The following is a 144,179-nucleotide window of genomic DNA, read 5'->3' as shown; positions in this document are numbered from 1 at the left end:
ATTCAATCTGTCATCAAATACCCCAGTTCTCAAAAACTCATTCACCATATGAACCATATCACCCTTAATTACTGACCAGGATTGTTGATAGAACAATGCTGTCATTCCATCTGGTCCCGAAGCCTTCTCCGGGTGCATCATAAACAGTGCTGCCTTTACTTCTTCTTCGGTAGCCCTAGCTAGCAATCTATTATTTTGGGCTTCTGTAACTGAAGTCGGTACCTCCTCCAGAAAACTCTCAATCCCTGATGGAGAAGAGGTGCGAAATAATTCATTAAAGTAGTTAACAGCCACTCTCTCTACATCCTCCTCCGAATTAACCCACATTCCATCCCCTTTGTGTAACCCAGTTATCCGATTTTGAATTCTCCGTTGTTTTGTCAATGCATGGTAGAATTCTGTGTTTCTATCTTTTGCTCCCAGTATTCCTCTTCGTCTCTATAGGCTTCTTTTAGCTTTCTAGAGACCTCCAATACCTCTTCATTTGTCTTAGTAAACTCGTTTTGGATATCCTCAAGTGCTTTTTGTAAAGTATTTATCTTTTCCTTCTCATATGGAGGGTTATTTTTCCGCCATACTGATATCTCATGTCTACACCAGTGTACCCTATCCACAATTCCAACCTTATCGTTTACACATTTTGATTGCCAGCCCCTAGAAATTGATTCCATCAGTCCCTCTTCACCTATCCACCTCTTGTCAAACCGGAAGGAACCTCTGAATTTAATCACTCTATCCTCAACCGACGCCACAATCGGTCTATGATCCGATCCAAACATGCCCAAATATTCTACGTGTGAATATGGAAACATATTGTGCCAGTCGTTGTTGCCAAGAGCTCGATCTAACCGACACTTCACATTATGTCCTTTTCTCCTTCCACTCCATGATAAGGTATTCCCAAGGCTAGGAAATTCCATTAAACCACAGTTATCGATCATATTATTAAAACCTAGAAAAGTATCTGCATACCGTAGCGTGCCACCTTCCTTCTCATGATTACCTCTAATCTCATTTAGATCTCCAATAATAAACCATGGATCGTTTCTCGCTATACCAATCCTCGTTAATCTTTCCCACATTGGTTCCCGTAAATTTTGATTTGGTTCCCCATAAACAAACGATAAGAAAATCCGTTTTCCTTTATGTTCCGTTTCCACGTCAATGATCCGGTTAGTAGATGATATAATGGTCACTTTATAACTAGAGTCATAGTATAATGCCAAACCACCACTTCTCCCTATAGGGTCAACTGTGTGAAGATGACTAAATCCAAAATGAAACTGAAATGATTGAACAAAATCAAAATTTTTAATGGACTGGTCATCTCTTCCCCGAGAAAGCCTAACCGGCCACCACTCCCAAATTATAATCACCATAGTTCCTAGAAAACTATAAATATTTTTACACCAAAATAGCCGACTTAGAATAAAGAGGATAACATAATCATATGTGAACAGCTCAGTGTTCATCTTAGTAAAAGAGCACCTCCCGAATGCGAGAGAGACGTCACTTCTCCTATGATTTGGAGAAACCATTTTCCAAATAATTAAAGAGAAAATATATTTGTCCCATGTTACATGTATCAGTACACACCACCATATCATCCCACCAGTTGAGTACCTGAAACAATTTATGCTAATTTTTATGACACCCTTGCCTTCTCTGTTGTTACTATTCCTCTGGAAACACACAAGCTCCAGTCTTCCCCTCCTCTTCCTCTCTGACAATAGCCACCACCAAGACCGCATCTCGTGTCCAATTCTTTTCAGTTCTCCCATGATATTTCCTTCAGTAACAAGTGCCAAAGCATTAACCCCTTCAAACCAATGTCTCCTATCAAATCCCATAATCCTTAAATGAGAAATCCCAATAAACTCTTGCGACAGATATATAAGGTCATACCAAGACCTCATCTCGTGTCCTATTCTTTCCCGTTCTCCCATGAAATTTCCATCAGTAACAAGTGCCAGAGCATGAACATCTTCAAACCAATACCTCCTTCCAAATTCCATAATCCATAAATATAAATTCCTAGATCTAAATACAGCTGACCACAGACAAATATACTGCATTAAGATCCCACAATGAAACCAAGAAACCATAGTATTATTAAATCGAGAGCTGTTAACTAACAGCAGAGAACCATACAAGAAACCATTGGACATCCCAACTTTGCATATAACAATGAAGGGACCAGAAACAGAAAAAAAAAAGACCAATGGAAACCAAAAGCAAAGCAGCCGGATTTCATAATTGAATCCCACATTATTAAAACAGAAAAAACAGGTTCACCGAAGCATCTTACTCAGATGTCTTTGGCTTCATGGTGGCCTTCTTTGATGCCTCCGCTCCCTTGTCGCCGATCTTCCCCCCTGTCTTTACCGCGTTCTTCTTGCGAGGGGATACCAGACTCTGGACAAGACGCATCTTTGTCGAGCCTCCAATCGCAAGTGGTCCTGGCCTTCCTCCTTTCTTCTTTGGTGCCTTGTCTCGGTTCTCATCGTTGGTGTCATGCTCCTCCTCCCCCATCTCGTCGACACCAGATTCATGTTCCTGAGCATCCACTATATCCCCTACTGCTTCCTTGTCTTAGACCATCGTTTCTTCCTCCTCCATAAAGTCAGTTATCTCACCTTGTTCCCACTCCTTATACTCATCCTCCACAACATCAACAAGCAGGTCAGAGTCCGAAAGACTAGCTCCCTCCACCATCAAGTTCGCATCATCCAGGGGGTTTGATTCATACGTCTCTTTCTCCTCTTTGTCTTGCACCAACATCCCTGCTGGCACCCGTTGAGCTTGAACATTTGCCATCTCCTTCTGCTCCTTGCTTAAAGCCTCTACCGCTACCGCCTCCTTCTCCACTCCAGTCTCAGTCTCCTCATTGAAGAGAAGTGCTTTGCAAGCTTTAGGAGTTTCACCATTCTTCTTCACACCACTAGTTTGAGCAGCTACCTGAGAAGAAGAGTGACTCCCACCTTTAAAGGCATCCATCATCAATTTCTGGTGACCATCCTCTCCATTGCGTGGGTACTGAGGCACGTATCTCCCAGCCTGGTTACCATAGTATCTCCCTCGGAACGAAGAACCATCTCCATTACCTCTTGGCAGCCTTTCTTTATAGGCCTGATAGTTTTCTGCTTGCTTGTAGGGCCCCGGTCTCTCCCTAGCAATGCCCTTGCCCTTATTACCACTCCTCGATGGAGCTTTGTGTTGTGTGTCTCTGCTTGAACCCTCATACCCATTGCCATTTGTGACAGCCCCTTTATAGCTTGATGCTTGTTGCCCACTCTCCGATTTGCCTTGTATCTCTTTGTCCCCACTCTTCACCTCTTCCTGCAGCTTAGGACACCTTGACTGATCATGTGTCATGCAGAAACATTCCTTACAAAACCCAAATAACTTTTCATATCGTAGCGATACCATGATCTCTACCCCTTCCTCAAACTCGATTGCCATAGAAAATACCAAAGGCTTGAAGCCATCCAATTCCACTCGAACTCGTCCTTCTCGCATATCCACCTCCCCTTGGACCATACCGATAGCCTCTCCAACACTCCTGAAAGTTTGTGCAGCCCTAAACTGAAGAGGGATATCCATAACTTGAACCCGGAAGTTGATTCTTGACGGATAATTGACTTCCAGCACCGGTTTCCACCTCACCAGCGACACCATCCAATAGTCAAAATGGAAGGGCTCCATCTTAAGAACCTCAGTGATATCTTCCTCCTCCTGGAAGACAAATTGGAATCGCCCTAAGCCCAGATCCGTACCAACCACACGCTCCTCAACTTGCCAAATCCGAGGCAGCATGAAGAGAAGAACTTTCATGTCTTGTTTCTGAGGGTTCATGCACCGCCCAATGAGAGTCTTGTCATAAGACGCAATCAGTTCCGAGTTATCAAACCGGGGCACCGTAATCTTCAAACATGGCTTGTTAGCCTCAACCATTTTCCAACCAGATTTAGTAATCCATTGACCTTGAGTCATTGTTAACCTCAAACACCGAAAGCAAAGAAAGATAAACTTTGTTAGAGTATTGAGATAACAAAGCAAAGAAATGATTGTTGATGAATAACTTTGACAAACGTTTCCACTTATATATACTAACTTGCAGAACCCATGAAATTTATTAGGCATATCAATATGAAGATCTTGAGTAATCTCGTATCTTCTAATGAAATGAAAGAAAAGCAACCAAATCCCCAATAACTTCCTAATCGATATATAAAATATTTGAAGAAACATCCTTTCAAGGAACCCATAAGTTATTACACTACCCCACTTTCCAAACTTACTCCTGCCAAGCAAATACCGAATGGAAACCGCAATCAAATTGATTTGATACTCATCACAAATGTTGAGAAGAAACCTCAGATAATATACTCTAATCAAATCCCAATCATGAGGTAGATAATTCCTTAGGCACCTTATTTTCTCACTATTCCAAAGAGTAAAGAAATCAAACCGCAATCGGAGATAAACAGATTCGAGTTGCCATAAGGGGGTTACCGAAGATCTCCCTAACTTGAAACTCTCCTGTGATCTTTTGATTGCCCATGTATCCATCACCGAATCTGCATGAAGATACCGAATCCACCCTCCTCGAATCGGACATTTTCCCAGGATCACCCGATTTCGTCTTGCCCTAGGGATCGCATCGATCCAAATCCAATCGCTTCCCAAATAAACCATAACTTCTCGAATCGTTGAATAACCCCAAACCACCTCCCTTCCGAAACCATCGCCCCTTTCACCACCCAGATCTCCTCGATTCATTGCCTCCTTGTCGCAGTCGCCATTCTCGTTCACTGCTTTGGTAAATGATAATTGATGTTTGAATAGGGAGAGCTAATCAGACTATCAAATGAGTACCTATAGAAAAATTATAACAACACACTCTTAAATGCCATTAGATAAAACTCTCTATTCAGCAGTTTTTCTATTATTTGAAGCTAAAGACATCTAACTTAAATGTTAGAAAGTTTATGAAGAAAAGAAAATTCTCCTATTCCTTCAATGAGCTTATGATCATGACCCACCAACGTTTTAGGAAATAAACGAATGTAAGCAATACAAAACAAACTAGGATAAGACCTAAATTATATAATAAAAATTAAATATATATATATATATAGTATTGATAAATTAAATATGTATATGTGTTTGAATTTGAATTTTTTTTTAAATTTATACAGTTTAGTTATGTTTTTCTTTATATAATTATCTATATATTGGGCTGAGCATTTGTAATTGTAATTGTAATCGTGGATCAAATTTTTTTTTGAATTTTATGATGAGTATGATTGATCTCGGCTTAGAATTGTTATCACTATGTTTATACCTATAAAAATGTAAGATGGTATTCAAGTGAATTTTTATTACAAAAATAAGTTTTGAATTTTTATTACAAAAATAAGTTTCAACCATTTTGTTTAATACTTTACTTTAACATCACTGAAACCATGTTAATGGTTAAGAACCAGAAGCTTAGAATTGTTTCTAAAATCAAATTACTTTGGCTTTAGTTTTTCCACATAGTTTCGAAGAATTTCAACTGGACAACTAAATTGATGCATCATATTTTCTTGTTTTAATTCGTTAGCTGAATTATATATATATATATAAATATTTATTAAATAAAAATTCATATTAATACAATTTTATGATCATTTGTATCTTGTTATAACAAAACAAATTATGCCAATTGATCACAAAATTTTCAAGGGAAAATTCCATAAAAATACCCGAACTAAATTTTGTTAAGCTTTTAATACCCAACTTTTTCACTACCCAGTTTAATACCCCAACTAATTATTTTACTCAATTTAATATCCAAACTTTTAAAACTGTGCCCACTTTAATACCCGAACTTTATTTATTTTAATAAAAATACTAATAAGTTTCAAATAAAAGTTTAAAAAATCTCTACAATTTACAAATTAACTCAGAAAATTCTAAATATTTTTGGTGTTTGAGAAATAAAAATAACTAAATAGTGTAAAATATTAAATTTTGTAATAAAATTTCTAAGTTTTAAATATTTTATTTAATTTGTTTTCTGAATAAAAAAACGAAATTTATTTTATCATTCAAATTCATTTTTTTTAGAAAAAAATAATTTTCCATGGTTTATCTACCTTCTTTCTAAATCTTAAAATAAAATTAGAATTTTTAATATTTTTTTCTTAGATTTTTTGAGATTTTATTAAGTTTTGTTTGAAACTTATTAGTATTTTTATTTAAATAAATTTAGTTTGGGGTATTAAAGTGGGTACAATGTTAAAAATTTGGGTATTAAAATGAGCAAAATAATTAGTTGGGGTATTAAATTGGGTAGTGAAAAAGTTTGGGTATTAAAAAAGCTTAACAAATTTAGTTCGGGTATTTTTATGGAATTTTCCCAATTTTCAAAGTGGGATTTTAAATTTTCTAAAATTTATAGTCCTTTTAAAATTCAAAATATAACATATAAGAAAAAGTCTAACTTTTTGTTATATGGTTAATTTGATTGTTTAATATCTTTTAATAATATAAAATTAAACAAATATAGCTAATATACAAAAATTGTTATCAGATATTTATTATTCATAATCATTAGTTGTCATATATATGTTAATAATATTAGATAATTCTGTAGTTTTTATTTAAAGAAAGTGCGGGAATATTCTTTGTACACTATATCAATTTGATAATCATTTTAATAAAAGTATAATATAAGTTAGGTTGGTCATTTTCCTAGGAATTCTGAATTTCATTTTCATGGTGATCTGTGACTACAAAAAAAATGTTGTAATGTTTCTCAATTAATGTATAAAGATTAATCCGCATCTTGTGCAGGATAAACATTATATATACACATTATTTTGTGTACTATTACTTATTTTACGTTCTTTTCATTATGTAATAACAAATAATAAATATATATTAAATAATTGAGAAAATTAATTATTAAGTAGATAATTAAATAGGTGCAAAACTCATAAATCAAACAAACCACTCTTCTTTATTTACTATCATTTTATGGTAACAAAATCTAAATAGTCACGTGTATTTATTTTGTATATAATTAAATTTAGATGATACTAACATAGATATATATAGTATATATTATATTTATTATAAATGAGACTTCATAATCTTACGGTTCTATGATCATTCATATCGTTTTATAACAAACTTTCTAAATCATTGATAACAAAATTTTCAATGTGAAAAATTCGATAAAGTTTATAATTTATAAATGTTCTTAAAAGTTCATCCAAATTTTTGAAATTATAATATTTATCTAATCTTATATGGTACTCCCTCCGTTTCATATTATTTGTCGTTCTAAGTTTTTGCACACAGATTAAGAAAACATTTAATTTTACATATTTCCAAAATAAAAATACTATTACCAATACACATCGACCAATAGAAAATAGAATAGAGAATATTTTCAATAAAATTTTATATTGAAAACCGAAAACGACACTTATTTTGAAACAAAAATTTTGCTCTAGAACGACATATAATTTGAAACGGAGGGAGTATATAGGGTTAAATATATATTTTAAATTTCTATTAAATGAGAATTTTTACTCATATGGTTTTAAGATCATGTGTATCTTGTTATAATAAAAACTAGGATAAGACATGCGCTTTGCGCATGGTGAGTTTATATAATAAAAATTTAAAATATATAGTATTGATAAATTAAATATGTATATATGTTTGAATGTTTTTTAATATGCATACAATTATGTTTTTTATATAATCATTTATATGTTTGACCGCATTTGTAATTGTAATTGTAGACCGAAATTTATTTTGAATTTATAATGAGCTTGATTGATTCGGTTTAAATCTTTTATCACCTTGTTAATACCTATAAAAATCGTAATGTAGTTATCAAGTAAATTTTTATTACAAAACAGGTTTTACAATTTTTTTTAATACTTTACTTTAGCATCACTAAAAAGCATTTTAATGGTTTTAGAGCCATCAACTTAGTGTTGTTTCCAAAATCAAATTACTTTAAACTTAGTCTTCCACAAAATATTTTGAAAGGTTTCAACGGAACGGCTAAATTGATGCAGCTCATTTTCTTGCTTAAATTGTTAGCTGATATATATATATAATTTGAATATTTATTAAATAAAAATCCATATTAATACAATTTTATGAACATTTGTATCTTGTTACGACAAAACAAATTAAGCCATTGGTCACAAATTTTTCAAAGTGAGATTTTAAAATTTCTAAATATAGTCGTTTTAAAAATTCAAAATATAACGTTTTATTATTATATGTTTAATGTGATTGTTTAATTTTTTTAATAATATAAAATTAGACAAAAATGAATATGAATACAAAAATTGTTATCAAATATTTATTATTCATAATCATTAATTGTCATATATACGTTAATCATATTAGGTGATTTCGTAGTTTTTATTTAAGGAAAGTGTAAGAATATTCTTTTGTACACTATATATCAATTTGATAGTTAGTTTAATAAAAAGTATACCATAAATTAACATGGACGGACCTATTTTTCTAAGAATTCTGAATTTCATTCTCATGGTGACACGTGGCTATAAAATAATGTTGTAAAGTTTTTTAATTAATATATAAGGGATATTTGCACTTATTAAAACTTACTTTAATTCACATCTAAATATTATACTAGATCATTCATATCGTTTTATAACAAATTTTCTAAATCATTGATAACAAAATTTTCAATGTGAAAAATTCGATAAGTTTATAATTATAAATGTTCTTAAAAGTTCATCCAAAATTTTGAAATTATAATATTTATGTAATCTTATATGGTATATAGTTTAATATATATATTTTAATTTTCTATTAAATGAGAATTTTTACTCATATGGTTTTAAGATCATGTGTATCTTGTTATAATAAAAACTAGGAAAAGACATGCGCTTTGCGCATGGTGAGTTTATATAATAAAAATTTAAAATATATAGTATTGATAAATTAAATATGTATATATGTTTGATTTTTTTTTAATATGCATACAATTATGTTTTTTTATATAATCATTTATATGTTTGACCGCATTTGTAATTGTAATTGCGGAACGAAATCTATTTTGAATTTATAATGAGCTTGATCGATTCGGGTTTAAATCTTTTATCACCTTGTTAATACCTATAAAAATCGTAATGTAGTTATCAAGTGAATTTTTATTACAAAACAGGTTCTACAATTTTTTTAATACTTTACCTTAGCATCACTAAAAATCATTTTAATGGTTTTAGAGCCATCAACTTAGTGTTGTTTCCAAAATCAAATTACTTTGGCCTTAGTCTTCCACAAATTGTTTTGAAGGGTTTCAACAAAACGACTAAATTGATGCAGCTCATTTTCTTTCTTAAATTGTTAGTTGAATATTTATTAAATAAAAATCCATATTAATACAATTTTATGATCATTTATATCTTGTTACGACAAAACAAATTAAGCCATTGGTCACAAATTTTTCAAAGTGAGATTTTAAAATTTCAAAATATAGTCGTTTTAAAAATTCAAAATATAACGTTTTATTATTATATGGTTAATGTGATTGTTTATTTTTTTAATAATATAAAATTAGACAAAAATGAATAAGAATACAAAAATTGTTATCAAATATTTATTATTCATAATCATTAATTGTCATATATACGTTAATCATATTAGGTGATTCCGTAGCTTTTATTTAAGGAAAGTGTAAGAATATACTTTTGTACACTATTTATCAATTTGATAGTTAGTTTAACAAAAAGTATACCATAAATTAACATGAACGTACCTATTTTCTAAGAATTCTGAATTTCATTCTCATGGTGACACGTGGCTACAAAATAATGTTGTAAGGTTTTTTAATTAATATATAAGAGATATTTGCACTTATTAAAACTTACCTTAATTCACATCTAAATACTATAATGTTTTACCTTGGTGACCACGTTTTTCTATTTTACATATGGACTTACCGTGATACAATTATTTCGAATTCTATATCAAATAAGAATATATTTTCTACTAATAAAAGGAGTACATAACATAAATATCCATGAATGTAAATCTTCTTATGCTTATTTGGGTAACTCTCATTTATGAATTAAATCACTATCATCGACATTAACTACTCCTTAAACCAAACATATTCAGCGGTCAATTCATTCGGTTCAATTGAAACCCATGACTTATCATCAAACCAAACGGAACACAATAAATAAACCGGACACTTTCATCTACATTCTTATGTACATTGATATGTAACTTGGTTTACATGTTCTTTGATGGTTTTGAATGGTTATGTTCCAAGTAATGTTGATACTGAATTGTTAACATACCAACTAAAGATACAAATGGCGACAATGGTCTTTTTAGAAAAGCAAAACTCAAAACATATATTTTCAATCATAAAACTGCAACATCCCCTATTAACGATCATCTCTTAATGCTTTGTTTTTCTATCATGATTCATAGTTTGTGTTTTTATCTCTTACACATAAAAGATAATTATACGCTCCTATCCCCTATAATATAATACATTGGATTATGTAATATTATATAGTTTAATATTGAATGTATCTAGCGACAAATAAATTCTAATGTGGACCAACTAATTTTCCAATTGAATGTAATGATGCCATATAGGATTAATTAAAGTCCTAGTTGATTGACACGTAGGATAGGATACTTTCTAATTCTTACAAAACTAAGGTTCATATTTTCTAAATGCTTCCCAAATAATATATAGGGGATGTTAAATCATTGATCATTAATTTTTAACATAATAATTTTAACAGTTTTAGTAATGTATTGTCCCTTTTTAAAATTCAAAATATAACATATACGAAAAAATCTAAATTTTAATTTTATAGCTAATTTGATTGTTTAATTTATTTAATCATATAAATTAAACAAAAATGATGGATGATATATAAATTGTTATCAAATCTTTATTATTAGAATCATTAATTGTTTCATATTTGGCAGCTCATCTAATTCAGTGGAGAAGTTGGGTCATGCTATGGGATCTTGAATCATTAAGATTAAGTCCTTACAAATAGTGCCAAAAGCTTGACACGATGATATTTGGAGCATGCATTCCATTGCCCATAGAAAGGCCTTAAGCTCCAAATGAAAAGGTGAGATCCTTTGTCGCTGGTTTCTTGCTCCCAGTAGCTGTGTTGTTCCTCCTGAGGTTTTCCATGTCCATCCATACCCACTGTAAAATGCGTCATGTGTCTATAAACCATCTATCAAATATCTCTCAGATTTTGTTATCAGCTCAGAGGTTACACTATCCGTATGTACTTCTTGTTTCTTGTTTGCTTCGAACCAAGTATGGTATTCTGATTCAGCATATCGGACAATTTTCAAAGTGTCTATGTCTGTTCCTTTGAATAGTTTATCACTCTTCGTTTTTCATTTTTCAATTATACCATATAATACAGAGATATGGGTTTGAATCAAGCTCAGGGTTTTCTATGTCGTTTTTCTTCCAAAAAAGATAGTCAATATTTGTGAAATGACTTGTGCTGGAGAAGATTGATGGTGGAGTTGAAGTTGTTGCATGTGTCCATGTTTGCAGTGCTGGGAGACACCCAATGATGGCATGATTTATAGTTCTTGATATTATATGACTATTGTATTACTTAAATAAAAGGTACTTCGAGAGGTCAAATAGAAATATGTGAAAGTTTTTTTCACATCAATATGTTTGGATTATACATATCAAATAAGAAAAAAATTACATGAAATCTCCAGCATAGTGCAAAAAATACTAAAATGTGTAGATAGTTTTGAATGGAACAATACTTAAGTTCATCCCTGAGGTGAACTTATGAATTCACCTCTTTCCTTATTTCAATCAAATTACCATAAATATTAATGTCACATAAATAAATAAATTATAAATTACAAAAAGTCAACTTTAAATAATAAACTTTAAATTCAAACCCTAAATCCAAATCTTAGATCTTAAATTTTAATCTAAACCCTAAACCCTAAACCCAAACCTATACCCTAAACCCAAACTATATACCCTAAATCCTAAACCCTAAACCCAAACTCTAAACCCTAAATCCAAACTATAAACCCTAAATCCTAAATCTTAAACCCAAACTGTAAACCATAAACCCGAACTCTATACCCTAAAATGTATTTGAAAATATATTTGATGATCATTAATCCAAAAGTATTTGAAAATTATGGGTTTATGATTTACCGTTTGGGTTTAAGGTTTAGGATTTAGGGTTTAGAGTTTGGATTTAGGATTTAGAGTTTAGGTTTAGGATTTATGGTTTGAGTTTAGGGTTTAGGATTTATGGTATATAGTTTAGGTTTAGTGTATAAGTTTGGGTTTAGGTTATAGGTTTAGAATTTTGTTTAAAATTTAAGATCTAAAATTTGGGTTTAGGGTTCGAATTTAGAATTTATGATTTAAAGTTTGCTTCTTTTGTAATTTATGATTTATTTATTTATGTGATATTAATATTTATGGTAATATGATTACAATAAGGAAAGAGGTGAATTCATAAGTTCACTCTAGGGTGAACCTAAGTATTGTTCTTTTGAATGATACATAAACGTCAATCATATATTGTCGATCTTTTTTTCATAATTTGTAATACCATAGCTGTTGGTTATAAAAAAATTGTAATAGCATAATTAATTTCTTTTTGGGATCAAAAATAGCATAGCGGTAAGAAAAACGGAGAAGAGGGAAAAAATCAAGGAACGTTTGGTTCTTGGAGTCTTTTGCCTTGCGAGAGGGAAAACTCATTATCTTCGTCCTTCTACAGAAACAAAAAAAAAACGAGAGATTGCAAAAGAATGGAAAAACCAAACTCTAGACGCCCTTCAAACAACGTTCTTCCTTACCAAACACCTCGATTGAGAGATCACTACCTCCTGGGCAAAAAGCTAGGCCAAGGCCAATTCGGCACCACCTATCTCTGCACCGAGAAATCAACCTCCGCTAATTACGCGTGCAAATCAATCCCAAAGCGCAAGCTCGTATGCCGCGAGGATTGCGAGGATGTCTGGCGCGAGATTCAGATCATGCATCATCTCTCCGAGCACCAAAACGTTGTTCGTATCAAAGGTACGTACGAGGACTCGGTGTTCGTTCACATCGTTATGGAGGTTTGCGAAGGAGGTGAGCTTTTCGATAGGATTGTTTCAAAGGGTCATTTCAGCGAGCGTGAGGCCGTGAAGCTTATCAAGACGATTCTTGGTGTTGTCGAGGCTTGTCATTCGCTTGGTGTTATGCATAGAGATCTCAAACCTGAGAATTTCTTGTTCGATAGTCCTAAGGAAGATGCCAAGCTTAAGGCTACCGATTTTGGTTTGTCTGTCTTCTTCAAACCAGGTTTGCTTCTTTTTTTTTTGTATTATCACACATCTCTTTGATCAAAAAAAAAAATGGCAAACCATTCCTCCGAGAGAGAGTGAAGAGAGAATATGAAAATTTCGGTGGCCACGCGTTGTGGAAATCTAGTGTGGTGCGGATTCGAACTCGGGTTCCTTGGGATCTACGGAACGCCTTGACCACCCGACCACAGACACCGTGGTTACATCTCTTTGATCAAGTTCTTAATAACCTATTTCTTTATGTTTCCTGGATTGAAAATCAAATTAAAGGCTTCTTGGGTATTTTTAAGTTTGGTGATTGAAACATGTTCGCTGGTTTTGGCTCTTGAACTGAAAATCAAATCATGGGCTTTGGAAACGTGTAGGCTTGATGATCTATTTCGCTGCTTGAATTATATTCTGCATGTGCATGGCTTTGGTTGTGTATCAAATAATTGTTTTTTTTTTCTTTCTGGTTTGCTTGTTCAGGACAATATCTGTATGATGTAGTTGGAAGTCCGTACTATGTTGCACCAGAGGTTCTAAAGAAATGTTACGGACCTGAAATGGATGTGTGGAGCGCTGGTGTTATCCTCTACATCTTACTAAGCGGTGTTCCTCCTTTCTGGGCAGGTTTTGTCTACAAAAACTAACAGCCTTTTTCTTACTTAATTAGTTTTTGTTTTAATGATGGCTGCATCTCTATCCCTCTCTCTCTTTTGACGTTTACAGAAACCGAATCTGGAATCTTTAGACAGATACTGCAAGGGAAGTTAGATTTTAAATCTGACCCATGGCCTAGTATCTCAGAAGCTGCTAAAGATTTGATCTACAAAATGCTCGAGAAGAGCCCCAAGAAACGCATTTCTGCCCATGAAGCCTTGTGTAAGTTTAGCTCTCTCAGTTTATAAACTGTCTGTTTTTACATTATTTGAGTATTGAGTTTACTTGCAGGTCACCCATGGATTGCCGATGAACTTGCCGCACCAGACAAGCCTCTTGATCCAGCAGTCTTATCGCGACTAAAGCAGTTCTCTCAAATGAACAAGATTAAGAAAATGGCTTTAAGGGTATACCTTGGAGTTAAATCTACATTAGCTTCTTCTTTTTTTTATTTCTATGCTTCCTGATTTCTTTGACTACAACAGGTGATTGCTGAGAGACTTTCAGAGGAAGAAATTGGAGGTCTAAAGGAATTATTCAAAATGATTGACACAGACAACAGTGGGACGATTACTTTTGAAGAGCTCAAAACAGGTTTGAAGAGAGTTGGATCCGAGCTGATGGAATCAGAGATCAAATCTCTTATGGATGCGGTAACACTAACGAATACCAAAAAAAAAAGAAATAAACTCTTTTTCTCTTTTCAGAATGGACTTTTTTAAGAAAACCATTTTTGTTTTGAGCGCAGGCGGATATAGATAGCAACGGTACAATAGACTATGGAGAATTTCTAGCAGCGACATTACACATGAACAAGATGGAGCGAGAGGAGAATCTGGTGGCTGCATTTTCATATTTTGACAAAGACGGGAGTGGATATATCACTATTGATGAGCTTCAGTCAGCTTGCACAGAGTTTGGCCTATGTGATACACCTCTTGATGACATGATCAAGGAGATTGACCTTGACAATGTACGTAGAACCACTCTTCTTCTCTTTTGTTTCTCTATCCTTTATTATAATATAAATGATTTTGAGATTGAATTGTATGATATGGTAGGACGGGAAGATCGATTTCTCCGAGTTTACGGCGATGATGAAGAAAGGAGATGGAGTTGGAAGAAGCAGAACTATGATGAAAAACTTGAACTTCAACATGGTTGATGCTTTTGGAGCTGATAACCAAAACGCTGAAAATTCTGCTGATTGACCCATCAAGTCAGGGGTTCTTTCAAAACCAACATATAAATTCAAGTCAACCCCAAAACCAACCTCTTTTTTTTGTCATTACTATTCATTATTGAAAAGTCCTATTCATCCATATATTTTTAAAATATTTACAAAATTGCCATTATTAATTAATTTTTTAATTATTTCGAAAATACTAAAAAACCTATAACACTCTTAATATTTCTTCCTATTTACAACCATGCCATTATCATCAATTCTTCAACACCATTAACAACCATTTTTGAACTCTTTGAACCTCTAGAATTCAATTTTCAACCACTTTTTTATGTTTCTAAACAAACAAATCTTCATTTCTTCTCATTTCTTCTCATTTCCTCTCCATTTTCATCTAAAAACTCTCATAACTATCATTTTCATAAGTATAACTTCATATTTTCGAGTGTATTATGTTGTGAGTTGTCAAAGTTGCTTTCTTTTGCGCATATTTAGAGTTTGGACAGTGGGAAAGAGTGGAAACGAGCTTTACACCGGAAAAATGTACATATTTACATGGTTTTGTTATTTTTCAGATCTGTGTCGCAATAGTAGACTGTTTTATATGTCTACGCATAAGTGTAGACTTACGATGCGGTCTACAAGTCAACGCACGGATTAGTTTTGCAATTGACCAAAAAAATATTTTTTGTTAAGAAGACTTCCTTAAAAGTCTACGTCTTTATCTTTGATAACAAAAACAAAAATGTGAGTAGATTTACTAAAAAATCTACATAAAAGAGGTTAGTTTTGCATTTGACCGAACTTTTGACTTTTCAAAGTAGACTTCCTACATAGTCTACACAATGTAGACTTCATAGGAAGTCTACAAAAAGTCAGTTTTGCATTTGACTTAAACTTTGACTATGTTGAATATGTCAGTTTTGTATTTGACTAAAATGTTAAAAAGTTAACGAGATAGAAAAAAAAGTGTAGACTTCCTATCCAGTCTACTATTCTCAGTAAAAAAAAGTAGACTTCATCTGAAGTCTACTATTTTATTTTGGTCAAATGCAAAAGTAACCCATCAGATTTATGAGTAGATTCATCTGACATCTACACATGTGTAGACGTTCTTCTCAATCTATTTGTGGAAAGTCAAATTTGGTCAATTGCAAAAACTAACCCATTCCCAAAAATTAAAAAATGTAGACTGTATATGAAATCTACTTTTAAAAGTCAAATCCGAAGTAATTTTTGGTCAATTGCGAAAACTAACGTTTTCAAAATGTAGACTGAATAGAAAGTCTACACTTACAAAATTAGAACTTTTTTTTTAAATATAGATAATAACCCGTGAAATTTGCAATTGCAAAAACCAACCCAAACTGTAGACTTACATAATAGTCTACAAACGTAATCTGATAAGAAAGTCTACTTATTTGTAGACGGAAATGGAAGTCTACACTAGAAAATCTATAAAAAGTGAATTTGTATATTATTTATAATGTATTTTCAAGATTTTATTGTTTGAAAGTGTGTTTTAGTTAACCCTAATGGTCATGAACTATTTTGAAAAGATAATCTTATACAATTATGAAACTATCAACTTTTTGGTTTGAGTATGTAATTAGCTAATAATTGCAGACATCTTTGTAAGTCTACTTTTATAATTTATCAAACAAGGTAATGACATATCAAGTGGAATCTTTGCTTCTTCTTCTCTGTTGGTTTCTACTACACATAACATGCATTCATAAGCCAACAGATGTCAGAAATATTTCTACGGCCAAAACATATATGTTCCTTCGCCTGCATGTAAGACATCTGAACATCGTTCTTCTTTCATCTGGTCTTTGGTTTTCAGTTGGTCAAAAAAATTATAAATACTTTGTAATGTTACTTGCAATAATAAACTTCTTAGTAAAAGTTTTCATTCGTATCAAAGCAAAGTGGTGGTTTTTTTTATAAATAATAAAGCTAAGTGGAGAATGGAAATTTTGTTTTCTGCCTCATTAAAAAACTCCCAAAACTTGGGTTCATAGAACAAAAAACTTTCAATGTATAACAATAGAATCAGAGGAAAGAAATCCAAAACCGGGTGAGGGAGATTACAGAAACTAAAAGAGTCCAGACACAGGCTGAACGGACCAGACCGGAGAGTCTTTACTTTCCTAGAGTAGGGAACTGTGCGGCATCTTCAATCTTTGGTGCAGCAGCCTTCTGGTCTCCTTCCCCCGTTGTCTCTTCTTGGTCTCCGACCATCTCAGTCGGCTCCTCTTGGTCCACGACCTCCTCTATCAGCTCCTCTCTTGGTACACGGCTTTCCCTCCCACGGTAACCACCTATGTAACTCATTCTATTTGCAGGTTTCAGAAATTCATTTATGCTCAACGACTACAAAAATCACAGAGACATCTCAAGGATGAGAAAGAGTACGAACAAAAATGCTTAATCCTATTTGGTTCAAAAATTAGTAGACTAATTACCTTCTTGGTCTTCTCTTCTTTCTCAACTGGGCGCTTGTCCTTCTCTGTTCCCTGATAAGGACCCCAAGATTCAAGGCACATACATTATAATATAATAGAATGTTACGGTGAGCATATCACTCACCAGTTTGATGAAGACCTCATCGTTGTTGCTCTTTTTGCTGGAGAACTGTTGCATGGCCTCGAATGCTTTTGTGTCAACCTTCCTCTTCTCAACCTTGGTCGCCTCCTCCAAAACTTTTTCATATTCCTCCAGAGTAATCTCCTGCAACCAGTAAAATAACAATTAGATAACATGATGAGAGTTGAGAAATGAGTATAAAAAGATGTACTGTACCTTGCCCTCATGCTCTTACTCTGCTGCTTGAGCTTCAACAGGTGTATCTTTGTTTGTATCAGTTGCTTCACCATCCTTCTCAACAGCCAAATTCTTCTCTACTACTGTTGAGGATTCTTCAGTCACCCTAGTGATTGCAACAAACAAGGGTTTATTTTCAAGACACCAATCAAACAGAAACCAAATGTCTACACGATACAAAACTTACGGAGGACTCTCATCCTATCAGGTTAAACTCATTTCTACGCACACCAACAAGTTCACAATTACAAACCAAACACGAGATCAAACTGTTAAAGAGAGTTTATCAGTTTCAAGAAACATGCTTACCCGTGACCTGTTCCACACTGGCGGTGAAAGTTCATATGTGTGCGTTCAAAGTTACCAGACTCTGCATTGTTGTATCCTCCACCTCAACCACTACGACCACCACGGTATCCACCAACAGACCCACAGAACCCCAACGTCTGCCTCCATCTCCTTCTTCTGAACGTCTATAGCCTCCACGGTAACTGTTCTCATTAGTAGGGGAATCATTGAAACCCCGCCAACTTGAGTAGAAATCGCCGCGTAAGATCTGAAACAAAAAGAAGTAAAGGTGGTTATTTTATAGCCATAAACGCCGAAGAAACACTAAACCTAAGAGATTTACTTACCAGAGAGAGGATACGGAGCGACGGAGCAGAGGTGCTTGATACAATGAAAGCAAATACAGAGAGAGAGAAGAGAGAGAGAGAGAGAGAGAGAGAGAGAGAGAGAGAGAGAGAGAGAGAGAGAGAGAGAAGAGAGAGAGAGAGAGAGAGAGAGAGAGAGAGAGAGAGAGAGAGAGAGAGAGAGAGAGAGAGAGAGAGAGAGAGAGAGAGAGAGAGAGAGAGAAGAGAGAGAGAGAGAGAGAGAGAGAGAGAGAGAGAGAGAGAGAGAGAGAGAGAGAGAGAGAGAGAGAGAGAGAGAGAGAGAGAGAGAGAGAGAGAGAGAGAGAGAGAGAGAGAGAGAGAGAGAGAGAGAGAGAGAGAGAGAGAGAGAGAGAGAGAGAGAGAGGTGGACGGAGAAAAGAAATCACCGGAAATCGCCCACCCTCGAGAGAGAGAGGGAGAGAGAGGGACAACGGCGCTTAGGGGTTTTTAACCAGTTTTCACAAGTATATATATGTCGAATCACTTTTCCGGTTAGGTTAAAACATTTTTGATTTAACTTTGGTTAGGCTGAAACGATTTTTGGTTAAAATTTGGTCTAAATTATTTTTTTTCAGTTAAGTATACAATTTTTATCTCTTTATTATTTTAAAAATTTTAATATATGATTCTAAATTTTAATTTTTTATTTTATTTTAACAGACTTAGTATTTATTTTACATTTTTATTGATAAAACTAAAATTAATTTAAAACTATTTTTTGTAAACATTAATTAAAGTAAACTAAAAATGACGTCTATAATGAAGTAGACTGAATTTAAGTCTATTAAACTCTAAACCACAAAATTCAAATTCTAAATATTTAATATGTGATTTCACATTTTTTCATAAATTATACAATTTAAAAAAATAATGTTTTTTTGTATACTCATTAAAGTAGACTGAATCATAAGTCTACGAAACTCTAAACCACAAAACTCAAACCCAAAACGAAACTCAAACCCTAAATGTTAGTTTGATAGGAAATTATTGTATCAAATATAAAATTTACAAAATGTAAATAACTCAGTAATAATATGCTAATTTAAATTAATAAAACAAAAAAGTTGTCAATCTAAATCTAACCCTAAAGATCTATCCTTTAAAGATATAACATGTTATTATATTTTGTTACTAAACCATAAACATTGTCTCACATGGTTACCAAATCAACATATATGCTTTTTAATTGTTTACTTATATACAAATTGAGTTTATAAACTTCATATTAATCTTTACATTGATGATTAATTAATAATTTCACAAAAATTAATTTTATATATTTTTAAAAGTAATTAACTAGATCAAATTACAATGTAGACTACAAATTAAGTCAATAAAATAGACTGTGTATGACATGTAGACTATTTTTGTTATGCGTAGACTTACGAATGACAGAACCGTAAAATGATTTTATGATTTTTTGTTTGGTCATAAGGGCTAAATAGTAGTTTTAACACCCTTTTAGGTTGGATTTGCAATTTATTGAATATGAGATTTACTTTTAGGGTTGCAATCAATATTTGGGTTAGTTTTAGCAATTCTCCCTCAATTTAATTACAGTATCATTTTAAAATTTAACCATACATTCATTTTTCATTTTTCGTTTCTTATATTCTTCTGAAACTGACAACATAGAATACATTTTCCCCCTGTTATTTTTTTTGTAAATGATCAGCTTCCTGTTTTTTTCCTAGTGGCCAGTGCAGTGTAGTTTATTTTGCTTAATAATAATTGTTTAAAATCTAAAGAATGATTGTCCAAAAAAAAAAAAATCTAAAGAATGAATTTAGAGGTGAGCCGTCCAGTTTATGGTTTAGTTTCGGTTTGTTTTTTAAAATAACAAGGGCGAATGTGAAACCATATAACCATTTTTTATTTGTTTTTGTTTTGATTTGGTTAAATTGTATTTTCAGTTTTTATGTTTGGTACGATTTTTACTAAAGATATAAATAATGATCTATAAATATTTTTAATATTCTTTTTTTGTCGTGTTTTTTTACTATACTGATATAAGTATTTAGGCATTATATAATAGCTTACCTTTTCTGTAATCAGAGAAAAAAATGCAAATCAAGGGAATACAAAACTATATCAGATCGAGTTTTGGTTTTCCAGATTTTCAAAATCGGTTAGGTTCGGTTCTGCTCTAATTTGATTGCTTTTTTATTTCCTACATGATGCGAATTTGAAGATAAGGCTACATTGGTAATTTAGTAGTAAGTGGATAGGATAACTCTGCGGAGTTATATCTCTCTCTCTCGAGCTTCTTTTGTCTCAGTTCTGAGCTTAAGAGAGCTTTCGGCGAAAAAACATGGCTTCTCCCTCAGCGGCGCTTTCTCTGTGCTCTGCTTTCTCCGCTCATTGCAGTATCGCTCCACCGCGCTCCCTCTCTAAACCTTCGTTGAGTCTGGCAAGACCAACGATTGGGTTTCTTTCTACTTCCGCTGCTGCGTCTACGTCTCGTCCCGCATTCCCCGCCGCTCCGAAATTCTCCGAATCAGCCGTCGTGGCTGAACCAGAGACTACCGATATTGAAGCTGTGGTGGTCTCAGAGGATAAGCCTAAACGAGAAGAGATCTTCGCCGTTGTTATGGTTAGGCTACTGTATAAACAATTCTCGGAATTTTCAATTCTTTTTTTGTTTAATTTAAGACTTATTCAGGAGACTCTAGCTTTTACTCTAGTGAGTTAGGTTTGTGTCTTAGTGAGAGCTTATCGACAAGAACAGTTTTGTTTTCTAAAGTGGTGTTTTTTTTAAAAGCCTTTTGTCTAATGAAATTTATATTCTCTCATTTATTTTAGTGTTCTTATTGATGCAACAGGTTGGTGGACGGCAGTACATTGTTTTCCCAGGGAGATATCTCTACACTCAGCGGCTCAAAGATGCTAATGTTGATGACCAGGTATGGGAGGAACACATTTTGTCTATGTTAACAGTGTCGGTGCGGTCTGAAACCTTTTTTTCTTTTCATCTTTGCTCCTGTTTTTGTGCAGATTGTTTTGAACAAAGTGTTGCTTGTCGGGACAAAGACACACACTTACATCGGCAAACCGGTTGTTACCAATGCCACTGTGCATGCTGTAGTGGAAAATCAAGTAAATCAATCAGTACCCAAAAGTCTTTCTTGAGTTTTAAGTGGTGTCTTTTCGACCGCTAACTTGGGAACACCGCAATGTCTTTTGTGTTGCTGCAGGGTCTGAATGATAAAGTAGTGGTCTTCAAGTACAAGCCAAAGAAGAAGTACCGCAGAAATATCGGTCACCGACAGGTAATCACTGCTCTCTGTTGTGAAAAGTCATCTTTTCCTTTGGCTAGATATATAATATTATCCGCACATACTAGTATCAGTTAGTTCATAATAATTTGGTACACATAGACAGTTGCATTGTGATTTTTGTCTTGGTAAATGCAGCCAAATACGAGGATTAGGATTACAGGAATCTCAGGGTACGAAGAGTATCCAGCGTCTCCTAACGTTGCTGTTTAAATGTCTAGAGAAGTATAGGATCTTTGGAAAAAAATTATGCTTCTTGAATGTTCAATTTTCTGATCTTTTCTATGTACTTCTGAAAGACAAGACCATTTCATTTCTGTTGAGAATCTTAAGATGCAGCAGTATATTAATATATACTCACTTTTGCCATTTCTTATCCCATATTTCAAGTCTCCATCCATCCATCTAGACGTATTGAATATACAGTATCATAGAGTTGTATGTTGGTACAGTCACTACATCGTGTCCTCTAACACCCACTTATATATTATGGAAGACCTTCCTTGTTACTATTGTAGCGGAAAAGGAGTTTCTAAACTCAAAGGATAGCAGTCCAATCATTTGCGCTCGTAATAACAAACTTCGGAAATGAATCCGTTTATCATAAAAAGATTAGTTGTAGTCTAAAGTTGATAAAAGGGTACCATAGACCCTAACGTCACCATTAGTTCTCTTTTGAGATGTTATTGCGTAGTAAAAGGATATTGAAGGACCCTATTATTTCACTACAAATTAAACGATAAAAAGGTTAAGGGTGTACAAATATTTGAAGTGCGAGATCCTCCTGTTTTTAGAAGTATTCCAAAATCACCAAGAGTGAGAATGACTAACCTAACGTGAATCATGAACATTGGATGAAGCTATTGGCCAGAAAGAGTTTTATTTACATCTTTTGGCCTTCTGACCATTCGTCTACGAGTGCGCTTAATACGGGTCAATAACGTGGCAACGTTAGGTCTGCTTCAAAGACACTAAAATATTGAAGAGTGATTGGCTTTATGACATGACAACCAATCGAACCGTTTTAGTCGATTATATTTTATGATAGTTCTCGGTGCAATGAATTCTGAATTTTAAAAATATATTAAAATTTGTACCATATCAATAAAAAAAAAAATATATATTGTATTTTAATAAAAATTAATTAATAGAATTTAATTATTTATGTTTTGTTAGTTTTGTTTACTTTCCAATAAAGTTTTACTACTTATATTTTAAAATTATTGTTTATATTTTCGTTTTAGAACAAAATGTATTAATTCAAACTAAAAAAATAATTTCTATATAAGTTAAAAAATTAAAAAATTAATAATTTGTATATTAATCACTTTGTGTAAGGAGGGAGTCTATATATACTAATAAAGTTGAGTTTTTTATCTCTTTGGGGGAAAATGTCATGTGACATTCTCCTTTTAATAATTAAAATCTTTTCTCAACTTTATTTAATGTGTTTTGATGTTAATTGTGATTAGGTGTTAGTTTACTTTTGTTACTGACAATTTATTACAATGATGTTTTAATTTTTGATTGGAAGTTTAATTTATTATGAATTTGATGTCTTGATTTTTTTTTAGATTTTATAACTCTTATGTTAAATATTTTTTAAATACTTTAAAATATTTTTAATATTTTGTATGTCAAATAAAAATAAAAAAAATCTATATTAATAAAGTTGAGTTTTTTATCTCCAAAATTTATATTCATAAAAATCCAAAATTTATTTTATGAATTTGATAATAAACTAAACTGAAAATCCAAAATTAAAACATAATGGTAATAAATTGTCAGTAACAAAAATAAACTAACACCTGATCAAAATTAACACCAAAACACATTAAATAAAGTTGAGAAAGATTTTAATTATTAAAAGGAGAATGCCACATGACATTCCCCCCAGGAGATAAAAAACTCAACTTTATTAATATAGTTTTTGTATTTTTATTTGACATACAAAATATTAAGAAATAGTTTAAAGTATTTTAAAAAATATTTAACATAAGAGTTATGAAAATTTAAAAAAAATCAAGACATCAAATTCATAATAAATTAAACTTCCAATCAAAAATTAAAACATCATTGTAATAAATTGTCAGTAACAAAAATAAACTAACACATAATCACAATTAACACCAAAACACATTAAATAAAGTTGAGAAAAGATTTTAATTATTAAAAGGAGAATGCCACATGACATTTTTCCCCCAAGGAGATAAAAACTCAACTTTATTAGTATAAGATAGATATATAGATTTTTGTTATTTTATTTGACATACAAAATATTAAGAAATAGTTTAAAGTATTTAAAAAAATATTTAACATAAGAGTTATGAAATCTAAAAAAATCAAGACATCAAACTCATATAAATTAAACTTCCAATCAAAAATTAAAACATCATTGTAATAAATTGTCAGTAACAAAAATAAACTAACACCTAATCACAATTAACACAAAAACACATTAAATAAAGTTGAAAAAATATTTTAATTATTAAAAGGAGAATGCCACATGGCATTTTCCTCCCAAGGAGATAAAAAACTCAACTTTATTAGTATATAGAAGATATATAGATTTTTGTATTTTTATTTGACATACAAAATATTAAGAAATAGTTTAAAGTATTTAAAAAAATATTTAACATAAGAGTTATGAAATCTAAAAAAAATCAATACATCAAATTCATAATAAATTAAACTTCCAATCAAAAATTAAAACATCATTGTAATCAATTGTCAATAACAAAAATAAACTAACACCTAATCACAATTAACACCAAAACACATTAAATAAAGTTGAGAAAAGATTTTAATTATTAAAAGGAGAATGCCACATGGCATTTTTCCCCCCAAGAAGATAAAAAAACTCAACTTTATTACGTAAGACAGAATCAAAGTTCACTGTGTTATAGCTTGTTAGAGAAAACAGCGTGTACATCATCATAAAAAAAAGATCCTAAAAAGAGAATAGAAAGATAAAAGAGTAGTTGTCCAATTTGGTGCCGGAGATAGGTCTGAAACCTTACATCGACAGAGATCACCGCCTAAAGCGTGAAAGACGTGTATTATGACGCTTGTTTGACTTAAGCTCCACTAGTGAAAAGTGGATTGCCACCAAGCAACAATCCGACTCTTTTGTTTAGCTTTAAATTTTAATGTTTTATTGTTAAACTATGCTTTTTGTAACTGTCACTAAATGTACTAATATATTGAGTTTATAATCTTATTTGATGTTTAACTCATTTTTTTTGTTTTAAATAGACATAAAATTGAATATCAAAAAATTGTCGATTTTTTATCTTATATGGAAGATAGTTTTCTATATTTTTTATTTATTTAAACTTTAATTATGGTTCATCTAGTTGATGGATCTCTTCAATGTTATGAGATAATATTGTATTAGCTTAATCTGTCAATCATGAGCAAGACGGAATCAAAGTTCACTGTGTCATAGTTTATTAGAGAAATCGGCGTGTACCTCATCATAAAAAAGAAGATCCTAGAAAAGAGAAGAGAAAGATAAAAGAGTACTTGTCCAATTTGGTGTCAGAGATAGGTCTGAAACCTTAAATCGACTGAGATTACAGCCTAAGGCGTTAAAGACGTGTATTATGACGCGTGTTCGACTTAAGCTCCATTAGTAAAAAGTGGATTGCCACCAAGCAATAAACCGCCTGTTTTGTTCAGCGTTAAATTTTATTGTTTTATTGTTAAATTGATCTTTTGTAACTATCACTACATGCACTAATATATTGAGTTACCGATCTTAGTTGAAGTTTAACTCATATTTTGTTTTAAATAGACATAAAATTAATATCAATAAATTGTTGATTTTTTATCGTATATGGATGATAGTTTTCTAAATTTTTATTTATTTAAACTTTGATTATGGTTCATCCAGTTAATGGATCTCTTCAATGTTATGGGATAATACTGTATTAGCGTAATCTGTCAATCATGAGCAAGACGAAATCAAAGTTCACTATGTCATAGCTTGTTAGAGAAATCGGCGTGTAGCTCATAAAAAAAATCATACAAAAGAGAAGAGAAAGATAAAAAAGTAGTTGTCCAATTTGGTGCCGAAGATAGGTCGAAACATTACGTCGACTAAGATTGCCGCCTAAGGCGTGAAATACGTGTATTATGACGCGTGTTCGACTTAAGCTCCCAGGGCTGTGCTTGATACCAAGCAGATCAAGCATTGGCTTCAGGGCCGACAAAATGATATTTAATTTAGGGGCCAAATGTTACCGAAGTTCTTCAGTAGTTCTGATGGTAAAGAGTAGGAATAAGATAACTTGAGGTTCTGGGTTTGACGATCGTGAGTGTAACTTTTAATATTTTTCTTGTTTAGTTACATTATGGGCCAAAATATTTTTGTTTGCTTATGGGCCAGAAATTGTCAGGCCCGGCCCTGGCTCCATTAGTGAAAAGTGGATTACCCACTAAAAGAAGAAACCCCCTGTTTTGTTTAGCTTTAAATTTTAATGTTTTATTGTTAAATTAAGCTTTTTGTAACTGTCACTAAATGTACTAATATATTAAGTTTTCAATCCTAGTTGATGTTTAACTCATTTTTTTGTCTTAAATAGACATAAAATTGAATATCAATAAATTGTTGATTTTTATCGTATATGGAAGATAGTTTTCTATATTTTTATTTATTTAAACTTTGATTATGGTTTATCCAGTTGATGGATCTCTTCAATGTTATGGGATAAAACTTTATTAGCTTAATCTGTCAATCATGAGCAAGACGGAATCAAAGTTCACTGTGTCATAGTTTATTAGAGAAATCGGCGCGTACCTCATCACAAAAAAGAAGATCCTAGAAAAGAAAAGAGAAAGATAAAAGAGTAGTTGTCCATTTTGGTGCCAGAAATAGGTCTGAAACCTTACCTCGACTGAGATTGCCGCCTAAGGCGTAAAAGACGTGTGTTCGACTTAAGCTTCATTAGTGAAAAGTGGATTGCCACCAAGTAACAAACCGCTTGTTTTGTTTAGCTTTAAATTTTAATGGTTTATTGTTAAATTAAGCTTTTTGTAAATGTCACTAAATGTACTAATATATTGAGTTTTCAATCCTAGTTGATGTTTAACTCATTTTTTTGTCTTAAATAGACATAAAATTGAATATCAATAAATTGTCGATTTTTATCGTATATGGAAGATAGTTTTCTATATTTTATTTATTTATTTAAACTTTGATTATGGTTCATCCAGTTGATGGATCTCTTCAATGTTATGGGATAAAACTTTATTAGCTTAATCTGTCAATCATAAGCAAGACATAATCAAAGTTCACTGTATCATAGTTTGTTAGAGAAAACAGCGCGTACCTCATCATACAAAAAAGATCCTAAAAAAGAGAAGAGAAAGATAAAAGAGTAGTTGTCCAATTTTTTGCCGGAGATAGGTCTGAAACATTACATTGACTGAGATCGCCGCCTAAAGTGTGAAAGACGTGTATTATGACGCGTGTTCGACTTAAGCTCCATTAGTGAAAAGCGGATTGCCACCAAACAACAAACCGACTCTTTTGTTTAGCTTTAAATTTAATGTTTTATTGTTAAATTAGGCTTTTTGTAAATGTCACTAAATGTACGAATATTTTGAGTTTATAATCTTAGTTGAAGTTTAACTTATTTTTTTTTGTTTTAAATAGACATAAAATTGAATATCAATAAATTATCGATTTTTTATCGTATATGGAAGATTGTTTTCTAAATTTTTTATTTATTTAAACTTTGATTATGGTTCATCGAGTTAATGGATCTCTTCAATGTTATGGAATAATACTGTGGGTCCGATTGGGGTTTGGCTTTGAAAGCTTTGACTTAAATCTAAAGTTCCTAAAGTTTATTTTTCACCAATCAGGCTTTTTTAATCGTAAGGAAAATGTATACAGTCTCATTCATGTGGCTTTACAAACAAAAGGTGGGTTTTCTTTTATTTTTAATGGAAAAAGTATTTTTTCTCTTCTCTATAATAACTAAAATACTATATAATTCTCTTTAAATAGTGAGATAGAAGCCATTTTATAGATAATTCTATCATGCTATCATTCAAATTTGACTAATATGCCTAATTGGACATGATCGGGAACTATATAATTCTCTTTAAATAGTGAGATAACCATTTATAGATATAAGTAACAGGGGTAGTTTAGTATATTAGTCTAAGATAAAGTGTAATTTTCAAAAATCAAAAGTATAAGTGTAGTTTTGAAATTAGATTCTCAGATCATGCTATTTTTCCAAATTTCCCATAATTTTATATTTATAGTGAAAATATTAAAACATTATTTATTGTTTTTATGTTTTTGATTATTAATTTTATCTTTTTAAAAAATTTAAATAATACAAACAATTTTAACAACCAAAATCTCTACAGCCAACGGTTTAAAGCAACAACCTAAAGCAAAAGTCCGTACCAATCGGACCATGTATTAGCTTAATCTATCAATCATGAGCAAGACGAAATCAAAGTTCACTGTGTCATAGCTTGTTAGAGAAATCGTCGCGTACCTCGTCATAAAAAAAGAAGATCCTACAAAAGAGAAGAGAAAGATAAATGAGTAGTTGTCCAATTTGATGCCGAAGATTGGTCGAAACATTACGTCGACTAAGATTGCCGCCTAAGGCGTGAAATACATGTATTATGACGCGTGTTCGACTTATGCTCCAGAGCCGTGCTTGATACCAAGCAGATCAAGCATTGGCTTTAGGGACGACAAAGTGATATTTATTTTAGGGGCCAAATGTTACCGAAATTCTTCAGTAGTTCTGTTGGTAAAGAGTAGGAATAAGATAACTTGAGGTTCTGGGTTCGACGACCGTGGGTGTTATTTTTAATATTTTTCTTGTTTAGTTACATTATGGGCCAAAATATTTTTGTTTGCTTATGGGCCAGAAATTGTCAGGCCCGGCCCTCCATTAGTGAAAAGTGGATTGCCACCAAAGAAAAAACCGCCTGTTATGAACCGACTGGTTCAGATGGATGTTTATCCAAAAGATACTTACTAGGCTTTGGCCTATTAGTGGTCCATCTTGTAACTGGCCTATTAGGATTTCAGACATTGTAACTCCCTATATAAGGAGCTCATATTCGACATTAATAAAAACACATTTACAACACGTTATCAGCACGATAGCCTCCAAGCCATGAGATCAGTCTGATCGAGAAAAACCCTAGATTCCCGGCGGCCACACAAAACCCTAATTCTTGTGTGATCTTCAAACCGTTCGTTCTCCTAAACCATAAGAAACCACACGACGTACCACATACCAATTTGAAGATCTCGACGAGACGAAGCCAGCGCCGCTAACCTCGCTAGGATCCGATCTCAGACGCTCCGGCACGTTCTGTTTTAGTATGCGCCGTCAATTGCTCAAGAACCCTAATTTTTACGCAACTTCAAATCAATCGTTCTCTCAAACCATAACGATCCAGACGACGTGCGACATACCAATTTGAAGATCTGGACGAGGAGAATCCAGCGCCGCACACCGCGCCTCGATCAGAGCATAGACGCGCTCTCACCGCCATCTACAAGCCGCACCGTCAAAAGAAAACCTAAGGCTGTTAACTTCTCTTTCTAGTTTGTTTATAGCCGATTTATTATTTGATCTTACTAACTTCTTTTGATCAATTTGTTTAAGGAAAACAAAGGATCAAATCTAATGAGGTTGAGATTTCCAAAGGAACCAAGTAGCAAATCGAGATATAAAAGTAAGTCATCAAACCCTAATTGTTTGATTGATCCTATTTCATAAAAGAAATGTTAAGTTTATATTTTGATCGATTGAGATTAGAAATCTAGAGAACTTGAATATCCTGGTTAATTGAATCATTAGGTTGCTGGATAGATTGATTTGATTAGCTAGTATGAATCGATCAATATTATAACCCCTAATTTGGTAGATAGAAAGTTTCCATTTTTAGAAAGTTTCAATTTCTAGAAAGTTTTCATTTCTAGAAAGTTTCCGTTTTAGAAATTTTCCTTTTATAGAAATTTCTTGAAATTTTTTGAAATCAGTTCCTCAGAACATATTACTAAGATCTAGCTTATAAAACACTAAATATTTCAGATGTCGAATTCCTCCCTCATAATATCAGGAGAAAACTACTTGCAATGTGGGCAATGGGCACAAGATATTAAGACCGTACTTGAGTCTGATAAACTATGTGAACGCTTCACAAAGGGTAACATTGCAAGGAAGATAGAACTCCTGAACACTCGCCATCATCTCTGTCTAAAACTCAAAAGTCTATATCTAACCGATGATCCCTCAAAGCTTTGGACAGATCTAGAAAATTGAAATTGTATCCAAGAGGTTATACATACCAAAGCTTTACGAGAATGGATCAACCTCAGATTCCGAGACTATAAGTCTGTGGGAGAATATAACTTTGCACTACTCAGAATAGTTTTCGAAATGAAACTATGTGGTGAGGTAGTGACTGATGAAGATATGTTGGAAAAGACATTCTCCACCTTTCACCCCACCAACTTATTGTTACTACAATAATATAGAGAGATGGGTTTCACCACCTATGCATCTCTAATAGCAAGATTGTTGCAAGCTGAGCAAAATCATGAGTTGCAAATGAACAGTAGTGAAAGAAAGACTACGGGATCAACTCCATTACCACTGGCTATTGCACTACCAGCCGACAAGGCTGACTTAGAAACCAACCATGTCAAGAGAGGATATAGACGTGGGGGATGGTCTAAGTTGTGCAATAATTGTGGAATGAAAAACCATTCGGGGTAGAGATGCAGAACTCCCAAGTATCTAGCTGTTCTTTATCAGAAAAGCTTTAAAATAAAAGCCAAGGTGGTTCGGAAAGATGAAGGAAAAGTGTCAAAGATATTCTCATGGATCAAGAAGAGTATGGTCGGATGGATCACAAGAAATATTAATCCAGTGAAGCATAAGAGAATAGATCACCATGATGACTCGACATCAAGCCCTTAGTGTTCTTACTTAGTTATTTCATACCTTTCTGTTTTTCCTTTAACATTATTCACTTCCTATTTTTACTATCTTTGAATTAATGAAAGTTTTATTTTCTAAAATAAAATGTCCACTCTTGTTCTTAAAAACAGAGATGATCTTACAAGATCAAACCATACAATCTTAAGATTACACACGGCCATAACTTGTACCCATTCTTCTAAAGAAGTACATGTTTGGACAGACTCAGGTCGTGTGCATTGTATTCATATTTGAGGTTATGTACACAAAGAGAGGACGTGTACAATACTCATTCTTATAAGTGAAAGACTTAAGAATTGATGAATGGATAGTTTCAAATTGAAACCATGGGTAGAGAAAGAAAACAAAGTGTTTCATTAAAGTGAAACTGCCCAAAGAAGATTGTATGATGGCAAAGACTACAAGTCTTGATAAAAGCTATGTGAACTCACGTCTAAAGTATTCAAATATGATATGTCCATGGGGGTAAGTGTTAATCATTTCACGTAACATGGACATACACAATATTGAAACATCAAAGAGTTCACCAGAACAAAGATAGTCTTATCCCATTCGGATTAAACTAAGGATAAAGGAAAATATGTTACTTCAAAACGTCCAAGTGAATATAGATTAGAGTGCTCACGTCCCAAAGGGTTTGATTAACATTATATGATCATGGAGAATGTAGAAAAACATCTCATGACTCAATGAGGACACGAATATTTATAATGAAAGGACAAGAACAGAAAGAAAAATCGCCTAAAAAGGCTATATATCTTTACATGATTCACATTCTAAAAGTATTTTAAGAATGTATGATATGTCCATGGGGGAAGGATAAGAATAAAAATCCACCTTTTATTCTACATGGACATACACGCACAGAAGTGAACATTGGTACCCATCCCATTGACTAAACCGGGTCAAAGGCCAGACACATCTCATCTTAGCACATAAAGAAGTGCCACTTATAAATTCTATTGCTCCACCACAGAAATATAAGATGAGAGGATGGAAATAGATGTTGGATACATTTTATATAAGTTCCCCACGTTTCTATATACCTTGAGCTATCCACGGACAAGTTGTTTAAAGCCTAGGTACACGGATAGTCATCTTAGTGAATCCGACCATCCAACATTAAGGGGAAGCTGGATAATAGAAAATTATATGGAATAAAAACATCCTTATATTGGCAAGATCCTCAGACTCTAGAATGAGTTCTAGAAGTCCATAAAGTTTATACAAAAGCTAGCTTAATATAATTGCCAGATTCCTGACCCGAATAGAATAACTAAGTCATTTCTACCAGCTATGAATGCACCAAATAAGATTTGATGTTCAAGAGAACACAATCAAGTTGCTACTGAATCTAAACAAGTTAGATCAATAAGTTCTAAAGATAAGATCCCTCGGATATTAAAGTAAGGTGCAAATCCGTGGATGAGGGACTCCTAGACATAATCAAAATGTACATGTACAAAACTAAAGCAGTGATCACAGATGAGGAAACCATAAGAAATGGTTGTACATAAGGTACCTAATGATGTTTGGGACGCCAAGCTTCAGGGTATTGAAGGACAGAATAAAACCTCAATAAGATATGTCATGTCTAGGACACAAAGGAACAAACGAGTACTCGAAACTAATGATATAATATGCGCAATGTAGCACTTGAGATCATGAGATCAATGAGGATCATGAAACCCACGTCCATATGAATGCATTCAAACATATGAGATTAAGATCAAATAAGAAAGTAGACGTGGAGTTAAGGGAGGATCGGTCCCATAAGTACGGACACCTCTAGATGCTAAACCAGTTGGACAGAAAACAGTCTTTGTGAAAGTAATTTCTATGGCGAGATACACTTAATGTAAGGCACGACCATATGCATAATATTAAGCATGGTCATGTGCACAAGGATTATCACAAAGACCTGGAATCAATTAAAATGAGATAAGCTCCTTATGGTGGATGCAACAAACATTGAGATTCCTCGATAAGTCTGGCACATAAGAAAACTTATACTTGTGGTTCAAAGATGTAAACCGCCTGATTATATAAGTCCACTGGATAATATATATATAAGTCTCAGAGGATATAGAGTTGTCTAATGCAACAAAGTTCTCGAGAACTAGAGTATACAAGAATATTTTGATCTAAAGAAAATATCCTAGGAACCTCTGGAGACACTTCCCAAAAGACTATCTAAAGAAAGCATTGAAATGAATGTTTTGGGAAAGATTAAATTTGGGACAAACAAAGATTGTTTGGGACTACAAAGTAAGTATCTTAAATATACTTAAAGATGAAATCCTTGTGCATGAATAAGGCATAGATTAACGATAGGCATGAACCATTATGAAAAGCCTATAAGGTTCATTGACCCTAAATGCTTACTATAAAGTCTATGGCTCGCCCCACTGTATGGTAACATAGTCCCATAGTCCCTATATCTGTACATAGACCCATTTGGTCATAAGGACGACAAGAAAGTTGTGCCTTAGTCCGGATACAAGCCAATGCAAGATTCATGGTCGAATGTATTCACTTGGTCCAAGTACTGACCCACTTTGTTCTAAGAAGGAACATGGTCACGAGGCCATCTGAGATTGGTCACTGATATACCATTTATTTTACCCGTTTTTAACCATGGTATACTAGTATTTTATTATATATTTAATCTGTTTTCTAGCCTGTTAGGTATGTTTTCAGGTTCAGGAGCATTTCGTGAGAAAGTGATGTTTTTGGAGCATTTTGGAGTACAAGAGATGATACACCCGAGTTGACCATTCAAGACTAAGTCGGAAGTCAACATTGCGATTACAATCGATCGATACTCATCCTGAGTTGTCGATCGATGTTGCTGAGAAGATCCGCGTACTAGAAGATTATAATCGATTGATACACATTCAGTGTTGTCGATCGATATCAAGGACGAAATGGTTTAGCCGACTACTTCACCAAGACTTCACCAAATTACGAGATTGCCCCTGACGAGCTTTTAACCTAATGGAAATGCTTAAATACTCTTGCAAAGTCTTTTTGACGGCAAGTTTTGAAACCCTTTGAAGCTTGAAGCTTTTCACAACCAAAGCAGAGAGTGTGAGAGAGAGAGAGACTAGAGTTTTATTTGTTTGAGAGAGATTGGAGAGATTTCTCATCTCCTTTTGTATTTCTACTTTATTCTATCTATGCAATTCTTTCATCTATCTATTGTTATGAATTGTTTAGCTATGTCTGAGTAGTCTACTTGTTAGATCTAGGGTTTAAATAGGTTTGTGGGATTAGCCCCAAGCTATAATTGCTAAGTTGTGATACTCATCAAATGGATTGCACCCTATGCTTGTTTTAGAGTAGCTAACTAAAACATAGAACACTAGGATCTTAGATTATCTTGAATTATCCATTTGAGCGATGCATGTTTCCCGTTGAGAAGAACGACAGTTCCTCCTTGAGACCTCGCGGTCATATTCGGTTCGCGCCTAGGCAGATCTAGAAGCCGTCGATCGATACCCTACTGGTAAATCGATCGGCGCCGCAAAAGGTGTATCGCTCGATATCTCAAAAGGATATCGACCGACTCTTTTTCTGTGTCATCATGCGAAAGGTGTGGCCAGAGATCTAGATATTTTAACCAGTGATTCATTCACATATGTTAAGCGGCTGAGATCTATAGTATCATGCAAGCAACTTATTAAAGCATTTATAGAGATTATAATCTTCATTCCTGAATAGAAACCCTATGTCTAGCACTCTTTATCCCATTTAAACAACCCTTCATATTGTTAGTTAGAGCAACTACCTTGCTCATTTTAGGATTTGTTATTTTCATTTCTATCATATAAACCAACCTTACCTAGGATTGATTAGTAGATTTTATTTAATTGGTTCCCTAGCTCCTCGTGATTCGATCCCTAAGTACTACAACTGTACCTCTTATTTGAGAGAGTAAGCTCTACTGGGTAATTTGAGCACTATCAAATTTGGCGCCGTTGCCGGGGAGCTTTGATCGCCATTAGATTTAATCTTATTAATCTTAGGTTTTTCTTTTACCCCCTTTTCTTATTTAAATTTTTTTTTTGACTTTTCAGGTACATGCCCAGCAGTACCAGAAGCAACAAGGAAAATCAACTATTATTCTCAGAGGATCCTGCACACTTGGAACGCTCAATCCGCAAAGACCTACGCCCCGCATCGATCGACAGAACCGCATTACCGTCGACTGATACTCACGTTCAACAGTCGACCGACACTCCGGCAGCACCGTCGATCGATACCGTTCACCGATCTACATCGATCGATACTTCTAACCGTATACCAATCGACACTACTCCGCGAAGCATGGTCGCGATTGTCATTCTCACGCAGGGCGAGAATGGAAACCTGTATGATCAAGATGGTCATCTGCGTAATACAACATGTCAGAAGCTAGATGCACAGGGAAACATAATCCCTGAAACTGAAGCTGAGGCTACAGGAGAAGCTCAAACACGATCGTTGGCAGACTATAACCGTCCAGACGAGTACTACACCAACAGATCAGCTATTCGACTTCCAGAGATTCAGAAGCCGAACTTCGAGCTCAAGCCTCAGTACTACTCTCTCGTGTCTCAGATACCTTATTCTGGGCAATCGCACGAGCATCCTATGGACCATCTGGAGAGGTTCGAGGATCTTATCGCTGCTATTCGTATGGATGGAATCCCCGAGGACTACCTACTCTGCAAGATCTTCAAATACTCACTGATTGGAGAAGCTTCGCACTGGCTCAAGCAGCTACCTACAGGATCACTGACATCCTGGGTCGACATCAAAAATGCCTTCGTGCGTAATTTCTTTGATGAGGCACGCGCTGAAGACTTAAGGAGCAAAATAGCCACTTTCGCGCAAAAGCCTACTGAGACTTTTAAAGACGCGTGGATCAGATTCAAGTTCTTCCAGCGAGACTGTCCACACTATGGATTCAATGAAGTGCAGCTGTTAAGCACCTTTTACAGAGGTATCGCCTTAAGGTATCAGATGGCTCTTGATACTGCTAGTGAGGGGAACTTCAACACTAGGAATCCAAGAGAGGCTGTGAGACTTATTGAGAACCTAGCCAACAGCAGCAGCACCAAGAACACTGACTCTGACAAGAAGAAATCGGTTGCAGCCATAGGTGAAGACCAGATGAATGAAGTCAGAACCAAGATAGATGCTTTACATGCATTTCTGGGACAACCAGTCTGCTCAGCTGAAGAAGGAGAGGCTAGAGAGGATGATACAGAGGAAGATGTGAACTACATTGGAGGTACTGGATTTCAGAGATATGGAAACCAGAGTGGAAACAGAAATTTTTTTGGCAGTGGTCAGAAGAGTAACTACAACCAGAGTTCACAGTATCAGAAACCCTTCACCAACACAAGGAACTACGGCAACTCAGCTTACCAAAACCCACCGCCACCCACCCAAGAGAGTAAGTTTGATGCCATGATTGATAGAGTTCTGGAAGGTCAGCAGAAGCTTACAATAGACTTCAATGGGAAGATTGATTCTGTCTTTAACAATCTGCCACGAGGATAGATACCATGTGCACTCAAGTTAAGAAACTTGAGACACAGATTGTCCAGACTGAAGACTCTATCAGGAGGATTGGAACTTCTAAGGAAGTATGGGAAGGAAATAGGAAACACCACGTCAATGCTATCATAGATGATGATTTCTGGCAAGTGGTGAAACAGGAGAAGCTACAAGAAGGAGACTTTGAAGTGGAAAGTTTGCTAAGTCTCGGTGGATCGCAATGGTGTCGATCGACACCAACTAGTCCACATCGATCGACATCGACGATGTCTTTTCCGAACACGCTTGCAGACTGCAACGCGGTTAGGATTTTGACACATGCTGAGTTCGCGGCTTCTCACCCATATCCACCCACCCACACCTATGAAGATATCGACCGACGAGACTAGCCACTCGCCGATCGACACAATGAAGAGAAACGTATCGATCGATCCTATTCTCCACCTATCGATCGACACGCACCTCTCATATACCGAGTGCAACTACCATCGATAGACAGCAACCGATTCAATGTACTCAGACCCACACCGAAACCACAAGTTATCCCTACCGAAATAACTAGTAACCCTTCAGACACTACACCTACATCAGAGGGAACTGAAGGAAGAAGGTTAAAGAGTCGGAAGGAAAAGATTCCTAAGAACCTTAAGAGGGAAGCTAATGAAAAGGAGATTGATGGTTTCACTAAGAGAGTTATCGGAATCCCACCAGAGAAACCTTTTGAGGAGGTTTATTTCACAAAGAGATTGTGGATGTTCTTCAGAGAAACAAGGGAGACTGAAACTGACATTAGGAGAAGGTTTGACAACGTCAGAGAAGAGATGAGGAAAATGATTACTTTGCTAAAGAAGAGTGATCCTGGGAAGTTTGCAATACCCTGTGTGGTACAAGGTATTGAATTTCCTCACGCACTATGTGACACTGGTTCATCAGTCAGCATCTTACCAAAGGTCATGGCAGACCATATGGGCCTGCAAGTAGAGCCCTCACCACAGATCTTTACTTTCGTGGATTACTCTTAGAGAAACTCTGGAGGCTTCATCAAAGACCTAGAGGTACACATTGGTGATGCTATCGTCCCTGTGGATTTTCATGTCCTAGACATCAAGCTAAATTGGAACTCTTCCCTCTTACTTGGAAGAGCATTTATGGCTACAGTAGGAGCCATATGTGACATGAAGACCAACAGGATGTGGTTGACTATGATAGATCCAGATATCCACTACGACCCTGTTAAGCTTGACAAACCACCAGCCAAATTAGTGGTACAGGACGATGACACTGGTATCATCGCAGTTTGTCATTGTGAAGTTGAGTACGAGACAGAGTACTCGGGATCGATCGACAGTACTTTGACGTCATCGATCGACACATTCAAGTCAGAGGAGATCGACAACAACTATGGATTATCGATCGACAGAGACCCACCGGATGATAAACTCGATCTACCAGATCATTGCTACCCGAATTTCGCCATCCCACCCAACCGAAAGGAAGATGATTACTCAATAAGGAGTTGGGAAGATAGCGGATTTCATGAGAGTTTTGAAGTAGACACAGCCACCTCCTTCCACAGTGGAGACCACAGTGAAGAATATGATGAAGACTATTGGGAAGAGAGAGCTTGGGAAATCTACCTGGAGAATGACAGATTTGCACCACAATCGATCGACAACAAACGTCCATCATCGATCGATTATCTACTTTATCCATCAAAACGACATCGTCCATCGATCGACATTGCCAGTATAATATCGATCGATATTAACCCGGACGACTTAAAGGACAAAATCGGAATTTCACCGATTAGGACAACACATGGGTGTAAAAGGTTGACAACTCAAGCCACGAAAATTCAAAACTTTTCACCTTCTACCCAGCAGCTTCCAGCATTCAGAGTTTCATCAATGGAAGACTGCAACAACATGTTCAATCGATCCAACCGTGCAGCTAGACGTGCACCATCGACCGCCACCACCACACACCCATCGATTGACACCTTCAACAGAGCTCAACCGAGATCTCATGAACCTTATGACATCAGGAATGTTTCACTAACACCTGATGAATTTGGAATTTTCAGGGACACAGATGGCTATGCAAGAGCTATGGATGGAAGAGTTCTGCACATAACCAGAGAGGACATAGCAGACATCCTCCAAGTTGCCAATGGACCAGAAAACCTGTTCACACAACAACGTAGCCATCCAAACATCCTACAACACGTCCAGGACAACCACAACACCAACACAAGGGAGGATCAAGTTCCTCAACACTTCGGTCCACCTCGACATTCACAATCGATCGACATCGTTTCAACACCGTCGATCGACGGCCGATATCCAGGATCGATCGACAGACCGAGAGTCCGATCGCCCAACAGACGACTGGAGTTTGGACGACGTGCCTTCACTACCGATGGATCCAGGAGATTCAAGTGGGAAGCTAAGGATGAATATGGTGTCTACAGAGAGTTTGGCTATGCTAGAGGAGTTGATGGTGAGATCATCCATGTTACCAAGGAGCAAGTAAAGAGACTTTTGGACAGAGCATCCCTTTTTCACAAAGGTTGCTTACAACTTCCAATACACACACGCTCTTCCCATGCATACACACCACCACCAGTGCCCTACAGTACAGATGAGGTGGATTATATGGTGACTGATGTATGGAGAGCTCAGGCGCACCTTGAGGCAAACATGCGCACATTGGTGGAAGACACTTTCCAGCCTTTGGATGTCAGTTACAAAGACTTCCAGAATGATATGGCTGAGATAAGAGTGGAGCTTGGAAACATATTAACCACGCTTGAGAAAGAGGCTACGCCACCAGTATCGACCGACAGAGTACCTGTACCATCGATCGACATCGGCAAGACTACATCCATGGACCGACCGGAATGTTCATCACCTAAGAAAGATGAATGGGAGGTTGCTTACATCAATACACGGATTGGAGACGTCTACAGCCCTCTCAACAACAATGTCGAATGGTTAAGCAAGAGGATCGATCTACTACAGAGAGAGTTGGACACAATTCGCCAGAATGACAAAGCTAAGCTTGCCACTTTTTCATCAATCGACACATATACTTCATCATCGATCGACAAAAGGTTCGCAGAACTGGAAGATAGGATGAAAGCGTATGTAAGAAAACATGAACTCTTCAGTTCCCCTATCCTGCGATGTCAACACACAATGTCACGGCAGCTGGACAAGTTAGAAAGAGACATGAGCATTGTTCAAGCTTATATTGATCTCTGTGACAGCTACGAAGCATCGATCAACAGGCCTCGACCAACATCGATCGACACCGAACCACCACCAGCGAAGAGAGTAAGCACTCCAGCAGCAGTTGATGAACTTAAACTTGAGCTGTATGAGGCTATGGATGCTATGGAAAGAAGACTCAACGGGACCTGTGATACTATTGACTACACTGTTAACGAAAGGGTTAACAGCCTCTGCAGAACTACTCGCCACATGAAGGGCAATATACATGCTCTGCAGTACCAAGGACAATGTTCACAATCGATCGACACAAGGGATTCTGAGTCGACCGACAGACCCGTCAGCGAAGTGACCGACGCGCATCTCGTAGCATCGATCGACACTGAGTCTTTAGCAGACCGAGATCAGTTTATTAGGGACAGGATCGATGAAATTACAGAGTGAACTAAAGTTATTGTCCGTACACACCTACCAGACCATTGACAAGGAAATTGACAAAATCGAATACATCGAGAATTCTGTGAGGAAACTTCAAGATACAATCCTCCAGATAAATAAGAAGCAACTACAAGCAGACGATGCCACAAGAAGCTTCGTCACCACATTGGTTCAACAGTAGGAGACACAAGATTGATGATTGCTGTCCGGCAATCAGCAGTTTTTGCACCCCATGAGTCACTCACCTACCACAGTCAAGCTAAATGACTATAACCAATCGCTGAGTGGGAGGCAACCCACTATTAGGTTTTCTTTTTCTTTATTTTTATTTTATTTTATTTTTCTTTTTGCTTTTATTTTTCGACTTAATTTTGCAGTTTCTATTAGATCCAAGTAGAATGATAATTCCATCGACCGACATTCACCATTCATATCGCTCGACACCACACGACCATTACTAACGATCGACGTATACCACTACGAATCGATCGACATCTTGTCGAACAGGTTTATTCATTCTAACTTGTTATATTTATTATGTTTTATTTATTTACCTCACCACCGGATGTTACACTGGAACAGTGTAATTTAAGTATGGGGAGAGTTTACTAATATGTGTTTTTATTTTGGTTTTTATTAAAATGTTTTTCAAAATTATTTTTCGCATAAGTATTAAATAGGAACATTGATATGGATTACTATTTGATTGTCTGACCACTCTTTAGCACCATTCTAGATTACTAATTGCAGAGAGTACTAAAGATGCTAAAGTGGATCAACTTGCTATCTATATTCACTAGCTAAGATTGTTTGAAGGAACCAAAGCTGACCTCCAACACTAATACTGACTTATTTGCTTGTCTTGGGGCTTGGATATCACTGGATCGGAATCCTCTTACAAGTCTGGAAGGTAAAAAGTCTGTGTGTTTCTGGTTCCCTTCCTTCGCTCTCTTCGGCATCTCGAGATCTAAATTTATGTTATAAAAGATTGAGATGATTTCTTGAGAAACAGAGGGGTAGGAGTGTCTCCTGTGACCCAGTATTCAAAATCTCAAGAATGATCACACATTGTGGAAATGAGGAGTATGAGTGATTCCTGCGACCCCAATATTCGCTACACTTTTTCAAAAATGTATGAGTTACAATGCAAATGTCAATGAGATGGACTAGATGGCCTATGTGGCATCGAAACCTGTTGAAATTGAAACTAATAAGAGATTCAGTGAAGAGAGAAGAGGGGAGAAAGGAATCAGAGAAGACTACCTGTGTGTTCAGATACTTGTTTGAGTTGAATCCATGTGTTCTTTGATCGATACTCCCAAGGTAAATCCTGCACTTTATTTTATGTTAAGAAATGAGGTTAGTAGAGGGGAATGTCAGATGAGAATTGCTAAGTTGTTGACTAGATGAGTTTAGTTGCTAAGCTAGGATAAGGCATGATGAACTTCTGTGATTAGGATTTTAGACATGAATTGTAAACCCATAGAGTGATGACTTCAATATATTGAATCCTTGAGTTCCTGCTATTTCCAAACCTTTTCCAAAGACTACTGTTTTTGCTTGAGGACAAGCAAAGGAGTAAGTCTGGGGGAGTTGATATACCATGGATTTTACCCGTTTTTAACCATAGTATACTAGTATTTTATTATATATTTAATCTGTTTTCTAGCCTGTTAGGTATGTTTTCAGGTTCAGGAGCATTTCGTGAGAAAGTGATGTTTTTGGAGCATTTTGGAGTACAAGAGATGATACACCCGAGTTGACCATTCAAGACTAAGTCGGAAGTCAACATTGCGATTACAATCGATCGATACTCATCCTGAGTTGTCGATCGATGTTGCTGAGAAGATCCGCGTACTAGAAGATTATAATCGATCGATACACATTCAGTGTTGTCGATCGATATCGAGGACGAAATGGTTTAGCCGACTACTTCACCAAGACTTCACCAAATTACGAGATTGCCCCTGACGAGTTTTTAACCTAATGGAAATGTTTAAATACTCCTGCAAAGTCTTTTTGACGGCAAGTTTTGAAACCCTTTGAAGCTTGAAGCTTTTCACAACTAAAGCAGAGAGTGTGAGAGAGAGACTAGAGTTTTATTTGTTTGAGAGAGATTGGAGAGATTTCTCATCTCCTTTTGTATTTCTACTTTATTCTATCTATGCAATTCTTTCATCTATCTATTGTTATGAATTGTTTAGCTATGTCTGAGTAGTCTACTTGTTAGATCTAGGGTTTAAATAGGTTTGTGGGATTAGCCCCAAGCTATAATTGCTAAGTTATGATACTCATCAAATGGATTGCACCCTATGCTTGTTTTAGAGTAGCTAACTAGAACATAGAACACTAGGATCTTAGATTATCTTGAATTATCCATTTGAGCGATGCATGTTTCCCGTTGAGAAGAACGACAGTTCCTCCTTGAGACCTCGCGGTCATATTCGGTTCGCGCCTAGGCAGATCTAGAAGCCGTCGATCGATACCCTACTGGTAAATCGATCGGCGCCGCGAAAGGTGTATCGCTCGATATCTCAAAAGGATATCGACCGACTCTTTTTCTGTGTCATCATGCGAAAGATGTGGCCAGAGATCTAGATATTTTAACCAGTGATTCATTCACATATGTTAAGCGGCTGAGATCTATAGTATCATGCAAGCAACTTATTAAAGCATTTATAGAGATTATAATCTCCATTCCTGAATAGAAACCCTATATCTAGCACTCTTTATCCTATTTAAACAACCCTTCATATTGTTAGTTAGAGCAACTACCTTACTCATTTTAGGATTTGTTATTTTCATTTCTATCATATAAACCAACCTTGCCTAGGATTGATTAGTAGATTTTATTTAATTGGTTCCCTAGCTCCTCGTGATTCGATCCCTAAGTACTACAGATGTACCTCTTATTTGAGAGAGTAAGCTCTATTGGGTAATTTGAGCACTATCAGTCACGGATCCTTTGATTCTAGATTGGACAAAGACATATGTCCTTAGTCTAGAAAAACTCAAGGCACATCCGGATGTAAATATTCACAAGTGAAACCATAGTTAAGTCTAAACTTAATACTATACGTCTAAATGACTTCAAAGTGCAATATGAATATATATGTTGTTAAATGATCAGACCATGAGGCATTGGAAATAAAGCCATACACGTCCCTTTCGATAGGTGCTATTGGCGCCTTGCCTTAATGTGTTTGCCATACACATCTGAACATAAGCATTGAACTAAGCTTAAGTTATTTCCAAATATAAAGGCAATGGGACAGGATTGAAATATCCTTTTACTAATGTTTGAGATTATTTTATACTAACCAAACCCAAAGATGTGTTTGCTTGGTTTTGTTTTGATTGATACAGGTTATAAATTGGATCCATTTATGGATAGTTCTCAAACAAATAGTATGCACACGTTGGAAAACAAATATGAAGAAGTACGAGTCCAACCAATTAGACATGTCAATCGGCTTCTTCACCATGTCTACAACAGCACCACGTCCATGAGACCTTCCTATCAGTCCAGGACGTGCACATTAGAAGACCAGCTCAGAGACTTGGCGCCCATGGAGTTACCACCAGTCTACTCATGCGCCAACCTCATGAGCATATACGGAGATACAAATCAGAGGAAGTAATACATGTTGTACTCTTTTTCCTTCACCATGGTTTTGTCCCACTGGGTTTTCCTGGTAAGGTTTTAATGAGGCAACACCAAGTAATTGGTAAAGTGTATCACGAGCCCAAAAAGGATTTGGTATCTGGCAAACTCAAGATGGATTCAACATCCAGGGGAAGTGTTATGAACCGACTGGTTCAGATGGATGTTTATCCAAAAGATACTTACTAGGCTTTGGCCTATTAGTGGTCCATCTTGTAACTGACCTATTAGGGTTTCAGACATTGTAACTCCCTATATAAGGAGCTCATATTCGAAATTAATAAAAACACATTTACAACACCGCCTGTTTTGTTTAGCTTTAAATTTTATTGTTTTATTATTAAATTATTAAGCTTTTCTAACTGTCACTAAATGTACTAATAATTATAGTGAACTTTGATGAAGTTTTTTGTATGTCAAATAAAAATACAAAAATGGAAACTAAGGTTAAGTATTTTCAAAAAAAATAAACATAAAATAGTACATATCCAAACTATTACTTTATGTTTGAAAACATTTAAAATATTAACTTTAGTTTTTATATATTTATTTTGATAGCTAATATATTATTATATAATAAAACTAAATCATTTACTAAACTACGGTTCATCCACGGTTGACCAAAATGATCCAGAGACCCTGTAAATCTTCCGGTTCAATGTCCAGGTCGGGTGTCAAAACACTGGTCTATAGGGTTTCTTTGTATTTGATGTTGACGATGGAGAATGGAGCCTCTACAATTCTCCTTCTTTAACGCAATCGACGTAACCGTCATATAATCAATCTAGAAATTCCACTCATCCCACTCTAATAATGTTAGTAATTGATGGCGATTCAAGTCTAAAAGACTAACATTTGGTCTATTGGTATTGGCACATAAACTTTATGGTATCTTCCCATATTACACTGTGCAAGAAAACCAATAACTTCCCTGATGTATGCTATCCGTGTTTACAGTTTAAAAACCGTGAACATGATTAATATACTCTTAAAACTTAACTAAAAAAGTCATTACTTCCAATCTGAGAGAAATTTAAAAACGTTACCTAATTGCTAAAGTTATTTAAAATTAAGGTAAACCACACACTACCCTCACCATTAATCCTTTGCACAACACTAACCATTTATTGTCAAAACCATTACTAAATGCAACAAGTCAGCAAGCCCGAATGTCACAGATAGTTAGAAATTATCGTTCTCATGATTGTTATAGATGCTAACATCTCATTTACTAATTAACAAATTGACTTTTTACGAGGAAGATTTGGTGAAATTGTTTCATCTATTCTATTAATTCTACAGTTTGTCCTATTGATAAAAGTTGTGTCCACCTTTTAAATTTTATATCAACCATGAAATACACCTTTAATACACATTTTTTAATTAAAATAACTGTCAAAATCGGAAGCCCATTACTGTATCAGTATAATTCTTAATTTTTTAATGAGGGCCATTAATCAATTGAAAGTTAGGTTATTGGGCTTATTTTGTGTTATGTAGAGATATAGACTCTAGAAACAAATGAATTTTATAGATCTTTGCTCATTTTTATTTTTCTGCAATTTTTTTCCCGATAAAATTTCTTTATTTTGATTAATAATCTGGAGGCACTTATAGAACACACACTATGCATTATCAAATGTTAAAGATTTTGGTTTTTTTTTTTGCTATTAAGTCTGCTCAAGAATTAGAGGACCGACTTTGATACACAAACGAATAATAATTAACATTCAGTTTAATCACAAAATACACGGGATCCACTTCTTTCTGATACACAAACCCGAGTTTCTGAACTGAATGATTTTGATCTGGATGAACTGCAGGTTAATAAACAAATTAATTTTATTATATATTAATATTAATTATGATATAAAAAATAAAGTTAAGTAATTTCTAAGTTTTATAAAATATAAAATAATAATTTGGATATGTATATATTTATGTTTATAAACATTTAGAAAATAATTAACTTTAGTTTTAATATATTTTATTTTCGTTTGACATATAAAATATCAAAAATAGTTTAGAGTTTTTTAAAAAAGTTGCAGCAAATTAAGATTTATGACATCTAATAAAAAATATCAAAACAAAATTCATAAATATTTATATGTATATTGTGAATAATAAAACTAAACTTCAAATCTAAAATAAACCAAAAGTAAAACATCATTAATAAATTTTCGATAACAAAACTAAAAAAAAACAAATTTCTTAATTAAAAATTATTCAAAAATATTTTAAAAACATAATTAAAATTTTAAAGAAGAAGTAAAAGTTATCAATTGGTTCAACCGATGCACAGATTTGGGTTTAAGTAATTTTTTTGCGGATTCTGTTAGTTTTCTAAATATTTTTTTTTCACAAAATCCAACCATATCTATTTTAGGTCATCGGATTTACCGATTCAACCGCGAATCCTGATCAGATTTCAAATCACTGGCTACACATATTTTTCAACGGTTGCAGTGTGTATTTCTATAGACCCTTTAGATTCCTTATTTTTATGAAATAGATTATGATTAAGATTTATACACAAATATTACAAATAAAAACACAAATATAGTTACAAATAAAAACATAAATTTAAAATAAATTTAAAATAAAAATTAAAACAAAATATATACCCGCGGGTCAAAATCTAGTTCCGGTTAAAATAGAAGTTGTCCATTAAATAGAGGAGTTTATGAACCATTTATAGTTTTTAGATAAAAAAACATATTTAGATTCATATTAAGATTCGTTGATATTCTAAATAAGGGTGGACAAACAAGAATTTCGTTATAAACACACACAAAATCTTCCATTATAACAAAACTAATATAGAAAATAATTTTCTTATTTTAAGTTACATCTTTTTGAGAGACCTTGAAACCAAAGTAACAAATACAACTAGCACCTCTATATTTTAAAAGTCAACATGGTAATTTTAAAAATATATATTAGATACTCACCAATTATTTTACCAAAAATTGACACTTCACTTTTATTTTTATAAATTTATAAAATTTGAAATGTATTCCATCTTTCTGTTATTTGAACTAAATGTATTAGTAAAAGTTTTATAGTTCATATATAGTTATTTTAATAATTAATAATATAAGTATGTACTCTATATAAAACATCAACTTTGTTTTATGTTTAAATTCCAACTAAATTAATTTTGTTATGACTATCGGTTTTTTATTCTAATTTTATTAAATCGATTAGTAACAACCACTTATGCTATTACACTTTGAACTAAATAATTTCAAACAAAGTAATGCACTACGGTCATTACGAACTATAAAAAAATATCAGAAAATATTATTTTTAATATATTTTTATTTTCATATTTAATATATTTTATTTGTTAAGACCATATAATAATCTATAAATTTATGTAAAAGTATAAGATACGAACCCGGCGCATAACACCGGAAAATCACTATTAACAATTAAATGCCGACAAGAAAAAAGGGAAGAAATCAAATAATTGAGCAGGTGTAAGAAATACGTGGCCCAAAAATATAAGTCTCGGTTAGGCCTCGTCATGTCCTTTGCCTTTTCCCTTTATAAGTCTCGATCATCTATCTGCTTCGACTCTCAACATACACTTGACCAGAGAGAGTGAAAGAAGAAAAGATTTTTTATAAAATGGCGACTTTTAAGGTTTCTTCTTCGGTTCCTTCCCCATCTGAAGATGCTGAGCAGTTGAAAACCGCCTTTGAAGGTACTATATATGCTTGTTCTCTGTTTTTTCTTAGTAGGATCATGTTACTTGTAGATCGAGCTTGTTCCTTCACTGATCTGATCGTTACTTGGTTCGATCCATATGATATGTTTATTGCTTGTAGTGTTTTTCTCATTTTTCTAATAAGTATTGTAATATTTAATTATTATCAGGTCATTGATCCATGAGGATCTGAAATGTATTTATGATCTGTTTGTAATCTAACACTCAGATTATAATATGAAATGGAATAGCTTTTGTATGATGTTGGATCTGACTTGTGCGAATTGGATTCCTTGTTTTTATTTTTTATTTTTTGGGCAGGATGGGGTACCAACGAGGACCTGATCATATCAATCTTGGCGCACAGAAGCGCGGAACAGAGGAAGCTGATCAGGCAAACATACCATGAAGTCTTTGGAGAAGACCTTCTCAAGAGTCTTGACAAGGAACTCTCAAGCGACTTCGAGGTAACACACTATTTACGAAACACTCCCAAAACCTGTGTATGTGTGTGTGTGTGTCTTAATAGATGCTGTCTGCTTCATGGACAGAGAGCAATCTTGCTCTGGACTATGGAGCCCGGCGAGCGTGATGCTTTATTGGCTAATGAAGCAACCAAAAGATGGACTTCAAGCAACCAAGTGCTTATGGAAGTAGCTTGCACAAGGACCTCAACGCAGCTGCTTCACGCTAGGCAAGCTTACCATGCTCGTTTCAAGAAGTCTATTGAAGAGGATGTTGCTCACCACACCACCGGTGACTTCAGAAAGGTTTAATAATAAAATCAAGATTTTAATGACCAAGTGCTTATGTATGTTTCTTTTTTTTTTTTTGCAGCTTTTGGTTTCTCTTATCAGCTCATACAGGTACGAAGGAGAGGAGGTGAACATGACATTGGCAAAGCAAGAAGCTAAGATAATCCATGAGAAAATCAAGGACAAGCACTACAACGATGAGGAGGTCATTAGGATTTTGTCCACTAGGAGCAAAGCTCAGATCAATGCTACTTTCAATCGCTACCAAGATGCTCATGGCGAGGAAATCCTCAAGGTGATGAAGAATGCTTAATTAAAAAATAATTCATTTATTAACTTAATTACTAAACTGTTTTTTTTTTTCATCTTACAGAGTCTTGAGGAAGGAGATGGGGACGACAAGTTCCTCCAACTGTTGAGGTCAACGATTCAGTGCTTGACAAGACCAGAGCTTTACTTTGTGGATGTTCTTCGCTCTGCAATCAACAAAAGTGGTACAGACGAAGGAGCTCTCACTAGAATTGTGACTACAAGAGCTGAGATTGATTTGAAGGTTATTGGACAAGAGTTTCAGAGAAGGAACAGCATTTCTCTCGAGAAAGCCATTACCAAAGACACTCGTGGAGATTACGAGAAGATGCTCGTCGCACTTCTCGGTGAAGATGATGATGCTTAAAATCAAATCCTCCTCTCTCTCTTTCTCTCTCTTTTCTTGAAACCGTTTGATGTTGTTCTTTTAAAACTTCGTTTGTTTGTGTTTTGAGTTTCCAAATAATGCAAAAGAGAGAGAGAAAAAAAGAGGCTTTAATAGTTGTTGTCAGTACAAAAAAACAAAAAGAGAGACACCGACAACATAAAAGACCAGTGTCTTGGTTACAGACCTATCCGATTTTAAACACACAAAACCATAGCATGTTCGTGTCACTTCTTCAAGACGAGAATCAAAAGAGGCAGTGTTTATGTTAAAGCCGATATGATCTTGAAGCACAAAACAACAAGATTATTTTTATTGTTAAGCAAAGTCACTTCTTCTTCAAGGCACCTTTGGAGAATATCTTCTTGCAATAAGGGTTCGACTTCAGTATCCCATACTTATTAACTTGCTCCACCAGCTTTGCTTGAACACGACCCTGTTTCAGAAAAAACAAAAAAAAAAAAAAAAAAACATATCAGGTTTTGTTCTTATAATTAAGCTTTTTTGCTGTGTAGAGTATATATTTGATTATGGACTGACTTTGGTTTTAGAAAGAGCAGTTTGAATAACATAGTTTCCAAAAGGATCCTGCAGGAGATATTCAAAGTTTGGAGCAGAGGTGAGCTCGCGGACAATCTCAGCTCGGCTCTCTGGATAATGCTTAAGACATTTCTCCACCACATGGCTACTGAATTTCTGAGTTGCTAGCTTGGCGTACTGCATTCTAAACTGCGTCAGCAACTTTCCTGCTGGAACATTTTGCTCTATTATGTACTGCACCACATAGTTCCTGCACCATTTCCCATCAAACCATATGCTTAGAGGGCTTTTCACATTAATTAATACGAAATCATGATTGTCTTAAGAGTAAATATCAATATACGTACCCAAAAGGATCCTGAGAAAGTTGAAGTGCGTTTCTAGATATCTCATCGACGAGTCTCTCACGTTGTTCTCCAGCAGTGTTTGCAACACAGCATTGAAGCAAACAGCAGCCGTGGCGATGAGTTGCTATCTCAGCACAGTACTTTGTAGCTACTTCCACCACAAACTGGGACCAAATTTTCAAAACATTATTAGCTTTCCTACTCTCTTATTTAAAGAGAAAATTAAGAGAATAGATAGGTAGCTAAGCAAAACGTCTATAGATAATAAGGTAACATTAGTCTTTGTAATTTGAAAGATGCCAAGACTCATTATTTAGGCATCTAATCAAAAATAACAGTGAAAAAATATTCAGACATCTGACGAAAAATGTTGCAATTTAACTTGGCAATAGTAATGAGAAAATACAGTACTCTGATTATTATACTGGTGTAGGTATTTAAAAAAAAAACATTCATTAAACATATGTTGGTTCATCAGGTTTAAGTTAAGAAAGAAAAAGATTGAGATTTTTAATGAAACCTTGTTGTCTTTAGGACCAAGAGATGTCAAGCAAGTCTGAATGACATGGTTGCCATTCAAACTTTTGACAAGAGCAAGACAGCAGGGTTCAAGACCTGACTTCACCATCTCAATCTGCTTTTTCGTTTTCACGCTTTCAATCATCTTCTGGACAACCCGTGTCCTGTTTCATTCCCAAAAAACGGAGAATCAGAAAGCGGATTTCAATGCTTTTATCCAAAGGTCTCAGCTTTCGCTTAATGTGTTTGAAGTTTTAATGTGTTGCCAAAAGCAGTAAAAAAGTCAAAAAAAAAAAAAACTGAAATAATCTTCTCTACCGAATGTTGCTTTCACTTTTATAAATAGAGAATTGCTTTGCAAAAGTTTCCCAAATATAGTTAAAAGTTTTCTTCTTTCTCAAAAACCAAGAATGATTTTCAACAAAATATGAAACGTCTCATTGATAACTCATGTTGACTTGCAATGGATTAAAATAACGTACTACTTACTTACTAAAAGCTCCTATCTCCGTTTAAAATTGATAGAAAGAAAGTTACTTAAAATGAAAAGGCGTGCGTACCCGTAATTGTTGAGACAGATTTGGATTAGGTCGAGTGGTTTTGAGGTCAACACACTCAGAATCAACGTTCGCTGCTCCTCATCACACAAATCAATCATCTTCTGGACCAAGTAATTCCCAAACTGATCCATTGAAACATGGATGAGATGGTTAATGATTCCACGGAATATAGCGTTGAAATCATGAAACGTTCCTTCCTCCACCAGTTTCTGCAAAGCCCTGCAACCGATTTGATCTTTGGCCATTAAACTCACAGATCCGTAGATGTTGACCATGCAGGCGAGATTCGGGGGCAAACTGCTAGTACTCTTCTTTGTATAAGAACATCCAGAAGCTTCCATGGCGGCTAGGGCTCGAGAAACCGTTTTTCCTTCAAACATCAACGCATCGGTCCCAAGGGAGACGCCTCTGAGACGACTATCCTCAGCATAAGAACGACCTTCCATGGCGGCTAGGGCTCTATCTTCTTCAAACAGACGCTTGATGGCGAGAAAATCTCTGTGATTCTTAAGAGCCATCATCTCTTCAAACCCGTAATCTTGAGAGGCAAGCAATCTAAGCTTTACCGGCGAGACTCCAACACCATGAGAAGAAGAAAGGTTGCGAAACCCATCGGGAATCCGACAAGGGAGATTGTTGTGGAACCACCCATGACGAGACCCAAAGTCTTCCGGTTTGCTCCAGATACTCTTGTCGCAAGAGATACCCATTTCGTTAAGCTTTTTGCACAAATCAAGACCACCATCCTTGCTCTGACTGTAACACTCATGATTCTTCATAAATGGGTTTGTGTCGAGATTCTGTGGAAAAGGACGACGATCCGAAGCTCGTGCTATGTTGTTGAAATCGCCGTGGAAACCTCCAAAACCCATAAATTTGTTTTCAAACATCAAAGTTTTAGAGAAGATGAAGAGATGAGAGAAAGAGAGAAGAGATGAGACAAAGAGAGAGAGAGAGAGGGTAGTGAAAAAGTAAGAGGAACAATACGGAGAGAGAGAGAGGTTCGCAATGTAACAGGAAATGGTTAAGGGGGAGAGAGAGAATGTTTGTGCTCTGCGCGTGTGTACGGAGAAGTCTCCCCTCCAAGGCTGGACTGTCTCTTTTGTCACATTCGCCATTAATGTTGCAACAGAGAGCCTCAACACTGCTTTTTCTCTTCCTGCGCCAGAATATCAAGATTTTGCATTTTCTTTGTCCTTTATGTCCACTTTTTGGGTCATGTTTTGATTTTAAATTTATTCGTTTTTTCGTCAATTTTTTTTTTTATATTACTTCACTGATATGATTTTTATTTAGAAGAAAAAAAAAGATAATCATAGTTCTACGCAGTTCATTGATATGATTTTTATTCAGAGAAATTGATATATCTATCTATACTATTATTTGCGAAGTAATTTTTCGCAACGGATTAAAAGTTAGAGCGGCTAAATACATTATTACCTTTAATGAATAATTAGATTTTTAATATATAATTATTAACCATAAATTAAAAAACGAAATTCAGTAAATTTTTAGTTATCATTATCTAAAAATAGCTTTTATTGTGTTTGTCTAAAATAAATATTTAACATCATATTAAAAAAAAGATAAACGCTTAATAAATAATTTGATTTGTTAGTATATAATCAAACATAAATTTAAAAAGAATTTTAGTGATTTGATAAATTAATTATCTAAAATAATTTATACTTTGTTATCTAAAATACTATCATTATCCAATATAGTTTATATATATATATATATATATTATATTTTGTTATAAATACTTTATTAACCTTTAATGTATAATTAAGTTAATTACATATAGTTAAAATGAATTTTAGTGGTTTAATCATTATTATTATATAAAAGTAGTTTATATTTGTGCTATCCAAATAATAATCTTACATAATTTTTATTAAACAGATAAGTTTCTCTATATATTATTTAATTTATTATTAAATATTTGAACAAATGAACAGTAATTTATCATCATAGTATTTCAATTTAATAATATACTAATTTATAAATATTTGAAAAATTATTTAATCCGCATATTCGGACAAAACACTTAAAAATAATATATAATCAATTACTTGATGGTGGTATTTTGATTTTTTTTATGGTGGTATCTTGATTTTTACCCACATGCTATTATTTGAGAATTGATTTTTCAAAAAAAAGTTTTCAAATTAAAAATTAGAGTGACTAAGATCATTTACATTCTTAATGAATAAAATATATAACTTAACTAAAAAATAAAAAAGGATTTAGTTTGTTTACTAAAATATAAAACTATACTTTAAATAAAAAGATAATTTCTATATATTGTGTTGTTATCTAAAAATATTTTAATAAAAAGTTTTTCTTTATAAAAAACATAAAACATATAACTAAATACTAATCCAGTAAAAAAATTTAACTTTATATAAATATAAAGAGGATATTGAGTGACTTTTAAAATTTATTTTTAAAAAATCAAATCAAAATCAAAATAATAATTTATTCTTTTGATTAGTAATATATATATATATATAATAACTATTTTTAAAATGTTTAAGCCTGCATGTGCGGACACAACATCTAGTATATATATATATCATTAACAAACAAAACATTTGCAACATTAATAAAAATAGTTTTCAAAATATACAAGAATATCTGACACCCTTATGTTTTTTTTTGTGCTAAAATTTGGTCCAAAATCGTTCCACTGCCTGGTAGTCTGATACCCTTAATGTTATTATTAAGTATATGTTTCCATAAGTTTATTATCTAATTTTCAGATGAATTCAACGGACTTCTCTTTCTAAGGCCTTGATTGGTAGAGCATTAGCATTAGCATTATGTTCCACATTATCCAATCATTATTTGTTAGAAAATCATTTATAAAAGCATTTACTAAATGCTAATGCTCTCCAAATGCTCTCTAGCAAATGCTTTCATATGAAGCTTTTAGAGGAGCATTTGCATTTACAATTTATAAATTTAAGAAATAAATATATTTAGTTCATTTATTTTATTTAATAATATCATAAATTATTTTTATATACAGAAAATGAAATTTTGATTTCTAAAATAAATTTACAATATAAATACATTTTTTAAAAACAGTATTTCACATTTAAAATATAATTTAATATATATAATCATATTACATTTTAAATGCAAAATATTATTTTAAAATAGATATTTTAATTGTAAATTTTATTTTTTTTAATAAATTTTTTGATATAACATAATTTTTGAAATTAGTAAATAAAATAAATTAATTATATCTATTTTATATATTAATATATAAAATAAAAAGATATATATATAATGATAATTTATTTAATTTTTAATAATATTCAAATTATTTATATCCAAAAATAAATGTAAATTTAATTTATTTTATTTATTAATATTCAAAATTATTTATATCCAAAAATAAATTTATATTTTTTCTTAAAAATACATTTTTTAAATAGTAATATTTCACATTTAAAATTTAATTTAATTTATGTTATTAATTAAGATTCATTATTTTAATAACAAATATAGTATTAATATATATATATATATATATTATAGTTTAATATATATAGTTTTAAAATATATTATATATTAACTTTTATAAAAGAATTAAAATTGTATAATACTGCTACTGCTCTACCAATCATCTTATTAAAAATTTTAATAAGAGCATACAGCTTCGCAACATACTGCTTCTGCAGCATACTGCTACTGCTTCTTCATCAGCTGTACAATCGAGGCCTAATATTAAAATTTAGATATCAATTATAATAATTTACTTGTATTGTAATTTGTAACATAACTTCTTTTAGTGATGAAATACGCAACTGAAAATTAAATTATTTTATTTGATTATTTTAAAATATATATAGATTGTAACATTGTTATTGGGGATAACTAATCCAAAAGTAAACTTCTTTATTAAAATATAGGATGTCAATCTATTAATTCTAGAAAAAAAATTCTATTAATTTTAGATTTTCGGCTTCCAGTCTTCAAAGTATTTTCCAAGACTACAAAGTTATGTATATAAAAGAATCAGATAATATTTTTTCTCGTATCTCAACATGGTCGAACTTAACATAAATTTCGCTACACGTTATATAAAAAAAAATCTTTACTCTAGAAAAAAGGGATTTATTACTGTTAAGAGTCACTGCTAGAACTTGGGTTGATAGCCCTTCTCAAAAGAAAAAAAAAATTGGGTTGATAGATCAATACACCGTACTTCTACTTTAAGATTAACTACTAGAGTTTGACCCGCCCTTTCAAAGGGCGGGCAAGATTTTTTTTTTCATCATGATGATTCTAATTGGGGAATAATATAGTTATAAGAACATTGTGTGGCACGATTCATATGTTTTTTGTTAAGTGGTTTTGATGTTTTGAAAGAAGATTATGATGATACACGATATATATTTATTCATTGGTACGGTTTAAAATTGAGAGTGTAGATAAAACATAAATATTTTTAAAATTGAAATTGTGGTTTTTTTATATGAGTTATAATTTATATGAATTTATATTTGTAATTTTCTAAAAAATATATACATAAAGTAATGTTATAGTTAATTTGATATTGATAATACGTTAAATGATATAAGTAATTTATTATATTTGAACAATACTATTAAAATTTTTAATTTGGGCTCTGATTAATGGTTAAGAGAAATTAATGGTTGGGCTCACACTTTTCGAATGATATCTTGATTAATTGGGCTTATGGAATATTATATATTTCTAAGTGGGAGAAATATTAGTTTATTTTTTGGTTCATACAGAAAATATCTACATTATATTGTCTTAAACAATTAAAAAAATACCGACAGTTCTCTCTCTCTCTCGTTCTCGACTGAATCTTTACATCGTGATATCCGCTGTAATGAAAACTAATGCTCAGCTTAGACTATTCTAAAAAAATCAATACTTCAAAGAGATCGATGGAGTAAAGAAACCCAGGTAAGTTTGGTTGATTCGAAGTTTTAATTTTCTTTCGGTATCGATTCGATTGATTTAATTGATTTTTATCATGCAAGATCAGTTACGATTGTTTTAAGATCAGCAAAGAAACTAAGAACATATCTATGGACAATCGACTGAGAGCTGACCACCAGTTAGGGTCAAGATCAAGGATGTTCATTGAGAGCTGACCAACAGTTATACGAAAAGGAGGAGCTGACCACCAGTTCGGGAAGCTTATAGAACTACACATCAATAAGTTGTAGTTATTCACATAACAGAGGTGGCAGTACGGAACTTTGGAATAAGATAAGTTATTGTTTTCCCAATTCAATTCCTTATTGATCTGTAATGGAATTATAACTCGTTTTTGGTTTAGTGTCAACAAATATTTCATATTGTGGCTTATATTTTTAGCAGCAGTTTAACAGAACAACAAAAAATGGAAGTACTCCAGGAAGAACAGAGATATCAATTCTTTTAAACTACAGACAACCACGGTGAGTGATAGTAAAGACTATATTTATTCATATTAGAAATAGGAATGTAACTGATCATGGTTAGGTAGGATATAGAACCGCCTTTATTACTAATACTGAGATGATTATTCAATTCTGAGAAATTCAATGATAGAAATAGGAATGTAACTGATCATGGTTAGATAGGATATAGAACCGCCTTTGAATATTAATAATACTGAGCTGAATATTGCTATTGTTTGACTCTGAGGAATTCAATCCTCATCAAAATAAATCATAGTTTCAGTTTAATCTGAAACATAGGGAATAATACTTCACCAAACTTTTATTAAGTTGAAACAACTAAAACTGAAACAAAGTTAAAACACACGCATACTGTCCGAAATATAAATGAAACATATGTTTGAAAAACATAACTTATTACGCATGAAACCATGGCAGATTAGAGACTCTGAAAGATCTCTTTAAAAACAACATTCTTAGTAGTAATAATTTGGTACTCATAGACAGTTGCATTGTGATTTTTGTCTTGGTAATGCAGCCAAATACGAGGATTAGGATTACAGGAATCTCAGGGTACGAAGAGTATCCAGCGTCTCCTAACGTTGCTGTTTAAATGTCTAGAGAAGTATAGGATCTTTGGAAAAAAAATTATGCTTCTTGAATGTTCAATTTTCATATCTTTTCTATGTACTTCTGAAAGACCAGACCAGTCCATTTCATTTCTGTTGAGAATCTTAAGATGCAGTATATTAATATATACTCACTTTTGCCATTTCTTATCCCCATATTTCAAGTCTCCACCCATCCATCTAGACGTATTGAATATATCATAGAGTTGTGTGTTGGTACAGTCACTACATCGTGTCCTCTAAAACCCATTTATATTATGGAAGACCTTCCTTGTTACTATTGGAGCGGAAAGGAGTTTCTAAACTCAAAGGATGGCAGTCCAATCATTTGCGCTCGTAATAACAAACTTCACCATTAGTTCTCTTTTGAGATGATTTATTGCGTAGTAAAAGAATATAAATTTTTTGAAGGACCCTAATTATTTCACTACAAATTAAACTATAAAAAGGTTAAGGGTGTACAAATATTTGAAGTGCGAGATCCTCCTGTTTTTAGAAGTATTCCAAAATCACCAAGAGTGAGAATGACTAACCTAACGTGAATCATGAACATTAGGTGAAGCTATTGGCCAGAAAGAGTTTTACATCTTTTGGCCTTCTGACCATTCGTCTACGAGTGCTCTTAATACTGGTCAATTACGTGGCAACATTATAGGTCTGCTTCAGAGACACTAAAATATTGAAGAGTGATTGGCTTTATGACATGACAACCAATCGAGCCATTTTAGTCGATTATAATCAGTGTTTTGAAACCCGACCCGGACCTGCGGTTGAATCGGTAAACCCGGTGACCCAAAATAAATCCGGTTCGAGTTGTGTGAAAATCCAAAATTTTAAAACCCGCAAAACCCCGCAAAAACCCACTAAAACCCGAAACCTGATACCGGTTGAACCATTGGTTGAACCAATAGATAACTTTTACATTTTCTAAAACTTTTAGTTAGTTTTTAGATTTTTTTTTATATTCTAAATTTCCAATTAAAAATTAGGTTTCTTTTGGTTTTCTTTTTTTTCGTCGTTCTTTTTCTTCTACTAGCTCCTACTGACTCTCTATCTTCTGTTTCTCCTTTCTTTTTTTTTGCTTTTTAATTATTTTATTTATTATAAATCTGTAGTAAAATTCATTCTAAATTCTAAGTTTTACAACTCTATTTTTTGCCGATTAACAAATGATTTTTTTGTTTACATGTTTCTAACTTAAATAGTCTAAGCTATTTTTTGATAGTTTGTATATCAAATGAAAATGAAAATATAAAAAGTAAAGTTAAGTATTTTCTATATATTTTTTTAAACATAAAATATATACATATCCAAACTATTATTTTATGTTTTAAAAAACATTTAGAAAATACTAACTTTAGTTTCTATATTTTTATTTTCATAACTAATATATTATTATATAATAAAATTAATTCATTTTTTAACATGCGGTTCACCCGCGGTCGACCCAATGACCCAATGACCCGGTAAGTAGTCCGGTTCAGTGTCCGGGTCGGTTTTCAAAACATTGATTATAATTTATGATAGTTCTCGGTGCAATGAATATTCTGAATTTTAAAAATATATTAAAATATGTACCGATATTAAAAAATATAATATACATATATATGTGTATGTATTTATTTATTTTAATAAAAATTAATTAATATAATTTAATTATTTATGTTTTGTTAGTTTTGTTTACTTTCCAATAAAGTTTTACTACTCATATTTTAAAATATGAGTGAATTAGGCCAAAATCTATAAAAAATTCAGTAATTAGGAATCTACCCAAACCAAAAAATATGTGGGTTTCGGTAGAAATGAATTGACGAAAATGACCTTATGTCATTTAGGATAAGCATTAATTAGGCGGCGATATAGGTTAGGGCTAAAAGGCGTTTAGATATAATTGGGGAATAAGTAATGATTATACTAGGATTTATTCCTCACCCCAAGTTACGTGAAACTGTCTATAGAAAATTGAAAAATGAGAGCTTTGGAATATCCGACACAAACGGAAGAAACACGAGCAAAGGTGGGATTTAGACTATTTGCACATTAGGTCCTACAGCTTCTGATTTATTTCATTTAGGCCCCATACTTTTACTAATCGAGAAGAGACCTCTCAAATTAACCCCAAACTTTTGATTTCACACCCAGACCCCTTGTAATTTCACAATAGCCCCTCATCTCTTGATGTTTTCAAATCGGCCCATAAACTTTGTACTTTGCGAGAATAACCTTGTGTTTTCATCCCAAACTTCCATATGCACGTCCTAGAACCTGTCAAATGCAATTGAACATAAATGTAATATATACATCTAAATGCATCCTAAGTTGATAAATATGAACTAAATGAGATACTAAAAATCTATAAAATCATGAGATATCAAATCTCCGTTTCGAGGAAGGTGGGGGAGGAGCCAGAGACCGCATGTTAAAAGGGATGGCGGTTCCCTCAGACATGAGTGAGGGGTAGTTTGTGGTGGTTCGGAATTTGAGACATCAGTGTCTTGAGCAGTGGCAGCAGCGAGGGTTTGGAGTCGGATCTTCTTCGGAAGTTGGCGTATGTGGCCGCGGGCCCTCCAGAGTAGGCTTGTTCTTGACGGCGACGGGAAAGGAACGAGCTTGGACAACTCAGTTCCGTGTAGTTGAGATTATAGACAGTTAGTTCATAATAACTTTGAATATTAATGGTTAAGAGAAATTAATTTGGGCTCTGATTAATGGTTAAGAGAAATTAATGGTTGGGCTCACACTTTTCGAATGATATCTTGATTAATTGGGCTTATGGAATATTATATATTTCTAAGTGGGAGAAATATTAGTTTATTTTTTGGTTCATACAGAAAATATCTACATTATATTGTCTTAAACAATTAAAAAAATACCGACAGTTCTCTCTCTCTCTCGTTCTCGACTGAATCTTTACATCGTGATATCCGCTGTAATGAAAACTAATGCTCAGCTTAGACTATTCTAAAAAAATCAATACTTCAAAGAGATCGATGGAGTAAAGAAACCCAGGTAAGTTTGGTTGATTCGAAGTTTTAATTTTCTTTCGGTATCGATTCGATTGATTTAATTGATTGAAATTTTGTCATGCAAGATCAGTTACGATTGTTTTAAGATCAGCAAAGAAACTAAGAACATATCTATGGACAATCGACTGAGAGCTGACCACCAGTTAGGGTCAAGATCAAGGATGTTTATTGAGAGCTGACCAACAGTTATACGAAAAGGAGGAGCTGACCACCAGTTCGGGAAGCTTATAGAACTACACATCAATAAGTTGTAGTTATTCACATAACAGAGGTGGCAGTACAAAACTTTGGAATAAGATAAGTTATTGTTTTTCCAATTCAATTCCTTATTGATCTGTAATGGAATTATAACTCGTTTTTGGTTTAGTGTCAACAAATATTTCATATTGTGGCTTATATTTTCAGCAGCAGTTTAACAGAACAACAAAAAATGGAAGTACTCCAGGAAGAACAGAGATGTCAATTCTTTTAAACTACAGACAACCACGGTGAGTGATAGTAAAGACTATATTTATTCATATTAGAAATAGGAATGTAACTGATCATGGTTAGGTAGGATATAGAACCGCCTTTATTACTAATACTGAGATGATTATTCAATTCTGAGAAATTCAATGATAGAAATAGGAATGTAACTGATCATGGTTAGATAGGATATAGAACCGCCTTTGAATATTAATAATACTGAGCTGAATATTGCTATTGTTTGACTCTGAGGAATTCAATCCTCATCAAAATAAATCATAGTTTCAGTTTAATCTGAAACATAGGGAATAATACTTCACCAAACTTTTATTAAGTTGAAACAACTAAAACTGAAACAAAGTTAAAACACACGCATACTGTCTGAAATATAAATGAAACATATGTTTGAAAAACATAACTTATTACGCATGAAACCGTGGCAGATTAGAGACTCTGAAAGATCTCTTTAAAAACAACATTCTTAGTAGTCTTCTGAGGTTTTCCATCTTCATCAACAATCAATATTTTTAGACCCTTCTTTGAAGTAACTCTTGAAATAGCCACATAAAGCTGCCCATGTGAAAAAACTGGCATAGGTAGGTATAAACCAACTTTAGCAAGAGACTGACCATGACTTTTGTTGATTGTAATTGCAAAAGCAACAGCAAGCGGCAACTGCCTTCTACTCATTTTGAATGGTAGCTTAGTATCTGATGGAGTTATTGACAATCTAGGCAAGTAGACAATCTTACCGACCTGATCTCCTGTTATAATTCGTGCTCCCACCATGTAATCATACAATTCAGTTATCTGTAGTCTAGGTCCATTCATCAAACCTTCTGTATGATTAAGATTCCTTAGCAACATTACTGAACAGCCAATCTTCAGACGCAGATAATGGTTTGGCAGACCAGAAGCTTTAATAGTATTCAAGAAATCTGGAGTTAAAGCTTGGTCATTTACCGAACCTGTATCAGAAGGGTCTATGCTGTCTGCACTTAGATATATCCTTTCTTCACCTGCGAAAAAAATAAATAGATGTCATCAATTACAATTACTAAGACAAAACTCTTTTATCATAAAACAAATACTGTAAACTACACTAACCTTGTAACTTATCCAATACATACTGATTGATAATGTTCACATCTTCATTGGTTGGACAGAGAATTGCTCTTTCTTGAAAAAACTTAGGGTCTTTGTTTTCTTGAAGTGAAATAGCATCTCCGTAGATTTCTGTGCTTATGGACTCGATAGGATCATTAGAATCAGTAATAAGAAACTCCTCTGGTATGTTGATTGTAGCATCACCATCGTTTTCACCACCCATGTTTCCATCTCCAATATCTAATATCCACTTTGAAAACTCCCTAAGCTCCTTTTCTTCTTCTTTTGTCAAATTGTCAGAGACCAGCCTCATATTCTGAGTTAGTTTTAGGACTTTGCAGTGTTTCCATAGATAGGAAGAATGAAGAGCAGACATAACAATCTCAGGCCTTCCAGCACCATGGATAACCAGTAAAACTTGCCTAAAATCGCCTCCAAACACCACAGCTTTCCCACCAAAAGGCTTATTCCCTTTATATCCCACAATATCCGCCATAGATCTATCCAAAGACTCAAAACAATGTCGACTCATCATTGGTGCTTCATCCCAGATAATAAGCGAAGCTTCTTTAACCAAGTTAGCAAGATCGGAACCAGGAGTGATGTTACAGAATGTAAACTCATCTGGATTTATAGGTATTCCAAACCTTGAATGTGCAGTCCTTCCTCCTGGTAATAAAAGAGATGCAATTCCACTTGATGCCACATTTAAGACAATGTCTCCCCTGTATCTTATGGTCGAAGAGAGTAATCTCCACATGAAGGTCTTTCCTGTTCCACCAAAGCCGTAAACAAAGAACACACCTCCTTTTTTCTCATTCACCGAAGAAATTATCTCATCATATATCTTCTTCTGCTCATCGGTCAACTTCTTCATATCTCGGTCATGACTTTCCTTTAGCTTATCCTTATTATAACTACGCTCATCCATGATCAAGACATTAGAACTTCCATCTATGTCTTCTGCTGGCTTTGGCATCTTATCCCATTTATTTAAAGAGGTTCCATTACTCTTCAAAATCTTTTCAATTTCCTTCAGAGCAAATTGTTTTCTTTCTTCTTCACATAAACAAAGTTCTACAACAAAAAAAGTTTTTAGATTAGTAACATATCAGCGAAACTAACAGTATGAATGATACATTATTTAAAAGTAATTTACCTGGTCGGTTTAACTGTTTTCTTCTAATATACTGAATGTCTTCTGAGAGGAGCTCCCAAGTTTTTTTCCAAACAACTTCCGGCTTAGATAGTGTATCAGACATGAGGATGATAGCAAATACCTGACGCATGTAGGGAGAGGAACTTGTAAAACTGGTCCTGAATATATCATCGACATATTCCTAGTCATCTTGTAACAGCCCCCGGGCAAAGCACGCCTCTTTAAAAGAAGGATAAACGACTCCATTATAAGTTCTTATTTCTTCAAACGATGTAGGACCTCTGACGATATTGAGCAATACACGCAAATAGTATGCTTCTTCGATCTTCTTCGGTGCATAATTGATTCTTTCGACAGCAAACCCTCTAACTCTTTCCTGGAAACGTCTCTCCTTCTTGTTCCAAGTAAACATAGTAGGGATTTCAGCTAACGTCAATTTTCTAGCGACATCACTTATCTTGTTCAGTTCAAACCACGCCAAAAACATTGTGTTTTCAATTAACTTCCTGTTGAGCACTTTGTCATAGGTGTCATCATCCTTGAACACAATAATTTGTTTGCCTGGTAAATGGAATGAAATCTTCTCAACAGCTGTAGATCGATAGTGTATTGGATACTTGAAGATCCTCCATGCACCTTCAGTGGCCGAAACATATCTGCAAATTAAAAAGAATAATTTATCACATTCACGTTATTAACCACATCATAATATCTAAGATGAATAACACAGCAAAAGTACCTGCCATCGAAAAAATCCTTTATCTCATTTTTATCTTCTTTGTTGGTCTGGCTTTTTCCCTTCGAAGTCTGAGCTGGAGCATCTTTTGCTGGAGGCTCAACAACAACCGTAATACGATCTGAGCCCTTATTAATATATTTAAATAAGTACTTGATAGAGCCTGACTGGTTACACCATTCCACATTGATGTGAGCTCTGTACCGTAGTGATAATTCTTTGTTATAGGGAATAACATATCTGTTATCACACTTAAAGCCATTTTTCTCTACAAACCGACCATCTTCGCGTCTTCTATAAACCGGAAATCTTTCTTTGTTCACAGTTGTTTCCTCAACAAAAACCTTTGGATAAAGTTTAGAACATTTACTATTTTCCATACATGGTGAATTCATGTTGACAACACCACAAGGTCCATGAATCATCATATCCTTTACAACTCCATATAGCTCTGGCTCTAGTACCTTGTCGGGAATTTCAGCTGAAATTATGTTGTCAATGTGAGCAGTTGTAGGGAACCGAGATTTGGGATGCATAAATAGCAAGATATGAGCATGTGTAGACCACGTTTTTGGAACTCTATAGTATACATAGCTGCATTATATAAAATGACATGTTAGAACATAATAAATAGTATGGAAATCGCATATAATCAAAATTAGTAAACTTAAAATTAAAACTTACACGCAACTGTTTTCCCCAATAGCTCTTTGTCGGTTAAATCACTCATTAGAGAATCCAACTTCATTTTGAACACTCTGCATATTATGTCTGGTCGGTCTTCAGCCTTTAGGTTACGCTTCTCTAGATACCTTGTTATTTCAGGCCACTTAGGATTGCAGGTAAAGGTTGTGAATAGATGAGGGAAACCAAAATGTTTACAAATAGCCATAGCGTCCAAATATAAGTTCTTCATATAACGTGGTCCACCAACGAATGTCGCTGGAAGAACAAAACGCTGCCCTTGTTCCTGCATGTTAGAATCGCCAGCATTCTCTAGCTGTTTGATTGAGTCATAGCTGTCAGACCTTAAACTCGTCTGGTTCAACCTCAGATAACTTAGCATGTTACTCTCAATCGTAGTATAAGCATCAACAATAAACTGTTGAAACAACCGTCTAGAATTCAGAAGCGTATGGCACTCGTTTTCCCTTTCCTGTAAGCGAAATGCAAACCACTGTCTCATGCTAATGTTATCTCTCTTTAGCTTTTCTGTTGCTGGTGTTTGTCCTTTCTTGATTCCAAGTCTGAAACCATCTTCACCATATGTAAAAATCAATGGATATTGTAGTGCTAGATATGAGGGATGAATTTCACTTATCCTTTTTAACCGTTTGGTATGTTTCTCTTGCAAAACAATGTCCCTTTTATCCATATCCAAATTGAAATCCCCTGGAATCAAAGCTGCAACCTCGGAAGCTGTAGGTGTGTCATAAGTCCTCCCATCCTTTTCCCTACTGCTCACAATCCTCATATGAAATGTAGAATCCGGATCCATATTAAACCTGTCTCTTGCCATTTGAAACTTTGAGACGTATGGATTGAATGTGTTTAGCATCTTCACAATCATCTCTATAATTTGTTTCCTCAAAAGTTTCTTTTTAGCTTTTGTGGTTGTCTTGTTGTATTTGCTGAAATAAAAATAGATCACAATGATTTTAGTTCACGTAATAAAACTAACAATATAAACAAATGAACTATATAAATAAAATAATTTCGACATTACCCAATCATTGCATCTCTGTTTTCAACCTCATTTTCAGTGTCGACAATATATAGCTGAGAGAACTTGGCTGAATCACCAACATCCGGTTTCAAACTCCCCATTAAATGGTAATTCTCTCCTTGAAGTTGGAACATATTGGGTCCCCTTCCCTTTTTAACAGAATGGTCAACTTTACCACCAAGAGATGTGAAGGAAAAAACCATGTTCAATGCCCTGATATTGTCACGGAAAAATCTGTTGATCTCATTATTTTCAGACAAAAGATTCATCAAAACCTCAGGGGACTCTTTTAGCAATGGTAATTTTACTTGCCCCTGACCACAACACAACGAAAACGTAGGCTTCTTCAACTTTTTCTTCTTGTTAATGCGTTCGCCGTACCACATAATAGCTCCACAGAATTCACATTTGTGTGTTGGGTCACCCTCGTCAATGTACGCTTTGAAAAACCACAACAAAAATCAAATTAGTAGCCAATTCAAATATATTATTGTTGATTAGACTAAGAGAAAAACTTTTAGAGTCACATGTTTCTTTCTTTGCTGAGCTAGTGGTGTTTTTGGTTTTCTTTTCGAACATCATTTGAAAAAGTCTGGCCATCGACTGAACTCTAGCTGGTTGAGGATCCTTTTTCGGTTCAACACAAATGACTTCATCTTCGCTTTCAGCAAATCTTCCCCAAAGACAGCATTTTAGACGCTGATCACTGATATAAAACATGAATATTAGAAAACGATATTTATATTTTATATATAGAGAAAAAAGAGATTTTCGGTTTAACTAATACTTGATATCTCTGAGTGTAAACTCCACTTTTTTCTTTCTTTTCCTTGACATTGAACAATATCCAGTCCACCCAAGTCAAGAACTTCACCAATGACATCTGTTTATCATCATGTATATTATCAAAAGTCTAATACATCATTATAAAGTCGATATATAGAATTATTACTAACTTACCAATAATAAAACATGTATTAAGTGAACCACTTAGAATGGTGTCAAAATCCTGGATCCCAAGGAACATGTCATCGCATTGCAGAGTCAAGTCCGTTATAGAGGTTTGACTCACGAAAGACATCTTGTAAACATGGCTGGTGGGTCTGTAAAGACCAGACGCTGAACTTAAGGTAAAATTAGTGATAACCTTCCATTCTCCAATACGACAATGCCTTTCGAGTCTTTCAAGGAATGATTTCTTACAACTTGCGTGTATTTTTACGCCCTGTTACAGCAAGTTTCAATTCAAGAAGTTAACACGATAGCAAATTATGAGTAAAGATATTTCTAATCTAAAACGAAAATAAATGCTTCATACATTTTCATCAGTTAACACCATTTCAAGAGATGCACCGAACTGGGGAGTGAATGACTTCCAGGTATGAAGCACCTTAACCTGGACTCTCCATGCCGATTTGAAAGGCTTAACATCAGTTAAGTTGCTGGTTTTGATAATAGAACCCATTGCTAGAAAAAACGTTGCTGGATTGGAGTTTTAGATTGATGAATTAAACTTAGTGAGTGTCACTATTTATACAGGTATTAGCGTATCACAAAGATGATTGTTTTAATATTTAGAAAATTCTACAGGTTAGATTTTATTCTAAATATATTTAGTAACAATAATATCTGATGTTTGTATAGGTTCGAGCACAAATACAAAATTCGTTTATAATATCTCCAATTTGTTACGATCTTTACACTCTCAATTTTAAAGTATATAAAAGATAAAAGTAGTTATGGTTTTCCATGTTTGTAGAAATATTTGTTCTCAAAATTAGTTACAGGTGAGATATTATTCTGAATCTTTTTCACTGCAAAAATATTTGATGTTTGTTGAGGTTCGAGAACATATCCAAACTTGAGTAACAATATGGCAATTTTGTTATGATTTGTACAATATATTTATAGATAACAATTTATTTGTTTGATCCACTGCTTTTATATTAATATGTTTTATTTTATTTTGTTTTGTATTTTGACTGTATATATACTATATAAATAGCAACATAGAATACATTTAGAATAAGTATGGATATATAGTTTCATATACTAAATCACAGTCAGTATAATACAAATCCACATTACTTAGATTTGTCAAGAATTTGAGTTTACACATATAATTATCTTAAGTTAGTTCAACATAAGATTTTCTTGTAAAAAATCACGTTATCTCATAAAAAAGAAATTTTATTTTAATTAATTATGAAGCAGAACAAAAATACCAAATAATAATAAAGCATAAAAACCCTTAAAACTCCTAACTTAAGATAAAACCAAAGAAAGAAAAACAAACACCAGAAAAAGATAAAATTTGAGACAGCCTCATTTTAACTCAGCCACTTTTCTTCTCATTGATGTCTTCAGAAACCAGTTTTCCATTATTGATCACATCTGTGTGTTGTTTCTTCCTTGTCTCAGTTGCCAACTTGTGTAGTGACTTGATTTTCTTGAACAAAATGTCATCCAGATTCCATACTTTCAGGACTTTGAAGTTATCAACTCCATTGGCAATGTTATCCTCATCAATAGAAATACCAAAACCATATGTTTTCCCAACGATATCCACAATTGCACCTGGCAAAACATCTTTTGATTCAACCTGTACATTTAAAAAATCAAACGTAAGAAACAATCTAGCCAAGAATAATGAAAAGTGTTTACAATATTAGGTTACCTTATATCCCAAACCAGTTAAGAGTTTTGCTGCAGAGGATTTTACAAAACTTTTAGCAACTGAGTCTTGCAACAATAACTTCGACTCACCAGTCTGATCCTGCACAAGCAAATGCAAATTGTACCTATAAAAATATGTATTGGATGGTCAGGTGTCATACATTTCATCTAAAAAAATCAAACAAAACTGATCAGAATTAATATATGAATACAATATACCTTGGTGAAACTTTTGTAACGTTACGCTGGCAGAACTCACACCACCAGTTGTCCAAGTTTTGATCTCCAAATTGAAGATTGACTTTTAAAACCTTTTTGTTGCATACAACACATGCAACATAATACCATCCAAGAAAGGTATCAATAGCATAAACGTGAAAAATGACCCTGATATTTCCAGCCTAAAAAAAATAAAGATGTGTGATTAGTGGAAATAAATAAAACAGAAAATAAAATACATCAAATGGTTTGTTAAATAGAAACCAACCAGAATAGTGTGTTTCATTTCTTGAATTGTATTGAATGGAAACAGAGACCATTTCTCGCGCTTTCGATGGATCAATATCTTGTCCTTTTGAGGTTTATACATATCATCACAATGAAACCTAAAAGTAATTAAAAACAATCATTAACTGGTTATGCATTTTGGGGGGGGTTTAAAAATCAGGATCGACGCACTTACATTTGTTTCAGAGCTTGAGCTTCCTTGATTTCTGGGTTAAACAACACCAAAGATGTGTCCCAAGCATTGGAGACTTGAAACTCGCCTAAAACACAGCAAACATAAAACTATCAATAACATATACTATTAATAAACACACGTATATTTTTGAAAAAACAATGGTAATACATATGAATTATACCCATGTATTTTCCGACTTTGGCAAATCTTATCAAACAAATTACTCCATTGTTTGATTCGTTGAACACTTTGGTCAAAAAATCAGCAGATTCTCCCCAAAGACAGCATTGCAGGCGCTTGTCGCTGATGCAGGAATAATATAATACATTAGAATCATATATGGTACATAATAAAATATTACAATACAAAACTTACTTGATGTCTCTCAGAGTGAAATCGACTTTGTTAACTTCCTTTCCTGCATATCGGAATTTTCCCAAGTCACCCAAGTCTAACACTTCACCCATGATATCTGCGTAGCAAAAACTTTAAGTCATATGAATATCCTGTTTAAAAATAGACTATATCATTTATAAATTACCGATAAGATAACATGTGTTATGTGAACCACTTAGTATGCTGGCAAAATCTTGAAGATCAAGGAACATGTTGTCACATTTCAGATCAGATTCCGTAATCGAAGTTTGACTCAAGAATGACATCTTGTAAACATGGCAGGTGGGTCTGTAAAGACCAGAAGCTGGACTCAAGGCCATGTTAGTAATAACCTTCCATTCCCCAACACGACAGTAGCTCTCAAACTGTTCAACGAATGGTTGCTTGCAAGAGGCATGTATTTTGACACCCTGTGAACTTTATAATATCGCAGTTAGTGTCTTAAACATATATAGAATGTATTTGTGCAGGTTATATGGCTTACATTTTCGTCGACTAAGACCATTTCAAGAGACGCACCAAACTGTGGTGTGAAAGACTTCCAGGTATGTAGAATCTTCACATGGACTGTCCATGCAGATTTGTAAGGCTTAATAACACTTAGATTGCTCGTTTTGGTTATGGAAGACATGTCTGCTAAAGATTCTCGTACGTTTATGAGGTTTTTAGTTGTGACTTAAAAACTCGTTAAGAACCCACTATTTATAGTCATCAATACGCCGGTATTAAATTATGATAGTAATCCACAAAATATTTTGATAAAATATTTGTGATCATGGATTCTTATAATAACAAACATATATCGAGATCAATTAAGTTGCAACAATAAATATTATCTGATCAGAACATAGATAAGAAGGTTCTATGTGAGAAATATTCTCGGTATACACAAGATTTTTTAAGTTACGCAAAACAATTTAGTATAACATCTAGTTGAGATTTTATTAAGAAGTTTAATTTGAATTACAAAAAATCTAAACTGATTCATAGTTTGAATTTATTTCAATGGCTGAAAGTTGTGTCGTATTATTCATACATTTCTATATGTATACTAATATATGGTGGGACTACGAATCAAATGGGATAACTCTTTTGAATTTTAATTTGATGATTTGTCTGATATAAACTACAGATCTAAAGCTGTATAACGATGATTGAGAAGTCAACCTTATATGTGCAGGTTTTGAAACAGATCGATAAAAGGTTGCTTCTGACACTAACATGATAACACCAGAAATTTTCTTCACTGCGCAGAAAACTAAAGATATAAAGATGTATAAAGATGATTGAGAAGTCAACCTTATATGTGCAGGTTTTGAAACATTGTCTCTGACACTAACATGATAACAATTTTGGTGCCTTCACACACTATGAATGTATTATACAAATGAATTATATAAAAGACAATGATTCTATCTACTTGCAAGAAGTAGACGTCGATATTTATTTCATAGAATCGACTCATAAAAGGTCACAGACATCTAGGTGAGTTGACAAACTACAAATGTATTATATGGAAGACAATGATTTTGTACAAATCATTATAGAAGTGCACGTCAATATTAATTTCATAGGATCAGTTAATTATTTAATCATGAAATCATAGTGACTATAATAAGGAGGTAGTTAGATTTGCGATATTAATTATTATATAGGATAAGATAAGACAAATATATTAATTGGACTGTAACTTTTGTTGATAGTCCAAAAAGTGTCGATAAAAAGTTCTCCTGTTTTAATAGTATTGATATTTTGATCTGTACTTAAAAAGCGCAGATTTTTTTTCGAATATAAATAAATCATATAAGATTGTTATACATATTTATGTTATAAATTCATATTATATTGAAAAAGCGAATATGTTTATATCTATATATGATTATCTTACACTCTTATTTTGTAACTATTTTCTATGCCTAATATATTATCTGGACCCGAGAAACCAAACCAAAATTTATTTGAAAATACATGTTTAATTCAGATCTGGATCTAGATAAAATACATAATTGGTATTCTTTGGACCCGCAGGTCTTGGTTTGTGTCTTGGCCTGATCTCAGTGAGTCTAGGTCATGTTCGAAACGGAATCCGACACGGCACCTAAAATACCTAAAATGTTTCGTAAGTATATATTAATTATATTCATTTGAGGTATTTAGAATATGTTTTATGTATTACATATAGTTTTTAAAGTTTTGGGTTTGGTTTTAGATATAGTTTGTGTTAGAAATAAAATTTCGAATTTTAAAAATATATTTTGGGTATTGAGGTAAAATTTTGAGCGTGTTTCTTGGTACATGTGTGATATTTCAGGTAAAATTATTTGTAGGAGAGGGGGAGGGGGAGTTTGGTATTTGAATATTTTTGGATATTTTTTGAGTTTTCGGGTATTTTTGAGTTTTTAGATATTTCAATTTTTTCGGGTTTTAAATATTCTGACCTATCACGTACTTGAAAATTTTGAAATATACCTAGTTGAGTCTAAATGTCTAGGAGCTAAAAGATTCAGACCCAATAGTAACTAATATGTATTCGACTCCAAACCCCGAATGCACATGTCTATTCTCTCTCTCATTATATTTTATGTGCATTTTATAAGACATATTTTAAAATTTATTTGATAGATTTTTAGCTAATTTAGTAGTATATATTTATATGGTTTTGAATATTTTTTAAAAAAATTCTTTGATAACAAATTTTAGTTATAAATACTGTTTATAAAATCAATTTAAAATATTTAGAGAAAGAACATTTCACATGAAATAAGGGGTAAAATATAATTCAGTTAAAAATATTTAAACTATTATATAGTTAAATTAATTAATGATATGACCAAAAAATAATTATGCATGGATTGAACAAGTTAAACGTGGATGGCATGGAATATATGTATGTAAAATGATAACTGATGATTAATTAAATAAAAGAGATGAATCTATAATTAATTGGTTGCTTACAAAATTAGTTTGTTATATACCAAAATTGTAAGAGTACATAATAGGAAATATTTTATTTTATTTAAATAGATATATTTGTTACTGATTAAGGTAAATATTGTTAGAGAAATATATGGTAACATAATGTTAGTCTAAATTTTAGGTAAGACCAAAACATTAGTAGTCTAATAAAAGGGTGCAATGACTTTGTATAAGTAGATTTTTTGGAAATGATTCTCTTTTAACAGTATAAACTAGATTTTGATCCGCGATTCGAAAGCACGAGTTTTTTCGGTTAATACAAATATTTGATATTAATAGTGTTTTGGTTTTAATTGTATATATTATCATGTTATCAAGTCGTATTATATTGGAAAATAAAATGATTTTAAAAATATATATATTTATCTATTTTTTATTTGAGATTTTGTATATAATCTCTGTGTTACAACACAATTTTTATATTTTGTGTGCATTTTATAAGAGTTCTATTTTTAAACTGGTGAAACATAAGTTTTACTTTCTATATTTGGGTTAATATCATAGTATAGATTTGTAGATGTTTTAATAATTTTAGAAGTGTTTTTGTACCTGACTTAGACCTAAAGTCAAACTGATAAATTCACTTATTCGAATATAATCCAGGTCAAATTTATTTGAAACTGATACGTAAAAACCTGATAAACCCTGATAAAAATGGTTTAATATGAATTAGTATTTTAGTTTTGTTGTACATTATCATGTTATAAAGTCGTTTTATATCGAAGAAAAGAATGCTTTTTTATTTAAAATTAAAAATTTAAAAATTTATTTATTTGATATTTTGTATGTTACAACAATATTATAAATTTATTTGCTATATATAAGATTTTTATTTGTTGAAGTAGTGAGACTTAAGATTTATGATTTGGCCTTATGTAATAATATAGATTTTTATGTTTTTTGATGACAAAAAATAGTTTTAAAATTAATTTAAAATAATAATTTTATTTTTTAAAAAAATAGATTAATACATATAGTTTTGTTTTAAGATATTTTTTGGCAAAGCGTGTTTATCAAATTTGATTTTCTAAGTATTAAAATAAATTTATTTTGAACTTGTAATTTTAAATATTTAATATAAAACTTGCGTTAAATTATAATACATATTTACAACATATGTTTTGCGTTTAAGTGGTTAGACTTTATTTACAAATTTATCCACACTATAGATTTTTAGGACATAGTGTCATAACATTATAAGAGAAACCATAGTTCTCATTAGAATTTTCAAATATAGGTCAATAAAATGAATTATTGAAATAATAGATTAGCCCAAAAAATTAATCCAAAAAATGAACGTTACGGTTGGGCTTTGGTTGAACAAAATCTTTGACCCATTAAAATATGTTGATTACTAAATAAAAATATTGAATGTTTATATAGTTTGAAAAATTTAAGGTAGAACCAAAAAATAATAAATTAAATAAAAGAGTCCAAACAACTTTACATAAATAGATTTTTTAGACTCTTTCTCTTTTAATAGTATAGATAAAAGAATATCTTGATCCAAAAAGAAAAATTAAAAAATATCATTTAATAATCTAATCACTTGGCATCTTATTTCTATAATATCGTACAAAATCAATGTTATTTAACCCTAATAATTTGACATTAAAGCCATGTTCGTTTGGTTACCGCCGGTTTCAGCGTCAGCGTCGGCGTCGGCGTCAGCGGCTGCGTCAAACTCGTTTATTTGATGTTCGTTTCATAGACGCCGACGCTGACGCCGACGCTGACGCTGACGCCGACGCTGACGCCGACGCTGATTGTTGTTCGTTTCGAAGACGCAGAAAATTGACGCAGCTGCAAGACGCAGACGCATGACACTGTTTTGGGTTGTTCGTTTGATTGACGCTGCGACTATTTTCATTTATTCATATTTTATTTTTAAAAATTTGTATTTTAAATAAATAAAATGTAGTTTAAATATATTTACATCTATAAAAATATTATGTTTAATTGGTAATAAATTTTTGGTCAAATATAAAAATATAAAAATATTTGATGTCATAAATCATAAGCTAAATAAAAATAAAAATAATACATCAAAATATTTTATAATTATAATCAATCTTAACATAAGTATGTATCTTTTTAGACATTTCTAAATATCGGGTCAAAACAAAAGAACAAAATGAGAATAAACTTCAAATTAAAATGAGGATTAACACGTGGACGTAACTTCTTATAACCATAATTAACTTTTAAATTACTAAATCATGATATATAACCGAGCTGATATAGTTTCATTTTAATCAAATAATATGTCCGAGATACTTCAGCCTAAATGTTACGTTCTTATGTGATAGGTAATTTTTTAACCTAAAATATTATTTAAAATAGAGTAGTTCATCAATAAACAAATTATAAAATTAACCAAAAAAGTTTAAAAAAAAATTAAAGGCCAAAGAATTAATTAGATCAAGAATATATATTTTATTTTTTCATACAATATTTTTAAACAATTTTCATATAAATTCACCATACGCAAGTTTTATCCTTAGTATATATTGTTCTCTAAATCTAAATTTAAATTTTGAGAAAAAAATTATTCCCAATTCTTACAAGTTGAGTAATAATAATAATACATAGTATTTTTAAGTAATAGAGAGATTGTCCATAAAAAGATTATTGGCATTTTTAACATGATATGAAGATATTTTTGGTTTCTTTTTGGGATTGATAAAAAATTAACAGATGACACAAACAAAGGAAAAAACGATAGTAAACGTTATAGTTGCCACATGTTTCACTCCGTACACATCACTTCTTGGTTTCTGTCTGTACAGAGAGATACAATAACAAACACCTAGCTTTTATGGCTCAAGCTTCATCTGTAGTGTTGACATTAACTACTAACAACTACCTCAGCTTGAACAAACCCATCACCCGAGGGAAACTGTGTGTCTGAGTATCTAGGCATGTGTCTGAGAAGCCTTTGCTCTGAGCAAGCCATTGCGTGATAAGAGCAAGCAACATTGTATCAGTGCAAGCTTACCTCTGTGGATAAAGCAGGATTAGCATTAAACTCCATCATTGGATTTACAGTAGCCAGTTTCATTGACAAGAACTGAAGAAAAACAAACAAAGAGTTTCAGATTTCTTGCAAGTATTTTAAACTCCGACTCTCAAGAAACGTTGATACTGCTGTACATATGAAGACTTACCAGAAACAGAGTGAGCTTGGGAGAGCTTGAGTGAGAGAAGCTTAGGAGAGCTTGAGACCTGCAAAAAATAGAAAGATTAAGCAATGAGAACATGAAGGTTATGACTTATATACAAGCAACAGTATAGAGGCTTGAGACAGAACACAGCTTTAAAAATCATCAGAATCAGTCTCAAGAAACAGTGTGAGCTTGAGAGAGAGAGCTGAGCCAGGAGAAGCTGCTCAACTTTCCAAATCAGAAAAAAAAAAACATAAGAAAAGCTACAGATCACTTAGTGATCATCACTAAAAGCCATACCCAACGAAGAAGAGGGGCTATATCCTTAACAGTCACTTTCTCTAGATTCGATACTTTTGTTAAGTATGATGGCAGAAGTGAATACATGTGACAAGACTCACCAGGAAGAAAGAAAGAAAAACAGTAGTGAAGAGGGTCTCACTTATGTAGCTTCTCTCTTGACCAAGCTCCTACACACAATGTAAAACAAAAAGCAAGTTGAGACATGTATTCTCATCATCTGATGTATTTGTATATGTAGCTGAAAAAAGGTCAGACCGGAAGAAGAAAGAAGCCAAGATCCTGGAGAGTAGGAGCAGGGCGATGAATATAATGTACTCCTTTAGCAGCTAAACCATGAATGTACTGCACATACAAACCAAAGTGTCATTACAAAAGTAAAGTGCACTCCAAATAAAGGCACAAGCTGTCTCTCTAACCAAAGTGTATAAACTAAAAGAAGCAGGAGAGTCATCATTAACACACAGCAGCATAAAACACAACGATCCAATATAATTTGAATCTGACAACAACAATGAAAAAACAAGCTCAAGACGTTAACCTGTACGGCGTCGTCTGTGGAGGAGACGAGGGAGCTCGAGAGGCGTCGTCTGTGGAGGAGAAGAGAAAGCTCGATATGGGTTTGGTCGAAGCTCAAAGAGAGGTGATGACCTTGAGAGAGTGCGTAAGATGGTCGTCGAGAGCTTGAGAGGGTCTGAGCGTCGTCGAGAGAGTGAGAGCATGAGGGGTCTGAACTTGAGAGGAACGCCGATAGGAAGAGGCTGAGACGAGATAGATCTACGGAGAGCGATGACGAAGCTGAGACAAGAGAGATCGACGGAGAGCGATGGAGAGAGGCTGAGAAAAGAGAGCTATGGCGAGACTCGAGAGTGAGAAGAGCTGCAATGGAGAGGCTGAGACAGACAGAGAGAGATGGAGAGAGCTGCGTCAAAATGAAGCGTCAAACAGCGTCAATAGAGAATTAGGGTTATGTTTTTTTTGTAAATAATCAAATATAATAAGGGTAAAAGTGTAAAAACATACCTCAGACGCTGAATTTTTTACGCCGACGCAGGTTTTTTCGGCGATCGATGCACGGACGCGGCGTCTAGACGCGGCGTCAGACGCAGCTACTTGCATCAACTAAACGAACAAGAGTTGACCGCACGAACAGACGCTGACGCCGACGCCGGGACCTGCGGCGACCAAACGAACAGCACTTCATTTTTGTTCATTTCCTATTTGTTCTTAATGTTTCTAAAGTGGTCACCAATTAAAACCTTAATTTAATGAAATCTTATGTTTTGATTATCCAACATCGTACATTTTGCTAGGTGAGTGATCCCTAGGCAAAGCAACCACTCGAACTACTTGTGAATTTACTTTCACGACTTGATGTTCATCATCACCAAGGGATTCTCGACATCCCTTTGTGAAAACAACGATTATCCTTGGTCGATTTGTGTTAGTAGTCTTTTGGTTCAAGATCTATTTCAAAATACATCAGTGTAATAATTCGTGGACCGTAAGAAGAACACTCTCCTTGGTCTCAGGTTACAAAACATGTTTTAAATTCCTATATAAGATCATTGCAAAAATCATGACAAACCATTAAAGTTCTTAAAGGTACCTTGGTCAAAGAAATTTTAAGTATACATATGGACACGCAAAAGTTTGGACTTGACCATTTTGAATTTATGAATCAATATTGAAAAAAGAAATAAAAAATTGGCACTTTGTTTTTGAGACTGACGAAAACGATGTCGTTTCATCATAAGTAGAAAAGACGGCAAACGCGAACGTGTGTTATGTAAACCGTAAACGCTTTTCCGTCCGACTGTGACGCAACCAAAGAAAAGAAAATCTCTCTCTCTCGAACGCATCCTCGGAAGAATTTCGCTTCCGACGACGTTTCGCTCACCTGATTGATCCTCTTTTCGATTCGAATCCGTGGAAAAAGCGAATCTCGTCCCCCCGGGAGATGGCGGGGATCCTGAATAAATTGAGGAATCTGGATGCATATCCAAAGATCAACGAGGATTTTTACAGCCGTACGTTATCCGGCGGCGTTATCACCCTCATCTCCTCCGTTGTCATGTTCCTTCTCTTCTTCTCCGAGCTAAGTACGTTTGAGATCCGAGTCGAGTTTCTATCTAGTCGTTGAGTTTCGGTTTTGAGTTTTTTGTTTGTTTGTTTGTTTTAGGATTATATCTTCATAGCGTTACCGAGACGAAGCTCGTTGTGGATACTTCTCGAGGAGAGACGTTACGCATCAATGTAATCTTGTTTTTTGTTTTTTCGAATAGATATAGATCTCAGTCAAGTCTCATATGTGTTGTTTGATATGGCAGTTTGATATGACTTTTCCTGCTCTAGCGTGTTCCATTCTAAGTGTTGATGCTATGGATATTAGTGGAGACCTCCATCTTGACGTGGTATGTTTTTTTATTCTAATATGATGCTTCTCAATTCTGTGGCTAATCTGTTTTTTCCTTTTGTGGATTAACAGAAACATGATATCGTTAAGAGAAGACTAGATTCTCATGGGAACACTATAGAAGCAAGACAGGACAGCATAGGCGCTACTAAGGTTTGCTTTTCTTTTGAAAGCATCATGCTCTTGTCATTATCATGTTATCTGGGGATTTAAAATCATTAGCTAGCTGGTAGCAGCTTTTTTGGGGAGTCTCTTACTTTTTTTTCTTGTGATTGTGCAGATTGAGAAGCCACTGCAGAAACATGGTGGTCGGCTGGAACATAATGAGACTTACTGTGGTTCTTGTTATGGTGCTGAAGCCGTAATTTTTTTTGCTATCCTTCTCTCTCTCTCTCTCTCTTCTCCCATGCTCGTATTTTAATTACCCTTGTTGTTTAGTGGTTCATCAGACAAAAACAGATGTTATAATGGCTTTCCTCTATGTTTGAGCTTTTATGTTGGTTTTCCTTGTAGGAAGAGCATGACTGCTGCAATTCATGTGAGGATGTTCGTGAAGCATATAGAAAAAAAGGGTGGGGTGTTACAAATCCAGATTTGATTGATCAGGTGAATTGCTGAGAGATATGTTGCGACTGTGTGTTTTCATCACGTATTTGCATTTTTTCCATTTAATTTCGTCTTCATCTTTCTCTATGTCAGAGCCTCAGTGGCTTGTGTGCGGTTTGTTTATTTGGTATGCTGTGGGGCTCTAAACTTGACATATGCTTCCAAGAGTTTCTTGTTTCTAATTGCGAGCTTAGATCTGTTTCGCTTGTCTGTTTATGATCAGTGTAAACGAGAAGGTTTCTTACAAAGAGTAAAGGATGAAGAAGGTGAAGGGTGTAATATCTATGGGTTCTTGGAGGTGAATAAAGTGGCGGGAAACTTCCACTTTGCTCCCGGGAAAAGCTTTCATCAGGCGGGCGTTCACGTCCATGATCTCCTTGCTTTTCAGAAAGACAGTTTTAACGTAAGAAAGCACTTGTCCTACTGGTTTCACTTCGTTTTTATAATTCAATCATTGCGTCCTAATCTATTCAAACTCCGTTTCAGATAAGTCACAAGATCAATCGACTGACTTTTGGGGACTACTTTCCTGGTGTCGTGAACCCTCTTGACAAGTAATGACAATTGTGGTCTGCTTCTGTCACACACGGTTTATATTTTCATGTTCTTTAAGCTACTTGACGTTTGCAGAGTCCAGTGGAGTCAAGACACACCCAATGCTATGTACCAATATTTTATCAAGGTTTTGTTCTGCGACAAACAGTTATATGATAGTTGAAGTATGTCTTTAAAAGCACCTTGGTTTACTCTATTTTGCTTTGTCTTCTTTGAAAAGGTTGTACCAACAGTATACACAGATATAAGTGGACACACGATTCAATCAAATCAGGTACGCGCAAGGCGTAACTGTTCAATTATAATCTATTTATTCTGATCCTTTTTATGATATTTAACTTAAAGTAAAATGGCACAGTTCTCAGTGACCGAACATGTTAAGAGCTCAGAAGCAGGCCAACTGCAATCCTTACCAGGAGTTTTCTTCTTCTATGATCTCTCTCCAATCAAGGTTAGTGTGTGTGTGTTTCGGAGAGGAAAAAAGAAAAGAAATTATAATCATAATATAAAATTTGTTTAATGGCCAGGTAACATTCACAGAGGAACATATATCGTTCTTGCACTTCTTGACGAATGTCTGTGCCATAGTCGGAGGTGATGTATTCTATATCTATATTATCCCCATAAGAACTCTCTTTTCGCCTGCTTTGGTTGTTCTGCATTAAATTCCCTAAAAACCATTTTTTTCTTAAAATGGCAGGTGTTTTCACGGTGTCTGGGATAATAGATGCGTTTATATATCACGGTCAAAAAGCAATCAAGAAGAAGATGGAAATTGGTAAATTTAGCTGATCTTTTTAATCATGTGGTTTCACTTTTCTTTTTCAAATGGGGTTGGTCTCTCTTAAATGAAAGTTGGTAAATTGGTACATTTTATATCATGTTCGTTTTGCGACGTAAATCTATTCATTCGAGGCTTAATGAAAGTTGAACTTGATAAAAATCTGCCAAACGCAGATAGGGTTTAAAGTTTTCACTTGCCGGTCTTTTTCTTTTGTTGTAAATGTTAGAATGGGTAGAATGTTTTCTTTACTTGAGTCTTCTAAATATAAATTTTTTGAATGCAAACTTATTTAAGTTGCTTAAGCATCATGTGGTTTTGGGTTCTTTGGCTGAAGCCAGATATTGTGCGAAGGCTAATAGTACTTTACGTGAAATTAAGCTGCTTCAACAAATTTTGATTTTTCCTTAATATCATCTGTTTGATCTTCAAAAAAAAAACATGTATGCATCGGGTGGGGGTTTTAATTCTTTTTTTCCTGTGAATATGTTATTTATAAATAATAATGAAAAATGGATAGACAAAAAAGAAACTAGATTTAAGATAAAAATGCAAGATTTGGTAGCTGGAATGTGCCGAAATTTGCTGAAAACTAGATATTTATAGTATAAATCAATATAATAAAATCACTAACAGAATTATGTTACATCACAAAAGTAGTGATTTTGATATCAAAAATCTTGTACGACTCATTTTCTGTTAAAAGAGGTTTAAATTTTTGTAGATTATAAAAACAAAATTGTAATTATTATATACGATGATGCTGTCACTAACAGCATTGCTGTGCACATCCAGCTTGATACGGTTTCATAGAAAAGTTGTAAGCCAGGCTTACAAGTGAAGTTGATTTTGAAAGAAATGGGAAATTTGTCCCTGTAACCATAAAAAACACAAATACACTATATAATCAAAATATTTTCTTTCTTTATTTCTCCTCCTATTTTTCTTTTAACTTCTTACTGAAAATTTAATTATTTTTTTTTCTTGGTTATTTGGCAAATAAGTCCAAAAGAATACGGAAAAGAAAAAGTTGATTTCAAAAGAACATCAAATCTAAACAGATTGGTTCGTTCAAATAAAAAAAACATCAAATCAAAAGAGATTGGATAGACAAAAATAGTTAGTACTCTGAAAGATAAATACGATAACTTTTGTATAGCGAGAAATAAAAAAAATCGAGCAAAGAAAAACAACAAACTAAATTCTCTTGCTGACAAAAAAATACTATCTTGAAAAAGATAACAAATATCACTAACTTATTTCTTAACAATTCATTAAATAATTAATAACAGAAAAGGGATTTCAACTAAAAATTCAACTAAATTAAATTGAAGGAAACAACATAACCAAAGTAGAAATTGTGACGATCCTAAGGAATAGTTTGGATATGGACAAGTTCGTGGCTCCAGATTTAGATGGTGACGGAGCAATTATTGCAGGTGACAAAGCAGTCATCGCAGGTGATGACTGAGTAATAGTTGGTGGTGAAGCAGTCCTAACCGGTGATGAAATAACCGCCGGTAGTAAAGGATTAACAGACGGTGATGGCGTTGTAAATGTTGGTGGTGTTGGAGTCGTAAACGTTGGTGGTGATGGATTACTAACCGCTGGTGGTGACGAAGTTATAACCTTTGGCGGTGATTGGGTCACAACCACAGGTGGTGATAGATTTGTAGGTTGCTCCGATGGAGAAACTGGAATATAACGTTATACCATACAATTAAAAAAAATAACTAATTGAATATAGAAAATAAAAGATATTAACAGTTAATGTAAATATATGTAAGAGATCGTTTTTATGATCTTGTTCCCAGACAATTTTCATATTGACTAATATAACAAAGTGCAAGATGCTGTAGAAAAATAAAACTTATTTATATGACAAAATATGAAAACTAACTCGTAGTTGTTTCTGGTGTTGAGATTGATGCAGTCGGACTTGATACAACATCTGCAAACATAAGTTAGAAAAACAATAAATATTTGAATTTATTCAAAATTTAAACAGACAAATAATTAAAGGATTAAAAGAATCAAAGAATACTACCGCAATGAGAATTAATGGGAATATTGCAAATAGAAGGCATGGCAAGAGCTTTTCTATTAATTAACTCAAATCCCATGTCACGGCTGCTCTCCAATGCTATGCACAGACAATTAGGATTATATTCAAGAACTATTTTAACACCATCACAACACGATTTAGTTGGACTTAGATCTGTTGATCCGATTGTCAAGAAGGAAAGACAATCGAACATGCTGTAAATTACAGTAGAACAATCATTGTTTGATGATGGTTCAGAATCTTCAGATGATGGAGATAACAGAGGTGTATTTGACGGTGATACAATAGGTGACTCTGACAACACATATGCGTCTGATGGTGATATCAAAGGTGACTCTAAAACCGCAGGTGCATCTGATGGTGATACCAAAGGTGACTCTGAAATCGAAGGTACCTCTGACGGCGACAAAAGCTCAGCTGCAACATACGAGAATAGTAGTAATACAGTAAATAGAACAAACAATTGATTCTTCATGTTTTCTTCTCTTTAGAGAATTCGTTTGAAATGGAAGAGTTTAATAAGAACTAAAGAATCTGACGTCTATTTATTAATACCGAGCGTGGAACTAATTAATTCTCAATTCATTTTTAATATAGTTATGGAAGTTAAGATTTTTGTTTGATTTGGTATTATCTGTAGTAGTTACTAAAGTAAATTTTCTGAATCCATCATTTTGGAGATCGATCATTAGAGGGGTTATATAACCACGTGTCATCGTCCCCTTTAATCTTTTTTTTTCTTTTTCTATTCTCTCTTTCTTTCCCTTTGTCACCGTGTCTCTCGTCTTCTCGCGACTCCATGAATGTCTGCTACCTTCCCTCAATTCTCCAATCACTAGGATCTGATTCTATTCACGGTCTCTGATCTTCGCTTCTTCAACTCTTCTTCTCTGGTTAGTTCTTTCTTCTTCCCTGTCTGTGTCTGGTGGTGAGCTCTTGTCATAGCTTTGATCAGATTTACATTGTTTCTTTAGCTTCAAACTAGTTATGGAAATATTAAAAATATAAAAGATTGTCCTTTTTCAGTAGATGATTGTGTTTAGATTGGTCATCGGTTCTGACTCTCTTGTTTTTTTCAATCAATCAAAAGTTTTGAGCTTTTCTAGTCCTCAGCAGTCTTAGATCTCTTGAAAGTGTTTGCCTTTTCATCACCTGTACAACTGATGTTAGATTTGAGAGTAGTAAAATATTCAATTTTGATGTGGGGGCTCTGCTTTTAACGATGTAGTGAAGATTCATATGTATGATTGATTAGAGTACTTGTGTACAAAGTCTTTAGCTTCTTGATGCTAAAGAGCGTGTGTTTGAAAACTCTGATGATGCAGGGTTTAGTGTTTAACCAATTACACAAAGTCCGACTACTTAAAAGACCTGAACGATTCCAAGTTTACTGGAATTGGTATTGGGGTATTGGTTCTGATGACAATTGGGTAGTGGTTGTCCTCACTACAAAGACACCGGAAGGTAGCTTTTCTCCGGCCGTTACTTACCATTATGCAGGAGGTTTCACACTCTGGCATTAATGGTTTTGTTATCAGTTTCTTTTGTTGGTTCTTCTCTTTTGTTTCTTGTTGTTTTGAGTCTGGCACTTGGTTTGTTTGTCATGTGTAATAATGGTCATCATCATCTTTGTTTCTTTACCGTTTCATTTACTCAAAATTATGTACTTGTGATCAGCTTAATTACAATGCCAACTTTTTTTTCTTTACGGTGTAGAGTGTTCTCATTTGAATGAACAATTCAGTGTTGAACTACAAATCAACACATGATAAGATTTTTGCAAGCAAAAACGATTGGTCCATCCAAAAACCAAAACTGAAAAATCAAAAACGAAATAAAACCACAACTTCTCTTTCCTCCTAAATACTGGACATGGATCATCGAACTCTGAGACTTTTGAAATACTGGACATGGCAATTTGTGGTCATCAGACCCAGTGCCGGTCCTGAGATATTCGTGGTCCAATACGTAATCGAAAGTCGAGGCCCCATAAAAGATTTTTTTTAAAAAATATATAGAACTTAGCCAAAACACTAATACCGTCTATTTTGTTTTTATTACTTTTTCTTATGGAAATAAAAATACAATATTAAGATTTATTTGATTTTATTTTTAAACTGGTTCTGCAACTTCTAAGTTCTAACGTTCCATTTCTTCAAAAACTGATTTTACTTAGTTACTAACAATAAATCAAATGAATAGATCCTAAGAAACTTTTAAAAATCCTAGGCCCCATTCATTTGTTTCATGGGAATGGGGTCAAAGCCGGGCCTGATCAGACCCGTGTGCTCCATCTTGATGATTGCTTTAAACAACCACCACACTCTTCTCAAGTTTTGTTTGGCAAACTTGTACTTAACACTGCTAAATCATTGATATGCCTACAAATATCGTTAATATGATAGGTGTTCGAACAAGAATTCATGACACAAGAACTGAACTCTGATGTTTCTTTCTAATTTTTCTTGTTTATTTTAGTAATCTTTGTTTTTATGTTTTTATTTTAAATTCTATGTTGAAAATGTTATTTTAATATGTTTTATGTAATAAATAAATTTTATCTTAAAAAAAAGTTTACAATTTTTTTTTAAGAATCTTTAATTAAAAAGCTATCATTGGAGGCACAAAATCGAACAGTTTCTTTATAGAGTTCTTAAGCCCACTAATATACACTTATATACTTAAATAATAGTTAAGAAACCCACTAAAGATCATGGGGATAATCATGCTCTTAGATAACTTTTAAAATTCAAATTATTTTATTTAGATGCAATAATTTTAAGTTATAGTTTTCTATATTTATCGATTATTAAAAACTAAAAAAAAGATCATTTATTTTTCATTGTTTTTTTCTGTTATCAGCCGCATTAAAACTTCTCTAGTTGTTGCAGGAAACCCTAAACCTATCAAAAGTTCTTCGTTGATATGGGAGGAGGTGATGCGTCAGTGTTAAAAAAGCGGGCGGCAGTTTGGTGGGACATGAACTCGTGAAGAACATAATCGCAAAAGCAGGAAGATAAATCCACAAGTGGATCTCTTGTACAACAAGCAATCTTTTGAAGAACATAATCGCAAGGCTGAGAAAATGGCTCAAGGTGAGGATTGCGTGAGAGCAGGAAAAGAAATCCACAAGTGGATCTCTTGAACGAGGCAAACAAGAAGCAATCTTTTGAGGTTCCCTAAGGAAGAATAAGAATGAAGCTAGAGTGCTTGTGGGGTTTTTGTGTTAAGTTTACTAAATAACAACTTTTTTCTACCACTAAAATATCTGTTTGTTTTTGTTCAATTAATACTTTTATCGATTAAAAAGATAAAACTTCTTACTGTTAGACCTAGGCCTAGAAGGGGTGTATTCAATTTAACATTCGATATGATTTGATTTTTGAGATTTTAGATGATGAGTTTTTTTTTGCAGATTTGACTAAAAACTCAAAGCTAACTCTAAAACTAACCCATGATTTTTTTGAATTTTTCTTGTTTTATTCACCTTACAAATTCACATAATGTACGAAAATGCCATTAGTTTTTTTTTTTTGAAAATGATATTTTTAGTCTCTCAACCTCATCATGTTCAAGTATTTACAAGATTGTCATTGCCATCAATACATCAACCACCATGAACAACCAATTTGAAGCTCTTAATGCATCTCAAATCGATTTACACTTTTTATTTCTCAATTCTTATGAACTAAAAACAACATCTCTTTCACTTTCTCTCCACATTTGATTCTAAATTTTGATTCAAAAAACTCAAGATTTTGATTCTAAAATTTTATGGTTCATAGAGCCATTGAAGCTTACAATTCTTGGTGGTCACTTTTGTTTGAGATTCTGGGTGCTTGGAGAAGACTTTTGTGTGCTAAATAAGTTATCTCACTGGTTGAAACTATGAAATCGAGATTTTTTCCAGATCTATTTGTCCAGGCTTTAGACGACTTACCTGGAAGTCGTCTGGTCAATGCAGAGTTAGCTTTGCAATTGACTTTTAATTTTTTTGCTAGACGACTTACATGTAAGTCGTCCAACTTTGTTTGATAAAAAAACTCAAGAAGATTTACATGTAAGTCGTCTAAAGAGGACGGGTTAGTTTTGCATTTGACCAGAATGTGTCAGAAATTTGACTTTTCCTGAACGAATAACTTTAAGTCGTCTAGTAGAAAATTAAAAAAATAATATTTAGTTTTTTTTCTAGACGACTTGCAAGGAAGTCGACTAAGGTTAGTTTTGCAATTGAAATATTAAACAAAAAAAAATTAGATGACTTACACGTAAGTCGTTCATGATTTTATTCTGAGATTCTGGTCAAACCTTGCTTATATAAGTCGTCTAGAATTTTTTTTTGTTTAATATTTTCAGTTGCAAAACTAACCTGAGACGACTTACTTTTCTTTTTACTTGTAAGTCGTCTAGAAAAATTAAAATATTTTTTTTTTGATTTTTCTACCGGACGACTTACAAGGAAAAGTAAAATTTCTGATACATTCCGGTCAAATGTAAAACTAACATGTTTTCCCTAGACGACTTATATTTAAGTTGTCTCGAGTTTTTTTTATCAAACAAAGTAGGACGACTTACATGTAAGTTGTCTAGGTTAAAAATCAATTGCAAAACTAACCTAAATGGACGACTTCCTAGATGTCGTCCAGACGACCTCCATGAAAGTCGTCTGCGTCAATGTTTAATAAACTTTCATTTTCTCTAAACCTATAAAAATTTTTTTAATATTTTTTGTTAATTCATGTATATTAGTCAATATTAGAGCTACTGAATTAAATTTATAACCTAATTGGTGATATTTATGAGGTTACAAACATTAATGTTAATTAAAGTTTTCAACTGATCCGAGAAGACTTCCGTAGAAGTCTTCTACGCTAGTTTTAAAGTCTTCTACGCTAGTTTTTAAGTCTTCAACGTTAGTTTTTGAATAACTTGTATTTTTAATAGTGTTAAGTAACTTCAAGATATGTAAAACTTATATTTTCAAAATATGTTTTCTCTCTTAGTTTTACTAAATTTGACTAAGTTTTTCGACACAAACTTGTAAAAAATGTGATATCCTTTGACCATTTACTATTGTTTGTTTCCATCTCTTAAGTAGTATTGCTATAGACACCAATAATGATTATTGTTATGAGTTGGAAGAAGGGTTAAAATGCTTCTTAAAATGTTGTATCAATATGAGGCTACCAACATTCTTGTTTATTAAGATGAGAAGAAGGCCATTGGAGTTTATTATTGCACATGGAAGATCCAAAGATAAGAAAAAAACTATTTGAAGTCAATTATTTCATTGATTTTTAAATGTGTAAGTACATAGTTAGCACGTATATTACATCTTGGGAAACATTAATACTGATTTTACAAAAAAATTATTACAACTAAAAGAATACACATGCAAATCACAAAACAGACCACAAATAAAACTGGTATAGATCATTCCTCTATAAAAACAAGCTAGTACACCACTTGATATGGAAGAAGACTTCGCCAGAAGACTTCCAGGAAGTCCAGAGGACTTCCAGGAAATCGTCTGGAAGACTTCCTGGAAGTCGTCTGGACTTCGTGGAAATCGTCTAGCGCATTATATTTTAGACCACTAACATGTAAGTCATCATAGAAGTTTTCCAGATCTGAAAAACCTGCATATCCAAATCCATATCTGAAAAACCTGCACATCCAAAAATGTTCAATGGCTTAAAGATAGAGAAAACGAGTGAAGATTATATAAATATACTTTTATAGAACACTCAACGTACATATCCAAGTGGAAGATGAGAACCATTTGATTAAAAACCTGCAAAAAAGATAGATTAGTCAGAAAGACATGAGACAAAACTGAAAAATTCATATAAAATTTGGTGTTTTCAAGTCTAAGAGATTAGAGTGAGTTTGAAGAGTTTTAGTTTGGGGACTAAAGTTAGAAATTTATACAACAGGAAGTTACCAAATGAAGAAAATTCAGACATAAAAACTTACCAAAATGCTCAGATCTGGGAGAAGACTCCGTCAGACGACTTCTAGGAAGTCATCAGGAAGTCCAGACGACTTCCAGGAAGTCCAGACGACTTCCGAAGTCCAGACGACTTCCAGGAAGTCCAGACGACTTCCAGGAAGTCCAGACGACTTCCAGGAACTCCATACGACTAACAGATAGTCCAGACGATTAATAGATAAGTCGTCCTAGCAGTCTTCCAAATCTGAAAAACCTGCATATCCAAATCCAGAACTGAAAAACCTGCATATCCAAAAACATTCAAATGTCTTAAAAACGGAGAAAATGAGTGGAAGATTAGATAAATCAACTTCTATAGAAGACACAAAAATACATATCTAAAATTAGCAGATCTAACTTTAAATGAGAACCATTTGATGAAAAACCCGCAAAATAAGATAAATTAGTGAGAAACACATGAGACAAAAACAATAAATTGATATAAAGCTTGGTGTTTATAAGTTCAAAGATATTACAGAGTGGTTGGAGAGTTTTAAAATGATGAACATTACATTTTTGTTGCAGTCATTTAAGAGGAGGAGAGATAATATGTAAAAAAATTCTTTATATAGAGAGACAAAAAAATCCAATTAGGTTAAATATTTTCGATTCAGACGAATTACTTATAAGTCGTCCACAAGACTTTAATACTTTTAGCGGGAAATTAAAATATTTTCAGCGGGAAACTAAAATAGAAGACTTCTTGGACGTCTGGTTTAAATTATTTAAGCGGAAAAAGAAGTTCTTAAATTTTAGACGGGAATATTTGGACGGCTTAAATGTAAGTCGTCTTGTTTAAATTATTCAACATACGACTTTCTTGTAAGTCGTCTAGACCCTAAACATAGCTTGTAAACGAAATTAACTAATTAAATCATAAAAACAAAATTGATTAACTTAAAAAGTGTTTATTATACACAGAAATAAACATGCATATGTAAAAATTTATTTTTTTTGAAAAAATATTTTAGATTTTCAGTTTCATTTTAGTAAACAGTTATTATTATGTAAAACAAATTCTGAATAAAATAATATTTAAGGGGGAAAATAATTTCTTAAAACATTATAGGTGGGAATATTTGGACGACTTACATGTAAGTCGCTTGGTTTAAATTATTCACTAGACAACCCACAAGTTAGTTGTCTAGACCCAAAACTGAATTAACTAACTAAACACTCTATAAAATCAAATTAAACTTAAAAGGTGTTTACTATATACATAGAAATAAACACATATATAACTATTTAATTTATTATATTTTAATTTACATCACTTACAACTGTTTATAATTACATGATTTTAATTTTTCACTTTTCAAAATACTTTTAATTTTTTTATAAATTATTTTTAAGATCAACTACACTAGACGACTTACTTGGAAGCCGTCTAAACGACTTCCAACATCTCAGACGACTTACTGGGGCTATATTCATAAAAATGGCTTATGTTTTTTTGTTTAGTAACACGGGGTTGGTTGTAATTTCACAAGGCTTTTAGGTTAGTTTTGCATTTAATTCAAGTTTGAGTATATGTTTGCATTTACAATCATGTTTTGAGTCATATTTGGCAAATTCTCATTAGATGATTTCAATAAGTTGCAGATATTTAGTTGATTTTTGTTAAGCTACTCTAGAATATCATATAAAACTATGGGATTTGAGTTTTAATTTTTTAACTAAGAAACTCCATTCAAACACCCTAAAATCACCTTAAAACTTTATAACTCCAGAACTTAAAATATTTTCAATAACAGTAGATTTCACAGTACTTTACGAAATGTATGTTCAATAATGATGAATTTTAAATGAGTTTTTAAATTTCATGTTTGCATAACATTGGATTTGCATTTTAATGCAAATCACCTAAAACAATCAGTTGAATACACCCCCTAAGTATATTATTTAGAGGTGTGTGTTCGAGTACCCATTCGAGTTTGGTTTGGGTCTTAAAAATTTTAGTCTCATTCAGGTATATAGAAATTTCGGTCAGATCTCTGCGGATTCGATTCGGGTTCGGATAACCCGTCTAAGTTATTTTTAAAATTTTAAAATAAAAGTTAAAATAATATATAACATAGAGATGTGAATAATGTATGCCCAAATATGTAAACTTAACATAAATTCGTTTGGTTTAAATATTTGGATGAGTATCAACAAATATCTTATATATTAAAACAGAAGTCACGGTCTTAATTCATGTGTAATTTTTAAAATAGTACCTTATTATAAATCAGCGGAATGATTATCATGACCCATTTTTGAATCCTTATTAAATGCAAAATCAATTTATAGATAATTAGAATGTAAACCATTATCTAACCTATCATTGAGTTGAATATACTAAAAAATGTGCTTTTCTTTTTAATTATAAGATCTTTTACAAATAGAAAATTAAATTTTTATCCTTTTTGATGTATCTTGAAAAAAATAAAGTTAAATTTTAATTGGTAAAACTTTGTAAAACATTTCTGTAGGTTTTAATTTTGAAAACTAAAACATGGTTAGTTATTCTATTAAAATAGAAGCCACAACCTCATTTCATGTGTGATTTTTAAGTTAGTCAATTCTTATTAAATTTTATTAAATGTATTATAATAAGTCTAATAATATATAAAATTTCTTAACTACTTTATGTTTTGAAATATTTTCATTTAAAATTATATATATTAAAATTTTCAAATATCTGTCAAAAAGATATTAACAAGATCTTAATTTTCAAAAATTATTTTATTTTATTTTTATTATATAATCAAAATAAATCATATTATTGATCTAAATATTTTAACTATATCTTAATTTCCAAAATATTTATGTAAATATTTTCACTAATTTCGTGTTGGCAATGAACTATTATTATGTATTCATATCTATTCAGTTATTATTTATAAAACTACAAATAAAAATTCTATCATATTTTATCTATTTTATCGTCGTAATCAATCTTGTTAAAAAAATACTGTATTGAACTAAATATGATAAAATTATATTAAATGATAAATTTATTAAGATTTTCATAAATATATAATATATATGTTAAAATATAATATGTTGATAAAAAAAAAATTTCTCTCTCAAAAGAAAGGCGACGTCTATGGCGATTTAGGGTTCTAAAAAATCATGTCATCGATTAAGGGGCGCGGGTGGGATCCAGGAATTTCCGATGGGCTCTGGGTCGATTCGGGATTGTTCAATCGCATGAATCAATCTCTACAGTGAATCTTCAATCGTTGTGGAGCGGAAGCTTCGCTCTTTTTGGAGCGACCGGATTCGGTGGGATTAGAAGATATGGGAGAATCAAGGAGATTCTTAGATGGGAATAATGCGATCGGGATCTCAGCCCACATCATGGCTAGATCTCAATTTTATAAAGGTATCAAATCTGATACTCTTTCTTCTTCGATACTCTTTATTAAGGGAGGATTGGGGGATATCATGTATGGTGATATCATTTCTGTGGTTTGGAAAGTAGGATTCTGTGGGTTAGTAGGTGATGGATACTCTTTACTTAATTGGTCGGTAAAAGATTGGATTCAGATTGATTTCGATATCAATAGTAAAGATCGACTTCCTCTTTTTAAACATGGGTTCGCGACTATAAATGTCTTAGCGTGGGGGTCTATTGCTTTCATCATCTCAAATTATCTTCTTTCACAAAGAGAAAATCTTAACTGTTCTTTGGTGTGTTTGGTTATCATGACACATGGTCAATTAATGGGTACTTCGGTGGATGGTAAAAGTGGAGAAGGGATGCGAAAGAGACTGAAAATTTCAGTTCCTCATTTCGATAACTCTGCTTTGGTCAAGACGTTTTCAAAGACAGTGATTGGGAGGTGCATGAATCCGGTGGAACAGGACATGAAGGCACTGCTTGGCAACCTTCCAAAGATTTGGAAGCTAGAAGACAAGGTTACTGGTCGGGATTTGGGTATGGGGAAATTCCAGTTTGATTTTCAGACGGAGGAAGATATGGAGGGAGTTTTGAAGCTTCTCCCTTTCCATTTCGACTATTGGATGCTGTCTCTTGCGAAGTGGCAGGCGCAGAGACCTCCATCCTTCCCATCCGACATTGTGTTCTGGGTGCGTGTTCGTGGGGTGCCAGCGCAGTTTCGTACGGAGCCAGCTCTTCGTAGCATCGGAGATGCTATTGGGCGCACAGTTGCTGTTGATGTGGATCAGATTCGGGTCCAAGTGGTGCTAGATGGGTTCGAGCCGTTGTGTTTTGAGACTTCGGTGGATTTCAAAGGGGGTGAATTCTATGACGGCGAGGAGGTTACCATAGCGCTAAAATATGAAAAGCTTTTTGGTTATTGTGAAACTTGTGGCAGATTATGTCACAAGGAGGAGAAATGCCCCCTAGGGAAGAAGAGTGATGTACAAGGGAGTGGGGAAGCTAAGGCACAGAAGGAGGAAAGGGAGGGTAATGGAGGATGGCATGATGTTGGGAAGCATGATGAGCGTGCAAGAAGCTTCAAAGGTGTACTGTTAAATGGTAAAGGAAACCAACAGTACAAGGTGAAAGATAGTAGAGAATACTATAGCAAAGGAAAAGGAAAGATGTATGGGGACTCAGAGGCTAAGTGGGCAAAGACTGGTGAGAAAGGAAACAAGCGTGGGTATAATAACGGGGGAGCTCCAAGAGGAGAGGATGATGGGTTCAGATACAAGTCTAACCGTAAGGAGGACATGCGATCTGGTGGGAACAAGGGTCGGTCTGAGTACACCAAAAGTCAGACAAGTGAGGTTCAGTTCCAACAAGGTAGCTCTAAAGAGGTAAGGGAGGAAGGAGAGATAGTGGGTAATGAGGAGCATAAAGAGCTTCTGCCTTCTGAAGAGTTCCAAAAGGCATTGGTGGCAACTCAGGCGGATGGTGCTGTGGCAGTCTCGGATCCTGTGGATGAGGTAAATGGTACCCATATGATGGAGAGTATGCTTGAGAAACAAGTTAATTTATCAGATGATGAAACCATGACGTATGGGGAGATAAGAGACCACTTGATGGCCCACGGGATTGATGTGGATGCGGTAGAGTTAGGAGAGGAGGAGACCGAGATGGATTTAGAGGATTTGATGCAACCTCCGTGGCCGGAGTATGCTGTGATCGATGCAGGAAATCAGAGTAAGATGGTAGAGGGGCAGGAGGAGAGTACACAAGATGCGGAGAAGAAACAAGGCGCCAAAAAGAAGCTCTTCAAACCTTCGACTTCAACAGCTGGAAGCAACAAAATGAGGATAGCTACGGCACTGGTCTCGCCACGTAAACGAGCTCCACCCAAGCAGGGTAATCGTCACCCCGAGAATGCAAAGCAAGCGGAGAGTAAGGGGGCATCACTCCCGAAATCTGGCCAAATGAATTAGTTTTATGGATCAGGTTTCTCAAAATATGCTTTCGAATAAGAGTGGTTGGTGTTTTGGTTTTGGTTTTATGCAGTCTGCAGGTTTAATAAGCTCTATGAGCGTTTTTAATTGCTTGTTTCTTTGTACTTTTGGCTTTCTTGTTGTTAATGTGCTAGTTTGGCACAGAGTATTTGCAACTTGTAGTGGCAATGCTTATATTTGGAATAATACTGGTCTTTGGTGTTCGTGTTGTATCTTTATTAAAATTGGTATAAAGACATGGGATTGGATGGGATTGGGCAAGAAAATGTGTTCTTTATACTTTGTACACAGGTATATTAGGACTGAGTTGCTGGAGTATAGGAACTGCAGTTGGATGAGTTGGCGGGTATGGGGGTATATGGTCTCTTCAAACCATGTATACCATGTCGAGAATTTCGGAGGATGGTACCAAAGGTGTAGGGAGGAAAAGTCTAAAAAAAGAAAGAGGTGTGGTGGGATTAAATGGATGTATATATATGGCTTGTTGACAAAGGGATTATCGAGAGCATTGGGGGAGAGTGGATCATTGAGCCGAACTATTGGGAGAGAATGGAATTCTTTAAAAAGGGTATCTTCACACCCGACCAATTTTGCTCGGGAGAGTATTCTTAAACAATTTTTAAATGAGAGTTCTAAGTTGGAATTGTAGAGGGATGGGAAGCAAATGGACTATTAGTTATTTACGGGAAATATGGCAAAAACACAAACCGGATTTCTTGTTTCTATCGGAAACTAAGAAAGATTGTGCGTTTGTACAGGGGTTCCAAATGCATTTTGGATATGATAACCTAGTAACGGTGGATCCCACAGGAACAAGTGGGGGGGTTAGCACTCTTTTATAATAATGAGTTTCAGATTAAAGTCCTTTATTCAAATAATAGGATGATAGATGTGGAAGCAATGGTTCTTGGGAAAAAGGTATATATGACATTTGTATATGGTGAACCGGTACAAAAACTAAGGGAACAAGTTTGGGAACGGCTAACTAGATATGGGTTAGCGAGATCAGACCCTTGGTTCCTAATTGGGGATTTCAATGAGATAACTGGAAATCAAGAGAAAGAGGGAGGGGCTATAAGGCATCCGGATTCATTTGTACCGTTTAATAATATGATTCGTAATAGTGGTTTACTAGAATTCCCGGCCAAGGGAAATAAATTGTCCTGGCAAGGACGGAGAGGAAAAGGAAAAGGGGCTTTCATGGTTTGCTGTCGGTTAGATAGAGCATTAGCCAATGAAGAATGGCATACTCTTCTTCCCTGCTCCTATACAGAATACCTAGGAATGGTAGGATCGGATCATCGTCCAGTAGTAGCATATTTGGAAGATAAAGTGATTCGGCGAAAGGGACAATTTAGATTTGATAAGAGATGGATTGGTAAAGAGGGATTCATGGAATCCATTGCGATGGGTTGGGCGCGAGATGGAGAACTGGAACAGGTGAATATAGTGGAAAAAATCAGCAATTGTAGACATGAGATTGCAAAGTGGAGGAAAAATAATCCCCCAACTGGAAAAGAAATAATAGAGGAACTTCAGAAAGCACTTGAGGAAGTGCAGACGGATGATTCAAGGACTCAAGAGGAAATTATGGAAATATCTAGGAAGCTACAGGAAGCATATAAGGATGAAGAGGAATATTGGCACCAGAAAAGCCGTACCTCGTGGAATACGTTCGGGGATATGAATACAAATTTTTTTCATGCGTTAACAAAACAAAGGAGATCACAGAATAGGATCGTAGGGCTGCACGATACGAACGGGATTTGGATCACGGAAGATAACGGGATCGAAAGGGTGGCGGTACAGTATTTCGAAGATTTATTTACTTCAACCTCGCCCACAGTTTTTGATAGTTTTTTGGAGGAAATAAGGCCCAGAATTACCCCACAGATGAATCAGCGATTGCTGCGTCAGGCATCTGAGGAGGAAATTCGAACTGCCCTATTTATGATGCATCCGGAAAAGGCTCCGGGTCCGGATGGGATGACGGCACTGTTTTTCCAGCACTCATGGAATGTAATTAAACATGACTTGGTGGCTATGGTGAATAAGTTTTTAACATCGGGAGAGCTGGATTCAAGGTTAAACATTACTAATATATGTATGATTCCTAAAACGGAGAGGCCCACCAGGATGACGGAGCTGCGGCCTATCAGTTTGTGTAATGTAGGTTACAAAATTATTTCAAAGGTTTTATGCCAGAGATTGAAAAGTTGTCTTCCGTTGCTGATATCGGAGACTCAATCGGCATTTGTGGCAGGGCGACTGATATCGGATAATATATTAATAGCTCAGGAAATGTTTCATGGTCTGAGAGCAAACAAGGCATGTCAAGGAAAGTATATGGCTATCAAAACGGATATGAGCAAAGCGTACGATCGGATAGAATGGGATTTCATTAAAGCCCTGTTATCAAAGATGGGGTTTGACCCCCACTGGATTAAACTGCTAATGGAGTGTATTTCATCGGTTCAATATCGGGTCTTACTTAATGGACAACCACGGGGACACATTGTGCCCCATAGAGGTTTACGTCAAGGGGATCCATTATCGCCGTATCTTTTCATTCTATGTACGGAAGCTTTAACTGCAAATATTAAAAAAGCAGAGGTAGACAAACGGCTGACTGGAATGAAGGTAGCAAGGGCTTGTCCATCGATTTCTCATCTGTTATTTGCAGACGATAGTCTTTTTTTCTGCAAAGCTCAACGAGAAGAAGCACAAACTATTCTCAAAATCCTAAAAGATTATGAGGCGGTTTCTGGTCAACTTATAAATTTTCAAAAGTCATCGATTCAATTTGGGCACAAGATTGAGGAATCGTGTCGACAGGAAATGAGAGATATTTTAGGTATTCAAAATATATGAGGTATGGGATCCTACTTGCGCTTGCCGGAAAATTTGGGAGGTTCTAAAATTCAGGTGTTTGGATTTCTCCAAGAGCGCCTGAATAATAGAATCAATGGTTGGACTTTTAAATTCTTTACTAAAGGAGGAAAAGAGGTGCTTATCAAATCAGTAACTACAGCACTTCCTAATCATGTGATGTCTTGTTATCGTCTACCAAAGGCGACAATAAAGAAGCTGACGAGTATTACGGCTCAATTTTGGTGGAGTCCAGGAGGTAGGACAAACGGGATGCACTGGAAATCATGGGATAAGGTTTGCATTAGCAAGGATGAAGGGGGCTTGGGCTTCAAAGACATAGCAAATTTTAACACGGCAATGTTGGGAAAACAATTATGGAGGTTGATAGAGAAACCAGATACTTTATTTTCTAGAGTTTTCAAAGGAAGATATTTCAGGAATGCTTCACCCCTGGAACCAATTAAATCATACTCCCGTCATATGGCTGGTGGAGTATTATCTCAGCTAGATCTCTGGTTAGCAAAGGACTAATTAAAAGGGTGGGAACAGGGTCATCCATATCAGTATGGAATGATCCCTGGCTCCCAACCACTCGCCCGAGACCAGCAAACAAAAATCAAGTTACTAATCTTAATAGTAATCCTGATCTTACGGTTGACCAACTAATAGATCAAGATTTACGAATTTGGAATTCACAGGTTATACGGGAATTAGTGGATCCCCAAGATGCAAAGGTTATAGAGAGTATACCTCTGAGTAGGTTTATCCGGGGGGATAGAGATGGATGGCATTTTACACAAAATGGAAAATATACGGTTAAATCAGGATATCAGGTGGAAAGAGTATACCCTGATATATCCAAACCTCCAGAGGTATTCGGCCCAAATGTGGACATCCTAAAGGCGCACTGCTGGAAAGTTCGATGCCCGCCAAAGATTAAGCATTTTCTCTGGCAACTGGTTTCAGGATGTATTTCAGTGAGGAAAAATTTAAATGCGAGAGGTCTATCAGGAGATTTGTATTGCGACAGATGTGGGGCTCCGGAGGAATCTATTAACCATGTGTTTTTTGAATGTCCTCCAGCGAGACAGGTTTGGGCACTGTCCCAGATCCCATCTAACGATATAGTCTTTCCCACTGAATCTCTTTTCACGAATATGGACTATCTATTTTGGCGAGTACGTCCTGAAATGGAAGATCATCAATTCGCTTGGACATTATGGTATATCTGGAAAGCAAGAAATAATAAGGTATTTAGCAATTTGGATGTAGATCCAAGGGACACTCTTCAACTTGCGGTAACAGAATCACGACTTTGGGAGGAAGCCCAATTGGTACAAGTACCACCAACTATGCCACAACAAGTGAACCTGCCGGTAATCCCTGGCCGTTGGTGCTTTGTGGATGGATCTTGGAAGGAACAAGAGGTTTTCTCGGGGCAGGGATGGTACAGCACTTTAGAAGGATTCACGGGATTATTGGGTGCACGGAATGTAAGAGCCTCTTTCTCTGCTCTTCACTCTGAGATAGAAGCTCTAATATGGGCAATGGAATGTATGCGGAATTTGCGACAGTTTCGGGTCACGTTTGCAACAGATTGTTTGCAATTGGTAAAGATGATGTCTGAACCAGACGAATGGCAGGCATTTGCTACCTATTTAGAAGATATCAAGACTATGAAAGAGTCTTTACAGCTTGGAGATCATTCATGTACCTCGCACACAAAATCAGAAGGCCGATGGACTAGCACGAAGCGCTAGGAAACAAACGACCTTTGTTGTGCACATGGATGCAGAGCTACCCCCTTGGTTTACAGAGTCCGTCTGAGTCTGTAAAAGCCGATGACAAAAAAAAAATATGTTAAAATATAATATGATAACAGAACAGCTTAACATTAGCAGACTATATAATATATTACTAGATCTTGACCCGTGCGACCGCACGGGTATTAATTTTCAGTTTTAGCATTTATTTATTTACACTAAATAGTATATTTGTAATATTTGATCGTTTTATATTGACTAAGCTAAGGGTGAATATTTGGGTATCCACTCGAATTCGGTTAAAATCTATTCGGGTTTGAAATTTTAGAGTTTAAAGATTTTATCTCTATTCTGGTATTTATAAACTTTGGTTCCAGTTTGATTCGGATCTTTTCGGGTTTGATAATCCGTTTAAATTATTTTTAAATTTTCAAAATTTATATATCTTTAAATATCCTTGAATCTAAGAAAAATATAACATGTAAATTTGAGTAATGTAAGCTAAAATACCTAAATTAAAAATTAAAGTAGGTTTAACTTGAATATTTGGATGAAGAATAAATATATATTCTAAGTATTTTTGGTGTTTTGATTATTGTTTATCTACTTTAGATGTTTACTTTTGACTTTTTTTTTTATATTTCAAATATTTTAAACAACTTAAAATAACTTATATTTTGGATATTAGCTCGAAAAATAGCTAACATATTGAAGTATATAAATAAGATTTAAAGACATTCGAATATCCGAAATATTTGTTCGGATAAGGTTTGGTTATGGTTCTTTAGATACCAAAATGGTAAATCTGTTTGGATATTATCTAGTTTCGGTTCAAATTTTGTAATACTTTTTTTGTTCAGATTTGTTTAATGAAGAATTGATATTATAATTTCCATGAATTGTTTGTCCAATAAAAATGTTTTTTTTTTTCAAATTTGACACTGGTTTAATTGAGAAGTTAATGAAGTGTATTTAATTCAAATTTAATTTTAGAAAAAACATTAATGTAAGTGGAAAAGACAAAGCATTAAAATATGAAATATTATTTAATTGTGTATTTAATTCAAATTTAGTTTTGGAAAACACATTAATCAAAGTGGAAAAGATAAAACATTAAAATAGAAAGTATTAATTAATGTCAGTGGCATGGAAGTGTAAATAACACTGAAAATTAAGGGATATTTTATATGGGCACTTCTATTTTAATAATATAGATATAAAAAAAAAGTATTGCTAAAAGAAATCAAGTTTTGAAGGCCTGGTAAAAATTTAACATAAATTAAATACAAAATTTTCAAATATGTTTTTCATGCACATATTAATATGTTTAATACATAAATTCAAATATAATAAGATAAATCTATAATCTATACTATTAAAAGTTCGCTTTCGAGACTCCCAGGAGCGTCCACATCAGCGAAAACAATTTCGTCAGAAATATACCACATGTCATTGTTATTAGAAAGGAAAAACAAATAAAAAATAAATATAAAATATAAGAAAAACTAAATAATAAGAGGTAAACTTAAGAAATATAAATATGTACTTTCAATTATATGTACTATTAACATATTTATGTGCTGAAATTAATTAAATATGGTAAACTTACAAAAATCAAAGAATTATAGATAATTTAACTTAATATATAATATATTTTCGAAATTAACATAAAATATCTTACAAATATAATAAATAAATTAATATGCAAGATATTTAAACAATTAGAACTACATAAATTTAAAACGCATGATTTTTAAAATTTAGGTTATATGCTATTGAAAATATTCAATGATATGATTGAAGACACATAGGATTTTTTTTTAAAAACTAAACATAATATGAGAAACCATTATTTTAGTTTAAATTTAGAATGCATGAATTTTAAAATTTAGGTTATATGCTATTGAAAATATTCAATAATATAATTGAAGACACATAAGATTTAAAACAAATAACCATAATATGAGAAATCATTATTTTAGTTTAATATTCCAAAATATTAATATTCTAAATATTTGTTGTTTCAAAACTAAATAGAAATCAATATCAAATAAGGAAAGCTAAAAAAGTAAAAGTTAACTGAATATATAATAATCTATACTATTAAAAGTTCGCTTTCGAGACTCCCGGGAGCGTCCACATCAGCGAAAACAATTTCGTCAGAAATATACCACATGTCACTGTTATTAAAAAGGAAAAACAAATAAAAAATAAATTTAAAATATAAGAAAAACTAAATATAAGTGGTAAACTTAAGAAATATAAATATGTACTTCAATTATATGTACTATTAACATATTTATGTGCTAAAATTAATTAAATATGGTAAACTTACAAAAATAAAAGAATTATAGATAATTTAACTTAATATATAATATATTTTCGAAATTAACATAAAATATCTTACAAATATAATAAATAAATTAATATGAAAGATATTTAAACAATTAGAACTACATAAATTTAAAACGCATGATTTTTAAAATTTAGGTTATATGCTATTGAAAATATTCAATGATATGATTGAAGACACATAGGATTTTTTTTTTTAAAAACTAAACATAATATGAGAAAACATTATTTTAGTTTAAATTTAGAACGCATGAATTTTAAAGTTTAGGTTATATGCTATTGAAAATATTCAATAATATAATTGAAGACACATAAGATTTAAAACAAATAACCATAATATGAGAAATCATTATTTTAGTTTAATATTCCAAAAATATTAATATTCAAAAAATTTGTTGTTTCAAAACTAAATAGAAATCAATATCAAATAAGGAAAGCTAAAAAATTAAAAGTTAACTGAATATATACAAAATTTTCAAAAATTAAAAAAAAAATCAAAACTTTCCAATAATTATATCGATAAAAATTTAAAACAGGTAATTTAAATTTTTGTATTATATGCTATTGAAAATATTCAAAAATAATTAATAATATATATAAGTTGATGTCATAAATTACTGAAATGTCCACGTCTTATTTTTAATCACCAAAAATATACCAATCATTTTCTCAATCTTTTATTTCTAATCAATGTCAATATTACCAAAAACAATTCATTTCAAAATAAAATATAAATCATGTAAAAAGTTAAACTTACAAAATTAAAACATTATATATAAGACTTATGTTAAACTAATTTTTTAAAATTAACATAAAAATTACTAACAAATATAATTTTTAAATAAATATTGAAAGACTTTGAAGCAATAAAATAGAAATCAATATCAGATAAGGTAGGTTAACAAAAATAAAAAAATTATACAAATTAACTTAATATTTATAATATTTTTTTAAAATTTAACATAAAAATAAAAAAATGCAATACTTTAGAACAATTATAACTATATTGATTTACAATATGTGGTTTCAAATTTTAGGTTATATGCAATTGATAATATTCACAAATACAATATATTATATTTAAGTTGATGTTATAAATAATTGAGAATGATCACATATTATTTTAACATAAATATAACCAATAAAGATAATTATTAAATAAAACATGGAATACTTATAAATATGTAAATCAAAACACGTGATTTTAAAATTTAGGTTATATGATACTGAAAATAACAAATAACATATATTATATACAAGTTTATTCAATTTTTAAAGTTTATGTTATATGCTATTGAAATATCCACAAATAACATATACTATATATAAGTTAACTCCATAAATCATTGAATGTCAACATATTTTTATTATATAACCTAAATTTTTTAAAGATAACCGTAAATTAATTTAAAATTATTAATCATAAAAATAAAAAATTTCAAATAAAAATAAAATATGAATTGAAAGTACATATGATTTCAAAATTGAGACTGTTGTTCATTTGATGTGTTCATATAGAATTTACAAATATCATTGAAAATATACTAAATCAACCTCTTAATTTGATATTTTTAAATATAAGAATATCAGAATTTTTTTTTCTCAAAATAAAATAAATATAAAATAGGTTAAAGACAAAATTCTTCATCAGATAATTAACTTGATATATAACACAACTGTTTTAAATTCCACATAAAATTTTAACTGACCAAAAAAACAATTTAGAAAAAAAATTTAAGTTTCAAAAATTCAAATATTTATGTATGTAAAATTAAAATCAATACAAAACTACAAAAATATAAACAAAAAAATGTTAAAATTATCTTGAAATTTAGAGTTATGTTTATATTAACTTATTGAAAATTTAATATAAGAGATTTAACAAGAAAAAAACAAAAATCTAATAGACAAATTTGAAATTTAACATTAGATTTATATTAAGGCTACAATATTAGTTAGATGTTTCTTTGTTAAAATAATCGAAGTGACAAATTGTTAGAAACTAAATTAGAACAGAATTTAAAAACATAATATATTTTTATTTTGTAATTTTATTTCTAAAATAATAGACAATTTGACGTAATAAAAATATAAAAATTAATTATTTTTAATCTAAAAATGAATTAAGCATTTTAAATATATTTAAATTATTTATATATTTGTGTTCCCGCCCGTAGGGCGGATTTATCCCTAGTAACACTACTAAAAGGAGAATATCAAGCTCCCATGAACCGATTCGAATGAAATCTAAACCAGATAAGAAACTGAATTCCACTTCCCTCGATCCATCTTCTTCAACGAAATCAAGTTTTAATTTGGGCTACACTCTTTCATAAAGTATAGGGTTGACTGCCTAAAATCCCCTGTAAACACAACCACCCTATCTATTCCACATATACTAATAACCTCTTTACATAACTCCCCAATGATATAAAATCTCTGTATCTTTCCCCCTAATGTTATTAGCTCTGCCCAGATCCCCCTATCTAATCCAAATTCGAAATCAAGATTAAAAGTTAATTAATTGCGTTTTGCAATTGCGTTTGCCCGCTACTAACACGTTTCTTACTCGACCCGACACAGAAAAAAATCGAAATCAATTTGGGGTAAATTAAAATTAGGTTTGGTCTGTTTATTTCTCAGATACAAACACAAGGAAGAACAGAAACACGGACAAAGGAGAGAGAGAGAGAGAGAGAGAGAGAGAGAGAGAGAGAGAGAGAGAGAGAGAGAGAGAGAGAGAGAGAGAGAGAGAGAGAGAGAGAGAGAGAGAGAGAGAGAGAGAGAGAGAGAGAGAGAGAGAGAGAGAGAGAGAGGAGAGAGAGAGAGAGAGAGAGAGAGAGAGAGAGAGAGACAACGAAGAAGGACATAGAGAGAGAGAGAGAGACGATGTAGGAGAACACATAGAGAGAGAGGAAGACAACCACGAAGAAGAGGGAGAGAGTGAGTGTAACACCCCCGAACCGTCCTAGACATAGGTCGAACCACCGGCCAACAATCAAACAAGAACATGACCGACAGAGCGACCAACGCCAAGGGTTGGAGATGAAAGGCCAACCGGCCAGCCAACAATCAAACAAGAACATGACTGACCGTCCAACCCAACACCATGGTCCGGAAGCGCTAATTGACGGGCTAGGGACGATCCGGTCAGAGTCACAAAATTTACTCCACAACTTAGACCAGTTCATCCACTAACTCGTCCCGCTAACTCAAGGCATAAGGCTTTACAACCCGTATCTAGAGTTAACGATTTCCGTTAGATCGAAGCCTAAGGCTTTTCAACCCGTACCACGACCTAACGTTGTGTTAGACCGGACTAGTAAAATATCAGAGTACTCATGAAGCGCATATAAAACAATTACTTTATTGATTCAAAGAAATATTCATACATGAAGTTATTCAAGACTGACGCCCGGCCTAATGCCAAATCGAGTCAACTAAACATAAATCAAATACCGTTTACAAAAGGCAAGCAAATCTACACCGGCGGTCCTAACGTCCAGCACCAAGCTATCCGATCGCCCTTACTAAAGAAACTTGCAAAAAGGACAACGGAGATGGATGAGTAACCTAATGTTACTCAGTGAGCTGGCTACCTCTACCCAACCTAGAACTAACCCAGACAACCCAAAATAACAATCAATATAGCCTTAGCAAGAAATCTAAACTAAGGCTACACAAACCGTTACTAAGTTAGACTTGGCCTCCTGCCATGATCTAACTTCAAGTAACAGGACGCTGCATGAAAACAAGTCAACAACCAATATCCAATCAACAATCACAAACTACCATCTAATAAACCGGTTACTAAGTTAGACTTGGCCGCCTGCCATGATCTAATTTTAACTAACAGGAACCTGCAAGAAAATCAATCAACCACAATCACAATAATAAGATACTAACTAACTATGACTCAATCTAACTCGACACTATAACCCGGGGAAATGGTGACTTCGTGTTCCTCCTCATCATCCTCGGCAATATCCTATCTCCCTACCACAAAGGCCAGAAGAAAGAACTATCAACCGAACGTGGCCCACAGTACGTTCGGGTCACCGCGCGACAGCCCCAGTACATTCGGGCCACTGTCGGTTGTCACACGAAGATCGCGGCCCACAGTACATTCGGGTCACCGCGAGACAGCCCACAGTACGTTCGGATCACTGCCGGTCTCTACCTATTCGTGCAACCACTCAGCCATAGGCCATGACCCCGTCTCTCTGAGTGCTTCCTGATCCAGCGAATAAGGGGTTTCCTTGAACCCGCTGGGTACGAGGTTGAGGAAACACTAATCCACCCCTAAACATGCCTAGTATGGGCGGGTTACGCACATACTGATGGCAACACAAACAACACACTAACACAAACTCAACCTAGAACCTAACCTAAAGACTTAGATTCAAGAATACCTATCTATCCACATCCTAGCGATATTATCTAAGCAATCAACATGATTAATTAAACAAGCAATCAACTCAATCAAAACCGTTACCCAGATAGTTCAGCCTCCTGCTATGAAACTATCTTTAAAGATAACGGGAACCTGCACTCAACCAAATAACCAAGCAAGAATAGAAAACATGATGTACCCTAGTCCTAGTCCTAGTCAGGTTATTAACTCAGTCTTAATTCCGTTCATCTCAACTTAGCCCGTGCCAAGCTGAGTCCAATTCATAAAAATAACCCTAAGGACCCTATCATGCAATAGTGTGATCTATCTAATCTATATGCAGACTCGATCTACCCTAAATTCCAAGTGGAATTCAAAAAAAACCAACTCACAGTGTTCTATGCCGATAAGCAGCTGGTTGATCGGAGAGAACCTAGCCAAAACCCAACCTCGACATCTTGAATGGACCAGACTGGACTGATATTTACTTGGACAGAACCTCCCCTGATACTGGTATGGACAGAACTCAACTCGAGCAGAACCTTCCCTAGCTGCTGGATGACTCCTTCGGACTTTCGGCAGAGTATCGAACTGACCTCGACTGAACTGAACCCATGGATCTGAACTAACCTTGGACAGCACCTCCACTTGATCACCAGATAATATGACTTGCTTGGACGGATTGATTTGGGCAGAGCCTTCCCTAGGCACTCACTTGAAATCAGTAGAGAAACTGATCTCGAAAACTCTCTAAAACTCTCGAAAAAGATCTGAACTCTCTAAAACTCTCGAATAAGGGGTTTCCTTGAACCCGCTGGGTACGAGGTTGAGGAAACACTAATCCACCCCTAAACATGCCTAGTATGGGCGGGTTACGCACATACTGATGGCAACACAAACAACACACTAACACAAACTCAACCTAGAACCTAACCTAAAGACTTAGATTCAAGAATACCTATCTATCCACATCCTAGCGATATTATCTAAGCAATCAACAAGATTAATTAAACAAGCAATCAACTCAATCAAAACCGTTACCCAGATAGTTCAGCCTCCTGCTATGAAACTATTTTTAAAGATAACGGGAACCTGCACTCAACCAAATAACCAAGCAAGAATAGAAAATATGATGCACCCTAGTCCTAGTCCTAGTCAGGTTATTAACTCAGTCTTAATTCCGTTCATCTCAACTTAGCCCGTGCCAAGCTGAGTCCAATTCATAAAAATAACCCTAAGGACCCTAGCATGCAATAGTGTGATCTATCTAATCTATATGCAGACTCGATCTACCCTAAATTCCAAGTGGAATTCAAAAAAAACCAACTCACAGTGTTCTATGCCGATAAGCCGCTGGTTGATCGGAGAGAACCTAGCCAAAACCCAACCTCGACATCTTGAATGGACCGGACTGGACTGATCTTTACTTGGACAGAACCTCCCCTGATACTGGTATGAACAGAACTCAACTCGAGCAGAACCTTCCCTAGCTGATGGATGACTCCTTCGGACTTTCGGCAGAGTATCGAACTGACCTCCACTGAACTGAACCCATGGATCTGAACTAACCTTGGACAGCACCTCCACTTGATCACCAGAGAATATTACTTGCTTGGACGGATTGATTTGGGCAGAGCCTTCCCTAGGCACTCACTTGAAATCAGTAGAGAAACTGATCTCGAAAACTCTCTAAAACTCTCGAAAAAGATCGGAACCTCTTGCTTTTTTTTCTACTTTCTCTCTCTCTCTCTCTCTCTCTCTCTAACCACGTTTTGGAGTGACTTTGGACAGGTCTGGATGAAAGAAATGGGAAGGGGTCGTGGGGTTTATATAGTATACATCAGCGAATCAGGTTCAGGTTGGTGGCAGCCTGTGTGTCGCTCCGCATGCATCGCGGCATGTACAGGATGGCTTGCATGAAGACACCACGTCCAACACTTGTCTGATGCACAGCTTAGTCTCATGCAGATCGACACCACATCGCGCACATGTCGATCAGCATGCTTCCGTTGCAGATATCGCGACATCTCGTGCTACTGTGTGTAATGATGCATGTTCTGGCTTCATGCACGGCGACACCTCGAGCTTCCTTTGACACTCAGCTGGTTAAGAGATAGACATCATGTCCTGCCCCTTAGATCAAGCCACCTCGAGCTTCTCGGTTGAATTGTGCGGTTTCGGCTTTTCTGAGAAAAAAATTTCCCGAGCCTCCAGCTCCCTCGAAAAATCCACAAAACCGAAAGTAGGGTTTTCGGCCAACTTCGGGTTTTCCCATCATGCTTTGATCCCGTCGTGCTTGCTTCCCGTCCTGCTTGATTCCCGTCCTGCTTCCGACTTATAATGTCTCCAAAATAATATTCCGCTGATACGAAGTTTCGTGGAAAACTTAGTGGTTAAGTAACGTCGGCTTCAAAAACGTCGAGCTTTTAAACCGTCGTGCTTCCAAAAATGTGATGCTTCCAAAACGACCGTCTGATCAATCTAAGACACTTCTAATAATGGTAGAGCAGCTTATCTGACTCCTGGTTCACTCATGATCAATTCTTCGACCACACCGTATTTTGAAAACTCTCGATCAAACCTTATCGCCCGCGATTCGATCACTGAGTTGATGCTCGACCAATCTTCTATTTTCTCTGAACCATGTCAAGTTTAAAATGATCAAAACTCAACATTCCTCCTCATCCTTTGATTCCCAAAAGCTTGGCTCCAAACTTCGAATTTGTCGATCTCGACCATTTTATCCCGAACGGTGGGTTATCACAGTGAGTGACGAAGACAAATGAGAGAGAGATAAAAACCAGAGAGGAAGAGAAAGAAGAACAAAGAGAGAGAAATCTTTTAGTTATATTCATGTGGTTTGGAAGTTTATTATCGTTGGATCAATGTCTAAAAAAGAGAAGCACGTCTTATATTATCACACAAGATTCCATACATGAGTCAAAAGTCGAAACACTAATTTTAAAATCATAAGTACATAATCTGAAACAAAACTAGTCTTGAGTGTTTTGTGTTGGTTGTGTAAATGTATTTTACATCCTGTCACCGCAAGAAGAGAGATGGATTTGTGCGACCAGCCCTTCCAAGCTTCTTCTTCTTCTCAAACTCATGTCGACCTAGTAGCGTATCTCAATCTTAATCCATTTTACTTTATTTTCTAGATTCATACTATGTCCCATAACCTGCTTCTAAGTCTCTATTCTCTGTTTCAACCATAGGATCAGCAATTTCAATATCATCTCTTTCATCCCTGTAAAAAAACCAATTCAAGTTCAAATTCAGACAACCAAATAAAAACTAAGAGTTAAACAAGTTGTTTTAACAAGCTTGAAGCTTCTCCATACCTGGTAACAAGATCTCCTTGAAGATCCGCCATACTCTCTCTCTCTCCCTCGACATCGTCACTGCTTCATGACTCTTTATCACTCTCGCCATCTCTGCTTCGTCACTCTCTCTCTCTCTCTGGCCATCTCTACTTCGTCTCTCTCTCTCTCTCTGACTGCGTCTCAGTCTCTCCCTCTCCAATTTTCTTCGTCGTCATCTCTGTGTCTGTGTCCCCAAATTGATTTCACCTTTTTAGTTTCAGTTGGGTCTGGTCGGGTCGGGTTGTATCAGATTTTTTAATTGGACAATCACTATTATAAAAACGGGAGTTACATCCTCTAATCTTGATTTCGAATTTGGATTAAATAGGGGGATCTGGGCAGAGCTAATAACATTAGAGGGAAAGATGCAGAGATTTTATATCATTGGGGAGTTATGTAAAGAGGTTATTAGTATAGGGGGAATAGATAGGGTGGTTGTGTTTACAGGGGTTTTAGACAGTCAACTATATAAAATTTTATTTATTGAAGCGGGTAAAATTTCTGGCTTACACAAACGGGCTTTTCTATTTCGGCCCAATACATAATTTTGTATTTTAAATAAATTATATTTCGAAAGAGCGGAGATATTTTGTGAGCGCAAATTATATTGGGATCAGAGTTTCAGATTCATACCCAAGTTAATGTCAGCGCTTCAGTCTTCAAACGGGGTGCTCGTGGACTGGCAGTATGATTCTTTGCCTAATCCTGCAGCCTTTTGCAGCGTGTTTTGGGCGTTTTCACAGTCTGTTGAAGGGTTTCAGCACTGTAGACCTCAGACCTGTGGTTGTTGTGGGCAGCAAAGAGTTGAAGGGTAAGTACAATATGAAACTGATGATAGCCTCAGGGTTTGATGCAGCCAACAACTTTTCCCCGCTTGCCTTTGCTGTTACTAAAGAAGTATCTACTGATAGTTGGCGCTGGTTTCTCGCTAGAATCAGAGAGAAGGTAACGCAAAGGAAAGGTCTTTGCCTCATTACAAGGCACCACCCGGACATACTCGCTGTTGTTAACGAACCCGGGTCTCAGTGGACAGAGCCCTGGGCTTATCACAGGTTCTGTCTGAACCATCTGTCCTCCCAATACTTTCACCTCTTCCCAGACCACCAACACCTCTTTACAGAGTCTCTTTTATTTCTTTTATTTTATCACTAGACACAAAAGTCAATTGCTGTTGGTACTTGAGAACTTGCCAGCACTGTAACAGTTGGTAGTTTGTGTTTTTGTTTCGCAGAGAAGTCAAGATCTATATTTTAACTGTTGTTTGAGTAGCTTCCCTTTCCTGTCTTTTTAAAAGCATTTGCTCTTTCTTCTTGACTTAACCATCTTCTCAGTGTGATAGTCTCATATCAAGTGTAGTCTCTTCATCTCATCTTGATATCAACTTCTCTTCTACAGACACCTGTTGTTTGCTAAGCTAAGTTCTACATCGATCTCTCTCTCCACTTGCACTCCTTTGGCCGCAAAGCTTGAACAGTTTTGGCAATCTCATCATCATTATATTCCATTCACTTGAACAATTCGCCAGATCGTGGACAACTTTTTACATAGAGAATACTAATTCGTTTCGTGTAGTACAAGTTGTATTTTTTCCAACTCTTGAGAAAACAGTTGGAAGATAAAATTTTACTGAAAATGATTCCAAAATAATAGGGCAAAAGATTCCATTTCGATATAACCAATCCTAATTGCAAAACTTTAGAAAAACAGAGGATCTCTCTCGTAAAACTCTATAGAAACCCTACTCAATCCAACCCGACCGTTTTTTTCGTAATTAAGACACTCTCAGAGTAGTGGTGGTGGTGATGGAGATGGACTTGGGAGCCAACGCGTTCGGTATAGACTTCCATCCATCGAAGAGTCTTGTAGCTACTGGTCTCATCGATGGACACTTGCATCTGTAAACTCCAAAGCCACCCTTCTCTCTTTCAATTCCATAAAAGAAACACCACTCATGTTAACCTCATACTCTGTTTCTTCTTTGTTGCAGATACCGTTACGACACAGAGTCTTCACTTGTCATGTGAATTGATAATGTAAAGTGTGTCCTTTATTCATATGTATCTCCACGTTTATATACATCAAATATTAGCCGACTTATAAGTAGATAACTCCTACTTTATATTACATCATTATCACTAACTATTCTCATAATTATCTCCTCCTATACTCCCCCTCAAGTTGGGAAGGTGAAGATTTCTCACTCCCAACTTGAACAACAAAGTCTCGAACTGCACTCGTCCAAGTGCCTTAGTTAACACATCCGCTAACTGCTCATGCGTCCTGACATGAACCGTTTCCAGCACACCAGCCTGTAACGCATCTCTCACTTGATGACAGTCGGATTCAATATGTTTTGTTCTCTCGTGGAACACCGGGTTTGCTGCTATGTAAATAGCAGACTTACTGTCACAAAATAACTTGGATGGCTTCGACTGCATTGCTCCCAAATCAAACAACAACCGTCTGAGCCATATCACTTCACGTGTTGCTTGCGCCATGGACCTATACTCCGCCTCTGCCGATGAATGAGACATAACCTTCTGTTTCTTTGTCTTCCACGATACCGGTGACCCGCCAACCAGAGCCACATACGCACTTAATGATCTCCTAGTAACCGGACACGCAGACCAGTCTGCATCACAGTAGATCGACAAACTGAGATCACTCTGAGAGCTAATCAAAATCCCCTGTCCTGCTGTTCCTTTCAAGTATCTTACTACTCTCAATGCAGCTTCCCACTGCCCTTCTCTTGGCGACTTCATAAACTGTGAAAGTATATGAACTGGATAGGATATATCTGGCCTTGTGATTGACAAATAGATCAGTCTACCCACCAGTCTTCTATACTGTTCTGCATCTCGAAGTAGCGGACTCTTATCCAAGCTTAGTCTGTGACGTTGCTCCATCGGCGTTGCCGCCGGTTTTGCTCCTAGCAGCCCCGTGTCTGCTACAAGATCCAACGCATACTTTCTCTGTGTCAACATGAAGCCTTCTTCTCCGCGTCCAACTTCTATTCCAAGAAAATATTTTAACTTCCCCAAGTCCTTCATGTGAAAACACTTGCTTAAGTATTCTTTAAACTTCTCCAAAAACTTCAAGTCATTTCCACAGACTATTAAATCATCAACATAGATCAACACCCTGAGCTGAACTCCTCTCTGTGAAAACACGAACAAAGAATAATCCGCATATGACTGCCTAAATCCATACTTCTTCAAGGCAGTTGTTAGCTTAGAAAACCAACACCTAGGAGCTTGTTTCAGTCCGTAAACCGCCTTATGTAACTTGCAAACTTTGTTGGGATCCGACGATTCAAACCCTTGTGGTAACTTCATATACACTTCTTCTTTAAGATCTCCATGCAAGAAAGCATTATGAACATCCATTTGATGTACAATCCATCCCTTTCCTGCAATCACACGCAACAAGCTTCTCACAGTCGTCATCTTGGCAACTGGTGCGAACGTTTCTTTAAAGTCCCTTCCTTTGACTTGCCTATTTCCCAAAGCTACAAGACGAGACTTGGGTCTCTCCATTGTCCCATCAGCGTTGTATTTATACTTATAAATCCACATATTCCCAATTGCTTTCTTCCCGGGTGGCAAATCAACAATGCTGAAAGTCTCGTTTTCTTCGAACGCTACCACCTCCTTTTTCATTGAATCTCTCCATATCTTCTGCTGCATAGCTTCCTTGAAGTTTCTAGGTTCTTTGCCATAGGTAATGGCCGCAAGAAAGGCTTTGTGATCTGGAGAAAAATGTTCATCTGATATATAATGTGTAATAGGGTAGGGAGTTGTACCTTGAACTGTCGACGAAGACTCTGTCTGAGCGGTGTGAGCAGTAAGATCGTGATGGGGTTTCTTCAAATATCTAGCATTATAACTCACATAGTCGCGCAGTCTTACAGAAGGAATCTTCTCCCTCTGACCTCTTCCTAACTCAGTCACCACTTCAGAACTATCGACAGCTTCTTTATCTTTCTCTGTTAAAACAGAGACTTCCCCTGTTTTCTCTATCGGAACAGAGACCTCCTCTGTTTTCTCTGCTGTAACAGAGACCTCCTCTGACTCTGCCTCTATCACAGTGTCTGAAACCAACGCAGTACTACTCCCCCTGTCATCGTTGGTGACATCAATCAACCAGTCATCATCCGGAGAACCAGTACGTGCACCTTGAGCCCACAAATCACAACTCTCTTGGTCACTCTTTTCACTGTATGGGAACTCATTCTCATGAAAACTCACGTCCCTTGATACTATAAACTCGTTAGTATCCAAATCGTATACCCTCCAGGCTTTCTTTCCAAACGGGTACCCAACAAACATGCATCTCCTACTTCTTTCACCAAGTTTGTCTTTGGTTTTGTCTCTGCGATGAACATAGCATAAAGAACCAAATACTCTCAACGCTTCATAGGATGGTTTAGTCCCAAACAACTTCTCATAGGGAGAACTCCCTTTTAGTATCTTCGTCGGTGTCATGTTTATGACGTGTGTAGCAGCTGATATAGCTTCTCCCCAAAACTTGCGAGGTAGTTTTGCTTGGAATAACAACGCCCTTGCAACATTCAGAATGTGCCTATGCTTCCTCTCCACACGCCCATTCTGCTGAGGAGTGTCTACACACGATGTTTGATGCACTATCCCTTTGTCTTGAAAGAACGAAGACAAGCACATGAATTCAGTGCCATTATCACTTCTCACTGTCTGAACAGAGTTGCCAAACTGCCTCTCTGCATATGCACAAAACCTCTGTAGTACTTTCTTGACTTCTGATTTAGCAAGCAACAAGTAAGTCCAAACAGCGCGAGTAAAGTCATCTACAATAGTTAAAAAATAAGCTGCTCCACACGAAGCAGGTACTCGATAAGGCCCCCAAACATCCACATGAATAATCTCAAAGCTCTTGTTTGTTTTATTAATGCTATCACCAAAAACATCTCTTGTTTGCTTTGCTCTAAAACACACGTCACAAGGACTAGAACAAGGCTTATTCATAACACCAGAAAGCTCATGTAAAGAAGAAAAAACACCAAAAGCTGGATGTCCAAGTCGTCGATGCCACAAGAGTTGATCACTGCCTCCATCTGCTCTACTGGCTCGTGCTACTCGAACATCTTTAAAGAAGTATACCCCATCACGTTCTTCACCGGCTCCAATCAGAGTCTTCGAAGAACGGTCCTGCAAAACACAAATAGTATCTGTGAATAAGGCAAAACAGTTACTATGCTTCAACAACTTTGACACCGAGATCAAAGTACAGTCCAACTTTGGGACAAACAGAACATCTTTTAAAGAAATTCTGTCCGTTAGTATCATATCTCCCATTTGAATTGACGTTGAAGTTCCTCCATCTGCAAACCCGACAACACACGGTAGGGTTTTCTTCACATTAACCAGTTGACTTACATCACCAGTCATATGGTGAGAAGCCCCCGAATCTATAATCACATCTCCAAGAGTCTTACCAGAAAGCTTCTCCGATTGAGAGCTCGCTTTCCCTTCATTTATGATCTGTGTGATGGCTCTCCATTGCTCTGGAGTAAGATCTGATCCACCACCGCCATACGAGCTTGTCGCATGAGCTGTATTTGCTGCACCACGACCTCCTCCTCTTGAGGTTGAACCACCACGACCTCTGCTCGATCCTCTACCGCGTCTGTCATTCATCCTCTCGTTCATCCACTCGGGATAACCTATTATTTGCCAGCAATTGTTCTTCTCATGACCAGTCTTCCCGCAGTTGGAACACACTCGGTCTCTCGCTTTGTTCCCGTAGTTGAAACCATTGTTTTCAGATCTTGAACCACCGCCATTCATGTCTCTTGTGTCTCTCGTCTCCTTCTGTGATGACACTTCTTGACGAGCCACAAAACCAATAGTATCTTGAGGGACCACTTCTCTTGCCTTGGCAGCATTCAAACGTGCTTCCTCTCTGATTACCTTGGCGTACGCTTTTCCCAAATCCGGCAATTCATCAGCTTCAATAATAGCCGTCACAACGTTTCCAAAACGAGCTTCGTCTAGTCCCATAATGAACTGATGAACTCGCTCATCCTCTCTCTCCTTCTCATAGGTTGCAGCCGCAGAACACGTACAAGCTGGAGGAGGTTTATATGTTTGCAGTTCCTCCCACATCACTGCAAGACGACCATAGTAGTCTATCACCGCTTGACCATTCTGTCTACACGACGTCAGTTGCTCCATCAACTGATGTATGCGTACCTTGTTTCCCACTTCAAACCGTTTTCTTAAGTTTTCCCACAGCTTGTGTGCTTCAGTAATGAACGTAATCGTAGATCTCACCCTTGGTTCAATAGATGATCGGATCCACCCGACTATCAACGAATTCACGCTTAACCATGCCTCCAAATCACTGCTATCTTCAGCTGGTTTTGGTAGGGTTCCATCAATAAACCCTGCCTTCTTCTTGGCTCTAAGAGCGTTCTTCATCTCCATCGCCCACTCGCTATAATTATCTCCTTTCAGCTGAACAGAAGTAATCAAAGCTCCTGGATTGTCGGAGCTAAACAACGAGTATGGCGACACAACCATCTTATCACTCGATGTAGCCACAATCTGCTTCCCATCGCCAGTATCTCCCATCGTAGAAAACAGAAAATTTCTTAAGTATTTAGATCAATCACGTTTTATTCAGATCGTCGCTCTGATACCATGTGAATTGATAATGTAAAGTGTGTCCTTTATTCATATGTATCTCCACGTTTATATACATCAAATATTAGCCGACTTATAAGTAGATAACTCCTACTTTATATTACATCATTATCACTAACTATTCTCATAATTATCTCCTCCTATATGTCAGGTTATTAAATACCCGATCTTTCTATCTCCAAAGTTTGTCTCTTTTCTTTTTTTGTTGTTGTGGGTCGTGTAAAGATCGCTGCTTTTTTTTTTGGGTGTCAGGGAGCGTAAAGTTCGTGCCCACAAAGAGTCTTGCAGAGCTGTTCTAGGGTTTTCAATTATCCAAACTTAGTGTAAATATCTATGATACATCTATTTTATATCATGTAGTATCCATTATCTATTCTATTAAAACCGAAGTACAAAATAATACTTGTCTAATTTTAGTGATTTTTTCCAGATTTTCATTTTCTTTTCGACTAATTCTAATAAGTTCATTTATTATTTTCATTCAAATGTTTTATTACATATTTTACATTCATTTTCACTCTTCCAAACTTCTTAATTAATTATCTTTATCATAATAATTTGATGAAATTTATTTTACGTATTAACCATAATAATTTCACGTGTTTGAATGAAATTACTCTATCAATGAAAAAATTCAAACATGTTAAGACCAGATTTGTTAAAGCATGATTTTGAGGTTGAACACAAAGTTACACATTAACACTACACATCAACACTTGGACGTTGGATTTTAAAAATATCACAGGAACGTTTGTGGATGTGATGACGTGACAACAGAATAAAAAAATTACATCAAGGAGTTTAAAGATAAGAAAAAATCAGCTGGATTAAGAAAATTGACATGGAAGTCTTAGAGAAAAGGAAATTTGAGATAATGAAATAACAACTAGGTTTAGAAACTTCTTAGGCTATAAAAGGAGTTCTAAGCATAGGGCGTTAGATTAGGGCTTTGAGAGATTTAATAACGTTTCTGTAAAGTCTGATAAGAAGAGAGAATATGAGAGATCTTAGATTGATTGCTTAGGAGATTAGAGATTGGTCAGTGGCGATTCACATGTGTGTGAAGGCGCGTAATTCTGATTAGACAGAAACAGATGTTCTCTGTTTAAAAGATTTCTAATAAAACAATCGTATTTGGAAGAAGCAAACGTGTTCTTTGATATACATCTGTGTTCTAGGTTTTACAATTGGTATCAGAGCGGGTCACCTCCTAGATTAGTTAATCTATACACAAGTTGAGATTCTGTGATGAACATGGATGCATCAAAAGAGCTATTGGTTTTTCAAAGAAACTCAGACTCACATCGTGGCATGAATCAGACGATCAGGAGAAGTGATGTTCGATGCTATGAATGTGGAGGGATTGGACACTACAAATCAGCTTGTCCTCTCACCAAACGCAAAGAGCTTAAATGCAGTGAATGTAAGGGATGTGGACACATCAGAATGGAATGTCCTAATCTTCAGAAGAGAGATGACAAAGCTATATTAAGTTTCAGTGACACTAATTCCGATGAAGAGTCTATTGAAGATAGGATGCTCAATATGGTTGCACTGGTTAGCAAAAAGGATGTGAACAACTCAGATTCTGATTCTGATGATGATGAAGAAATAGATCCGAAGGTGGAATACCGCAAGCTTTATGATAGTTGGGTCGTGTTGAGCAACGAGAATCTGAAGTTACTCAAGAATAAGGCAATTCTAGAAGCTCAAATCAGTATATTGGAGATGGAAAAGCCTGAGACATCAAAGCCTGAAACGTTGATTTGTTCAAGGTCGGATTTTGAGTTGCACATGAACACCCAAGCTGAACAGAAAAATACACTTGAGTTGGAAGCAAAGATAACTAGACTGTCAGATCTTTTATCACATGAAGAAGAAAAGAACAGAAGTCTTGAACTTAGTTTAAGAGATAACAACAAGAAAATCAGGATGTTGAGCTCAGGAACAAAAGACTTGGATACTCTTCTTGCCATGGAAAAGCCTGCAAAACAGAATTGGGGTCTTGGATACAAAGAAAACAGAGTAGAAAATGGGGTAATTGATACTCAGAAAACGACAGGATTGACTAATTTTGTTCGTGCTGAGTCTGTTCTTGTTGAATCTGTTTGTTCTGTGCCTGTTCGTGCTGCTGAAACAAAAAGAGATGTACAAGTTGCACCACAGATAAACAAAGGTAATAGCTTGATGAGTGCAGAGCCGTGTGTTATTGTCAAAGCTAAAAACGAGGTTCAACAGACTCGAAAAACATGCAAGGTGGTTGAAACAGACAATTGTGTTAAGAATCAAAGGTTCAGCAAAAGATGTTACTCGTGTGGCAGAATAGGACATATTGTTAGGTACTGTTGTGAACGTATTAATAATATTCGACAAGCATGGAATCAGAATAGTTGCTTCATTGAACCAAGGTACTATGGAAAAGTTTGGATAGCTAAAAAAATTTGTATGCAAAGGATGACAAAGAAAACACTGAAGATGATTTTGAAGTAATCTGCAACTCAGATCAATTGGAACAAGTTCAGAAAAGTAAAAAGAAAGTCATGTTTGAAGATGGTGGCAAAGGAGAAAAATCAGAGACTTTAATATCTGCTTGTGACTTGTTCAAGCAGAAAACATGCATTGCACAAATCACATGTGTTAATGAAAGAGACTTCCACAACAATGTTGTCAAGAATGCATCTCAACAGTCTTGAACCCACATGAGTTCCGTCTATGAAGCTTCAAAGGAAACAGAACGAAGCAAGCTGGTTAAGAAACCACATCACATTTGAAAAAGCTGTTCTGGTCTGGTCTTTGTTTTTATGTAAGTATGCACACAAGCAGGGGGAGAAATTTGAAGTTTACTCAGTAGCTATGGAGGAGCAGAACATCTTGAGAGGGGAGCACGGAAGTTCTTTGTCTAATGGCTGAATATTGGTTGCTATAAATGCAAGTGACTTGCTTGACATACTCACATAAAAAGGGGGAGATTGTTAAGACCAGATTTGTTAAAGCATGATTTTGAGGTTGAACACAAAGTTACACATTAACACTACACATCAACACTTAGGCGTTGGATTTCAAAAATATCACGGGAACGTTTGTGGATGTGATAACGTGACAACAAATTAAGAAAACGATATCAAGGAGTTTAAAGATAAGGAAAAATCAGGTGGATTAAGAAAATTGACATGGAAGTCTTAGAGAAAAGGAAATTTGAGATAAAGAAATAACAACTAGGTTTAGGAACTTCTTAGGCTATAAAAGGAGTTCTAAGCATAGGGTGTTAGATTAGGGCTTTGAGAGATTTAAAAACGTTTCTGTAAAGTCTGATAAGAAGAGAGAATATGAGAGATCTTAGATTGATTGTTTAGGAGATTAGAGATTGGTCAGTGGCGATTCACGTGTGTGTGAAGGAGCGTAATTCTGATTAGACAGAAGCATGTGTTCTCTATTTAAAAGTTTTCTAATAAAACAATCGTATTTGGAAGAAGCAAACGTGTTCTTTGATATACATCTGTGTTCTAGCACTACAAGAAAACACGGGCTTAACGACGAAACTTAGCGACAAAATAATTTTCTCGTAAAATTACGAGGCCTTTACGAGGAAATTACATGAAAAGACAATAAACACGTTATTTCGTCGTTAATTAACGACGAAAGGGTTTCGTCGTAAACTAAATGTAAAGGAACGTCGTTTTTACGAGGAAACTGCATTTCGTCGTAATAAACACGTAATACTTAACATGTAATTAACGAGGAAAATATTTACGTGGTTTTTGCGAGTTCAACCTAATTTTAGGTGATACACGTTTTTTATCTTGTCTAACTACCCATATTTCGTCGTTAATTCGTAGTAAAATCTCACCTACCAATTTCGAATTTTCCTATAAATATGTCATTTGAGGAACATTTGAAACACACCACATGCAAAAGAAAAAAAAACCTAAAAACGTGAAATTTTTTTTTTTACCATTTGCTCTAAACCCAAAATAAACCCAAAAAATTTTACCATTTGCTCTAAACCCAAAAACCTAAAATATTTGTTACGACCAAACTTTAACGACGATATGCGTTTCTTCGCTAAATCGTCGTAAAGACGTATTTACGACGATTTAGCGAGGAAAATGGTCGTCGTTAAAATCGTGTTTTCTTGTAGTGTAGGTTTTACAAAATTAGAAGCAAACCAGTTAGCAAAATTATTTTATTTGTATACATAATCAGTTAGACATAGGCATTCATGTATACGTTACAGATCGATTTTTACGAATATTGGGTTTTTGGATTTTAAAATTAAATATGTTCGAGTATTAAAAAAAATTCGGACAATGTTTGATTTGAATTCTTTCAGGTCTAGATAAATTTGTATAAACTTAAAAATATCTAAACAATCTACATGTTTAAAAATGTCACTAAATAGTTTATAAAGATGTCAAAACTAAACCTACACGGACATGCATGTCAAGCTATAGTAAGATTTAAAATTAAAAGAAAATAATGTTTGGATAATTTACAAATTTTTTATAATATATATATTGATATCAATGTATCTCCTTTTTTGTCATATATTTCTTTGGTTGCTTTTGGTAACTTTTTGTTTGACTGAATCTTTGATTTTTCATTTTATCAAGCAAAATGATTAATTTAGTCTTTTTAAAGGATCTGAAAATTTATTATTTCTTGCAAAGAATATGGCTATAACTAAGGCAAGATCTTGATGAGATAACTTTACTATGATAGTGCATTTACAATTTACATCTTTAAAGAAACTTTATAAGCAAGTACATATCTACTTCTTTGTATAAAAAAATATTACCATTTGCTCTAAACCCAAAATAAAACACAAAATTATCTTCACCAAAGGAAGAGCTACAAAGACAATCATGTCAGCACAAAAGTTCCAGTTTGCATCTTTGCTCTTCGTTTTTTTAATTGCTTTTCTTCAGTTTTCTCAATCATCTGGTAATTTTTATTCCTCTGCTTCTTCATATAAAAAATGGTAGATAAAATTAATTAATAACTTTCTCAAAAATAAATGAATTGATCAAGATTGTTATTTGTTTTAAATAAATTTGCAGCTGAATGTCTGTTCGTAGGCCCATGCAAAACTAATGCCGACTGCAAAAACTTATGCAATAAAGACCCTTGGGTAGATCCAACCTTTCTGTTGTGTTTTTACGGTCCTCCGTACCAACACAAATGTTGTTGTTTATGTAAATCAGGGTTTTCACCAAAACCAATTAAAACTAAATGTAAATATCTATGATACATCCATGTTGTATATCATGCATTACCCATCATAAAAAGATGATATATGTCATCCATCAGTGCTTGGCACGAGTTGTGGTGGACTCGCTTCTCAGGATAATTAGATCTGCCAGATCTGTTAAGCTGGAAGGGAACTTAATTATTAAGCTCAAAATAGGAGTTCCATCCGTTGGAAAGATGATTAGTTATTGTCCGGATGAATCATATATCAAAAACCTTAGCTTGCAACGCAGTTTTGAAAACTCTAATCGTTTTTTCTTCCTCTTCTCACTGATGTGTCCTCTTTAATTACTGATAGATTATTTGTCACAATTTTAAAATTTCACACCTAATTCTACACGAAAAGATTTGACATCCATATATCTTCATCGCTTATTTTTTTATTTAAATTAACTTGAATCCTAGCCTAAATCCTAAAATTGTACAATTGTGAAGAGCTTAAGCTGTCAAAAATAGTGTGTATGGATTATACCAATACCATGTGAATCCATTTCCCAGCATTACATTGGCTCACAATAACTCGAACGAGCATGAACACTAGTCCGCATGCACATGACCAGTGCCGGCTCAGTGATAGGGGAACTGTGCGACTGCCCGGGAGTCCAAATTTTTTGAAAATGTTTATTTTTTATTTTTGTAAAGAAAAAAATATTCTTTTAAAAGCAAAAATAAATATTCATGTATTTTAAATATTTTTTATTTTTAATAATATTTTTATATACTTTATTTTCTAAAACAAATCATGCAAAAATATTTTTTTAATAATTAAAGAACCTAAAAACAATTTCGCCCAAAGGCCCCGGTAAACCATGAGCCGGCTCTGCACATGACAAGATTATCAAGCGAGGCACCATTATCTTGTCTTGAACATAGTTTATGTTTTTGGGTATCTGACTATTTCTGCTATATTACAAACTCTTTATAAATCATATCGAGAGGAAACTGTGAGTTTGTAGGATCGTAAATTGTTCATACACGTACATGTTATCCTCAAAACGTGACTACTGACTATCATAATAAGCCATGATATATGAGCTGTAGATTTCCGGATAGTAACTCGTCAACGCTTACTTCAATATAGATTAAACTCCTTTAGCCAACCTCTAACCAAAATCCGACCAACATTCAAATAACCTGACCCTTTTTTTTTTTGAAACTGAACCTGACTTGAATATATATGACCAACGATTATAAACATATGAGTAAATATGTTGATCGATTCATACATTTAATTTTTTTTTATGTTTCAGGGAGGAGAAGGAGAAGGTATGTTTCTTTCCTTTCTTGCAATCATAACCCGTCATGCTGTCATCAAACCCTTGCCAATACAAAAAAAATATAAATGAGATCTATTTGTAGATAAAACAATAAAAATATAGTGTACGAATGATTATATATTTATCAGATTGAGAATTTTATAAATGATAATATTAGACCTAATATTATTTCAATTCATAGAAACTTATAAATACAAATTTAAATTATTTTTATTATATAAGTGATTAAAATTAATAATAAATCAGAATTATCTTAATATAAAATACATTAAAAATAAAAGATAATTCTTATATATATTGTGTTGTTATCTTAAATATGTTTTAATAAAAAGTTAAAATTTAAAAAAAAACAGAAAATAAATAACTAAACATTAATCAAGTAAAATTATTAATTTGATATAATTGAAAAGAGAATATTGAATGATTTTTAAGATTATCTATTAATATTATTATATAAAGTTTGGTTCTTCAAAGTTACTAATTAACATGATCGCGACACGTGTCAATAAAATTTTTAAGATTGCGACATGTGTTAATCTTATATTATAATTAAAAATATATTAGATAATAACAAAAACAAATTTTGTTAAAAAGTAATTGTAAGTATATCTAATAGTAAATTTTCATTTTAAAATCCTAAACAAAACATAGTTGTAAATAATTATTTGATAGTAATTTTCGTTTTAATATTTTTAAAGAGGTAAATATAATATTTATAATGATATAAAATATATATACCAAGATAACAAAAAACAAATTTTGAATAAATTAATTTTGAAATTGATTTAATAGTAAAAAGGAAATTTTTAAAAATACTTAATAATATTCTAAAATTACTTAATAGAAAACTTGGTTCTTCAAAGTTGTTAATTAACATGATTGTGACACATGACAATTATATATTTAAAATTGTGATATGTGTTAAACTATTTCATAATTTAAAATAAATATATAAGATAATAAAGACGATTTTTGGTGAAATTAATTATATAGTAAATTTCCATTTTTAAAATCTTAAACAAAATATAATTTTAAAATATATATTTTTTTTAATTTTTGATGAAATTCCAAATTTATTCATCCATATAGGGAAGAGACATTTACAAAAGAATTTATAAGACTACTATGCCTATTTTATGAAGTGTAAAAATAAAAAAGAAAAGAGCTGTAAAACTACATAGTGCGTAAGAACCATCTCTGAAGTAATCCTGTGGACTTATGCCCTGCCTTATACTTGAGTGATGATATGCGGTTCCTCATCGATTTATCTATCAATGTGCACATTGCATCAGTAGATATCCAACCAGTGTGGTGTCTTCGCGTGTTGCGCTCTCTCCAAATATGATAGATCGTCGTCTGAAATAACATTTTGAGGAGGATGGTATCCATCGCACCAGCTCTCAGCTCCTGTAGGTGATCAAGAGTCATCTGCCAATCTGGGTCCGTATGAGATTCAGGAATACGATTTGCCATGCTGTGCCATACTGTGAATGAGTATGGGCAAGCAAAGAACAAATGATCCCTTGTCTCATTAATCTCTCCACAAAGTGTGCAGCACTGCGTCATCCCCCAAGAGCGCATCCTATCACCTGTTGATAGCCGATTCTTGACCGCTAACCAGGTAATGAATGAGAATCGTGGGACCCCCTGCGCAAACCAAACCACCTTACTCCAGCCCACTGTTTCCTTCCTCAGTCTGATTTGATCCCATGTTTTAGCACTCGAGAAACTTTCTCGATAATCATCATCACCGTGCTTCCATAGAACTACATCCCGTCCAAGATAAGGATCAGGAACCGGCTGGCAACGACGGTCTCATAGAGATCATGATGATGACGACTCCGCTGACCTCTAATCGCCCAACCATTCTGATTCGCTGCCTCGCTAACTGTGGCTTGACGAGGCACTCCCAGGTATGTAGTACCTACTGCTCCAGTAATTTCAATCAACCTTCCCTTACCAATCCAGTCATCAAACCAAAAGTGCGTTGATTTCCCATCCTTACCTCCATCCTGAAAAAACCGTACGCCTCATCTCTTAGCTTTAGTAGTTTCCTCCACATCCAAGACCCCTTGTTTGTGTCCTTTATATCCCAAAATGAGGAGTTACGAAGAAGATAGTATTTAATCCAACAAACCCACAGAGAAGTGTGTTGTGTAAAAATCCGCCAGATAAGCTTTAAGGCAGAGACCTTAGATGAGTCTCTCATCTTCCTTACCCCAAAGCCTCCCTCATTTTTTGGATAGGTAAGATCAGCCCAGCTTACCTTTGCTTTATGAGTCTGAGTGGGTGAGCCTGACCAGAGAAACGCACAGCACATAGACTCTATTGTATCAAGACACTTAGCTGGGAGGATGAATGCAGAGCTCCAGAAGTTCACTGTACTTACAATGACAGAGTTGATGAGCTGAAGCCTACCGGCGAAGGACAAGGTTCTATTGAACCAGCTTAACATTCTTCTGCGGATCTTATCTATCAGTGGTTCATAATCAAGAGGAGTGAGAGATTTTGTCGTTAGAGGCATTCCTAAGTACCTTATCGGAAGGGTCCCAGCTTTAATTCCCATGGTATTTGCTTCCTCAAGCAGTGGCTCCAAATCTGAACCTGATGCGAAGATGGTGGATTTGGTTGCATTTATATGCAGTCCAGACATAGATGCAAACTGTTTCATGACTGCCATCACTCCTTGTAAGGACCTGACCGTACCATCTGTGAAGACTACAATATCATCGGCGAAGCTCAGATGTGTAAGACCCACTCCCTGACATTGAGGATGATACCCGAATCCTCCTGCTACTGCTGCCTTGTTGAGAAGTTTAGATAGCACGTTACTAAGGATTACGTAGAGGTAGGGAGAGAGGGAGCACCCTTGCCTTATGCCCCTTGCACTAGTGAAGAAACCCTCAAGGCTTCCATTAACTGAGATGGAGAAAGCTACAGTGGAGATACAGAGTCGAATCCAATGAACAAATTGCAATGGCAGGCCCATGGCTTTTAACACAGAAGTGATAAAAGACCATTTAACTGTATCAAAAGCCTTCGAAATATCAAATTTGATTGCACTTCTCTGAGTCGTGGTGGGCTTGTGGTAACCATTTACGAGCTCGGATGCTAGAAGAACGTTCTCGAGAAGGAGTCTACCAGTGAGGAAAGCACTCTGATTAGGCTCTATGGCGTCAGAGAAAACGATGTGGAGACGGTTGGCCAGTACCTTTGAGATGACCTTATACAATAGATTGCAGCAAGCTATAGGGCGGAACTCCTTCATTGTCTCCGCATTCTCTGTCTTTGGAATAAGAGAGAGAATTGTGGCATTGATTCCTGAAGGCAAGAACCCGTATAGAAAAAAAGACTGGATAGCTGTGATAAAATCCTGTCCAATAACCTTCCAAGCTTCCACATAAAACTCTTTAGTGAAACCATCAGGGCCTGAAACTTTATCATTTGGCAATGACATCAGTGCTGCATAAATTTCCTGCGCTGTAACAGGCGCAACCAAGGAAGCGGACGCTGTAATAGGACAGCGGTAGGTCAGTAACTGTTGCAATGCACTGATAGATATCTCATCTGTTTGCTCCTGGGCCTGTAAGAATCTTTGAAAGTGTCCAACATGTGACATGTGACATGTTTTATAATATCTCATGATTAAAAAAATATATACTAAGAAAATAAAAACAAAAAACGGATTTTGAAATTTGAAATTTATTTAATAGTAAAGAAGAAAGTTTAAAAATTACTAATAATATTCTTTTTGAAATATTATTTGATAGTAGTTTTCCTTTAAATATTTTGAAGTTGTGTTAGAATATCTCATGATTCAAAATATATATACAAATAAAATTAAAAAAAAATTTGCAAAAAATAATTCGTAAATATTTAATAGTAAAATTTAGTTTTAAAAATTATTTAATAGTAATTTTTAGAAACGTTTTTTCTTTTTTCAAATCTTAAAGAAGATAAGTTTGTAAAATAACTTATTTAATACTAATTTTCCTTTTCCAAAATCCAAAAAAGATAATTGTAAAAGATTATTTGATATTAATTTTCCTATTAAAATATTGACATTTGTTAAAATATCTCATGATTAATAAAATATATAGCAAGATAATAAAAACAATTTGGTTTTTAAAAAGTAATTTAGAGTTATTTATTGGTATTTTCTGCACTTTTTTATTTATAAACAAAATTTGAAAAACAAATTTCGTAAATATTTAATAGTAAAATTTAATTTTAAAAATTGTTTAATAGTAAAATTTAGTTTTAAAAATTATTTAATATTAATTTTTAGAAAATTTCCTTTTTACAAATCTTAAAGAAGATATGTTTGTAAAATAACTTATTTAATACTAATTTTCCTTTTCCAAAATCCAAAAAAAGATAATTGTAAAAGATTATTTGATATTAATTTTCCTATTAAAATATTGACATTTGTTAAAATATCTCATGATTAATAAAATATATAGCAAGATAATAAAAACAATTGGTTTTTAAAAAGTAATTTAGAGTTATTTATTGGTATTTTTCTGCACTTTTTTATTTATAAACAAAATTTGAAAAACAAATTTCGTAAATATTTAATAGTAAAATTTAATTTTAAAAATTGTTTAATAATAAAATTTAATTTAAAAATTATTTAACAGTAATTTTTAGAAATTTTCGTTTTTACAAATCTGAAAGAAAAGAAGTTTGTAAAATAACTTATTTAATACTAATTTTCCTTTTCCAAAATCCAAAATTTTAAAATATTATTTGGTATTAATTTTCCTTTTAAAATTTTGACATTTGTTAAAATATCTCATGATTAATAAAATATATAGTAAGATAATAAAAACAATTTGTTTTTTAAAACGTAATTTTAGAATTATTTATTGGTATTTTCTGCACTTTTTTATTTACAAAAAATTTAAACAAAAAAAATTTGTCAAATAATTATTAATACTATTTTCGTTTTCTAAATTTCTAAAGAAAATATATTGTAAAACAATTTGATATTAGGACAATTACTATCAAATTGTTTTACAATAATCAATTATTTGACAATATCGATGTGGCTACAGATCGAATTATTTGATCTAACTCGATCTGTAGCCATTTTTTCAGAATAATCAATTATTTGATCTAATTCGATCTGTAGCCACATCGATATTCGGTGTTCCGGATATTCGGATAATTTTAGATTTTCAACCGGATATCAGATTAGATCCATAAAAATAAATTAAAATTAGTAAATAAATCATAAATTCCAAAAATAAGATAAAATAATAATAAAATTTTGTGACAAAAATAAATATTTATTACTTTTTAAATTTCTAACAAATAACTTAAGAAATTTATTTAAAAAATACTATAAAACTTAAATACAATATAATATTTATAAAAATTATATATATATATATATATATATATATCTTTACGTACATGTATGTTTATTCATATAACAGATCAGATCAGATATCCATTCTTAATAATATTAGTATTTTTGTGATTTGCTTCGTTTCTTACAGATATGGAATAAAAGTTTTTTTTTGCTTCGTAGAGTTATAGATATTTGGAATTTCGGTTCAAATCGAAACAGATAAAATCAAAATTTACGGATATTTTGTCTAGATGTTATGCTATTGTGACTAAGTTAATATGACTATTATGCTTATGTGTGATTACGATTATGTGTGTTTATTCTTATCAACATATTAAAATTGGTTTTGTTGTTGTAGATCATGCTATTATGAAATTTAAATTAAAGAGAACGATTTTGCAATGGATTGTTGTAGGTCATGTTATTAAAGAATTTAACTCGCCTATACAACATGAATATTGAAGCCGAAATCCTAACCAGAAGTTATGTGGAAAAACGGATTTTTATTCCTAGAATAAGTCTCATACCAACATATGCAAGATGATCTTTCAAAATGAAAAGACTTCAATTTCCTATAAGAATGTTCTATGAAATAACTATCAACAAGAGTTAAGGTCAAATCTTAAAAGGTTGGTCTATTTGTCAAGTCCAGTCTTACAATTATACGTCGCACTATCAAGAGTCACTACAACTGGAGAACTTCAAACTTTTAAAACATAGCGACAATAGTGTTTTACAAAATATTGTATATAGAAAAAGACGTTAAAATCACACCATGAATGCTAAAGTAAATAAATTTAATGTTTTATCTAGAAATATACTCGATATTTAGCTGACTATCGATAAAACATATTTACTGGTGTTATGTAATATTATTATTTTAATTGTGTCGTTTTTAATTTTCTTACACAATATAAACAATATAGAGAGTTTACAGTTCTATATGTTTTAATTACCTATAGCTAATATTATTTTGAAAAATAATCAAAATGAAGTATTTATTAAAAAATAAAAATATCAATGTACTAATTAAAACACCACTATTATTGAAATAGAATATCAATCAAAAATTATGTAAGAAAAAAGATTATTATTATTAAAATGTCATCAATATATACTGGAAATCCAAGAACTAACGTGAGAAAATTATTTCCAATTTTTTATGTGTTCGTGAAATTAAAACATCAAATAAAATCCGTGCAACGCACGGGTCCATATCTAGTAATGAATATAGTGTACGAATAATTATATATTTATCAGGTATAAAGGAAATTTAATTATAAATTAAAAAATTTATTTAAGTTTTTAAAATAGGTAAGCGTAAAGAACAAATGATAGATTGATTGGCGGTTCTCAGATGATTAAGAATGGTAAGTTCACGAGTTGGAGATAAGCGGACGGAACAAAACTATCCATTCATTTACTTAGCTCGAATCCTATTTACTAATGTAATCGAAAGGGTTTTTCATGAGACAGGAAATAAAAACTATTAGTTTTTTGACTTCACAAATGGGTATACTTGTTCGTGTACCTCACTTAAGGTTGTTACATCGGGTGTCAAATACTTGTGAGCCAAACAATTATTCAAATTCAAATTTAATTAGGAGTAAATCTAAAACTCGAAACACTACAACTAGGTCAGTCCACTCTCATGGAGTTTCACCTTTTGTAGATCACTCTCAATACCTAAACTATTGTTTGGACTGAGATGTGGTGAAAAATATTGGAGATCAAGTTCGATATGTTCACAATACATCCTAATATCTACTTTCACAGGTTAAGGATGCGATATGCTCACTCAAGTTCTGTTTAGCAACCTATTATACTTTTGATGAATAAGTTAACTTAGGTGCATGCACTAAGAGCACCATTAACGCAGGTTCTTAATAGTTTATCTTAGGCTAATTATGATTTAAAGAAAAAGGAAAAATAGATAATACAGAAGACACAGCTCTTAACTAAGAGAAGTAAGAGCATCAACATCACTGGCTCTTATGCAAGGGGTCTTAATTTTTTTTTAAAATAGGTGAGACCCATCGCCAGCATAAGAAACGGACTGTATGGAGCCAAATTAAGAAAGAGTTTGGCATGTTTCTTATACTGTTTGCAGGCTCCATTGACACGTGGCGGCCCGCGATTGGTTCTCTTTTTAATATACATATATATATTTTTTAAATCAGACAAAAAATTAAGAACTTCAAAACCTGGTTGCAGCGATAATGGTGCTCTAAGGGACATCTTTTGAGAGACAAGTGTCCAAAAATGAGTGGGTAGATGAGAGGTTTCGTTCAACCCTTTTGTTGGCTCTACTCTCCTCGGTGTCATCTACGTCGGTGGATGTCGAAGATGGATTCTCTCTGACGACCACCACCCGAAACCCAATTCGTTCTCGTCCCAATTCGTTCTGGCGTCAACCAGAGCCACGCCGATTCGATAGTCTCGTCACTACTTTCATTTCCGGACTCGTCTCCGATCTCTACCGGCTGCTCCTTCGAACGAGGACTCGAGAAAACTCTCGTCTTTGCGGTGGAACATAAGGAGTAGGCCTGAGATGCGGTGGCGAGTTATGGACTTTACATAGATGCTGGGAAGTCAATACTTATCAGAAGTGTGTGTGCTTTGTTCTTCTTACGGATTTTAATCTAAACAATTGAAAGTTTTGTGCTTTTATTAATGCTTTTATACCTCTTTTCTCAGGCCAAGCGTGTTCTGAAACCAAAGTAACATACTAATCCTTCATTCTTAATTCATTTCTTATTAATGGCACACTGAGTTATCTATTCCATGAATTGTTGTTGTGTGTGTTGTAGGTTTCCTCTGGAGAAGTTGAAAGAAGAAATATCAGATATCACATTATTTGTGGCGGATTTTCCATTAGCAAGGTCTTCTATATTTTTTTTAAGAACCTTTAATTAAGAGACTAGCATTGGAGCACAAAAGTGTTGGTGTCTCTTAACTAGATTCTTATCTAACATTTAATACTTAAAAACTCATTAAGAGACCCTAATGGAGTCTTAGGGTTAATGATGCTCTAAGTGATCAGATGCAAGCCTTAATAGAAACAATGAATTAAGACAATTGATTTATAATTTACTTATATTTAGTGCGCAATCTAACATTCCAATACACTAGACTCAAGCCGACTACTCGGCCATGCCATGGAACAAAATAAATACAGAAATTGAAACTGAATAATACATCATTGTGAATATAAAAAAAAATAGAAATATGGTTCCGAGAAGTCTTCTCTAAGGCGAGAGAGATATCCTTCTCCTTTACAAAGTAGTAAGTAGCAAATTTAAAATCGAAAATCTAGAGTATGGTCTCTCTGTGTAAAACTAGGGTATATATATATATATATATAGAGAGAGAGAGAGAGGAAGTATATACATTATATGGAGGCGCCGTCGGCTCAAGAAGAATGATAAGTTAATTAGGGCAAATTCAAAATATCTTAGTAGTTTCCTTAAAAATCACGACCGCTGGAACGGATTCCGTCTAAGACCACCCACCAGACTGCTCTGTTCGGCTGCTCCGCATGAAAGCTCTAATTTTCATTATTTTCTTCAAGTGTCCTCCCAAAAACTTTTCAACCTACTTTAGACCTCAAATGACACGAAAGAGACTAGAAAGACTCGAGAAAACCTGAAAATATTTTCGAAAGCATATGTACAATGTTCAAAAACACAATATATCACAATGTTGCATGCTCACTTACATTTACTCTATTGAAATAGAGCCATTGTTTTACCTACCATTAAAGAGTTTATGTTAGACCACTAACTAAAAATTTAACAAAATATCCTAAATATATGCATATATGATATTTTCCTAATATTAAACCATAAAATCTAAAGAATAACATTTCCGGTAAAAATATAATCCATTTCAATACTGAAATTATTGTTTATTTTTTACTAATTTAATCTACGCGAGATCCGTATGTATTTTGGATAATTAATTGTAAAAATAAATAGTATACCACAGTTATTTTAAAGAAGATATTTCTAACATATAATATTATATAATTTAATTTAGTCACATAAAAATATTTTGAGAATCCAAATTTTTATAAAAATTAATATTTTTATAAATAATTCATATAAAACTAATTTTAAATTAAATTATTAATATGGTTTTATATTTTAAATAAATAAATAAAAATAATTTTTGAATATATGATTAGTAAAATTTCATCAAAAATAAATTTCAATATATATAGTTTTCAAAATAATATTTATGTACATTTATTAAAAGTTGTTATATATATATATATATATCCGCACGGAAATGTTCGATGCCTCGATCGTTGGGTTAGTATTAAGCTCAATAGTCTTAAGATTTATGTACATTATTTCTTCTCATAGTGAATGCTACTTTTAAAGTTACACTTCTAGCATGATTTTTTTTTTTATGATTCTCCAAATAAAACCATAAACCCCTCAGATCAATATGTATGATTTATTTGTTACTCTTTTGATCTTTCCTATAAAATTTTAAAAACTTATCTTCGGATCTCCACATCTTGCACAAATTTTAACACTACTAAAAGGAGAATACCAAGTTCCCTTAGAGTGTCCACATATTACAGAACCTTTGTGGTTAACCAAACATCGCTAAGCTCCTTGATATGGGCAGAGATGAACACTCAAAAGCACCTAGCTTGGTCCTTGAATTTTTTAACACAGTGGACTTTAAAGAATCGTATCCCATTTTGATTGACTGCCGAATCCATAGTTTCATAAGATAAATATATAATTTATGTGGGTGTCATGCAATGTTTATGGAGATTACTGCCACTCCCAACTGATCAAGCATAGAGATGTCAATCTCACAATTTTATGATAGATCATCAGCTACGTAAACTTCGTCTGAATGATTAGGGATTTTCTGAGTTTTATCATACTGGAAAAGATGATAATGTTCATGCTTCATATATTCTCAGAAATTCACAACTTAAATCCATCTGCCTTGCATGTCCATCAGTGGCCGTCATTAGATTATTATGGTTGAACCTTAAAAAATGTGAAGTTAGCTTTAAGGCATGTGAAAGTTAGAATATATTGTTCGACTTGTCTCAGGGTAATCTCAGAAAACCACAGCTCAAAATCGATGTGCCTAGATACGATAGGTTAGGAAGTAGGAACTAAGCAAAGACAGAGGTGATCATTCCTGGAAACAACAAGAAATCTGTCGCATACGGCAGACATTATCATCATTAGGGAGAGGGAGTACACAGTAAGCCTGAAGGATCTGCCACACAAATGACCTGGACAACCATAGCAGTCGTTGCTTAAACTACGAGCAGATGCAGAATTTCCTACTCTACATCTTCAACCAACAACGGGAAAATATAAGAGCTATAACTCATGTTCCAAGTTTATCCTAAAGCTTTTCAATATAAAAGGTTTAGTACTCCGCGTCGCTCACAAAAACCTTCGAACGTGTTAATAAGCTGACAAACAAATAACATTGTCAAATTGACTAACAAAGCTCTCGCCCAAAAATGTGTTCCAAGTAACCCGACATTTTTTCCAGAAGTTCATTCCGAACCTAAAAATATATTAGTATTAAAATTTTAAATTTAAGAGGGACAAATCTGATGATTAATTGTTTAAAAATCGACACTTACAGTTAAATACTCCCTCTGTTTCATTATAAGTGTCACTTTAGACTTGTGCACACAGATTAAGAAACTATTTAATTTTGCATATTTTTAATATAAAAACATCACTACCGATACAATTCAACCAATAGAAAATAGAATGGAGAATAAAATTAATAAATTCTGCATTGAAATATTAAAACGACACTTATTTTGCAACAAAAAAAATTCCTCTAAAACGACACTTAATATGAAACGGAGGGAGTAATACTTATAACATTTGATATATAATTTTTTTTATTTTAAAAAAACAAGAATATCTAAGAATTTAAAAATATTTGTATCTATTAATAAATATAGTAAATTATTAATAGAAAATAAATCTAATGTGAAAAGTCATGTTATAAAAGTTAACCAATATCATTATTGGCTGAGTTTTATCATCCTGGAAGAGAAAAAGAAATATAAATCGTAGGTGACTTTGTACAAAATTATATAATCATGGTTTCACACCATGTAAATAATAATCAATATCATTTTAAAATAGTTGTTATTAATTACTTTTCTTTTCGAACATGTGGATCAAAATTATTAATTATATTTTTGTTATCATTAATTATTATTCTAAGATGTTCTTATATAAAAAAATATACAAAATTATTTTTTTCCCTGTGTACACAATTTTAAAATGACACTTAAAATAAAATGGACGGAGTAATAAGTAAACTAATATTTTCAGTGAATGATATTAGCTATAGAATACTCATTTTAGAAGAGTAGCTTCGTGTAATTCCTAATCAAAATAATTTCTTTAATTTTAATTTACAAATTAGTTTTTATAAAAGAATAGATATGAAAGATGAACTAAAAACATGGTAACATAATTACACATTTTTAGTGCATTTAATATCATGTATTTAATATCTTATTGTTATTAATGTCTCAAATGTTATTCTTCTTACAAAAAAAAAGATGCGTAGATGACCATTACTAACTATACCCAAACTCAATAAGTTAAATATGAATTAAAAATCAATACTAAATTTAATTTATTTTAATATATTATTTATTTAAATAACAACAAAATTTTATTTGATGAACATAACTTAAATGTAGGTTTTAAATACACACGCATAATTCAAAAATCTATAAAATAATAAGACAATAAAAACAAATATATGATAAAAAAATAACGGATACATTACAATATTTTTTTTATAAATTCATGTTAAATAAAATAAAATATTTAATCATCAATATGAACATACAATTCTCACATAAGATGTTGATGCCAAATGTTTTATGTCAAAATGTTCAAAAAAAAAGTTTTAAATCATGCATTCAACATTTATTCCATTCACATGGACTCAATTATAAATCAAACATTTATTATTCAGTCAATAGTAAGTTAAATTATGTCTTTTCAAAGTTTACATATTATCATTGTTACCTAATAAAAATATAATAATTTTTAAATTTATTTTTTTCTTTAAAACATGATTATTGTGAAACAGAGTAAATTTTGATGGGTAAAGAGAAAATGAAAAAGTAAAAAACTTAATTTTTTTAATTAATATAAAAATAATTACAAAAATATAAACCGCGCGTAGCGCGGTTCAAGAATCTAGTATATAATAAAGACCAATAAATACATGTGAGGTTTTAAATAGTTGATTATTTAAAACATCTATCTATTACTATAAAGAAAAATGGACTCTCTTCTCCTCTTGCCAGCGCATCAAATAAGTCAGGGAAGTCGCAACACGTGTCGGATTATTTAAACCCATCGTTTTGTTTATTCCTATTTGGGCCGTCTCATTTTTAAGCCCAATTCGTGATATAATCAATTGCTTCGTGTTGAAACGCGACGTATTCATTTTAGGGTTAGCTTCGGTGTAGATTTTCTTCTCCAGAGGTAACGGCGACTTCGTTGTAACGCTGATCTTTCATCTCCTCCTTTTCGCGATGCCAGTAACTTAACCATCGTCTTTAATCCCCCATTAATCAATCACCCACGATCTAGAATATGAACTATATTATTTATTGTTTTCACTATATTATCATCCACATAATTTAAAATATGAACTATATTATATTAATCTGAAAATCTACCTCAAAATATTAAACTTGCTCTAATCTTCTATATTTCAAAGACAAATATCATTTTAAATTGTATTTAAACACTAATTTATTTATCTTTGCATATTTTATGTATCTTTAAAGTCAATATATATATATATATATATATATATATATTTATATATTTAACATATTTTTGAATTTCATACTTGATATATATATATGAAATTACTTTGTTATTATTATTATTTTTGACGAAAAACTTGTGCAAAGAAATAAAGGATGTGACAAAGTAATGTTTGAACCTTCAACATTTGCAATTAGAAATGCCAATTCATACCACTATTAGTTTTTTACTGTTTAAAATTTTGCAATATAAAAGTTTGGCGGCAGAGATGAAAAAAATGATAAAACAACTTATATTTCTCTCTGTTATCTATATATATATATATATATATATAATAAAACCGTATTTAATTATTATATATATGGTACTTGATTCTAGGGTTGTTATTAAGAATTGAATATGTTTTTTTTATAAAACAAATAGATTGTAATAAAAAAGGTTAGTTATAGGAATGTATCACTTCAACGTAAAATATAGAAATTATGAAGGCGAGTGAATCAATTCAAATATCTTTAGAAAAAAGTGGGAGTTAAGTTTAAAATTTATTGTACAGATTCTATGTTGTTGCCATAGTTTGTATTTACACACTATATATTTTTGTATTTTGAAATTGATTGTGATATTTAATTCTACTTTTCAGCTATATATGTGATATTGCATTTATTATTAATTATTTCATGTAAATTATTTTGTAAAATTACTTTAGTTATTTGAAGAGGATATGAAATGCATATGCATTTGTATATAAACGTTATGTGAAACAAAATAATAAACTGAAACTAATGCTCTGGCGTTATCCAATCATTAGCATTAGCATTAGTAATATGCTCTACATTATCCAATCAACATATGTTAGAAAAATATTTACTAAATGTTAAGTCTCTCCAAATGCTCTCTGGCAAATGCTCTCATATGAAGTTTTTGGAAGAGCATTTGCAATTACAATTTATAAATTTAATGAAAATATATAATTAGTTCACTTATCTGATTTAATAATATTATAAATTATTTTTATATCCAAAAAATAAAATTTGGATTTCTAAAATAAATTAACAATATAAATATTTTTCTAAAAAATCGTATTTCACATTTAAAATTTAATTTAGTTATATAAATTATATTATATTTTAAATGTGAAATATTATTTTTTAAAATAGATATTTTAATTGTAATTGTTTTTAAAACAATTTCGATATAAACATAATTTTAAAATTAGTAAATAAAATAAATAAATTATATCTCTTTTATATATTAATATATAAAATAAAAAAAAATATATAATGATAATTTGTTTATTTTATTTAATTATATTCAAATTATTTTATATCTAAAATAAAATATTGTTTTGTTTTATTTATTTAATAATCTTCAAAATTAGTTTATATCCAAAAATAATTTTTATTTAAATAAATTTTACATATTTTTTAAATAATAATATTTAATAATTTATTTATTTTATTACTAATTTCAAAAATTATGTCTATATCGAAAATTTTTATTTTAGTTTATTTCATTTATTTAATAATATTCAAAATTATTTTATATCCAAAAATAAATATTTATTCAAATAAATTTTACATTATTTTTCAAATAATAATATTTCACATTTAAAGTTTAATTTAATCTATATTATTAATTAAGATTCATTATTTTAATAAAAAAAATATTACTAATATATATTATAATCTAATATATATTATTTTAAAATAAATATATTATATACTAACTTTTATAAAAAAATTAAAATTGTTTACTGGTACTACTCTACCAATCATTTTATTAAAAGTTTTAATAAGAGCATACAGCTTCTGAAGCATACTATTTCTACAACATATTGCAATTGTTTCTTCATCAGTTGTACCAATCGAGGCCATAATGTATTGTTAATAGTGTATATACATTTGATTAATTTAAATGAAATGCTAAATAACTCAGATAGTGGATATTTTATTTTATCAAGTATAATGTAGATGGAGGAGATAAAGCAGACAACATGGTCAAATAACCAAAAGATTCAGTGACAAATTGAATATAGTAAATGTTAGTTTCCATAAAAACTAAACGGTTATGTTTAAAAAAATAATAATATATAATATGTGAAATAAATAATTGTAAATCCAGTTGCATAAGATTGTAACCACTAAGGAAAACAAGAGGGTATTTCAAATTTGTACTTCCCTTTAAATAAATTATATTATTAACATAAAAACTAAAACAAATATTTATTTTATTATTATATTATTAGTCATTATATCCGTGATATAAAATATATTGAATTAAAAAAATAAGACTGTCTAACAAAATAGTGTATAATAAAAACAAAATGATAGTCAGTTTCCCACTCTAATATGATAATACTCATGTACAGAAAATATTTATTTATATAAAAATAAAATCAAACACCCGCACTGACGTGCAGACAAATCTAGTACTGTTTTATTAACAAATCCTATTATTTTAAGACATTCTCTAAACACTGCGTTTTGTTTTAACATGACGAGTAATGGAGAGGCCAATTCATTACAATTACTTAGGTCGGGGGTTTTCCGTTGAATCTTTAATTCAGGGGTTTCTACCGCAAAATAAACTTAATTGGAAAGGGGAAAGGAGAAAGGGGTTTACGTTACAAATAACAAATAACATGTTTCCTTCATCTATCTTATTAAAAATCAAGTACAAAATTGGAGTGTTTGGAGACTTGAATAGAAGAATTAAAAAAAAATGGAGTGTTTGGAAACTTAAATAGTAGTCTTAATCAAATTTGTTTGGATACATGAATAGTAGTATCTATTAATTGTGTTTCCATATTTTCTTAGTTTAACAATTTAATTAATTATATTATCTTAATAATAATTTACATCATTAATTGTATTACCATAATAATAATAGTGCATATTTTTATTTATTAGTAATCAATATTAACTTTGTGTCAATTATAAAATCAAATATGTTAAATAATTAGGTTTTACATATGATTAAATGTTTGGTTTAATTTATATTACTAAAATATTTTTATTTTAGTTTCAACCGGTGAAAAATTACGTACCCAAAAACATAGTTCAAAGATATGTTTTTTTGAATAAAATAATAATTTAAATCAAAATAATTAAAATGTAATACATTTATTGCCACTTAATTTTTCGCTCCATATAATTATTTTACTTGATAAAAAAACTCTTTCGATTTCACTTAATTTAGCCAAATACATAAAAAGAGTTTTTTTTATTAATTTATAAAATCAGTTAGACATGAACATTATCTAGGACATGTTGTTCCATTCGGGTATCGTTTTTTTTTTTTTATTTTGAAACCCAGTCCCGCTTGAATATTATAAACTTATGTGTGGATTTTGAGTTTGGTCATTTTGGATCTGGATGAATTCAGTTCTGATGTATAAGAACCTAAAAATATCTAAATAACCAATGTATCTAAATGGGATCTGATGTATGTAACAAAAATAGCCATATAACCTGATTCGGTTTAGGTCTTTTAAATATCGTTAGTTATATTAAATACATATAAAATATATAACAATATTATGAAACATAAATATCGATGTATAAAAATATATTTCAGGAGCCAATTAACAAAATATTAGTTGGTTCAGTTGAAATAAATATATTTAAAAAATTTATCTGAACTGAAAAAATATCAATATAAAAATATTGTACATTTGGATTCAAAATCATTTTTTAACAACAAACTACACAAATATGTTAATTTGTTTAAAATTTTAAATTAAAATGTAAATATTTAATTAATATAGAATATGTCACATTGTTTAAAAAAAAATATCAATGTAAAAGTATTGTACACTTGCTACACTTGCGTTCTAAAATCATTTATTTTAACAACAAACCAAATCAATATGTTGATTGAAGAGGAATAAAACAAAGCCAGAAAAACACATAGTTTATCAGAGACATTCTATGTGTCGAATCTATTATAAAAAAACTTTTATTAAGATATATACATTCAATAATTACAAACAAATAATATATTTTATAAAAGTAAAAAATAATATTCGTGCTTTCGAAGCACGAATCAAAATCTAGTTGTAATATTAAAGATTCTATCATTTTCAAAGGACTGGTTTAGTAGATGACCGAATTATAGTTTAATATGTCGTTGGTTTAGTTTAAGTCAACCTGATGATAATAATATACATAGCATGTAACATTTTTGAAAGGGTCCAAAAATTAATTACAACTTGTATCAGTAGATAAAAATAGAACTCTATTTTAATAAATTAGATTCAAATTTAATTTTTAATTATAACAAAATCAGCTGAGAAAAAAATCTAACAAGATTTCACTAAAAATTTTACATATTTTTATAAAATAATATATTAACTAACTTCGTATTTATAAATTAGTGCTAATTTAAAATAAAATTAAATGCTGTATTTTATAAATTTTATAAATATAATCTATATTATATTAAAATATAAATGCCATATGAAATAAATATAACAAATTATATTAAATTGGTGAATTAACCTATTTTATTTCTAAAGTGTTATTATTTAAATTAATAAATGATTAAATATCACCCGTTATTACAATAGGTTAAAATTCGTAAATCATGTAATATTTGATACAAAATAAAAGCAAACTGTATACATAAAATTTTATACTCACAACAAAATATTATCTAAGAAAAAATTATATATTTTTATTTTTATATATTTTGAAACTCACAATATATTATCTAAAATAATTATATACAAAATATAAATTATATACCTAACCTTTAATTCATGTGTTATTTAAAAAAATATGTTATTAGGAAACTTTGAAATTTTAATATTCATTAAAAATATTAATAAGAATCAATTTAGCGATAAATTTATTGTTTATTTAAAATTATAAAAAAATCTGTTGTAAAATATAAAACAATTTATCAAAAGTTTCAAATTTTGTTTTATAAGTTAATACATTAATTTAGTAACAAAAATATTCAAAAGTCGTATAGTCTTCCAAACTCAAAAACAATTGTGTAAATTTTCAAATATCTATTGACCAAATATAAAATTTTGATAATAAATATTTTAAACTCATACTGATAATATTCTAAATTTTACAAAAACTAAAATGATAGATGTTAAATTATAATTTTTTCGCCGCACGAAAAAAAAATTATGTTGTAAAAATTAAAATAGTATAATAGTTTGAAATCTTAATTTAATAACAAAAAAATTAGAAAAATTAATACCATAACATCAAAAAACATTAATGCTTCTACACTAGGAGATCTGGGTTTCGAGTCCCAGTAAAAACGAAATTATGCGAATTAAGGGAGAGAATGCCTACAAGAGGTTCTGCAGCATGGCGCAAGGACTACCGTCAGGCATAGATACGATAGGATGGTTCAGGTGAGGTGATGCAGTCAGTGACGGGTATAATTGTCGGCTGTAAAATCGTCTGTAACGTTCTCATAGTTTGTAATAGCATAATTATCCAGAGTTAAAAAAAACATCAAAAAACATCTTATATCAATAAATTTTACTAAAATAATATGATAAATGCTATTTTATATAAAATTTACTGAAATAATAGAACTGAACTACTTAAACAGAATAATATATTTACTTATAATATCTTTCAATATGCTATATTGATAGATGCTAAGTATATTTTCTTTAAATACAAAATGAAAACATAAATTATTCTAAACAAATATAATTTCTATAGTATAAATAAATAAATTTTTATAATTTACTGTACTGTAGAAATTAAAAAAAAAAGAAATATTTTGTACATAATTCTTTATTTTATTATTTCAGATTCTGAATTTACTATACCGAACTCGAAAAATACATTAATATTTAATAATAATTAAAAACAAAGTTTAATATATACAGCAAATGATTATATATTAATATGTCAAATAAGAAAATTAAAATAATAAGATTATAATTATAAAGTATATAATACTTATATGTAAATTTTGTATTTAAAATATTTACGGTAATATCAAAGTTATACATTCATAAAATAGAAAAACAATACCCGTACGGACGATCAAACTCTAGTGGAAATTACAAAAGAAAACATCTGATTTTATACAATTTACCGAACCATAATGAAATGCTGCGATCGATTTTGTGTGTTGTTAACTGTCTTCTTCAAACTTTGCTTCCTCCATGGGCTGATGAGCTACATCATAAGTTGCATGAAGACCAACGAATACGTAGTACAAAAGCATCACCATAGTACAGATTATGAATCTCAGAACGCTACATAACCTAGTGATCCTATAAGGAAAAGGTTCATGGCTATTGAAAACGATGGCAGCCACGGAACAAGAGGGACTCCCCAGACCTTAGGAACACGGTATTTAGGAAGCAATGCTAGACCAAGAGTCCCTATAAACCATATGACTCCAGTCACTGCGTAACCTATCCAGCTTCTACCACCTGCGTTCCACAACGCTGATACACCAACCGAAGAAGCAATAATCAGAAACAGAAAACCAAGAAACTTCAACAAGCCACTCTCCGGAGTTACGTCCTTGACGTAGTAACGTCTCACGAGCAACGCTACAGCCACGAGCATGAAAATGAAGAGTGTAGCAAAGGAGAAAACGCTTGAAAGAACATCTAAGCTGGTGAAAAAGGAGATAACTGCGCTGAGTATGGTTACAAGGAGAGTAGCGTTAATAGGAGTTCCTGTTTTCGGATGGACCAAAGCAAACCATGGAGGAATCATATGAGACCGAGCAATCTGAGTCGTGTACCGAGCTTGTCCTAGAGAACCAACAAGCAGGCTTGTAGTCATACCCTTTAAAGCACATATACCAACTAAGTACTTAGCCCATTTCATCCCAATCTGAGAAAAAGCAACAGAATACGCTGCGTTGGGGTCAATCTCAGTGTACTTCACCATCATAGTCAACGCCACAGCCATCAAACAGTAAACCACGGTGATCATAGACATAGACCCAACCAAACCAATCGGTATATCCCTAGCCGGTTTCTCAGTCTCCTCAGCCATGTTAGCCACCATATCAAACCCAGTGTAGGACCAGTACACAACAGCAGCTGACTGAACAACACCTTTCGCTCCGTAAGGGAAAAACGGAACCAAGTTCGAGCCTTTAGAATGAGTAAACCCTACAGCAACGATGAACACTATAACACAAACCGTAACAACGGAAGTAATCAAGTTGAGCCACGAAGTTCTCTTTGTTCCACTCATGGCTATACCGTTAGCAACCAAGAGCACCGCGACAGCGACCGGATCAAGAAGATCAAACCCATCCGCGAAAGAATCAACCCTAATCCGAAAATAATCAGAATCGTTCTTAACCAAGCTAGCTAGATACGAAGACCAAGACCTCCCTAGACCAGCAGCACCAACAATAGCCTCGAGAAGAATATTCCCAGCGGCAATAAACGCGATAAAGTCTCCCAACTCAACCCTAAGGTACGAGAAAGAGCCTCCAGCGACGGGAATCTCAACTCCAAACTCGGCGTAGCACAGCACCGAGAGCAAGGCCGAGATTCCGGAGATAGCGTAGGACACTACGACGGCTGGGCCCGCTCCGATACGGGCCTCTTGGCCCGTTATCACGAACACGCCAGACCCGACCACGGAGCCGAAGCTAAGCCAGAGGAGGTCCCACCACGTGAGGCAACGACGCATGGGGTTCTCGCTTTCGCGGCGGGCGGCGTCGATCTCGTAGGCGTCGGAGGAGCGCGCGAGGAGACGGTCGGCGAGGCGGGGACACGTGGCGGAGAGAGCGGATCTGTAGGAGGAGAGGCTTTGGAAAGAGAACTCAGGGAAGAAATCTTGCTTTCTCCATCTCCAGTAGCTCCTCCGCTGGTTTCCCTCGTCGGAGATCGAGTCATGCGGCTCAGCTTCCATAGGTTGACTTATCGGACGTGTTTACCAGTAATTAAAAGAATACAAGATTGACAAATATAAGTGTTCAGTCTTTTTTTGTAATTGTGGACTAGTGTTGGACTGGTTATGTAAATAATGGTATAAATTGTTGTTTAACACGTGCACATTCATTGACAGTACAACCCTAGTGTTATTGAGAGTGGTCGATGTTATCCAACGGTCTAGATTCGAGATGTGAAACTCATATCGCAAAAGTGGGACCTATTATCCTTGCAAGTTTCGATCAAACAGTTAAATGCCACGTTCCTGGATGAGCTTGGCTAGTTAAAATCAGCTAGATCAGCTTTTTCCAATAGTCAGAATAAATTATTATGTAAACTATAAATTATTGTATCTGAAATAACTTTATAAATATTTAAATATATAATTAAAATTTAAAATATATTCCACTAATGATCTAAATAAATAAAAATATATATATGCATAAAACTGAAAATAACATCTGCGCGGTTACGCGGATCAAAATCTAGTTTTAAGTATTTTTGGTGTTTAGAGATTATTTAGTTATTTTAGATAATTACTCTTAACTATTTATATATATACTCAAATATTTTGGATAATTTAAAAATATCTTATAAATTTTGGATATTAAATTTAAAATCTATTCGAAATCTAATTTTACTCGAAATATTCCGGTTTAGATCGGATTCGGTTTCGGTTCTTCAGATACCAAAATTTTGAACCCCGTAAAGATATTTTAAACAATTTTGGTTTGGGTTCGATGCTACTTTTTGAATCGGATTGGGTTTGGTTTTTGGGGTTTATTTTTGATGCTCAGCCGTAATATTATCCATAACCCGAACATAAATAACGGTATCAGATCAGTTATGAATCCTTCAAAATACCCAGTCGTGTTTCAGCTTTTGATCCACTAGACCATGGGTTTGGTTCGGTTTAATCCGATAACCGAAATGTAACCCGACATAAACCAAACTTACATAACATGTATGTGTATTGTGTATACACAACACATATGTTATGGGTTCCAATACTTTGTGTCTCCAATCACAATCATTACGAGTAGGCAAAGCGATTCATCTTATTCCTAGTTTTGAGATCCCCAATCTCCTATTTAATCGACGAGTAGCAGAGTCTATCTCATGTTTCAAACCCAAAATATCGAGCTCCCACTGTCTCCATCATCTGCCATTTCAAAAAATTAAACCCAGCTTAGTATCATGTCACAATTCATCTTCTTCTTCCTCTGTTATGAGTCACTATTCAACAATCTTATTCCTCTGCAACAAGTCACGAGTCGATTAGGCCGGTTTTATATAGATAAAGCATGCATGCGATTGACTGTTTGGGTTTTTATAAGATGAATCTTATTCCTCTCATTTTAAATACGATTGTTTGTTAGGATTTGAAGATGCATGAAGAATCAAATAATATGTTTTGAAAAGGATTGCTTGTTAGGATTTTAATTGTTTCTTTATCTAATACTCTGTTACTCTTCAATTTTATTCCAGATGGAGTCATTTTCAACTCAAAACAGAGTTACTGACAATGACAACGTTTTGGAAGACAATGAAGAACATGAGTTTCCGACTTCACACAGTAGAGGCAAGCATAAAGAATCACCTGAAGCTTGTAGAGCAACGTACGAGGAAAATAAAGCACATAGAATTCTTCCTGCTATATATGTCTAAAATCTTGGGACATTTTACAAGAAAAAGGAGAATCTTGACAAATGTATATGTCATTATTGCAATAAAGAGTTATGTTGTGCTACAATATTAGGAACTTCAAACTTGCTGAAGCATTTTATCGTATGCAAACACTTCAAGACGTTTCCAGAGGGTCAAAGCTCTACTCAGCCTGCCATGAATGCAAAAGGAAAGTTGAAGCTTGCAAATATAAGTGAACTTGCTTTTAGAGAAAGAACAAATGAGATGATGATGATAGGCTCTAGGTACCACTGA

General features: G+C 33.5%; 7 protein-coding genes, 3 long non-coding RNA genes and 1 pseudogene across 10 annotated transcripts; 5 read left to right on the top strand and 6 right to left on the bottom strand.

Annotated features, from left to right (window-relative positions):
* The first annotated feature begins 12,798 nt into the window (after positions 1-12,798).
* Positions 12,799-15,236, top strand: LOC108821215 (calcium-dependent protein kinase 11-like). Its single transcript, XM_018594258.2, has 7 exons — positions 12,799-13,381; positions 13,852-13,995; positions 14,095-14,247; positions 14,317-14,432; positions 14,511-14,678; positions 14,774-14,998; positions 15,087-15,236. The coding sequence occupies exons 1-7, from the start codon at positions 12,844-12,846 to the stop codon at positions 15,234-15,236; spliced, it is 1,494 nt and encodes a 497-aa protein (XP_018449760.1). The 5' UTR covers positions 12,799-12,843.
* A 1,809-nt stretch (positions 15,237-17,045) lies between these two features.
* Positions 17,046-20,280, bottom strand: LOC108820726 (RGG repeats nuclear RNA binding protein B-like; annotated as a pseudogene).
* Positions 20,281-20,950: 670 nt separating this feature from the next.
* Positions 20,951-22,334, top strand: LOC108819175 (50S ribosomal protein L21, chloroplastic). Its single transcript, XM_018592171.1, has 5 exons — positions 20,951-21,283; positions 21,513-21,593; positions 21,685-21,786; positions 21,885-21,959; positions 22,104-22,334. The coding sequence occupies exons 1-5, from the start codon at positions 21,002-21,004 to the stop codon at positions 22,176-22,178; spliced, it is 615 nt and encodes a 204-aa protein (XP_018447673.1). The 5' UTR covers positions 20,951-21,001; the 3' UTR covers positions 22,179-22,334.
* Positions 22,335-47,383: 25,049 nt separating this feature from the next.
* Positions 47,384-49,117, top strand: LOC108818724 (annexin D1). The gene is made up of 5 exons (XM_018591646.2): positions 47,384-47,549; positions 47,874-48,019; positions 48,104-48,322; positions 48,390-48,602; positions 48,681-49,117. Exons 1-5 carry the CDS (start codon positions 47,474-47,476, stop codon positions 48,981-48,983), a joined length of 957 nt encoding a protein of 318 aa, XP_018447148.1. The 5' UTR covers positions 47,384-47,473; the 3' UTR covers positions 48,984-49,117.
* A 147-nt stretch (positions 49,118-49,264) lies between these two features.
* Positions 49,265-51,849, bottom strand: LOC108820158 (pumilio homolog 9-like). The gene is made up of 5 exons (XM_018593134.2): positions 50,968-51,849; positions 50,409-50,571; positions 49,889-50,052; positions 49,542-49,791; positions 49,265-49,437 (listed from the first exon to the last, which is right to left on the bottom strand). The coding sequence occupies exons 1-5, from the start codon at positions 51,837-51,839 to the stop codon at positions 49,330-49,332; spliced, it is 1,557 nt and encodes a 518-aa protein (XP_018448636.2). The 5' UTR covers positions 51,840-51,849; the 3' UTR covers positions 49,265-49,329.
* Positions 51,850-75,544: 23,695 nt separating this feature from the next.
* Positions 75,545-76,376, bottom strand: LOC108821572 (uncharacterized). The gene is made up of 3 exons (XR_001944598.2): positions 75,986-76,376; positions 75,703-75,789; positions 75,545-75,614 (listed from the first exon to the last, which is right to left on the bottom strand). It is a non-coding gene; the product is annotated as an uncharacterized LOC108821572 (long non-coding RNA).
* An 849-nt stretch (positions 76,377-77,225) lies between these two features.
* LOC108819037 (uncharacterized) lies at positions 77,226-80,110 on the top strand. The gene is made up of 13 exons (XM_018592021.2): positions 77,226-77,546; positions 77,627-77,700; positions 77,775-77,858; positions 77,933-78,013; positions 78,141-78,221; positions 78,374-78,466; positions 78,690-78,869; positions 78,953-79,020; positions 79,097-79,148; positions 79,242-79,295; positions 79,380-79,472; positions 79,549-79,615; positions 79,722-80,110. Exons 1-13 carry the CDS (start codon positions 77,405-77,407, stop codon positions 79,811-79,813), a joined length of 1,161 nt encoding a protein of 386 aa, XP_018447523.1. The 5' UTR covers positions 77,226-77,404; the 3' UTR covers positions 79,814-80,110.
* A 921-nt stretch (positions 80,111-81,031) lies between these two features.
* Positions 81,032-82,438, bottom strand: LOC108821462 (non-specific lipid transfer protein GPI-anchored 23-like). The gene is made up of 3 exons (XM_018594498.2): positions 81,850-82,438; positions 81,703-81,753; positions 81,032-81,496 (listed from the first exon to the last, which is right to left on the bottom strand). Exons 1-3 carry the CDS (start codon positions 82,340-82,342, stop codon positions 81,126-81,128), a joined length of 915 nt encoding a protein of 304 aa, XP_018450000.1. The 5' UTR covers positions 82,343-82,438; the 3' UTR covers positions 81,032-81,125.
* A 79-nt stretch (positions 82,439-82,517) lies between these two features.
* LOC108820979 (uncharacterized) lies at positions 82,518-83,570 on the top strand. The gene is made up of 2 exons (XR_001944436.2): positions 82,518-82,760; positions 83,193-83,570. It is a non-coding gene; the product is annotated as an uncharacterized LOC108820979 (long non-coding RNA).
* A 23,928-nt stretch (positions 83,571-107,498) lies between these two features.
* LOC108836718 (uncharacterized) lies at positions 107,499-108,385 on the bottom strand. Its single transcript, XR_001947204.2, has 2 exons — positions 107,959-108,385; positions 107,499-107,864 (listed from the first exon to the last, which is right to left on the bottom strand). It is a non-coding gene; the product is annotated as an uncharacterized LOC108836718 (long non-coding RNA).
* Positions 108,386-140,276: 31,891 nt separating this feature from the next.
* On the bottom strand, positions 140,277-142,258 carry LOC108838739 (cationic amino acid transporter 8, vacuolar). Its single transcript, XM_018611618.2, is given in 2 exon segments — positions 140,277-140,583; positions 140,586-142,258. Coding segments are annotated over 2 exon segments (1,752 nt in total). The 5' UTR covers positions 142,219-142,258; the 3' UTR covers positions 140,277-140,464.
* Between the last annotated feature and the right edge of the window lie 1,921 nt (positions 142,259-144,179).

This window comes from Raphanus sativus, chromosome 8, assembly GCF_000801105.2.
Source record: "Raphanus sativus cultivar WK10039 chromosome 8, ASM80110v3, whole genome shotgun sequence".
Classification (NCBI taxonomy): domain Eukaryota; kingdom Viridiplantae; phylum Streptophyta; class Magnoliopsida; order Brassicales; family Brassicaceae; genus Raphanus; species Raphanus sativus.
This window is presented reverse-complemented; position numbering and strand designations above follow the sequence as displayed.

What these genes read in the sequence shown, in the direction of transcription:
- LOC108821215 (XM_018594258.2), top strand. Translation starts at nt 12,844, where the DNA reads ATGGAAAAACCAAACTCTAGACGCCCTTCAAACAACGTTCTTCCTTAC. An exon ending in TCAAATCTCTTATGGATGCG is followed by an intron (nt 14,679 to 14,773) that starts GTAACACTAACG and finishes TTTTGAGCGCAG; the next exon opens with GCGGATATAGATAGCAACGG. An exon ending in AGGAGATTGACCTTGACAAT is followed by an intron (nt 14,999 to 15,086) that starts GTACGTAGAACC and finishes ATGATATGGTAG; the next exon opens with GACGGGAAGATCGATTTCTC.
- LOC108819175 (XM_018592171.1), top strand. Translation starts at nt 21,002, where the DNA reads ATGGCTTCTCCCTCAGCGGCGCTTTCTCTGTGCTCTGCTTTCTCCGCT. An exon ending in AGATCTTCGCCGTTGTTATG is followed by an intron (nt 21,284 to 21,512) that starts GTTAGGCTACTG and finishes TTGATGCAACAG; the next exon opens with GTTGGTGGACGGCAGTACAT. An exon ending in ATGCTGTAGTGGAAAATCAA is followed by an intron (nt 21,787 to 21,884) that starts GTAAATCAATCA and finishes GTGTTGCTGCAG; the next exon opens with GGTCTGAATGATAAAGTAGT.
- LOC108818724 (XM_018591646.2), top strand. Translation starts at nt 47,474, where the DNA reads ATGGCGACTTTTAAGGTTTCTTCTTCGGTTCCTTCCCCATCTGAAGAT. An exon ending in GTTGAAAACCGCCTTTGAAG is followed by an intron (nt 47,550 to 47,873) that starts GTACTATATATG and finishes TTTTTTGGGCAG; the next exon opens with GATGGGGTACCAACGAGGAC. An exon ending in CCACCGGTGACTTCAGAAAG is followed by an intron (nt 48,323 to 48,389) that starts GTTTAATAATAA and finishes TTTTTTTTGCAG; the next exon opens with CTTTTGGTTTCTCTTATCAG.
- LOC108820158 (XM_018593134.2), bottom strand. Translation starts at nt 51,839, where the DNA reads ATGGGTTTTGGAGGTTTCCACGGCGATTTCAACAACATAGCACGAGCT. An exon ending in ATCTGTCTCAACAATTACGG is followed by an intron (nt 50,572 to 50,967) that starts GTACGCACGCCT and finishes GGAATGAAACAG; the next exon opens with GACACGGGTTGTCCAGAAGA. An exon ending in CTGCTCTTTCTAAAACCAAA is followed by an intron (nt 49,438 to 49,541) that starts GTCAGTCCATAA and finishes TTTCTGAAACAG; the next exon opens with GGTCGTGTTCAAGCAAAGCT.
- LOC108819037 (XM_018592021.2), top strand. Translation starts at nt 77,405, where the DNA reads ATGGCGGGGATCCTGAATAAATTGAGGAATCTGGATGCATATCCAAAG. An exon ending in ATCCAGATTTGATTGATCAG is followed by an intron (nt 78,467 to 78,689) that starts GTGAATTGCTGA and finishes GTTTATGATCAG; the next exon opens with TGTAAACGAGAAGGTTTCTT. An exon ending in GTCGTGAACCCTCTTGACAA is followed by an intron (nt 79,021 to 79,096) that starts GTAATGACAATT and finishes TGACGTTTGCAG; the next exon opens with AGTCCAGTGGAGTCAAGACA.
- LOC108821462 (XM_018594498.2), bottom strand. Translation starts at nt 82,342, where the DNA reads ATGAAGAATCAATTGTTTGTTCTATTTACTGTATTACTACTATTCTCG. An exon ending in TCCCATTAATTCTCATTGCG is followed by an intron (nt 81,754 to 81,849) that starts GTAGTATTCTTT and finishes TTATGTTTGCAG; the next exon opens with ATGTTGTATCAAGTCCGACT. An exon ending in AACACCAGAAACAACTACGA is followed by an intron (nt 81,497 to 81,702) that starts GTTAGTTTTCAT and finishes GTTATATTCCAG; the next exon opens with TTTCTCCATCGGAGCAACCT.